This window comes from Populus nigra, chromosome 1, assembly GCF_951802175.1.
Source record: "Populus nigra chromosome 1, ddPopNigr1.1, whole genome shotgun sequence".
Lineage (NCBI taxonomy): Eukaryota > Viridiplantae > Streptophyta > Magnoliopsida > Malpighiales > Salicaceae > Populus > Populus nigra.
In genome coordinates, this window is record NC_084852.1 from 42,827,367 (window position 1) to 42,962,301 (window position 134,935).

At 33.4% G+C, this 134,935-nt stretch overlaps 18 protein-coding genes, 1 long non-coding RNA gene, 1 other non-coding gene and 2 pseudogenes across 31 annotated transcripts; 14 read left to right on the plus strand and 8 right to left on the minus strand.

Annotated features, from left to right (window-relative positions):
• The first annotated feature begins 1,850 nt into the window (after positions 1 to 1,850).
• LOC133691757 (GDSL esterase/lipase At4g10955) lies at positions 1,851 to 4,106 on the plus strand. 3 transcript variants are annotated; one of them, XM_062112362.1, is made up of 3 exons: positions 1,851 to 1,985; positions 2,675 to 2,790; positions 3,041 to 4,106. In XM_062112362.1, the coding sequence occupies exons 2-3, from the start codon at positions 2,729 to 2,731 to the stop codon at positions 4,008 to 4,010; spliced, it is 1,032 nt and encodes a 343-aa protein (XP_061968346.1). In that variant the 5' UTR covers positions 1,851 to 1,985; positions 2,675 to 2,728; the 3' UTR covers positions 4,011 to 4,106. The 3 variants fall into 3 exon arrangements, with proteins under 3 accessions (XP_061968346.1, XP_061968339.1, XP_061968342.1); XM_062112355.1 differs by having other exon boundaries at positions 1,882 to 1,985; positions 2,219 to 2,790; XM_062112358.1 differs by having other exon boundaries at positions 1,882 to 1,985; positions 2,667 to 2,790.
• Positions 4,107 to 6,827: 2,721 nt separating this feature from the next.
• LOC133702539 (uncharacterized) lies at positions 6,828 to 7,840 on the minus strand. Its single transcript, XM_062126843.1, has one exon. The coding sequence runs from the start codon at positions 7,621 to 7,623 to the stop codon at positions 7,000 to 7,002; it is 624 nt and encodes a 207-aa protein (XP_061982827.1). The 5' UTR covers positions 7,624 to 7,840; the 3' UTR covers positions 6,828 to 6,999.
• Positions 7,841 to 12,951: 5,111 nt separating this feature from the next.
• LOC133678955 (phosphatidylinositol 4-kinase gamma 2-like) lies at positions 12,952 to 15,851 on the minus strand. Its single transcript, XM_062101493.1, has 2 exons — positions 13,980 to 15,851; positions 12,952 to 13,582 (listed from the first exon to the last, which is right to left on the minus strand). The coding sequence occupies exons 1-2, from the start codon at positions 15,351 to 15,353 to the stop codon at positions 13,205 to 13,207; spliced, it is 1,752 nt and encodes a 583-aa protein (XP_061957477.1). The 5' UTR covers positions 15,354 to 15,851; the 3' UTR covers positions 12,952 to 13,204.
• Positions 15,852 to 25,162: 9,311 nt separating this feature from the next.
• LOC133702180 (calcineurin B-like protein 7) lies at positions 25,163 to 29,219 on the minus strand. 3 transcript variants are annotated; one of them, XM_062126440.1, is made up of 10 exons: positions 28,917 to 29,210; positions 28,714 to 28,752; positions 27,868 to 28,044; positions 27,317 to 27,399; positions 27,077 to 27,136; positions 26,602 to 26,710; positions 26,410 to 26,462; positions 26,049 to 26,129; positions 25,852 to 25,964; positions 25,163 to 25,524 (listed from the first exon to the last, which is right to left on the minus strand). In XM_062126440.1, the coding sequence occupies exons 3-10, from the start codon at positions 27,956 to 27,958 to the stop codon at positions 25,464 to 25,466; spliced, it is 651 nt and encodes a 216-aa protein (XP_061982424.1). In that variant the 5' UTR covers positions 27,959 to 28,044; positions 28,714 to 28,752; positions 28,917 to 29,210; the 3' UTR covers positions 25,163 to 25,463. The 3 variants fall into 3 exon arrangements, with proteins under 3 accessions (XP_061982424.1, XP_061982432.1, XP_061982440.1); XM_062126448.1 differs by lacking the exon at positions 28,714 to 28,752; XM_062126456.1 differs by lacking the exon at positions 25,163 to 25,524 and having other exon boundaries at positions 25,862 to 25,948; positions 28,917 to 29,219.
• A 2,135-nt stretch (positions 29,220 to 31,354) lies between these two features.
• LOC133678973 (uncharacterized) lies at positions 31,355 to 34,439 on the minus strand. 4 transcript variants are annotated; one of them, XR_009836077.1, is made up of 6 exons: positions 34,025 to 34,438; positions 33,748 to 33,847; positions 33,356 to 33,461; positions 33,175 to 33,244; positions 32,646 to 32,929; positions 31,355 to 31,647 (listed from the first exon to the last, which is right to left on the minus strand). It is a non-coding gene; the product is annotated as an uncharacterized LOC133678973 (long non-coding RNA). The 4 variants fall into 4 exon arrangements; XR_009836078.1 differs by lacking the exon at positions 31,355 to 31,647 and adding an exon at positions 31,977 to 32,079 and having other exon boundaries at positions 34,025 to 34,439; XR_009836076.1 differs by lacking the exon at positions 31,355 to 31,647 and having other exon boundaries at positions 32,477 to 32,929; positions 33,060 to 33,244; positions 34,025 to 34,439.
• A 109-nt stretch (positions 34,440 to 34,548) lies between these two features.
• LOC133678965 (uncharacterized protein At4g10930) lies at positions 34,549 to 43,546 on the plus strand. Its single transcript, XM_062101503.1, has 15 exons — positions 34,549 to 34,703; positions 34,872 to 34,975; positions 35,183 to 35,268; positions 35,439 to 35,529; positions 35,764 to 35,813; positions 36,396 to 36,465; positions 37,127 to 37,236; positions 37,619 to 37,684; positions 38,098 to 38,675; positions 38,805 to 38,891; positions 39,049 to 39,124; positions 39,434 to 40,688; positions 40,804 to 40,878; positions 41,411 to 42,490; positions 42,678 to 43,546. The coding sequence occupies exons 2-15, from the start codon at positions 34,898 to 34,900 to the stop codon at positions 42,900 to 42,902; spliced, it is 3,927 nt and encodes a 1,308-aa protein (XP_061957487.1). The 5' UTR covers positions 34,549 to 34,703; positions 34,872 to 34,897; the 3' UTR covers positions 42,903 to 43,546.
• Positions 43,547 to 44,322: 776 nt separating this feature from the next.
• On the plus strand, positions 44,323 to 51,131 carry LOC133678982 (probable inactive ATP-dependent zinc metalloprotease FTSHI 1, chloroplastic). The gene is made up of 15 exons (XM_062101534.1): positions 44,323 to 45,112; positions 45,204 to 45,288; positions 45,924 to 46,358; positions 46,480 to 46,533; positions 46,617 to 46,682; positions 47,443 to 47,538; positions 47,621 to 47,749; positions 48,113 to 48,165; positions 48,379 to 48,574; positions 48,695 to 48,809; positions 48,879 to 49,153; positions 49,432 to 49,515; positions 49,606 to 49,718; positions 49,805 to 50,054; positions 50,668 to 51,131. The coding sequence occupies exons 1-15, from the start codon at positions 44,454 to 44,456 to the stop codon at positions 50,854 to 50,856; spliced, it is 2,799 nt and encodes a 932-aa protein (XP_061957518.1). The 5' UTR covers positions 44,323 to 44,453; the 3' UTR covers positions 50,857 to 51,131.
• Positions 51,132 to 52,767: 1,636 nt separating this feature from the next.
• LOC133684429 (SUN domain-containing protein 5-like) lies at positions 52,768 to 56,036 on the plus strand. 2 transcript variants are annotated; one of them, XM_062106834.1, is made up of 4 exons: positions 52,768 to 53,246; positions 53,673 to 55,027; positions 55,106 to 55,191; positions 55,516 to 56,036. In XM_062106834.1, the coding sequence occupies exons 1-4, from the start codon at positions 53,105 to 53,107 to the stop codon at positions 55,754 to 55,756; spliced, it is 1,824 nt and encodes a 607-aa protein (XP_061962818.1). In that variant the 5' UTR covers positions 52,768 to 53,104; the 3' UTR covers positions 55,757 to 56,036. The 2 variants fall into 2 exon arrangements, with proteins under 2 accessions (XP_061962818.1, XP_061962819.1); XM_062106835.1 differs by having other exon boundaries at positions 55,519 to 56,036.
• Positions 56,037 to 58,290: 2,254 nt separating this feature from the next.
• Positions 58,291 to 62,035, plus strand: LOC133694089 (F-box protein SKIP8-like). Its single transcript, XM_062115520.1, has 3 exons — positions 58,291 to 59,012; positions 59,714 to 59,910; positions 61,170 to 62,035. The coding sequence occupies exons 1-3, from the start codon at positions 58,563 to 58,565 to the stop codon at positions 61,429 to 61,431; spliced, it is 909 nt and encodes a 302-aa protein (XP_061971504.1). The 5' UTR covers positions 58,291 to 58,562; the 3' UTR covers positions 61,432 to 62,035.
• A 1,083-nt stretch (positions 62,036 to 63,118) lies between these two features.
• Positions 63,119 to 63,190, plus strand: TRNAQ-CUG (transfer RNA glutamine (anticodon CUG)). The gene has a single exon. It is a non-coding gene; the product is annotated as a tRNA-Gln (tRNA).
• On the plus strand, positions 63,165 to 65,601 carry LOC133695462 (uncharacterized). 3 transcript variants are annotated; one of them, XR_009842443.1, is made up of 4 exons: positions 63,196 to 63,580; positions 64,262 to 64,504; positions 65,201 to 65,329; positions 65,438 to 65,601. XR_009842443.1 is itself a non-coding variant. In XM_062117478.1 (3 exons), exons 1-3 carry the CDS (start codon positions 63,336 to 63,338, stop codon positions 65,235 to 65,237), a joined length of 525 nt encoding a protein of 174 aa, XP_061973462.1. In that variant the 5' UTR covers positions 63,197 to 63,335; the 3' UTR covers positions 65,238 to 65,601. The 3 variants fall into 3 exon arrangements, 2 of the variants coding, with proteins under 2 accessions (XP_061973473.1, XP_061973462.1); XM_062117478.1 differs by having other exon boundaries at positions 63,197 to 63,580; positions 65,201 to 65,601; XM_062117489.1 differs by lacking the exons at positions 65,201 to 65,329; positions 65,438 to 65,601 and having other exon boundaries at positions 63,165 to 63,580; positions 64,234 to 64,505.
• A 1,608-nt stretch (positions 65,602 to 67,209) lies between these two features.
• LOC133696989 (RNA polymerase II transcriptional coactivator KELP) lies at positions 67,210 to 69,433 on the plus strand. The gene is made up of 3 exons (XM_062119306.1): positions 67,210 to 67,656; positions 67,780 to 67,885; positions 69,106 to 69,433. Exons 1-3 carry the CDS (start codon positions 67,387 to 67,389, stop codon positions 69,198 to 69,200), a joined length of 471 nt encoding a protein of 156 aa, XP_061975290.1. The 5' UTR covers positions 67,210 to 67,386; the 3' UTR covers positions 69,201 to 69,433.
• A 1,266-nt stretch (positions 69,434 to 70,699) lies between these two features.
• Positions 70,700 to 73,450, plus strand: LOC133693721 (constitutive photomorphogenesis protein 10). Its single transcript, XM_062115006.1, has 4 exons — positions 70,700 to 71,059; positions 71,508 to 71,581; positions 72,316 to 72,463; positions 72,942 to 73,450. Exons 1-4 carry the CDS (start codon positions 70,846 to 70,848, stop codon positions 73,037 to 73,039), a joined length of 534 nt encoding a protein of 177 aa, XP_061970990.1. The 5' UTR covers positions 70,700 to 70,845; the 3' UTR covers positions 73,040 to 73,450.
• A 116-nt stretch (positions 73,451 to 73,566) lies between these two features.
• Positions 73,567 to 75,380, minus strand: LOC133693713 (probable protein phosphatase 2C 80). Its single transcript, XM_062114997.1, has 4 exons — positions 74,860 to 75,380; positions 74,370 to 74,707; positions 74,104 to 74,253; positions 73,567 to 73,887 (listed from the first exon to the last, which is right to left on the minus strand). Exons 2-4 carry the CDS (start codon positions 74,487 to 74,489, stop codon positions 73,594 to 73,596), a joined length of 564 nt encoding a protein of 187 aa, XP_061970981.1. The 5' UTR covers positions 74,490 to 74,707; positions 74,860 to 75,380; the 3' UTR covers positions 73,567 to 73,593.
• A 953-nt stretch (positions 75,381 to 76,333) lies between these two features.
• Positions 76,334 to 80,217, plus strand: LOC133679023 (probable beta-D-xylosidase 6). Its single transcript, XM_062101570.1, has 6 exons — positions 76,334 to 77,179; positions 77,561 to 77,727; positions 77,824 to 77,921; positions 77,996 to 78,346; positions 78,672 to 79,088; positions 79,482 to 80,217. Exons 1-6 carry the CDS (start codon positions 76,409 to 76,411, stop codon positions 80,078 to 80,080), a joined length of 2,403 nt encoding a protein of 800 aa, XP_061957554.1. The 5' UTR covers positions 76,334 to 76,408; the 3' UTR covers positions 80,081 to 80,217.
• Positions 80,218 to 80,886: 669 nt separating this feature from the next.
• Positions 80,887 to 82,510, minus strand: LOC133697143 (uncharacterized). The gene has a single exon (XM_062119530.1). It carries the CDS (start codon positions 81,780 to 81,782, stop codon positions 81,180 to 81,182), a length of 603 nt encoding a protein of 200 aa, XP_061975514.1. The 5' UTR covers positions 81,783 to 82,510; the 3' UTR covers positions 80,887 to 81,179.
• A 781-nt stretch (positions 82,511 to 83,291) lies between these two features.
• LOC133682179 (uncharacterized) lies at positions 83,292 to 84,416 on the plus strand (annotated as a pseudogene).
• Positions 84,417 to 88,519: 4,103 nt separating this feature from the next.
• LOC133679055 (DCD domain-containing protein NRP-B-like) lies at positions 88,520 to 91,046 on the minus strand. The gene is made up of 5 exons (XM_062101573.1): positions 90,049 to 91,046; positions 89,496 to 89,596; positions 89,274 to 89,357; positions 89,045 to 89,155; positions 88,520 to 88,928 (listed from the first exon to the last, which is right to left on the minus strand). The coding sequence occupies exons 1-5, from the start codon at positions 90,881 to 90,883 to the stop codon at positions 88,887 to 88,889; spliced, it is 1,173 nt and encodes a 390-aa protein (XP_061957557.1). The 5' UTR covers positions 90,884 to 91,046; the 3' UTR covers positions 88,520 to 88,886.
• A 6,106-nt stretch (positions 91,047 to 97,152) lies between these two features.
• Positions 97,153 to 100,787, plus strand: LOC133701585 (3-oxoacyl-[acyl-carrier-protein] synthase I, chloroplastic-like). Of its 2 annotated transcripts, XM_062125558.1 has the most exons (8): positions 97,153 to 97,693; positions 98,087 to 98,445; positions 98,715 to 99,146; positions 99,273 to 99,446; positions 99,562 to 99,675; positions 100,016 to 100,117; positions 100,211 to 100,277; positions 100,490 to 100,787. In XM_062125558.1, exons 1-8 carry the CDS (start codon positions 97,528 to 97,530, stop codon positions 100,555 to 100,557), a joined length of 1,482 nt encoding a protein of 493 aa, XP_061981542.1. In that variant the 5' UTR covers positions 97,153 to 97,527; the 3' UTR covers positions 100,558 to 100,787. The 2 variants fall into 2 exon arrangements, with proteins under 2 accessions (XP_061981542.1, XP_061981533.1); XM_062125549.1 differs by having other exon boundaries at positions 100,016 to 100,277.
• Positions 100,788 to 118,273: 17,486 nt separating this feature from the next.
• Positions 118,274 to 122,889, plus strand: LOC133679071 (auxin response factor 9-like). Its single transcript, XM_062101577.1, has 14 exons — positions 118,274 to 118,803; positions 118,875 to 118,990; positions 119,152 to 119,247; positions 119,532 to 119,588; positions 119,711 to 119,863; positions 119,957 to 120,041; positions 120,214 to 120,304; positions 120,394 to 120,558; positions 120,689 to 120,802; positions 120,921 to 120,993; positions 121,082 to 121,235; positions 121,338 to 121,942; positions 122,043 to 122,230; positions 122,349 to 122,889. Exons 1-14 carry the CDS (start codon positions 118,734 to 118,736, stop codon positions 122,485 to 122,487), a joined length of 2,106 nt encoding a protein of 701 aa, XP_061957561.1. The 5' UTR covers positions 118,274 to 118,733; the 3' UTR covers positions 122,488 to 122,889.
• A 6,204-nt stretch (positions 122,890 to 129,093) lies between these two features.
• Positions 129,094 to 130,760, plus strand: LOC133697833 (cellulose synthase-like protein G3; annotated as a pseudogene).
• Positions 130,690 to 133,847, minus strand: LOC133697825 (probable E3 ubiquitin-protein ligase RHA4A). Its single transcript, XM_062120632.1, has 3 exons — positions 133,022 to 133,847; positions 132,750 to 132,835; positions 130,690 to 131,628 (listed from the first exon to the last, which is right to left on the minus strand). The coding sequence occupies exons 1-3, from the start codon at positions 133,241 to 133,243 to the stop codon at positions 131,148 to 131,150; spliced, it is 789 nt and encodes a 262-aa protein (XP_061976616.1). The 5' UTR covers positions 133,244 to 133,847; the 3' UTR covers positions 130,690 to 131,147.
• Positions 133,848 to 134,935: the final 1,088 nt, after the last annotated feature.

Consider the following 134,935-nt stretch of genomic DNA (forward strand, 5'->3'; position numbering starts at 1 on the left):
TGGCATCATTCCTCCATTCTATTGGCAGGAACTTGCGATCCTAGTTTCAAACATGGGAGATTGAGGGGGTCATAGCATCCAAGAGGTTTGGGTGTTAGCGTTCTTATTTAACTTTATATTTTCTTAAAGAAAAAGATAAGAAAAGAAACATAAAAGAAAAACTCATTTTAGAATTCAATTAAATAAATTATTAAATGGATATAAATTACAATGAAAAGAGTAAAAGAAAAAAAACAAGAAGAAAACTTTAGAAGTGCATCAAAATTTTAATTATAACATCACTGGCAACAATGAAAAGCTATCAACGAAATGAATATAACATTAAAAAAAGTCATTAACAGTGACCTGAGTTAACCATACACGTCACCTAAAAGCAAATGAGCTAAACAAAGAGTTCGACTCACTCCAGTAATTATCAATGACTTTTCTTGACGTAATTGAATTCATCTCGTTGAGAATATTTTTATGATATTTATGATGTCATAATCGAACTTTTGATGTGTTTTAAGAGTCCCCTTCTCCTCTCTTCTCATTATAATTACCGTTGGAGATCATTCTTGATGTCGTTGAATTTATCCCACCAAGATTTTTTTCAATGATACCATTAATGTTTTAATAGAAGTTTCGTTGTGTTTTCAAGATCTTTTTCTTTTAATTTTTTTTTTCATTGTAACTGTTCACTTGTTTTTGGATGAAAGTGCATCTCATTCTAGTCATCTTTGTTAACCTTCTTTGTTATTGTTGAATTTATCTTGTTAAGATTTTTCTAATAATATTAATAATATTGTAATCAAAGTTTAGATGTGTCTTCCATACCTTCCTCTCTTTTTTCTTTCTTTTCATTTTTCTCTCTCTTATGTTTTCATTATAATCCGTGTAGCTTATTTAACAATACTTTAACTCTCTTTTTTCATCCTGACATATATTAAGGGGGTGTTTGTTTGATAGAAAGTGATTTCCTGAAAATCATTTTCTAAATTTTTCTATGTTTGTTTGTTGTTAGGAAAGTTAGTTAACGGAAAACACTTTATAGTCAAAGAAAAAATTGTCTTGGTTTTCAAGAAAGTGTTTTCTTTTTATTTTGGATGGAAAACACTTTTTGAAAGTTGTGAAAAATTCAGAAATGTCATATTATTTGCTGATTATATCAAATTTGATCCTCAAACTTTTGATTGCTATAAATATTTTGTTTTGAATATTTTTTTTCAATTTCATCCCTTAGAATTTAATTTTTATTTTAACTTTGGTCCTTATTTTTATAATTGTTATTTGCTTTTCCCTTATCATTTTTTAATTGAAATTTTTTATCTATCAAATTTGGTCCTCATTCTTTTAATTATTATTTATTTTATTTAAAATAATTTATGAAATGATAATTATTATTATTTTAATTTCTTCATCTTTTAAAATTTTTTTATTTGTTAGATTTGATTTCTATTATTTCTATTATTTTTTATTTTATTTTGAGATAATTTATGAAATTATATTTTTTTGTAATATTATTTTCATTCAACTTTTTAGTTTGTAAGATTTGTTTCTTATTATTTTAATAAACTTGAAAAAAAAACATTAATAAGTTATTTTTTAACTTATTTTTCATGACATAATCAAATACTGAAAAATATTTTTTAATTTATTTTTCATTATATTATCAAACATCAGAAAATAATTTATTTTATAAAAAAACTACTTTTCAGCAAAGTTTAAATTGAATTATTTTGCATTAAAATATTTAAAATTGTTATTTTATTATTTCTGTAAACAGTGCTACTATTGTTTTTAATTAAAATCCACCATTTATCTAGAAGTGTCTTTCTTTCTTTAACACATGGTGTGATGTCACCGCCAACCTCTATTAACGCCCATCAACTACCACCTTAAATAGAAACAGAGGGAGGACCCCCCAAATAAAAAATAAAAAAAGCCTTTCTTTCCATATCAATATATCATACCATCAGATCTGTTCTTCCTTTGAATAAATCCAGGTATCTCTCTCCTGTAGCCTTTCTTTGATTTGTTACAAAGATAGAATATTCGGATGCCCATTCTCATTCTTTTGCTACGTTAGAAATCATGTCGTGATGGGCTGTTATTAAAGTTTTATCTGAAACGAAATATATTTTTTTTTTTAATTCAGGTTGGTTTATTTCTTTTTTAAAAAAAAAAAAGAATTGCATTTTTCTGTTAATAAAAAAGTTTTGTTTTGCAATTGGTTCAGAAGGAAAATTCTAATTTTGAATCTGGCTCAAGGTTCATCGTCAAAGAGTTTGTGTGCTGGCGGAGATAAGGATTTTGATCCCAAGTTTAGATTTTGATGGACCATGATTTCTGTTTGGATGGGAGGTGTTTGTGTTTTTATTGGAAAATAAGAGGTATCCTGAAGAGGGAAACTTTCTTATGGGAAGGTTCAAGTACCTTTCAAATGGATATATTACTCTGTATAAGTTAAACTCATTGAGAAATATTCTTTCTGGATGGTTTTTCAAACAGTTTCATCCTTGAAATATTGCAAATTAAGCACTTAGTTTGTTCCACTCAAAACATGCTGATGGGTTTAGCTTATTTGTTATCTTTCTTGTGAGAGAAAGAGAATCTGACCGCGTGTGATCTATGTGCCTGTTAAATCTAGTTTTGGACCGGTAACCACTCACTGGTTTTTATTTAAGCAATGCAGTGGCATCTTGGAGGATATCAAGAAGCAGCAGCAGCTACAGGAACATATGGTATTATGGCCTCTGAGAAGGAAGACTTTAGCCTCTCAGGACCCTTGCACCTTGCTATTGTCGACTGGTGAGCTCCTTGATGCTTTCATATAATTCTCCCCTTGCATTGACCAGCTCGGGTACATAGACAACATCACATGATTTTGGGGACATTACTATCTTATGAATGTGATGCAGCAGCCATATTGATCCTGCTGTTTTAATTAATCTTTACTAATGAAATAGTTGTGATGCTAAGCAACATAGTGATTAGATAAAAAGTATGCTTATACAAACAAGATCATGTGGGAAACAATGTTATTTGTGATACTGTGCAGGACAAATGCACATCATCGAAGATCTGTTGCTGCCAGTTTGGTTCAGGGTGTCTACATTCTAGAGCGGGACCGCCAGCTGAAACGTCAAGGTCCCCAAGCTCTTGCTTCTCCTTGGTGGGAGTTCTTTCACTTTCAGTTGCTTCGTCACCTTGTAGATGATGTGGATTCCTCCATTTTTGCTGCAATTTATGAATTCAAGCCACCAAAATCTCATTATCACAATTCATTAGATGAAAGCCCTCGTTACGTAATTGCCTTCCGCGGCACCATAACCAAGCCAGAGTCTGTGTCACGGGACCTTGAGTTGGACCTCCACATTCTCCGAAATGGACTCCATCAGACATCCCGGTTTGAGATTGCTATCCAAGCAGTCCGAAATGTGGTTGCTACTGTAGGTGAATCAAATGTCTGGTTAGCTGGCCATTCCCTGGGAGCGGCAATGGCATTGCTAGCTGGAAAGACCATGGCCAAGACGGGCATCTTTCTTCAAGCTTTTCTCTTCAATTCACCATTCTTCTCTGCCCCAATTGAGAGGATCAAAGATGAGAGAGTGAAACATGGGCTCCGGATTGCAAGCAGTGTGATAACGGCAGGACTTGCATTTGCGACAAAGAAGAGCTATCATAATAATCGATCTGTCGATCCATTTGCTGCTCTTTCTGCATGGATCCCATTTCTCTTTGTCAATCCAGGTGATCACTTATGCTCAGAATATATTGGGTATCTTGAGCACAGGAAGAAGATGGATGATATTGGAATTGGAGCTATTGAGAGATTAGCAACCCAGAATTCTATCGGCGGTCTTCTCATGAGTGCCATGGGTAGGGAGTCAGAACCACTCCACCTCATCCCTTCAGCAAACCTAATTGTAAATTTAACTCCTTGTCAGGATTTTAGGGAAGCTCATGGAATTCACCAGTGGTGGAGACCTGATTTGAACATAAAATCCAAGCTTTACAACTACAAATAGTTCTGTGCAATTTGTAGGTATATGGTGTCTTTTATCTTGTTCTTGTACATGTGTTATTGGAGGAAGGATTATCAAAATTTGATTCATTACTTTGTTTATTCCAAAGCACATTTTATTGGTGAATTATTTTCAAATTGCATCTCTTTGATCTTGTATCAAATTGCATGCTGTAGTGGTAATCATTAACCTGGTCTCAAGGCATGGATTTCAGAAACTAACCATTTAGCTGTCACTTCCCAATGCTCGATAACTTGGGGTTGGGAACTTGCAGCAGTCATGAATTCTTCTAGAGGTTTGCAAGCTAGCTGCTTGAGAGTTTGTGGTTGAAAGACGATAATGCAAGCAGTTCCAGTTGTTTTGTTCACTGTTTAAATCACCACACCAATTGATCATCAACTATGTGATGATATTCAAGATGCTTAAGCAAATCATTGGTAGGTTTTTGCTGTCTAAATAAATTGCGTCCTTGATGTTCAGCACCATGAACAGATTCCTCGATTTTCATCCTTGTATGGCAATGGCTGGCACCTGCTCTGAACTCTTGAAGAAGAGCAGTTGAGCCCCCACACAAGTGAAAGTAGAGGCTTGATGCTGATATTTTTTTAGCGGGATGGTCATGTTGTAAAAGGTGACATGGGGTGTTATACTTTCACAATAGAATAAACTAGTTGGTTGACTCTAGCTTTACCGTTGATTGTGTAAATAAAATATTTCTGCTACTTTAAAAAAATACGCAGGTGTTGACAATAAAGTTTTCGTATATTAAAAAAAATTTTAACTATAAATTGAGAAATTAATGTATATTTTTAATAAAATTGATAAGAATTATATACTTCAATAAATATATAAAAATAGTTGTTAGCATTAATAAAAAATTAAGTTAAAATATTAAAAATTATATACATATTAAATATCTTATCTGGTGTGTCGAAAAGTTTATTTATTGATTTTTATTTAATTATATGTTAAAAGATTTTTTTTTAGCAAGTAGCGCGATAACTTAATTTCTATCATCACATAATGATATTCTTGGATAATTTATATATATATATATATATATATATATATATATATATATATATATTTTCTTTTAATATAGCTTTTCAAGAGAAGTTGTTTGTTCAATAAAAAATAAAAATAATTGGAATAAATATCAAGAAAATATGAAAGAGAGCGTATTGATTAGAATTTAAATAAAAAATAATGCAAAGTAAGAAAAAAAGAGAGAGAAGAAGGAGGGTATTAATAAAAAAATTTAAAAATAAAAGGATAAGAGTTGTTGGGTTCGGCAAATTAAGGTTGCATGAATGATTAACTATCTAATAGCCTAGGTGTGCCTGAGTTGATTTAATTTTTGTTATGGAGTGAAGGACTGCTTCATATAATATATATCGAACGATATATCATTTATTGTACGACTTGTTATTTTCTACAACATTTTTTTCTCATCAAAGGTTTTAGTTTTGGGATCACAAAAACTTATTTTTTAATTTGTTTTTACTTAGAAGCCTTTGAAAACCTGTTTTCAACTACCAAAACTATATATAAACTCTTTTTTTTAAAAAAAAAAATATCCTTATAAAAAACTTTAATAACCCCAATCTATCTTTTCTAATATTGAATCCAAAATCACTATTTTTTATGGTTGAAAATTCGATATCCGACTACTTTTCCACTCCTTGACATTTTTTTTTTCATAACTCTCCCTTCCCTCAAACTCAAATACTAAAAAATAAAACAAAATTAATTTTTAAACCAAAATATAAAAGTTTCAAACTGAAGGACAAATGAAATTTAAAAAATCATAAACTATTTTTTTTAAAAAAAAATACACTAAATAAATAGTAATAAAAAAATATCCTTTTTTTTTTGTCTCATTATCAATTTTCATCTCTTTATCTTCAATAACAAAATCGTTTTTTTTTCCCGCAAAACTAAGCATCAACAACCTAATACTAATATTTGTTTTTTTATTTCATGATAACTTTATTAAAAATAAATTAAAATAAATTATAAAATTTAATTATTAACATGCACAATATTAAAAAAAATAAAAAATAAAATACAAAGTATAAAAATTAAAAGACAAAAAAAACATTTTGAAATATAGTGGGACACATTGTTTTTCTGGATCCTTTTAATTTTAAAGTTAATGAGTAAAAAAAGCAAGGATCTCCAATCCCAAGAGGGTGGAGTATACAATATGGACAATGTGTGCAGTCTGCAGCCCCACAATCCTGTCGGAGTAAAATCTGCACTGCACTCACTTGGTTACTGTTAGTCACCGGCAAATATTACCATTTACCCTGCCTGCTGCGTGTAATCACCACCTCCACTAACACCGTCCTTTTCAGCCCCTTCTCCGGGACTCCGACAACATGACATTTTCAAGCGCCAACCTTTTCATTTTACCCCTTCCCGTCATTTACTGACCCTAGTTCAGATAAATAAATAAAAATTATTTACTCCTCCTTTAGTAAACAGAAACCATGGAGCATTTTGCGGATCTTTACAGCTCATAATTCACTGAGCTTAAGCTTTCCTTGACGGTCGGACCAAACTCAAGTTTCCTTATAGAAACCTTAACTGCACATGTTATTATACTAATCATGGTATCAACCTTTACTTATTGCACAATTAAGCCCCAAACAAAACTAAAGAAAAAGCAAAGCTTCCCTTTAGAGACCAATCTCATCATAGTTTGCAGCTTTCCTTGGGCAACAATTCAAGATCTTTACCAAAAACTGAGAGCAGTGCTACAAGAAAAAGAAAAGAAAAGAAAGGGGATGTAACTACATGAGCTCAAGATTCTCAAAATGTAGATCAAAGAGAGAACAAAACCCACTAGTGGAAATATCAAGATTTTACACTTCCTTCAACACGCTAGGCCGCATATTTAAAAACCAAAAAATAAAAACAATTAAAAGAAAAAAGCTGCATAAAAACTACACTTAAAAACCTAAAAAAAAGGGGGGGATTGTCACTATTATTAGCAATGAAACCCTAAAACAGATCCATCACTCACGGAAATAGTAACTCGGCATCTAACTTTAGTCTCCAGATGATGGGTGAAAAAATGCAAGACCCGAACCCGACCCGCTATATGGATTCTTGACTCAATCTCCATGGTTGGTCCGACCCGAAAGCCGTTATTAAAACCGGGCTGTCCACCACCGCCAAAACCACCGTCATGGAACGCAGGTCCCACATTAACCGCTGCATCCGGCGAAGCAGATAAAGGGAAAGACTCAACAGAATAGGTAGCGGCCATGTACTGGGTCCGACCCGCATCAATTTTGCCAGCGGGAATGAACATGAACCCGACTTGAGAACTCGAGTAAAGAAGCTGAAGGGTGCTGTCATAGTGAGAGAAAACAGCTCTATTTGGATTCTTGACGGAGACATATTGAGAGAAAGTGAAGTTAACAGTGTTGTTAGAGACGGCAAATGATGGGAGTTGAACAGCGTTAACGGATATTTTCGGGTCTTTAGGCTTGAAAACAGTGAAGAAGACGATGAGGATTATGATGACAACAAAGATTAGGAAGATTGTAGCCACTATGCATGAAGCAATATTTGTACGGCCTGAAGGCGGTCTGTGCGGTTTGCTCATTTTCTTGTTTCGATGAGTTAAAAGAGGGGGCCGGTGGAAGAAGGGAAAGGGAATCTAGAGAGAGAGGGAGTGGAAAATGGGAAGTGTTTGGATGTGGTGAAGACGGGATGAATGCTTAGAATAAAGTGGGAAAAGTGAAGGCGAAAGCGAAAGGCCAGGAGTGGAAGCGAGAAAAAAACGTCTGAAAGGCAGACTTTTGTTTTTTCTTTAGTTTTAGTTTTGTCTCAACTGAAGGAGAAGGTTTTTGTTGCCCGCGAATGCCTAGATTGGATAATTAGGTCTAACAATGGTAAAATTAACATTAATTAATATTATCATTAACAAATAAATTAAAGGATTTCTGGTGAATCTACTGTTTGTAAGCCATCCTCCCATCTCTTCCTTCGTATAATCGTATCCCATTGTCTATTGTAGAAGTTATCACCTTTTGATAGTTTGGTCATTGCACTTAATTTCTTTTCAATTTAATTCAAATTCTATTTCCATTACTCTATGTGTTATCATCCCTTTCTTTTTATGTTTCCTAGTCATGTTTTGAATTATATACATTTGGTCACTATTATTTTAGATTTTTACATTTTAGTCACTAGAAGTTGAGAGAAAAGGTTGTCAAAAATAACAATTGAGTGTGTTTGGTATTGTGGTAGCTATTATGGTTGTGGTTTGAAAAAAATTATGTTTATAAAAAGTGCTTTTGGTTGAGGTTGATTTGATATTTATGTATGTTTGGTTAAAACTGTGGTTGAAATTGAGGTTGAACAAAAAGTAGTTTAATGTGTTTGATTAATAATGCTTTTGAAATTGGGGTTATAAAATAATTTTAAATATATATATATATATATATTAATATTGTTGGTTTTTAATTTAAATATTGTAGATTTAACTATTGTTATTATATCATGAAATAAATAATACTTTATATAAAATATTTTTTTATTGTTCTATTAAATTATCTACAATTTTATCACATATGAAATATATCTGAAAAGAATTATAGTTTTTTTTATTTCTTAAGCGCGCGACAATATAAGGTAAAATATAATTAGGAACAAAATTGGAATTGCAATGAAATTTTACAAATGCTACGTCATCAAGCAATCTCTGTCTAATTTACGTAGTGTCATTGAATAATATCAAACACTAGTTTTTCGAATAAAACACAAATTATTTAATATTAGTTTACTGTTTGGATTGCTTATATATTTTCATAATACTTCAAACAAATTATTTCAATTTAGATTTATTTTTTTATCTTTAATTTTAAATTAGATAATTAATATTGGCATATTTTAATTATAACGATGAAAATCTTATATATTTAGCAAGTAGAATTAATCTAGAAGATAAATAAAAGAAAATGTATAAAATAAAAATGATAGCTAAGATAAAATATTTACATTTATATTTATCTTTAACTACTTCTTAATTATAAAGAAAATTAATTTTCTACTTCAACCTTTAGTCATCATTAACGAGTCTTATTTTATTTATCAATTCTTATAGTTTTCTGAAACAAAATATAGATAATACAGCAAAGAATAATTTTTTCAAGGTTAGTATAGATACAGCTGTAAGACTTCTTCAAATGGAGGCACATCAATATCACAATTTGTGCGAACCCTACTGGAGTTTGGAATAACTTTCCCTGGTGCTCCCATTTTTATATAATATAGTAAGAGAAAAAAGAAGAAGAAAAACTCAAGATCTTGGAGGAGTAAGAGAGGCCGACGGGGATGTGGGAATGAAAAGGGAGGTTTTGAAGAATTTGTGCTGGCTAGAAGATGACAGACAGGAAATGCCGAAAGACACATTAATTGAGCTCGATAGATAAGAGAATGGATAGGAAATGTTCTCTTTTTCGGAATAAAATCATTCTTTAGATATTTAGTAGAAGAGATAGCTTCAGCATCTTCTTGGCTTTGGAGTGGAGGCCGGGGAAATTGGAAGGAGCAGTGAAGGTAAATTGAAATTTTGTTTTCCTGTATAACTCTCTGGGCTCACATCCTCCAGCACGGGGACTTCTTCATCATTACGCACATAAAATATAAAGCGTAATTAAGCACTAAACAAAGCTCAAAAAACAAGATTTGTAAACCCTAGATATTTGCCTAATTATACACCAACCAACAGTGCACCTTTTGTGACCAAACAAAGTAAATCCAGAACCCTAGGCCTTCTTCGAAGATGGTGTTTCTTGAAATGTAATAATTGCAACTACACGTCAAAAGTTACTATGAAAAAAGAAGAAGTTCTGAAATTGCGGCCAGTTAAACTTGGTAAATTAAGCAACAATGATTATAATGATAAATCCAAGATTTCCACACCCTACAAAGCCTAATTCCCGATCACCAGCGAACAAACAATTAAAATCCAACAAACAACCTTCGGATCTCTTTAAGCTCCGACAGGTCCAAGTTCCTTTACCACCTCTTTTAAGCTCTCCCAGTTTCTTCCTGATGCACTCATCAACCTTCGGAGCTTGTCAATCGTGCAAGCAAGTGGCTGGAAGCCTGGAAAGCTTGTCATTGAGCATGAACAGCGTCGTCCATGGTGTCAGATGCAGTTTCGGCCGTCCGAAGTCCAAACTAATACCATTTTCAACCTATATAATCAAATCATAGTTAAACCATTTTTATACAAAATTTATATCATTCTTTAATATATCTTGAAGTTTTGATTAGAAAAAAAAAATGAAATGGTAAAATTTGTACCCGTTGCTTCATCATTAAAACTATGATGTGTCATCCAAAAATCATCTATATAATTTATATTATTCTCGCTTGATTACATTGTCGCGAAAAGAAAACAAGGTCGGTTTATGAAGAATCTTCGGAAAAGGCAACAAATTAAGAAGGCGAAGGGGAGACACTAGTAAATGAATTTGCAAAGACTCTGTCCTCTATTTCTTGCACAGTGGCATTAGCCACAAAAATCCATCCTGTCCCTGCTGATTCAAGGTGAAGATTGCTGGAATGAAGCTGTTTTCCTTTCATTTCTTTCCATCGCTCTCTGCCATTATAATTGTGATTGAAAGTCGATAAAAAAACGTCGTTGAAGGGATGATCATAAGTGGAATGTACATAAGCAGAGAGATCATCCCCCCGCAAATCGAGCCACAGCACGATGCTGTGCAAGCTTTTGAGGCTAGCAAATTCAACATGGGAAGTGGCAAAGAAGCCGGAGAAAATATTGGGAAGTGCCATGGATAAGGTTAATTTCTCCAAATGAAATGGATTTCTGCATTTTCAAAATATCAAATATAAGAAAACAAAATATATAATCTCTCTCCATAGTGTCTTTATTAATTTTTTTCTTTTTTCTTTTTTTGTCATGGGATACTAGATGAAGTATGGGTAATTAAAGCGATTTTCGGAATCACCCACCACCACCACCATTAGAGATATTTATTAGCAACTGGAATGTGAGAGTATTCCGAAAGGGCCAGACATGGGCCACCAAGTAGTCTGCTCATCCCTGGAATTTAAAGACCCTCAGCCATTTCTGCTGCCCATTGGACATATGCTAGCCCGGCCCCTCTTCACCATAAGCTTTCTATACGGTGCCATATTCATTCTCGATCTACAAATTGTGGGAAACACTAGATTCTATTAATTTTCAACAGACAGACGTACCCATTCACATAGTTGCATTGCAAATATATAGAACATGTGATAGTATGATTTGAGCTCCACGTGAAGCATATAAATTCTCTGATTGCTTCATTCTCACTTTTTTTCCAGTAAAGCCTTGCATATGAACCTGCCATGCCATCAATTAAATAAGTTGCCTTACAAAAAAAACTTGTCCAATAAATATATTTTTTAAAACGTGATTTTTTAAAATTATTTTTCTCATTTATTGAATTTCTTATAATTATTTGTTGATAATTCAAAAATAGTAGAAAAATATATAACATAAATTAATACTAGAAATTATTTTATCAATAATAATAAGTCAAATAAAAATAAATTTCAAAATCATATTAAACTTGCATCAACATAGATAAATCACAATTTAATAAATATGTTCTATCATGAAGATGGTAGTAGAAACAAACTAAAATAATATTGATCATCATAAGGTAAAATAGATAAATAGCGATCAAGGTTTAGATTGACATGCTAGTATAAATATAGAATATATAAGTATTGTTATTTGTGGAGTCACATCTGACCGAATAGATGAAGTCACGGGTGTTAAAATATCAATTCTAAACTCTAAACCCTAAAATAAAAAATAAAGACTAGAAGTTCAAGAAAAGTTTCTTTCCAGGATGCATCAGAAAAAGAATGAAGCAACCGAAGAAGAAACATTAGCCATATACTCTTAGTCTTTCTTGTTGCACCAGATCACCAACAGGCCAATATGCAGACAAAATTTTTTGGATTAAAAAATTATTTTATAATAAATTCACACTCAAATTCAAGATAAGCTGACAAAAAAAAAAGTACAGTACTCAAGCCAAGTTAGAAGGAGGTGTGGTTTAAGCTCAAAGCTACTTTGTATAGATTTATATGCGATTCTTTATCTTTTTATTATATAAACTATAAGATTAAACTTAAGATAGAGAGTTTTAGACAAATATCCTAACCAAGTGTTTTTTTTTAAAATTAATTTTTTATTTATCTACAATATATTAATATTTCATGTTAAATATTTTTTTTCTTGTAGAATAATTTTTAATAAGATTTTAACCAAGATTCCAATTTTAATTTTAACTCAAATGTATCCATCACTCACACTTGTTAGCAATCAGGAAGAGTGTTGATTGAGCAAAGTTCCATGCCAGGACAGTTGTCCAACCTCACTCGTATTTTTTAAAAAATTAATTTTATTTATTTAAAATTAATTTTTTAAAAATATTTCTGAATATCAAAAATAATTTTTAAAAATAAAAAAATATTATCTTAATATTTTTCTAAATAAAAAATATTTTAAAATACAACTATAATTCCAAACAGACTTACCAGCTGGTTTGCATTACAAGTAAAACAGAAGTCATGCATAAAAAATAAAAAAACAACCAGGGCTCCCTCGTAGCTCTATCTGTCGAAGATCAGAAATTTTACTTGGCATTATTTTGAGCTTTGTAGTACATAATAAATTCATGACGTGGATGGATCTGTGCAAGAGGAACACGGTTGCTTTACTCGTGTTCTTCCAATCTCACTCTCTTTGTTTATTGAATACAAACATAAACACAGATACAACTTTTGGGTGGCCTTGAAGGCTCACCTCAGTTGACCATGGCTCATCAATTGGGCCCCCTCGAGTCTAGACTAAGGACAGATATTTATGTACACAAAAAACCTCAACCTTCCCGCAATCTTAGTATAATCTAGGCATAACACTTGTTATTCATAGTTTTAAACTTCTGTTCACCATCCCAGTACAATATCCCAAACAAAGTTGACAGAAGTGAAAGAAAATTCGAAGTGTTAGGCTCATTCATGACCAAGATAAGCCATCCACGTTACAGTCCATCCAAAAATGGACTAGTAATTTAAATGATACGTACATATATACTCCTCCATTGGGAATTTGTCAAGCTAGATAGAATGCATGACCTAAACGGAATTTATTATTCTGTGAATTCATCAAGTCGGTAGTCCATGATATTGGAGACAGCTTCGAGAAATGCAGCTTCACTCATACCAGGGAGCAAAGAATCTTCTGCTTCACGAATAATCTCCTCGATCACAGATTCCTTATTCAAGTTCTCTCTACACATGATGCTTCCGATAGCAAAAGGAGTGAGACCTCTCTCTACCCCTTTCTTCAGAAGCATAGTGGAGATACGAAGGACGCGGGCACACTCAAGAGGAATATTCCACCCATAGAATTGCACTAGTGCGATGTCATGTTCAGCATCCAGTGAGTTTATGTAGTCAACAACTTCGGGTGAGTACGGCTGGCGGGCTTGTGGCCAGTAAAGCCAGTCAAATGTGCAATCTTCAAACTAAAAAGAAGCAAAAGCTAAGATGAGCTGCAGACCTTCAAAGACAGAGCTTAAAGAGATATATATATCTGTAAAATATGTAGTTCATGGATAACTACTACACAGTAATCACTTTGCTAGCAACAATTTTTTATCCTTTTATCCTATTCTTAAAACACAAGTCTGAAGAACCTTGTGTTTTAAGAATAGGATATTAGCTGAACCTGCTGATTAGTTGATTAACCCACGCCCACTCTGAACCTTTTTTTCTCCTATGTGCACCCCTATGGACCATATTTTTAAATAAATTCATCATGGGCAGCCAGTAATTACTAGCAAAGCACAAATGTGAAAGAACATGAAAGCAGAGAATAGCGCAGATTATTTAATCATGAGGATGGTAGATGAAATTACTTACTTTTTCAGGCAAGCAGTAACCATGATCAATTGGAATGAGTATTATTTGACCATCCTTCCCTGTGCTAATCAATATATTCCCAGCATGCCTATCTGTATTGGCCATTCTTATATCGAACACACTGATCTTGTGCACCTCCTCCACCGGGAAAGCCCCGGGACCGATGTCCTCACAGTTCCCCTCGTTCTTCATAAACATCTGTAAAGACCCGATCTTGGCATACTCCGTTGCATTTTCAAACCCTTCTGGATGGTTAAATCCTTTGTGCAAGCATTGAACGATGACTGTAGGGGGGACCCCAGCAAAGCCTATAGTTTCTCCATTTACTGCCCGTGGACCACTCCTTGGATGATCCAATATGTAAGCCGCAACTTCCCTCAATGCTCCTTCTCCTACCCTTGTCCCCCTTTTTAAACCCTCACCATTCGATGACACGGGCAGCCCCTGGGGGTTATTCACAGCCAGAGGCTCCTCATCAACAGGCTTAAAAACAGATACAAACTCCTGACCTGATGGATCCTGCAAAAAGTAAGTCCCTCCTGTTCCCTCAGAAGATCGGATGGGTGCATTACCTTTTTCCAATCCATCAAGTGCAGAGTTAATCATGTTCCAAAAAACCGAATTCAGCTTCACCTTAGGATTAACAATAACCGGTTCCAGCATGAAATTTCTGCCAGATCGCTCCTTTGAGAGAACAGGAACCTCTTCGGATCGGTTCTCTCCTCCATCAATTGACCTATCTCTCTTCTCAGTGGAATTTGCTGCCACTACCAAAATCTCAAAATCCTTTTCCAAAGGCTTAGCCCTCACTTTGGCAGATTTTTCAACCAACAAATGGATGGCAGCATCATTATCATTACATATATCATCAACAATTTTCTGATCATCAAGCTTTTTTCCATTATAAAAGATCTCCTGGTCCTCAACATCAACAAATCCCTTACCTTCTTTAAATATTCGTTGCTTTATGTACCCAACATTCCTATACCTATCCACATGAAACTCAAATTCCTCTCCACAATTGGTCCTTACAATGACAAACAAGAGATCAGAGAGCTTGAGAACCAAGTGCAAGACATTGCCCCTAGTGACCCCATAATCCTTAACAAGAGAATCATTTCTTGCCAATTCCCTCCCTCCAAAAACTAACTTCTGCTTATTCACTACAAAACCATTCCTTGTCTGAATCCTTAGCTTCACTGCAGCTATAGAATCAAACTCGAAAACCCTCATAGGAATTGAAGAACCACCCACGCTAATATAAATTAGAATCGATGAATCCTCGATTACTGGTCCCTTTTGACCACAATAACCAGGAAGAAAATGACCTGATTCTTTAAAAATCGGACTCAAACCAACATCAACAACAGACATTTTCTCCCTCTCCCTCTCTAAACAGAAAGCAACAAATTTTAGGTGAAAGAGATTTAGATTTTGAATCTAAAATCCACTAAAACGAAATGGAGTTCATTGGGTAAACCCAGAAGCCAAAAAAGAAATTTTTTTTTACCTTTTCAGCTCCTGGGTTTATCAGATTGTTGCATGCTAAAAACTTGTGTTAATGTATAAGGCCTCAAATTACGAGGGAAAAAAAAAGAAAAGGAAACCAGGTAGAATAGATAATCGGATTCTTACCAAAAAGGAAAGAATCAGAGGTGAATAGGCAGAGGAAGTGAGCTTAAAAATCAAGTCTTTTTTGGATGAATGCTCGGCAAAGCTCCAATTTTTTTCGAGTTTGCCAAGATTGGCAGCGAGAAGCGATTGTTTCGCCGAGGTTTTATCAATCGATAACGATAAATGTCTCCGATAACAACAATAAACAAGTGGAAGAGGGAAGAGAGAAGAGAAAGCAGGATTGTAGCCGTTAGCTTTATAGAAATGTACGACCCAACGTCTTTGACGGACCGTATTTCTTGCTTTGAAGGACGACGTTAACTGTTTTTGACGATCGTTTGTTTGGTTAGAGATAGTGTTTGCGTTTGGAGGTTTGAAAGGAGCTCGTGGACCTGGAGTGAAGTTTACTAAGATGTCCTTCACATTTCCTTTTTATTTTTCTTTCACATCTCTCTCTGTTTATTTATATCTGTACATTATATTAAAAAGTTTTCTTTTTTCTTTTTATTTATTTAAGAAAAATGGAAAAGTTTTCATGCTTCAAAAAAAAAATCACCACATATTGCTATAAAGTTCATAGATAATAAGGTATCGAAAATGTTTTCCATTTATATCTGTATATTATATTTCACTTTGATGTAAATTGTTAATAAAAAATTTAATATTTCTTAGAAATTCTGAAATAATAACTCATGAAAATAGCTAAATAAAGTAAAAAAAATATTAAATTATTATAGATATAAAAATAAATATTGCTATCGACTTCATAGATAATGAGGTATCGGAAATGTTTTCCATTTATATCTATATATTATATTTCACTTGGATGTAAATTGTTAATAAAAAATTTAATATTTCTTAGAAATTCTGAAATATGAATAACTCATGAAAATAGCTAAATGAAGTAAAAAAATATTGAATTATTGTAGATAGAAAAATAAATATTGAATATAATTTTAAAGAAATATCCAAGGTTATCGAATATAAAAAATCTATAAAATATAGGGACAACACCTCGAAATTTAGTTATATTAGAGATGATAAAATAGTGATAAATACTATATACATTACAACGAGGAGAAGGGTATTGTAGACATTCAAAAGCAATTATATCCGTTGCATTAATTGCATATACTCATACAAAAACATGCCACCTGGCACGGAAGCATTATTCTAGTAAACGATCAGATTTAAATGACGAACTTACAGACGTTGACGTTAGCGTTAACAGTCCTCTCCTGCACTAACCGGGTTACCCGACTTGCTGATTCAGCGATCTCAGGTGCCAAAACAGGGGCGAATTTAGAACTCGTTTGTTTTTCGTCAAAATTATTAGTTTTAAAAATTTTATATTTTTTAAATATAATAATGTAAAAAATAAATTTTAAAAATAATATATATATATATATATATTATTTTAAAGTATTTTTGGATTATATATATTTACATGTGAAGATGTCAATACGTAAAAATAATTTATTATATATTTTTTAATATAGGTTGTGCTTTCTAAAACTATTCAGGGAATAATTTTTTTTTTAATTAAAGATGCAAATTAATTCAAAAGTATTTTACCTATGGGAAAAATATATAATTAAATTATTTGCTAATTGGAATCGAATGCGAAGTTTAACCATTTAGTTATTTTGAAAAAGATAGGTGATTGAAACATTTATTTAATTTTTACTGAGGAGGTATCTCATATATCAAGATTATTATTTTTTAAAAAAAAAGATTTTTTAAACATCCATAATCTGTACCTAGAACATTGTATTAATTTGGTCCAACCAATTAATGAAATTAAGATCAAGCAATTTGCAATGGGATTTACAGAAAAAATACAATAAGTTGGTTAATTTTTTTATATTTTTCTTAGATGGACTACAAACAAGCTACTAGACAAAAGTGTGTAAACAGGAGGATTAATTAGATAAACAATTAAACAGGAAAGAACCTAGAAAGGGTGCAGTCCCTTTTCCTTAGTTTTTATTCTCATGGAACCTTAATTAATTAAGGTGCAAATGGCCAATTTTATTGCCGTTCCGACCGAAAAGGGTCCCTGATCCTTATTACAAATTCATGCAAGTTCTGAGCTCTTGTCGATTGTGTGTAATTTTCTGTCTCTGGTCGAGGGTTTACCTTAATTTAAGCAATGCATTTCTTTTTTATTGCTTAATTAGAGAAAACGAGAGGGACGAGGCCATCCAATAACCAATATGAAAGGGGGGAGAAAATAGAGAGCATGAGGTTACATGCTACAGGATGTTGGCTTGTTAATTATATATATAGCTTGATTCGCAAGTTTTTAATGCTTTAAGAGTGTGATTGTGGTTATTTTTTAAAAATTTTTTTTATTTAAAAATATATTAAAATAATTTTTTTATTTTTTTAAAATTATTTTTGAGATTAGCGTATTAAAATAATATAAAAATACTAAAAAAATATTAATTTAAAATAAAAAAACTAAAAATATTTAATTTTTTTAAAAAGTAAAAATAAATAGGTTTTTACCAACTTCCATGTATTATACTTAAATTCGTTTCTTTGAACCGACTAAACTGTTTCTTATAATCTAACTCTAGGTTGAAACTCCGGGGATTAAGGGAGCTAATTAATTCACTTAAGAGAGTTGTTAATCGAATGTGTTTTTCGATGATGATTCAACTAGCTATGAATGCATCTAGATTAACACGCAAACATGGGTTCCCAGGAGAAATGATGAGCAGAGCACATTCATGCACTGAAATATAGTTTCAATGCATCGAGATTGCCTTTATTTTCTTTATAAAAAAAAGAGAGAGAAGAAGAAGACAGAAATCATTAATTTAATTTTAAGATAGTATTGTTTTTGCATTTTAAGAATGTTTTTAAAAAAAATTAAAGTTTTTTTATTTTTTTACTTTAAATTAATATATTTTTAGTATTTTTAAATTATTTTACATGCTGATATTAAAAATAATTTTTTAAAAATATTATTTTAATATATTTTTAAATTAAAAATATTTTAAAAAATAATTATTACATAGTCTTAAACATCCGGGATAGTCGCAACACAGGGAACTGAATCATGACGGTCCATGGCGCAAGAAAAAAAGTGTGGATTCGTGGGCCTTATCTTCAGTGGTTGCATTATGTGGGACATAAATATAACATTTATGTGATCGATTAATTTGAAGATAATATTTACTTGCAGAGGAAAAAGGGCATTGCGGACCCCGTAGAGCAAAGTATCATGCTTCTCCATGTGAGCATAGGACCACCTCTCACATTTCTAGAAGCATATAATTAGTGCTGGCAAATTGTCGGAGTACACGTATTCAGAACTTAAAATTATAGGATAGCTGGTAAAGAAGGGTTTTTCTCTCTCTTTTCGTCAAGTTTAAGCTCTACAGTCAATATATAGAGAAAGATTTTCTAATATATATGTTGTTAATGTGAAAGTAATTGAAGGAAAAAGGAAAATTATTCATTAATAGATAAAATCATTAAAGTAAATGTAGTTATGATAAATAATTGAAATGCAATAACTTTATAAAAATAAAAAAAACAATGATTAGGTATCATTTATATTCCAAAATATTGAATTTTGGAAAAATTCTTATACCTAACATTTCCTTTCGAAACATGGTATTATAAGACAGCTTTTTAAAATATAGTTGAAATTATATTCTTTAATTTTTTTATTTTAAATTATGTTTTATATATTAAATTTGATATTAAAAATAATTTTTTTTAAATAAATATTATTTTAATATATTAAAAAAAACTTTTAAAAACAATTCTACAATTATCTGTTAGTCACCTTCAAATTGGTGAACCCACGTAAAAATAATATTTTTAACTACTACTATGTACGGGTGTCAAAAGCTAACAGGCTATCAGTACCATATCATTCTACCTACCTCACCGTCATTTCCCCCCAAAGGCAGACAGGGAACCAGCTGTCACTCTGCCCCAATAATTTGCTATCTTTACCTCTACTTGACTTAATCTTCACCTTAATGACACATTTAATCCCTCTAAATCATTCATCATAATTATTACTTTTATTAATATAAATATTTGTATCTTTTTATCCATACCTCAATTAATCTTATAAATTTTAAAATTAATGATTATGAAAACCTCTAATGACTTTAAAATTTATAAAACTCGAATTAGTAATTTCTAAAAAGCAAACTACGATATGATTAATTAATCTACATCCTTTAAAATTATGATTCACATGTCATGGTTAAAATTGTTTTGTTTAACTATGGTAATTTGTTTAATTGCCTAAAATTAGCTTAATAATTCATAAAATCACCGCCAGAAGAAAAGAGTTAAAAATGGGATTTCATTTTGGCCTTGTCTCCCCCACGTGCAGACAACAAGCCTTTTTTTCAGGTTATGTTTGCACACGTGTGGGTCATTGTCAGACGACGCTCCTCTCGTCTAGCCGTTAATGAAGATGCCGTTGAGGTCGGCAAAGTCCGCGTCCACGTCCACTGTTTTGTACTTTGCTCGTTGTCATTTATTGCTTCCGATCAATATATATATATATATATATATATATATATATATATATATATATATAAAGTCTTCTTATAGGTTTGTCTATTACTATGGTAATAGATAAATTGTTAATACACAACCTTTGAAAAGGCTTATAAATTGTTCATCTTTGATTAATAGCAGTACTTGAATAGGTTTCACAGATGGGATAGATAAATGTTTTGTCCTTTACTTTTGTTCATAAAGAGTTATTAATCTTGTGATTTTCTGGCTTTGTCGATTAACCTGATTTCTAGTCTAGGTACAATTAAAAAAATAAAATAAAAATTAATCTAGTTTGAGTCGTTCAACTAGATAACTCAAATCATGATTTAACTGATCCAATTAAAACCTTGTTAAAACATAATTTAATTTTTAATTTTTTTAAAATAATATTGTTTTAATATTAAAACTATATCATTTTAGATTAACCCGAGTTAATTCGTCCAACTTATAACATGAAACTTGGACCTACTGGGTTTAATAAATTTGGTTGCATTTCAATTTTTATTTTTTTTTCTCTCTCTTTCTTTAGGGGGGTATATATATTTTTTTTAAAAAAATAAACTTGATAGTATATGTAACTCGTTTAAGGAATAACTAAAAGGAGTGTTTAGTATTGTTGTAGCTTATATTTTTTAATCAACTATAGAGAGAAGATTATTTGGTTAGTTTTAAATGTGTCTTTGAGCCCTCACCTCTCAGATAATACGCCTTCAGGCCCTATCCTTTTCATTTCGAGTGCGTTTTTAAGCTCTCAACCATCAAATAATGTATTTTTTAGCCTAATCTATTTTTCTCTGAATATGCTTTTTAACCCTCGTATACTAGATAATACACTTTCTAGCCATATCTTTTTTTTAGTGCGTCTCTGAACCCTTAACAATCAAATAATGCGCTTTCTAGTCATATCTCTTTTTTTTTAGTGTACTTTTTAGCCCTCGTATACTAGATGGAGTGTTTTCTAACTATCTCTTTTTTTAGTGCGTTTTCGTGCCCTCACATCTCATATAATGCGTTTTCTAACCCTATCTCCTTCTAAGCGTGCTTTTGGGCTTTTATATCTCAAATAGTATGTTTTCTATCCCTATCTTTATTTCCCCCAAGTGCGTTTTTAAGCCCTCATATCTCGGATAATGCGTTTTCTAGCCCTATCTCTTCTTTTTCCAAGTACATCTTCGAGCTCTCGTCTTCTAAATAGTGCGTTTATCAATCCTATCTCTTTTCAAGTGCGTCTTTGAGCCCTTATCATTTGAGATAGTGTGCATTCTAGTCTTATCATTGTCTCTCTTCCCTTGACTGCATCTTTAAGCCCTCATCACTCAGATAATACGCTTTCGAGCAATGTCTCTCTTCTTTCGACTATGTTTTCTAGCCCTCATATACCAGATAATTTACTTTTTAATCTTATCTCTTTCCTTTCGAGTGTGCCTTTTAGCCCTTTTCTTTTAGGTAGTGAATTTTCTAACTTTATCTCTTTCGAGTATGCCTTTGAGCCCTTATCATTAAGATAATGTGCTTTCGAGCCCTATCTCTTCTTCTTTTTTAGTGCACTTTTAAACCCTCAACTATTAGATAGTACATTTTCTAACCCCATCTCTTTTCTTCCGAGTATGCTTTCTAGCCTTTGTACATCAAATAATGCATTTTTAGCCTTATTTTTTTTCTTTCAAGTGCGTCTTTGAGCTCTCATCACTCAAAATAGTGCACATTTTAGCCCTATCTATTTTCTTTTTAAGTGTGCCTTCAAGCCCTATCTATTTTCTTTTTAAGTGTGCCTTCAAGCCCTCATTCTTGATCTAGTAAGTCCATTATCTCTCATTCCTTTTTCTTCTTTATAAGCTTATTATCTAAATTTTCTTATGAGACTTTCTGTCACAAGTATTGTAAAGAGAGGGCAACTATCAAAATCTATTTTTGAGTTATTCCCTAAAATTCATCCTTTTTCCTAGTAAAAATAAAAAATAAAAGTAATACGATTAGCAACATGGCAAAAGCTGATATATATATATATATATATATATATATATCGCTAGAGTTTTGGATGAAATATGGAGCCTAATCACACCCCTATTGTATCCAAGATGGGGGAGACAATACGAATTCAAGGTCAAATTAAATAATTATTGGACAAATCTGCATAAAAAATTAAGTACAGGGACATAATTAGATTTTTAATAAGCCAATTTAATTTAATAATGAGCCAAATTAAAAGTTTAATTATGTTTAAGAATTAGTTTGGGTCAAATTAAAAGATTTGATTAGGTGCAGGGACTTAATTATACTTTTAATGGGTCAAATTAATTTTATTAGGGATTTAATTGGTGAAAAATTAAGCCCAATTTGGGCTTAATTAATTTTTTATAAAGTCAATTGATTAAAATTAGAAGTAAATTGCAAGAAAAACAAAGTTTAGGGTCAAATTGAAAAAAATCACAATCAAAGACCTTTTTAAAAAAAGCGTTAAACTTCAGGGACTTAATTCGGTTGAAGATAATGGTGAAATTGAAGAAATGAAAAGTTTAATGGTCAATTTGTATAAATCCAAAACCAAGAACCACAATGAAAAAGACATTGAAATTCAAGGCTTATATTGAAGTTCAACAGGGACAAAACTACATAAAATTAAAAGTTTGAGGTCAATTAGAAATGTAATTAAAAGAAATCAAAAGTCAAATGACCAAATTGAACTTTTGTCAAGTCTTTAAATTAAAACCCTAAAATATCAAAAATATCATTTCATATAAATGAAACAACATATTTTGACCAAAACAACGTTGTTTTGACCAAACAATAACAAAAAAGACAGTGTCATTTGGTTACTATTTATCATCCCCTACCTTTTGCTCAAAAAAGCTACTCGGGTAGCTACATTTTTAGAGCATTTAATGCTTCATCTCTGAACTAAATTGGACAAACCATACACCCCAACATAAATCTTATTGGTTAATTGCCCCTACAGCAGCCGTGACACCGCCCTAAAGTGGCCAACCTAACCAGTCTTTAGCAACCTAATTTTACAAACCATGATGACACCTTTAAGCCAACGAGTGAGATTTTTCCTGCTTGAATCAAGGGTGAAGATTGGTTCCCAATAAAGATAAAATGTTCCTTTTCCATCCCATATAAATAGAGTGGATTTCAGGCATTAAGGGACAAGAAATTGAGGTGCAAACTAGACAAAAAGTCAACCTCCCTAATCTTCTTCTTCATCTGCTAACCTTTTCTCACTTCCTTCGTCATGCCCTCGTTGCCACCAGCCTCACGTCGATCATGCCATTATGACCACCGGCCAGCAACATTGGGTAACCTTCTCTTTCCCTTTTTGCTGTAAACAATCACAACCATTTGCATGCAGAACGAGAACTTGTTTTGCATGCAAATACAGATAATTAACTTGGTCACTAGGTCAAGCTAATGACCATGTAAGGTTGGGCTGGACCCGTTTTAGCTCAGCCCAGATGGTTGGGCTAGGTCCAACCCAATATATATTAAAAAAATAATTTTTCAAAAAACTATTTTGAAATTATTTATGGGTTCGTCGCATGTTTTTCTAATAATTTTGTCTAATATTAGGTCGTAGACTTACACTATAAAATACAGACTTGATATAAAATTATCCGATTTTTCTCTAGAATTAAAAAAAATCTGAAAATTCAAAAATAAACTTTCATTTCAAAAACAAAAAAATATTTGGTTTTCATGCATACAACCAAATCCTAAAATTTTTTCATGCATATTTTAAAAAAAGAAGATAAAATCATATTTTTATTATGTTTTTTAAAAAATACAAAAATGAATATCGTAACCGGTTTATAATTATCCATTAGGGTTTGACCAAAATATAAAAAATTCAATTATAATTAGTTTGTTATTCTGAACATTAGGATTTAGCTATATCCAAGAAATAAATAAGTATGGGCCTTAGAACATTTATGATTTAACCAATAAGATAAAAATTTCTTCATGAAGAGAGATTTGTCTTGTACCTTATACAAGACCAACAGATAGAAACATGACCTAGAAAAACAATCGACAACCAATGCACCTTACTTTAGGTAGGATTTAGCTATATCCAAGAAATAAATAAGTATAGGCTTTAGAACAGTTATGATTTAATTCAATAAGATAGTGATTTTCTCATGAAGAAAGATTTGCCTTATACCTTAAATAAGACCAACAGATAGAAACATGGCCTAGAAAAACAATCGACAATCAATGCAGCTTACTTTAGATAGGATGCACTGGGGGTAATGCGTCTTTCTTTTGCACAAATAATCCTCTTACCCAGACTCTCGTAGATTATTAGGTTTTTTAGTGACTATAATATCAGGTGGTGACTCATGAATTTTATAATTATGATCTTATGATTAAAACCAAAAAACTTCTTTTATTATTTTCAGAAAATATTTGTCCTTCCATATCATGCATGTGAAGACATGAATTTTCCAATATCTTGCTTTAGATTTCCCTGGAGAAACAAGGCTGGTCCAGAATTTTCCTCATTTGTTTTCCCTGGAGAAAAATATTAGTAGGTCGATATATGGTGTTAACTATCAAATGCCAAAATTTCCCGTATGCCACTCTGATGCTGAATCATTGATAAAATCAGCTTTGCCCCACCACTGGGTCCTTACAGAACTTCCAATACTTCCCAACCAAATTGTCCGGTATAGACAGGCTAGAGAGAAACACTCCCTTCTGGACTCCACAAATCTTTGGTACAAGACCACCAGTGTGGAGTTTGTGCCAGCAGGTGAACGTGTGTAGTGGCTAGAAAATCCTGGTTGAAATTGACTAGGCATTCCTTTACAAATAATGGTCATATTTTATTTCATTCGAGTCAAGAATCTAGTTCTTCTTTCTGTGCTTGAAAGCTGCCAAGAAAGGAATCGTTCAGCTTACTTGTCCCTCGGAGTATACAAGTTCTTTTGAATCAATGCTTTCAACCCACTAAAGCCAGATTATATTACTGGAATCTATGTTATTCTAATTGTATATTTATTTCATGGCATTTTGGAGAAACTCTCTGGAAATTGTTAAAATCCCGTCTTATTGGCTTATCAATCTTTCATAACTCACATGGTTAGTTTCTAACCAATGTGGAACAACCAAGCTCACGCATGTTCCATCAATATACAAACCTCCAAACTTGCTTATTAAAAACTCAAAAACTTCTTGTTAAAAGTAGCAGAAACGGAATACTTTTGACTATAATTAGTAATTACACTGCATTCAGTACACTTAAAGGGCGTCTCTGTAGCAGCCTAGGTTCTTCCAGCATCTCCATGTTAATGTTTATCGCATCTTATGGGAATAGAATTTGATACCATCCTGTTATTTGTAGTCTGGCACTTCGGTATTGAGCACAAAGCTGGGAAATGCTAGTGTTAATTCCCTGAAAAATGGAAACCAAGAGGTGATATAGAGAAGTATGGTCATGTACTTGAAAGGTAAAAACAAAAGGAATTCAAAATATGGAAGCTCCTGCCACTATAAAATAGAAGGAGAAATGTTGTACATATATTCTTCATGAGACAACCAGATGTGTACTTCAGCACTGTCAAGATATTCTTTTATAACATTTTCGGACTCAAAAGTCTCAAAAAGTAGTTGGAGAGAGAGAGAAATGACAAATGGAGCTTAAAATCCAGAATAGATGATGGTATAGTATGAAACAGATGAACAAACTTGAACTGATGATGTAGAGATCTTGAGGACTCACTTTAGATATGGAAGAGTCATGTTCTTCAGGAGAGATGGGTTCTTAGTTACAAAGTCCTTCCACTCTTCTGGATCAATTCTGCCATCTCCATTTAAATCTGCTTCAATCATTGTCTAGAAGAATATGATTTACTGAGATCAATGTCTAGGAGATTGAACGAAATATGAAAAATCATAACTGTTGAAAGATTTTGACACCTTGTCCACAATAGAATCAACAGCGTCATCGGTAAGTGTAGAATCCAATTCACTCAGAATAGCCAGTACCATCTCCTTCAACTTCCAGTATGAGAGAAATTCATGAAGTAGTCGAAAATTAGAAAACAAATAAGAAGGGAAAATAAGATTAGAAATCACAGCCCTGTAAATTTAACAAGGCATACCAAGGATGCTTTCATGTTACTTCCCACACAGTTGAATATACTGTGCTTCACTGACATAACCATTAGAAATCATCATGAATAAGCAACTGATCAATGCAATGATTCTAGTTATAAGCACATTTTATGATACTCTTGAAAAGCTAACGAGGGCAAGGGGAAAGTTGCTGGGTACTTACTTCAACACGCTCAATATAGCCAGTTTGTCGTAGATCATACAATCTGAAAGCAACTGAAAGGAGATTATTCCCAACTTAGTAGTGAAAATCGTAGTTAACAGGCTAAAATGACTTTTTGTAGAAATAAACTACTTATCATATTGAAACAAGAATTATACAGAAAAGATGAAATCAACACGTATTATATCATACATGTAATTTTATCCTCTTCAGAAGCATTTGGATGGAACACACTTAATGACCTAACAAACTCTCCAAATTTGATTACCCCGTTATGCTTGGCATCAAAAAGATCAAATACCTGCAATAGGTTGGCATGGCAAACACATTATGCATTGGCTTGCAAACTAGATGGAGTACTATGATGATGAATAATATGAAGCCAGAATCGACCGGTTCATAACTTTCACTCTATGCTTACGAGGACAAATGGACTCTTCAATGACCAGGTAAAAAATGCAACATTTACAAAATTATCAGAAATTGAATGCTTCAGGATGTCGGAATTACTGACGCAGCTCTCTGATTGCCTAGATAATGTATAATTCCTTAAAGGTAAGGATCTGATATCTTAGATGAAAGCAATTTGAACACAGAAAATCAAGAGATTACAAACCGGAAACTAAAAACGCAATATTGAGAATACAAAAAATGAAATAGTGCGCACCCTGTCAGAGAAAATATTCTGCTTACTGCTATTACTGAAAAGCGCTAGTTGAAATTCTTCCTGCTCAGAAATGACAGATAAATTAGCACTTACTATAAAGATCTTTCACGATCCAATGACAAGCTGAAAAGTCTTCTGTGATCAACCTTCAGCCTTGATTAAACATAAATTTGACGGTATGATCATAATTATCTCATCATCAAGAAAAAGTTACAGCTTAATGAACTAGAATAGAGATACCTTGTGAATAAGATCATCATCAACTATGGTACTGCTTAGCTTCTTGAATAGATCATGCAAAGCTTCTATTTCGTTGACAGTAACTGTGACATGATAAAAAATATCAAACACTTAGACATGTTAATCGACAGGTTGTGATCAATCATATGCCCTACAGCTGGCAATTGAATGTATGAAAAAACTCCAGCAGCATAAATGTATTCAACTAGGTGAAGATTACATGGTTACTTGACGATGGCAGGATAATGTGGCCAACTTGCTGCCATGCCAAAACAACCACACTGTTTGCTGAAAAAAATGCAAGCAATGGGCTAGAAAGGAAGCAGGAAAGAACATTGGCAACATGGGATGCATGCTGCAACCAGTCCACGCAAGTGCAGCAAATGGAGGATGGAATGCATGAAATGGAATGGGTAAGATTTTATCTAGTTGACCATGGTATTCAAAATTGTCCTGCTATTCAGTGCAACGGGATACATGCAATATTCAACCATCAGATTTTAAGATGTTGATCAAATTTGACAAAAAAGGCACTTGAACCTTCTACTTACACGGTGTTTCAGAAGCAAGTATGATAGGATCCTCATCCCTCGGTAGTTTACTGGTTTTTGTCGAGCAAAAACAGCCTTTGAAAGCATCCATAATTCTGATACACAGTTATACGCAATTGATCCCAATGAGTCTTTATGTAATAAATGCAGCAAATCCCGGATTTTATAATAAATTTCCTGCCACATCAAAACCAAACATGAATCAATAAGACATAATTTTAGTTTGAATGGGGTAATTTCTTGTGCTTTTGGCTGGAAAATATGTTCTCTAACATAACAGTGGATTGAAAAAGCAGCAAAAATAAAATATCACTTTCTTTTGTTTACAATAGCATCAAATTGGGTTGATCTGATCTTTAGGAGTATTTGATTTGAGTCAATAACTATGTATGATAATGGACAAATTTTAATTAATTCATGCATGACTTGTTTGATATCAGAGCTAAATTTTCTCAGAAAATTCTTACTCCAACTCACAATTAAGCGTCTATACATTATTTTTATCAATTCAGCATTTTCTTTGGCTAATGTTTGCATGCAGAAATCCAGATTTCCAGTGTCAGAAGCATTTAGGACAACAGATCTAACTTACCAACAAGACAAAGTTGAGTGATAAATCAACTCAATCACAACACAATCAAGAGCAGATTGCATTTTTTGAAGTCAAAACACTAAGTACCCCAGTGCCAATAATGGCCTAATGGGCATCAATTCCTTTTAATTGTTCAAGTTCATCAATTCCTATTAGTGTTGCTGCAACTACACAAGTAGGACACAAATACAAAACGGGAAAGGAAACAAAAAAAAAAAAAATGCTTTATCCTCCAACAACTATTCCATACTTACAAAGCACTGAAGGTAACGTTTTTTCTAAATCAATCTCCACTGCAAAAACATGAACAAAGCCCCGTTACAAAAAGGGTCGAACTTGAGATTGTTTTATGCCCTCAAGATTCATCTCTTTCATTTAACCACACACATATGTAGCAATGACCAGAGAGGCGAAAAAAATATCAAGAACTGCCGTGCAGGGAGCTGGATATCTTTACCTGGGGAGGAAGTTGCTTCTTCTAGAATAAAAAAAGAGTTGACAATTTCACTTTCTCCATTCACAGATGCTTGTTTCTTCTGGCTATTCATTTGTGCTGGGATTGTATTTTTATATTAATTAATGTCATCCTCCACTGTCTCCATCTTTCTAGTTTGCCTCCATTTTTAAAACACTAATAATTTCATTTCTTTAATTGAAAGAAGAAAAAAAGAGCATTGGGCATTCTATATATTCAACGTTTGTTTCTCTTGTGACGCCACCATACACGCCTCCACACCACAGATCCTGCAGCACGGCCACGTTCATTCTCCAAGGTTGTCAATCAAAAAACAGTGACTATATTTAAAAAAAAAAAAAAGGAAAAGGGATCCTTGTATTTTTATAAACTGATTTGTAAATACAGTGCAAATCATGTTATTAAAATATTTTAAAATTTTTTATATTATATCTTGATATTAAAAATAATTTTTTAAAAATAATAAAATATTATTAATATATATTTTAACATAAAAAATTATTTAAAAAACAATTATTATCACACGGTTAAATATACTAGACTCTTATATAAATACCAGATACATCACAATAATAACTTTTTTATTATTTTGAGTCAAGTCTCTATAATAAGAGTACAGTCAACGTAAGCTTCGAGGATCTAATTGCAATTAAAGTACGAGCCTGTACCTAATTTCTTCCTCATGTCAGGTAACAGTGGGCCCAGCTCATGGTGTTTGCTACAGTAATTGTTCTGTTGATTACTTGTTTAGAACTCTAGTGTTTGATACGCGGTATTGGTTTTCCAAAAAAATATTTTTTATTTTATAAAATTTATTTGTAGTATTAATACATTAAAATAATTTAAAAATATAAAAAAATTAAATCAAATAATCAAAATTTTATAAAACATGGTTTTTAAAAACAAACGCATCAACATGAAGTGCAAGAAACATATATTTGATTTTTTTAAATAAAAAAAACAGTCCATGAAAAAAATATTTGTTTGGAACCTTGGCGTATTAAATTATTTTTTACTTATAAATATATTAAAATAATATTTTTTATTTTTCAAAATTTATTTTTTATATCAATATATTAAAACAATTAAAAAAATAAAAAAATCATTTTAAATAAAAATAAATAAATAAAGTTTGAACAAAAAGAATTGTGAAAGGAATGCCAAATATGGCCGAGGAAGAAGAAGAAAATCTAGTTTTAATGGGGTGAGAGAGCGTGGGTGTCAACAAAATGGATGGGTCACTAAAACTGGGCCGAGGGAGTGCATGCACTGAGAGCTTCAGCTATAATCTTAGTGGGTGGAAAGACTTTTGATAGTGTAATTGTTCTTTATGTTAAAATATATTAAAATAATATTTTATATTTTTTAAATTAATATAATAATTTAAAATATATAAATATAAATTTTTAATAAAAAAACACGAGCTGTAGGATGCTTACAGGTACTAAAACTGCTGTCACCTTGTTTTTGCTAATTGAAAGAATCTATTGACCACCGTTAGAGTTTGTTTAAAAGAAGAGTAGTTATTTTTCACACCAAACGTTTAGAAAACCTAATCTTATTTTTTAAAATATTGAAATTAATCTCGGAATTCAAGAAATCAATTGAAAATAAATCGAATTAAAAAAAAAAACGAAAGAAGAGAGAATGAATCTGAACCTTATAAAAGCATGTGTTTTCTTTTTCTTTTTTTTCAAAAAAAAAAAAAACAAAAGCATGTTTTTTTATGAAAAACATTTTTTTAGATAAAAAGATGTTATAATCTTAGAAGCAAGTTTTAATAAAAAATCATGAAATGATAATTTTTATGCTAGTATATTAGAAAAAAACACAAGAATAAAAATCATTAAGAAAATTTATAATAAAAACATAACACAATAAATATTTTATTTGCATTGAATATTAATGAGCAATTGTTTTTATAAAAAATATACATGTTAGATTCACAATAATCAATGATTATAAAGTTAACAATCTCTAACATTATTTGAAATTATAATAATTATGTTATTTACCATCAGATTTCAAATTCAATAACATCTCAAATTAATGTTGATAAATATAAAGAGAATCCTCCACTAACCATAGGTCGCACAACATTTGATTACTCAGGATCTTGAAGAGATGCTTGGATTATAACATTATAATTATAAAGTGGAACTATTCGAAAAAACTGTAATGGTTCCAAGAACATCATGGAAAACATTTCAGAAAGACTTCATGAATGCATCAAAGCTTCTGCATTCACTCAAAGGCCTCGTAGTAATTGATTCATTTTATTAGCTCAGACCTAATTTCCATTCCGTATCATGTTTTCTCAACAAACCAAACATTTAAACTTTAAAGCAGCACTGCACATTGAATAAGGCCTAAGCAATGTTGCCTTGTAATGCTCAACTCTCTCAGTCACTGATCCTTAATTAGTTAAATTTGACCCTTCATCAATGTAACCAATGCGCTTGTTTTACAACTTAAAAATGCTGTGGCAACCAAAGTTTTACATAACATTGGGCAGAGGTACATATGGTAGAAAAACAAGGATCCGTTTCAAGAATAAAGCCGGATATGTTGTTCAGATGCATAAAATATTCGAAGTCCATTAACCAAGTCATTTTCATATCTTCTCGGAACCACAAGGAGAAGGTGATCTACCTCTCTTGTCCAAAAAAAGAGACCACCTAGGAAGATCAACATGTCAGCTTTGCTTTTGCACCTAGCAAACAAAGATCAATTATATTCCGAATATCCCACATGTATAGGGAAATCTAACATAATAAAACATTGACAGGGGTTGTATTGTTATGTTCTAATTGCAGATTGTAGAAATAAAGTTATTAGGCAATAGACTTTCCTACGCAAAGAGAAAATTATTAGCTTTTTTAGGAATAAGAATAGAAGAGAGAGCATTCATCCAGTCATCATGGCATGGCATCATAAGACACCTCTTATTTCTAAATATAAGTGGAAAGAAATGACAAAGAAGAAGAAATAAAAGACAAACACAACAATTTAACCAATTAAAATGCACCCTGCCAACTTAAATCTCTCATTAAATTCTTTTTCATTTTCTTTTTCTTATTTCTGTTCTTTTGTGGTTGTCCTTCGAGCCCCTCATCTGTATCAGCTTCACTTATTCTCATTGGCCCTGTAGCAACACCATAAAACTACTCAAGAATAATAGTACTCCTATAATTTTTTTTCAGTTTAATCCTTGTCAAGTTTTAAAATAATGCACCTGGCCTACAGTCCATTTAGTCAAGAACCAATAAGTTAATCAGTTCGACCACAAAAAGAAAATCTTAAGACAAAGGTGCAAAGTGGACTGCAAGAGTTAAGGGGGGAAAGACCTTGAATGCAAGGATCCTAGGAGCTGAAGAACAATTGAACAAAAATCAAGCATGAGATCCAGGCAAAACATTTCAAGTAAAATAGGCAGGTTTCTTTCACCATATTTGTCAAATAGCTAGAGTGCAGGATTTAAAGCAGACAGGTTAATCTATTGCAAACCCAGAATCATCAAAATCATATGATTCTAATCACTATTTTCTTAATATCATTGACTAATTGCTTTAGTTGGTTTGCCATTTCAACATGTTTCTCTATATCACCTATTCTATTTGAAAGATTTTTATATGACCATTAAATTTGTGCATGCAGTTTTCTTCTCCTTTTCTTCTCCGGAACAAATAAAAGAGAACAGTTGTGCATCACCTGTATACGGAACTTTTCCCCATAGTTCTTTTTAACTGCAGTCCTAAACTCATCTAGAAGCTCTGCATATTCTTAAACCACAACAAATAACAAAACAAAAATCTCGAGATGTAGAATGATTTAAAATCTAGAAAAGAAAAGAAGAAATATCAGTCGATTGGAAATGGAATAAAGTAAAATTACTCTACCTATAAAGTTACCCTCTTTTGTCCAAGCCTAATGTAGAACTCCTCATTCAACAACTTCTCATTGTTTGTGCCAAAATCAATTGCTACAGGCAAGCACTGCATATATTGAATACAATTGGAAGGTTTTAGTAACTAAATAGCAAGGGACAACTCATAGCTCTAGTAAGACAGTAATTGAGGCGTGTCTAAATAATATAAAAAAAATGAGTGAATGAAATTGTTGTACATTTGATAGAAAATTTATCCCTTTTTCTCTGGAACCAGAAGCTTCCAAACTCCATCCATCCAAAAACACAAAGAATATCAAAATCATATATACCAGTGGTTAGAATATGTCAAACCTTAATGCAAAGGGACGTAATCCTCCTAATGTTGTCTATAGAGAGAGTTTTCCTATTGGGATCCCCATTCCTTAACAAATGTAAAACAATCGCATCAATCAAATTGACGATGATCCACTCGTTAAGAGATAAGAAGTGGTATGCACATCCAATTTGTAAATAAATTTATGAGCATCAATACCTGGCAACCAAGATCCCCGAGCCCTAAGATACACTCACCATCAGTAACAACAATGACTTGGATATTTCTCTCCAGCCAATTCTTCGATGCTTTAAGAATATTGCCCCTGAAAAATCCATTTTTTGCTAAATACTCCATAATTGTTTAGAAAAGAAAAGAAAAAAACTATAGAAAATCCATGTAAAAAGGTGCACATGAATGAAAATGAACAAATGTTATTGTGATAGCAATTATTCAAGCATCATTGCAGGTTGTTGGAACTAAGGGTGTTGAAATACAATATTCTGTACAATGGTTCTATTGGGTAATGAACTTCAAATGTATAGTCTAAATCTTTCCTTCTTAAGAGACGAGTTTCAAACTTTTGCAAGTATAATTTTATAATAATATACCATCCCATTATTTCATCAAGAATGCAAGATATTTCCCCAAGGCTTTCGAGTTGAAAAGTAGCTTTCATCTACTGCTCATGGCTGTTTTGTCCTTTAGCTCCTGTCAATCATGTATTCCTTCATCATAATTCATCATGTAAAATCTGGGCTATTAAAACAGAAAGCGAAAGGGCATACACCATAGAAGACAATTCTGTTTTCTTTTTTTAAAAAAGTTCATTTGTGCCCAATGACCCTAAAAAAAACCTAAAAGCAAAGCAAAGAAGAGATCAAAAACCTTTCTTCCTTTGATGACAACCGATCCTCGAAGGAAAAATCCCCACCCTTTTTCTAACACGGAGAGGCGATGTGTTTGGTGATGCATAACAAGGGCTGGCGATGGGTTTGATGATAGTTGGTGGAAAGGGAAGATCGACATGAGAAGGAAAATTGTATGTTGGTGTCTGGCCATCGCCCTATTTTGAGACAAAAACACAAAAATGAAAAAAAAAAATTATGATAACGAACAAGCCACGTTGCCAAGAACTCAACTGCACACACAAACCAAATATCCTGGGAGATCAATAAAATTATCAATGAAAAACACTGTTTAATCCACAGTGTGCATGGATTTCTTGATCTGTTTTAGTGTTTTTTTATTTCATTTACAGTGTAGTGTAAGTGTAAGTGTAAGTGCAAGTGTAATAGTAATTTTAGGGCTCTTACTACATAATCAATCCACTTTCTAATTCTGGACCCCAAAACCTCACTTTTGAACTATTAGGCCCAAACTAGGTCTCGGAATAAAATAGCTCGTTTTGCTATTCAAAAGAAGTCAACAGAACCCAAAAAAATAAAACGTTTTGGCATTTCAATTGTGCGAAACCCGCAAAGGGTAAAATAAAAATAAAAATAATCAAATAAAAATCTCTCTGTCTCCTGCGTCTTTAATGGCGCTTTCTCATTCTCACTCACAGGTGATCTCTCCTCTCTAATTTCCCTTTTTGCCCTTCCGATTACTCATTCTTACTCACTGATCTTCGAAGTAATGTTTTCTAATCATTTAATTCATATTCCCTTAGCTTTTTATTCTTGTTATTATCTAATCGCGTCTGAATTTTTTAAAATTCTGGTGTTTTCTTTAGATTTTTTAATTATTATCGAGATTATTATGATAATGGAGGTGGATTTTGTTACAAGTGGAATATTAGAAGAAGAATTGCCTCTTGAAGTTGACGAGAATATTCATGTAAGTTTCATTTTATTTTAACTCACTGATTTATTTTAATATCGATTTTTTTGGCTATTTTTTTGGATTTTCTAGTTTTGAGAGCTGAAATTTCTGTTTAGAAGCACGAATTAGATATTTTTTTCGTCAAAATTGCTGCTGCTGCTTATTATTATTATTTATGTTAGCCAATAACATAAATATTATTTCCATTTTTATAATTTGCAGGATAATTATAATTTTGAGGGCGAAAGATGTGGGATATGCATGGATATTGTTATTGACCGGGGCGTTCTCGATTGTTGCCATCACTGGTACATGTTATTTTATTATTATTAATTCAACTTCTTTCTTGCTATTTCGTTTTTACTAGAGGGAGATGAAAGTTTTGAGCTTTGGTTGAATTTTTTGTTAGATTATGCAATTGCACTGAATGAATGCGCAGTGAAGATGATCACTTGGGTTTGTTTTGGGAATTTTTCAGGTTTTGTTTTGGTTGCATTGACAATTGGGCCACAATCACGAACCTTTGTCCACTCTGTCAGAATGAATTTCAGTCTATTACATGTGTTCCGGTGAGTGATTTAAGATTTTGTAAGCATTACCCCCCCCCCCCCCCCCTCATTTTACAGTAAATTTTGTTGTTTTTCAAACGACTTGAGAACTTTAGTCGAGGTATATATCCATCTTTTGTTTCTTATGAATTTAGTAGCTTTATTCGGTTACTTGGTTCTAGAAGTTTTCTTGAAACTATCTATATCCAAACTTTGTGCAATCTGATGCGTGACAGTTTCTGTTTGCTAATGAAGGTATATGATACCATTGGAAACAACAAAGTTGATGAGGACTCACTTTCCAGGTAGTACTAGTAGTAGTATATGCTTTGCGTGTTGTTGGTATTTCTTCCTGATTGGGGTAGGCTCCATTTTTTCATGTTTGGTATTTACCGGCATTGCATCCTCACACTTAGGTGTCTACTTTTCTTATCAATCAATCAAATATGATTTTTAAGTTCAGTGGAAGCAGCACTGTTGTTGCAAGTTGCAACCTTACAATATTAAGGTAGCTTCATATTTTGTCTAATTGATCTTTCTAATTGAAATAATCGCAATCCACATGAAGCTCCTCCTATTGGAGATTAATTTGGACCCCTGAAAGAGTTGTCACTCAGATTAACAAAGCCATTTTAATTATAATGTTTAAGATCCTTGATCCATTGCATCATCTATTATTCTGTGTTTATCAACATTCCAAATAATACACAAGTATGCAAGTTACTGACATACTGCAATTTCACTCTTTACCTTCTCATTTGTGATTGATTTTTGTGATTCAGTGCCGACATCTGGGTAATATTTAGCAGCAATTGAGAAATGAGGATTTGCTTCTGTTTAGGTTTTTCAGCAGTGATTGATTCATGTTTCTGTTATATATGCTGCAGAGATGATGATTGGTCTATTGAAGGGAAGAACAACACTCTCTCCTTTCCATCATACTATATCGATGAAAATGTAATTATCATCCATATGTTATCATTTTGAGGTTTTAGAGCTAATTACTGATCTGAAGTCTGAACCTGTTTGAGACTTGTGAACTTGTGAGCTAATTTATACAGAGTGACTTCCTCAGTCAGGGTTAGTAACATGATCGCATTCGTTTGCTCGAACTTTGCCATGCCATCAAATTTGCAAAGTTGATTTCAGCTGTTGATGCTCTAAGCTGGTAGCATTAGATGTATACAAGTTATTTATGTTGTTGGTTCAAGCCATTAGACTTCACAAATTGATATGTTCAATTGGAAATGGTTTATGCTCAAGGACCAAGCTTTTTCTGTTTCCAGATTAAATGCTACATGCAAAATGATTATACATGTTCGAAACCAAATAAGACATTCATATAAAATTGCTCACTTAATATTTCTAGCAGTTGGCTAGGCCCTTTCCTTCGTAGTTCGTAGCATATCAGCTTATGGAGAGGGGGCCAGTGCCTAGCATAAACAGAATCAATCCAAGCACTTCAATGCTTTTGTGTACAAAAATTTCTTGGGAAAGTCGGTGATATTTCAGAAACCAAGACAAAGTTTCATATAATTAGAGTTTTTATTCTATACAACTCGAATTCATGTGTCATTGTAATCATGATATAATTCTTATGCACTTTATCATTTTGTAGGCAGTTATCTGCTTGGATGGAGATGGCTGCAAGATTCGAAGTGGATCAGCAAATATTGAGGAAGAATCTAATCTCGATACCTCTATTGCTTGCGATTCTTGTGACATTTGGTAAATTTTGATCCCTAAGGTTGTGCTTGATTTTGGGTTGAAGTGGGTTAACATTTAACCCCTCCTTAACCTTGTTTAGTAGCTCTAACACCCTTAACACTTAACCCCTTAACATTTAACCTCCAATTCTTAACACCGAACCAAACGCAACCTAAGTGATATTGTTTAGGTATATTTTATATATGTAGGTTGATGTGTTTAGAAATTCTACTTCACTATGTAGCTTATAGTGAGAGAAAAAGTTTTAGATGGTTGATTTTTTCTTTTTACTTTGTTAAAGGAGTCAAAAGGTAGCATTTAACCTGGATACATATTGGGTATGACAGCTTAGAGCCCTCCTAGAAACAAATTAATTCCCCTACGCTTTCTTGTCATACAACAGGTATCATGCTTTTTGTGTGGGCTTTGATGCTGAAGGGACATCAGAGGATACATGGTTATGCCCGAGGTAAAACTATGAGGATGATTATTTAATTAGGCAGTGTTGGGATGTGACTTTGCTATGTCAATACAGTCCTAAGACTTTTTTCTTGGAGCTATAAACTATGGTACTCTGAAGAAATGTGCTTCTTCTATACATAGAAAGCATGTTATGTATATAAAATGAAAGTTGAGTATGCTGCAATTGGCTTTTAGTACTTGTGGAGTGCCTGCAAAGGGTTTTGAATAACCCTTTCTAATGTTTTGTTAGGTGGGCATCTGGTGATGTTCTTCTATTATATCATTTTATTTAAGCTTTCTATGATCAGTCTACAGACATCTAATGCTCTGATGTAGATTTCTAAGCTTGGACTCAGTTTTACTTAAGCCTAGGTTCCTCTGTGTCATTTGCTAATGCATCATGTTTTTGGTTTGATGCAGATGCACAGTTGGTGAAGTGCCACAGAAATCTGATGTAGCTTCGCTACAGAAGCCAAACAACCAGTGTTATTCAGAGAATTCTCACAGTAGTAGTTTTGCTGAGGCTGAGGCTGAGGCTGCTTTTTCTGGAAAGATGTCTGTATCTATCGCTGATGCTGGAGAAACAGCTGTTGTTGTCTCAATGGTTGGAGGCACTAAATGGACTGAAGAACCAAGTAAACCAACCCTTGAAGTTGATGAGGACCTGATGGATGATGCAGTTAAACCTGATGGCAATAGCTACAAGGTAGAAAGACAATCTAGCAAAAAGACTGATGTACAACCAACCGTGGAGGCACCGGAACTTGAACTGTCCTTATCGTGTGATGCATCCTTCAGTCACCTATCTACTTCCTTGGTGCTTGCTGAGTTGAAGACCATTTGTGATGATGGAACAGTGAATGAACCAATTATTGGTGATGGTGTTAAAAATTCTTTGAGAAAGTTGTTTAATGATTCCCTTGCCAGAAACAAGCTGTCTGGAAAGGAATCTAGTGAAGGTCTTCATCTTGGTTTATCTTTGGCCTGTTCTTCATCTGGTAATTATGCATGTGTAATATTTGTTCATCTTTCCTTTTCATCCACACAATAAAACATAAGTGATAGTTTTGTCTCTTTTGCATGCTTGAAAGTGTCTAATTGCAAGAATGTTTTTGTGCTATTAACAGGTTACATTAAGACCAATGAAACTGACGATCAAGGGACCATTGAAGTACAACAGCAAAGTCTTTCTGAAGAATCTTTGCTAAGAAGAGGTATTGAAGAGACTGTTTCAAACATTAAAGGGAATCCATCCAGACCATTATTTGGCTGTGGAAAGTTAAATGAATTTCTTGTAGGAAACTAGTTCACATTTTGTTGACATTTGGATGTGTATTTCATTAACTGTTCTATTTCTAAAATGTTTTTCAGATGAGAAGATTCTACCAGTTGCTAATGAGGAGGCCATGAAAATTATTGGTGTGAAGAGAAAGCATGCCACTTGCAGGTTACTTGAAATTGAGTGTTTTCATCTTTACTCACTATTCATGTTCACTAACTGGGGGTCAAGTGTTGTTTGACTTTGTGCTTCTCACTCAAAGTAACTCTTAATTATCGCCCCCCTCCCTCTCTCTCTGTGTCCCAAAAAAATATAACAGAAGAAAAGAATCACTAAATTAAAAAAAACAGGCAATAAGTAGTTGATATACTGGTTCACTGGCTTTTGTCTTTTAAGATGAATACTCCTTTCAGTAGAAGTTTGTGCTGTTGATCATTTTTGTCTTGTTCCTTTTCTTAAACTCTTGTTGGTTATTAGTGATGATGCTGTTAAGACTGCTGATGATAACGAAGACAATGCTAAGAATGAAGCTGCAGTTCTTGCAAAGAAGACCAGAGTCAGCAGGAAGTTGCAAATAACTCCTAAGGACCAGGACAGTGCATTTCTTCCAGAAGATTCCCAAAAGTGCCCCGCCAAAATAGCAGTTCTAAAAAATGTCAAATTAAAACGATCTCTTGAAAAGCAAGATGTCACTTCTGATATAATGAGTGTGGTTAAAGGGACTGGTCGTAGGACTTTGAAGGGGCTTGCTCACCAGAGTCCTCCAGATAAATCATCAAAAGAAGGGGAAAATGCAGCGGGCTTGAGAGTGAAAAAGATCATGAGGAGAGCTGTGGAGGACAAGGAATCATCTGTTGTAGTTCAAAACCTTAGAAAAGAAATAAGAGAAGCTGTGCGTAACCGATCTTCTGATGAAATTGGGGAAAACCTTTTTGACCCAAAGCTTCTTGCTGCCTTCCGAACTGCTGTAGCAGGATCCACAGCTGAACCAGTGAAGAAGTTGCCCCCTTCTTCTCTGAAGGCAAAGAAGTCCTTGCTGCAGAAGGGTAAAGTTCGTGAGAATCTGACAAAGAAAATATATGGAGATTCTAATGGAAGAAGAAAACATGCATGGGATCGAGACTGTGATGTTGAATTCTGGAAGTATCGCTGTATGAGGGTTACAAAGCCTGAAAAAATTGCAACTTTGAAGTCAGTTCTTACTCTCCTTAGAAAGAATCCAGAAGGCTCAGAGATGGATCAGGGATATGAATTCCAGGAGACCAATCCCATTCTGTCAAGATTATATTTAGCAGACACATCTGTTTTTCCAAGAAAGGATGATATCAAGCCTCTCTTAGCTTCTACAACTACAAGTAACACTGAACAGAATAAAGCTCAGGAAATTTCAATGGATAAAGTTCGGAAGCCATCTCCTGATGATCATACTCTTAAATCTGCAGGAGCAAATAAAGTATCATCAAAGCTTATTGTGCCTTCAATTCATGATAAAGGGCTTAAGGATAAAGTTCTCAGCACAAATTGTCAGCCTGCTTCTATCAAAGCACAACCGGCTGGATGTTCCAAAGTCAATTCACAGAAGGAAAAAGGTGCTCAATCTGATGATAAAAGGATGGATAAAAGAAAATGGGCCTTGGAGGTGCTTGCAAGAAAAAAGGCAGTTTCAGGTAAAACTGCAGCAGATGAAAAACAGGAAGACAATGCAGTGCTTAAAGGAAATTATCCTTTACTCGTATGTACCCTCTCCCCCCTAAACCAGTTTTTTCTTGCTGTTTGATTCTATATGACATTCTGCGAAATGTTACTAATGCTTTCTTATTTTCCCCTTCCCTGGTTGCTGTGAGCAGGCTCAACTGCCAATTGACATGAGACCGGTGTTAGCATCCTGTCGCCACAATAAAATCCCCATATCGGTTAGACAGGTATGCAATGCATTGTGTGCCTGCTTTTTCGTAACTAAGCTGGTTGTTTTGCATGGACGATAAACTTTTCTGGAGTCATGCTTTAGGTTTGCTCTTCTATGGAAAAAAGAAAAGAATTTGCAGAAGTAGGCTATGTTTTCTGTTTAAACTTGAACTGCCCATTTGGAAAGATGGTATGATGTGGATAGACCACATTATTGTTTCCTCAGTTTGCCATCATTCAAACACCTCTGCCATCACCAACTTGCTACTCTTGTTACTCACTGCCCTAGCCTCCAGAACTGTGTGTTGCCTATTCTTCAGCAGTCAAATTCTCACTTCTAGGAAATCCAATTGGGTTGTGGAGTTGGCAAAATTTAACTTTGATTTGGCTGTTTCACGTACCAAACTTGTACTGAACACGAAGTTCTCTATACTCATCCATTTCTCAACCTCTAATTTTTAAGCTCCCACTCAAATGGTTTTCAGATTTTTCACCAAGTAACTGTGTGCTTGGCTGTACTTTGGCTAATTCCAATCTCTTGTTGTACAGACACAACTTTACCGACTGACAGAGCACTTCTTGAGGAAAGTAAATCTGCCAGAGATTCGCAAAACTGCAGAAACAGAGTTGGCTGTTGCAGATGCAATTAATATTGAGAAGGAGGTTGCCGACAAGGCAAACAGCAAAATAGTATATTTGAATCTTTGTTCTCAGGAAATAACGCGTCACTCAGATGACAGAAAGTCCAATAGAGCCACGGTATCAAATTCTTCACCATCTGCAGTCACTGTTGATAGATTAGAACAAGATATCGATGAACTTCCAACGGATCCTGCAGTTTTAGATGCATTGAGAAATGCAGGACTCTTATCTGATTCTCCTCCAAGTAGTCCCCATCATAAAATGGAGGTTTCCAATGAAGTAGATGATTCCTCAATGCAGATCAAAGAAGAAGGGCCTGATAATGTATTTGAAATGGATTCTCATCCAGATGTTGATATATATGGTGATTTTGAGTATGATTTAGAAGATGAAGACTACATTGGTGCTACTAATTTGACAGTCCCCAAGCTTATAGTAGAAGAAGGCGAGTCAAGGATGAAAGTAGTCTTCTCCACTCTTAAATCTGAAATGCCGAACAATTTTCAGGATCTTGAAGGTTGTTTGACTTTGGGGAATAATGAAGAACTCAAGGACTCTGCCTCCTCGCCAAAGATTCATGTTGATGCAGGCATCGTCAGCACAACCGTGGAGGGTGGAACTAATAGGTCTTGTGCTGATTCAGAACCTGTACCTGGCGAAGAAGGTGAAGAACCTTCTCTTGCAGAATGTGATGAACTATATGGTCCAGACAAGGAGCCTCTGATCAACAAATTTCCAGAAGAAGCATCTAGAAATCTACATGAGCTGGCTGACCCTGAGGCTTCAACTAAGCACAAAGGTTCGGGAGAAAATGAAAATAATTCATCAAGACAAGATGGGAATACCAATGCGACCTCTGCTGGTCACACTTGTGATGGAGAAACCACGTGTGACCTTTCTCAAACAGTTGAAAGTGGCCGTAAAAAGGATAGTTCTAAGACTAACACTAACAAGCAGGGTGACATTATCAATTCTGTTTCTAAGAAGGTACAAGTTGATCTCAACTTCTCTTCTTTCCTTGTCTTTTTATTTAGTTACTTCTTTTTTAATGAAGTTGTGTTACAACGCTGTGGATGCAATGAAATTCACCGGAGGACATAAGTTTTCAAATCTGTGTACTATTATTTTCCTTGCAAACCTACTTCTGTTGACTGGTCATTCTAACTCTGTATAGGTTGAAGCGTACATCAAAGAGCACGTCAGGCCACTGTGTAAGAGTGGCATAATCACTGCTGAACAGTATAGATGGGCTGTGGCAAAAACTACTGATAAGGTTATGAAATACCACTTGAATGCGAAAAATGCAAATTTCCTAATCAAGGAAGGTGAGAAGGTGAAGAAACTTGCTGAGCAGTATGTTGAGGCAGCACAGCAAAAGGAAAGGAGTGATTCCGTATGACCAACCCTTGTCTTTAGAGCTTCTGCAGCATGTTTTTGTTCTCCAGTCCAAGTATTCTACCCATGACTATGGGATCCAACTCAAGTCGTTGTTGATACTGCTCTTGTATGCACCGAAATTTGAAAAATGTGTTCAAGCAGGAGGTTTTGTTTCAATGTCTAGCCCATTCGATCAGACTTTACCAATGGTGATCCCTTCTTCATCTGAGCTACTTGTCCCTGGACAACAGGAGATGGAAAATGCAAACACAACTAATTGATTACAGTCAAAACAACAGAACTGGATCTGCTTGGAATTTTGGACCCAAGCATCCACAGATTTATTTTATCACCACGGTCACTTCACAAGAACTCCAAAAAACAAAGAAATCTCTCCTGCAAGGGAGATGTATGCTGTAACAGATGCAGACATGACAATTCCGAAACGAAGAAGAGCTGCGCATTTGGAACTATTTCTATGGATGTGAAATAACAATTGATGTGCGCAGAGGAGTGGTTATGCGATGCAAATCATTCCAAATGCATGGCATAAGCTCAATGTTTCGTTTGTGTTGATTTCATGAATGCGTTGTATGTTTTGTATCATGTATATCTGCCAGTTGAAACAAAGTCAATTCGGATAAAACGAGTTGGGTTTTCTCCTTCTCTTCTTGTCTCCTTGAAGGCCAACGCAATTTTCACACAAATGTCTTGAATGAAAATATGCACTTCTCTTTTAGAGACTATCGTAAAAAATAAAAAATAAAAATTGTTTGGTTAGTGAGGTATGTTTTTTTTTCAATGGACGTGCATTTTAAATTTTGGTTTTATAGAAGTTAAAATAGTTTATTTTTATTTTTAAAGATCTAATTTTTATTTATTTTACATATAAAAATTTATTTCACAACACTTGTTTTTTTTTTAACCTACCGCAGGTACAATGCTAAACACATTCTTACAAGCCTGGATAAATTTTGAAAAAAATAAAGAACTCTGCTTAAAAGAAATTAATTCTTAGAAAAAGTCGTGCTCATGAAAATAAACAAATGAGCGCTACCATTCTTGCAAGCTGAGATAGGCATGTTTGTTTTTGTTAGGGTAAAGTGTTTTTATAAAAATTTTATTTTTTTTATTTCAAATTATTTTTTTAAAATATTTTTAAAAATAAAAAATATATATTATTTTAATAAATTTCTAAATAAATTTTTTTAAAAAAACCACTAGAATACAAACGGGTGTGTTTAGATTTTGTAACTAAAATTTGATTTTGGTCACTGTCCATGGCAGATTTATGTGTCTGTGTGTGTGGCATGCATCTTTTGGATGGAGGAGCAACATTTGCATTGGGAAAAAGGAATAGGTTTAGTACACAGCAACAGCATGGATAAAACTTTTTATTTGGGATGAAAATGAAGGTTCTGATATATATTGCGGATTAAACTGTTGTTATCCATTTTTATCAACCAGTTGCCCTTCTGACCATTTCATTTCGACTCCACAAAAAATCCCCAATCCCATCCATGAGGGTCTAATTTCTTAAACCCTAAAATGCAATTGTTGTAGCTGCAAATAAATGACTAGCATTGACACTCTATTCTCTCTCAGGGTTTGTCTTCCCAAACCCTATAAAAAACCCTTAAAATCCCCTCCAAAACTTAGATCGAAAACCCTATTTCTTAACCGATCACTCACAGTCTTATGCGAGGCGAATTCAGCCTCCACGGCACAGTCAGGTGACACTAACAAAGAAGATTTTGTCACTAGAGTTTTGAAGCAAAACCCTAGCCAAATTGAACCCAGATACTTAATCGGTGACAAGTTTTATACTTTGAAGGAAAAACAGGATTTGAGCAAGAAAAAAAATGTGGGGTTTATTGAAATCGTGGACAGGTTATTGAATTTGAAAGGCAAAGTGGAAAAGGAGGGAAATGAGAGTGAAAATGAGGAAAAAGCTGTGTACTTGAAGGATATTTTGAGGGAGTACAAGGGAAAGCTTTATGTACCTGAGCAGGTTTTCAGTGTAAAGTTATCTGAAGAAGAGGAGTTTGATAGGAATTTGGAAGAATTGCCAAAAATGGGATTTAAAAATTTTAAGAAAGCAATGGAGAGTGATAAGGTCAAGTTATTGACTTCGAAGGAAGCTGCAATGGGTACTTATGCAAATGATTATAGGGATTTTATTGTTGATTTGAAGGAAATTCCTGGCGAGAAGAGTTTGCATAGAACAAAATGGTGGGTTTTAAGACTGCTAGCTCGCATTAAGATTTGGTGCTTGCTGGATGTTTTTATGCATTGTTTTGATGGTATGTGGTATTTGATGTAGGACATTGAGATTAAATGAGAATGAAGCTCAAACACTTTTGGAGGAGTATACGGGTCCATTCTATGAAATAGAGAAGCATATGGCGGTAATTAATCTTTCAGCTTCTCTTCAATTGATTTTGTCATAGATTCCTTAGCTGTAATATTTATCAGATTGAGAAGAGAGCTTTTCTGAGAAAGTTAAGTCTCATCGATGAACCATGTTCAGGTACAGGATGATTTAGGTACATGACAGTGAGCTTGCAAAGCTTAAAATTAAATACGGATGTGAGATCAATTGATACAAATTCTTGTATAGATATAGCCAAGCAAAACATTGGATAGTTATTTGTCTTATGCCAAATAGAAGTAGAGTTGCCAGATTGGAGATTAGATCATAGATATAACATCTATTCTGAAATTTACTTTCTTCAATTTATATATGGAATAATTAGCAGAGCTATATAAGATATGAAGTTTACATCATAAAACATAATAATTAAGGCTTTTCTTTTCAATAGTACTCTGCAGTCACAAAGTTTACATCAAAGACGTGAAGTTTACATCATAAAACATAATAATTAAGGCATTTCTTTTCAATAGTATTCTGCAGTCACAAAATTTTCATCATAAAACCTTGCGCATATGTGATGGACATCAATACATGAAGTTGAGGAGATGGAGGATTATTTTTTCACTGGAGCATATATGTATGTTGCTTACTGCTGCTTCTTTGTTGCAGTCTTCAGTAGGAAAGTTGCCAGAGTACCCTCATCCAGTGGCATCTTCCATATCTAGCAGAATGATGGTAGAGCTTGGAATGGTGACTGCTGTGATGGCTGCTGCAGCAGTTGTTGTTGGAGGGTTCCTAGCTTCTGCAGTATTTGCTGTTACCAGTTTTATCTTTGTGGCAACTGTATATGTTGCATGGCCTATAGCCAAGCCATTTGTTAAACTGTTTCTTGGTATAATCTTTAGTATTTTAGAGGGAGTTTGGGATTATGTGGTTGATATTTTCAGTGATGGAGGGCTCTTCTCTAAGTTTTATGAATTCTACACTTTTGGTGGTGTCTCTGCCAGCATCGAAATGCTAAAACCAATCATGCTCGTGCTTTTAACCATGGTCCTTCTAGTCCGTTTCACTCTTTCGAGAAGACCTAAGAACTTCAGGAAGTGGGTAAATGTTTCTTCAGCCCCTCATTTTGTGATGTTATATGCAATGGGTTGGTAATCTCTGAATTTATGCCTTTTTATTTGTTCAATGAATATTGTATTGATTTAGCATCTATGTTTTGCAGGATTTATGGCAAGGAATTGATTTTTCACGTTCTAAAGCAGAAGCTCGTGTTGATGTTAGTTTATTTTTATTGCACTTATCTCCAATCTTAATAAGTTGTATGTGAATTATTTTAACATCAGTTCAATATTCTTTCAGGGTTCAACTGGAGTTAAATTTAGTGATGTGGCTGGGATTGATGAAGCAGTAGAGGAACTTCAAGAGGTATTCTTACAGCCTATCTTGATTGCTTGTATGATAGGTTGGTAAACATGTTTAATAACTGAATTGTGAAATATTTGATTTTTTTTCCTTCCAATTTTTCCATGTCTGCTTTTGCACTAAGCTCGGTCATCTTTTTCTGGAAGATAATCAAGGAAGCTTGGAAATTACCATCTTTTGTCTTTTACATTGACCACAAGTATTAAACCATTGAGCAGAAGTTCTGCTCATGAACTTGCACTCAACTGCTACACCTTTTTTTTTTTTGCCATTCTCAAATCAACCAAGTCTTGAAGCCAAACTAGTTGGTATCAGCTTCATGAGTCATTTAATGGACCCTTTCATTTCTAGAGCAGTATTTTTTCTGGGAGACAGAAAAGGTTAAGGTTTCAAGTTTTTTCAAAAGCTCGAATTACTGGGAAATTAGCTCGATAAGTTTTACCCAATTGGTGTCTTACGCTTGAAGGCTCAGAAATCATCTGTCAACTATCATGAGTTGTGTTTTTCTTTCTTAGTCTCATTTTTCCAAGCATGAAGGTATTTTGTTTTTATCAGTTTCATAACACATATTCGTCCTTCAACCACCCTCTTAACTGTAAGGTCTTCTATTTGTTCTTAAACTAATGATGTCTTCCTTGTGAATTCTGTTTATTACATCGACTTGATAGTCATTTATTGATATCTTTTCTTTAATCCCCTTTGAATAAATTTGCATTTTTGTTTTATTGAAGCTTATTGGGGTCTTTAACAATTTTCTAATCAGTTGGTGAGATACTTGAAGAATCCAGAACTGTTTGATAAAATGGGAATAAAGCCTCCACATGGAGTACTTTTGGAAGGTGCTCCTGGATGCGGCAAGGTTAGTAATATTGTTCTGCCAGTCTGGGAATTTTATGGTGAAGTTTTCTATACAAAATTAAAGGTGTATAATAATTTTGCAGACCCTGGTTGCAAAGGCTATAGCAGGTGAAGCTGGAGTTCCATTTTACCAAATGGCTGGATCTGAATTTGTTGAAGTTTTAGTTGGTGTTGGTTCTGCTCGTATCAGGGATCTTTTCAAGAGAGCCAAGGTAAATACACTTATGTATTGACTAGCAGTGTATCATTAATCATGCCTTGTTGCTAGTTGTCCATTGTCTGGTAGTCCAGATTTCATGGTTTTACAATAGTAATTCTATCCATGATTGCTTTTCTTAGATATCAAGGAAATTGATTTTTCTGGAATGCATGTTTGGACTTATATATTTGTAAAGAATTCCTGTGTCATGTGCATATGCCATATTTTATTTGTGAAAAAGATTTCAACTGGCAATTTTAGTTGTGCTGATAATGTATAGTCCTTGAAAGCTTGTGGGCATAATTCCATGCATCCAGTAATTCTTGGTGTCTGTCTGCTTTGAAATAATTATTGAGAATGTCTTTTTTCCATGCAGGTAAATAAACCATCAGTTATATTCATTGATGAAATTGATGCATTGGCAACTAGGTATGGATGCTCTTGTTGGTTACTCAAAGTGAATAGTATAGTTTTACCCCAGTTGAATTCATATCTTCATAACATTGCACCACCCAACCTCTATCACTGTATCTGTGGTCAATTGAACTGTTGACCTTATATTCTTAGGCATACCTCTTTAGCCTGTGCCTAAACTTAATATGACAACTTTAAATGATTTCTGTCTATTTATTCTGTGATCAGGCGTCAAGGGATTTTCAAGGAATCTACTGACCACCTGTATAATGCTGCCACTCAAGAGAGGGAAACTACATTGAATCAGCTTTTGATAGAGCTTGATGGGTTTGACACTGGAAAAGGTGTTATATTTCTAGCTGCAACAAATCGTAGGGACTTGTTAGATCCAGCACTTCTTCGGCCAGGTCGTTTTGATCGCAAGGTGTTTTTATGCTCTGCTTTTTAGTACCCATTGCATTTTATGGTTTCTGGTGATATATAGAGTTTGAAATATGTATTTAACTGAATCTATTATTTTTTTTTCTTTTTTTTCTCCTTGCAGATAAGAATTCGACCTCCTAATGCTAAAGGGAGATTGGAAATTTTGAAAATCCATGCAAGCAAAGTGAAAATGTCAGAATCTGTTGATTTGTCTACTTATGGAAAAAATTTACCGGGTATGTATTTTCTTTTGGGTTCAGTTGTTTTTCGAGTTCAATGTCTGATATCCTGTGAGCAATTATCAGGATGGACTGGAGCAAAATTAGCTCAGCTGGTCCAAGAGGCTGCTCTTGTAGCGGTCAGGCAAGGGCATGCGGCAATTCTTCAGTCAGACATGGATGATGCAGTAGACCGACTTACAGTTGGACCAAAGCGTGTAGGAATAGAGTTGGGTCATCAGGGACAGTGCCGTAGAGCCACTACTGAACTGGGAGTTGTAATGACATCTCATTTGCTTAGGCGATATGAAAATGCGAAGGTTGAATGTTGTGATCGGATTTCAATTGTCCCTCGCGGTCAGGTACCTTTTCTGTTCCTGTAATATCTGTCCTCTTCTTTCGGTTTTTATAAGTTTTCCTTGCATGCCCTGTTACATTATGCCCAGTAGAGGTGCACGCGTACTGGATGCTCCCTTCAAAATTTTCTATCATCTCATGACATGTCCATTGTAATGTAATTTGATGGTTACCACATTTGCTGTCTATTTCTTTGAACTGGTCTGAATGATGCCATCTCATTATACTTATCTTAGGTATATGTTTGGGTCTATCTGCTAATTTGTGTGGAGTGGTTGTGCAGACATTATCACAACTTGTGTTTCATCGACTTGATGACGAATCATACATGTTTGAGCGTTTACCTCAGCTGCTGCATCGTCTTCAGGTGTGAACTTAAGGTTGTCTAGTCTAGGGCTAAGACTTCTTTCTCGGATTCTGTCAGATTCTTTTTTCTTGATTTCATATCCGTGTGAAGGTTTTTCTTGGAGGGAGGGCAGCTGAAGAGGTCATTTATGGACGGGATACATCAAGGGCATCAGTTTCCTACCTTGCAGATGCATCTTGGCTTGCTCGTAAAATTATAACTATGTAGCCACTTGATTCACTGCTAGACTATTTGATTTCCCACTTTCTTACTTGGCATTAATGCATGGTCTTCCTTCATCCTACAACAGATGGAACTTGGAGAATCCAATGGTAATACATGGAGAACCGCCTCCTTGGAGAAAGAAAGTTAGATTCATGGGCCCGCGGCTGGATTTTGAAGGATCACTTTATGATGACTATGACCTAATTGAACCCCCTATCAACTTCAATTTGGATGATCAAGTTGCCCAAAGGACTGAGAAGCTGATATGTGATATGTATGGAAGGACAGTTTCTCTGCTAAAACGGCACCATGCAGCTTTGCTCAAAGCCGTGAAGGTAACTGAATGTGGATTGTCAATTTGTGTTTCATATTTTCTTGACTTCAAAATTTTAAGGGATTCAATTCTGAAAATTCATTCTCCATTGTTGAAAAAGTAAAGCTCTAGTATCAATGAAACTCTATTATTGGTTTTGCTTCTTTTTCTAGGAGTTCTTCATTTTTTGTTTATTAAGGGATCAACCTTGTTACTGCCTGCAAATATGATGAATTGGATGAATGCCATCTTGTGCTATAATGTTATTTCATAATCTGCATTTTCTGTTCCCAGCGAGATCAATAAAAATATCCTCGCTGGTGAAATTAATCAGTGGAAATATAAATAGTATCATGTTGAGAAAATATTGAGGTATTTAAGATTCTGAAGGATTTTCCATCTGAAAATGGCTTGGGCTGGCATTCTGGGACTTGGATTGGCATGAAATGGAAGTTTGCTGAGATTTGAACCTGGTTTTGGCTTCATCATGGGAACTGAAAATAAGAAATCTGTGGTATTATATATATTGTCAAACTATAGAAAGCTGTTTCCATGATTAGATACACACGATGGTGTTTGTTGTTATGCATGGAAGAGGGGCTGCACATAAACTTTTTGTTTACTTTGTGCTGCAGGTTCTTCTTAATCAGAAGGAAATCAGTGGAGAAGAAATTGATTATATTTTGAACAATTACCCTCCGCAAACACGGTTAAGTCTTCTTCTGGAGGAGGAAAATCCAGGAATCCTTCCCTTCTTCAAACAGGAACTGGAGAATGAATTAGATTATGCGTTGCTAACAACATCAGAAGGAAAAACCCCATGATTACCCAGCAGTTCACCACTGTATGAGAACACGAGCGAGACACGTGAAATTTTGCTGTCTAGTAATGGATGATGGTTATAATTGTTTTGCACTTGACTAGTTGCATACCAGTGTCATTGCCCGGGTAGAGCGACACCGAGATAAAGAAAAAAAAAACCTTTTTTGATAACATTAGAGATAAAACAATGTTTATATGTTGATGCTTGTACCAAACATGTTTGTTAATCTTCACTTGACTAAAAAGTTGATCAAGGCCACTCGTCTTCTTGAGTGAACGAACCCTTCTCCAAATCTGATCGTAGGTGATTTTCCCATTGCAGGCATCAATGTTGTTCAGACCAGAAGAGCCACGAGTACCTCCATCCAGATAGAACTCTAGCAATACCATTCTCTAAGTATCTTGATGGAGCCAATAAAAAAAAAAAGGTGCAGAATGAGTCCTTTAAAATGAGAAAAAGGAAGTAATCATAAAGAACGGTAGGACAATAAATTGTTGTTTTGGGGCGCAACAAGGATGAAAAAAACCAAGGTGAAGTCTAGACAAGAGCGCACATATTAACCATTTATTGATGAGTTTGTATCAACGCCATCCGAGCAGCCTTAAGGTTGTCTGTTTATTATATCAGTAATTTTGATGCATTACAACACGTTATGATATCCAAGATAAAATTGTCTGGGTGCCGTATTTTTTTAGATATGATATTTATTAAATATTGTTAATATTATTATGGTTGGTAAGTATTAATTACTTTTTAATGTACAGGTGTATATTCATTACTTTTTATGGAAGGTTTTATCACAAGCATCTCATATCTATTTATAAGCTGAAGTGATATTAGTATTGATTTTTTTAAGGATTCTTTAAATCCGTCCTCAAAATAGACAAGTTGGAGTGATGGTGCAGACTCATCCATGAGATAAGATAATTTTTAGATGTAATTACATATATAATATTATAAAAATTAGTTGGGATTGAATTGTGTTAATTACATTATATATGATATGGATGTAATTGTATTTTACGTTTAATTATTTTTTAGATTGAATTGTGGCTGGAAAAACTGTGATGGTTATGTGAATTTTTTTTTTTATTTGCAAGGAGTTAGAGGCTTGGAAAATTGCCCTTATACATGTTTCTTAATTGAGTCGTACATATTATTTATGATTAATAATTCACAGATATTAATTACAACTCCTGAGTCACATATAACTTCTATAACTTAATCAGGCATGCTAAATTTCTAAACATTTTTTAGCCTATATTATTTTACTGTATATATATATATATATTATTGTGGTAAGGTAAAAAAAACCCCTCTGGGTACTCACTCAGGTAATTTTTTCAACTATGATTTTAAAAATTTTGATTTGTTTTAAATTAATATTTTTAGTGTATTTAATTTTTTTTTGATATATTGATGCTAAAAATATATAATTTTTTAAAAATATATTATTATTTTAATATATTTATAAGCAAAAAAAAATTTAAAAACAATATCTACCATAATTTCAAACATTGTTCAAGTGTCGTGTTTATTTAAAAGAATAGTAAAAGTTATTTTTAAAATATTTTTCACATGAAAATACATTAAAATAATATATTTTTTTATTTTTAAAAAATTTATTTTTGATATCAACATATAAAAAAGTTTTAAAAAAATATAAAAATTTAAAAATTTAAAATTTAAAAAATATATTTTTAAAAAAATATATTCCATCTACAATATCAAAGAGCGTTTCACGATCGGGTTAGGCGCAGGGGATGGTTGGATGATTGTAAGTGTTTTGAGTAGATGCGGATGCACTAAAACCCATCCACGTATTGTCATCCTATTTGTAGGTTCTGACACTCCCTCCCATGCTGGTGTACAATAAATATAAACAAACCCTAGAAAGTGAAGGTCAGAATCTTCCAAGATTATCCTTGTGGGTGACCTTTAGAACTAACATAAAGTAAGACAGTTTGGTAAACAAAAAGACCCCGAACTAGGCGCCTTTTATATGGATAGCCAGTAGTTGGTTTCCTGTTCCCGTAAGATTGGGAGTTAGACAACATCGCATCGGACTTCTTGTAATCATCCTTAAAACTCAAAGGATTCACGTGACAATCCGAAGCAAAGTCGGAAACCACCACCGTACTTTTCCCCATCCCTACAGAGAGGAGATAAGATAAGAGGACATCGAGAGACAAGACAACCAAAAAGAAAAAGCCAGAGAGGCACCCCTGTTTCTGTGCTGACGAAGAGGCATGAAAAAACCTTTCTCATTCTTAAACAACAAAAACAGAAGCAGCAATTCAAGGAGGAGAAGTTTGTATGAGCTACGCTTGTCTTTGATTCTCTTACTTTGGGGTCTTCTCTTCTCTTTCTGTGCTGGTCATGAAAATCAAGGTGAGATTTCTCTTCTCTTTTTTTATTCAAGTTTTTCATGCTTGATTTTTTCTTCCTTTTTGTTATAACCCATCATTTTGTTTAGGATTTCTACAAACCCTTTTCTTCTGTCTTTACATGCACGTAAATGTATTAATTTTCTACTATCCTGTGTTTGGTTGCCTAGAAGGTTGATGGAATGGAAAGATTGATGGAATGGAAATATTGATGAAATTGTTGAGGCCTTTGAGTTTCTGCTGTTTAGTTTCTAAGATGATGAACTTAATTAACCAAATAATTATGCAAGACAGTCAAACTAACACCTAACAATTTTATGTCTATGTTCTGTTCCTATGAAGATTTATTTATTTATTTTGTCTAAAAGGGGTGTCAAATTGGCCCTTTTTATGCATGATATTCAATTGATATTGATTATACATTTTCCAGGGAATTTGACTCCTGACAACGGTAGCATACCTTTTTCTAGTGATCTTAAAGATACTACTCTTCGTGGTGATACACCTTCACATGATGCAATTACAAGCAATAATGATACAAATGGAATTCTGCTAGAGGTCAATCCGTCTACCAGCAGTAAGAATGCTACAGTTCATACTGACTTGGGAAATCAGAAGTGCCCACTTCCAGAGACAAATAGATTACAAGAAATAATTTTGAGTGCTTTAGGTTATGGATCTTCAGTGTATAAAATGCGGAATCCTGAAGAACTGAAGACAGGTAAACCGAAAGAAGTACCGAGTGGGAGACCTCAGCATTTGACTTATCTCAACTTTGACGAGTTCTGGAACATAATAAGACAAGAAAAAGGCAAACTTATCCCCAAGCAGCTTGCTAACATCACCCATCGGCTTGAACCTGATGGAAGAGAGTATAACTATGCCTCTTTGGCAAAGGGCGCAAAGGTGCTTGCGTATAATAAGGAGGCTAAAGGAGCATGTAACATACTGGGGAAGGATCATGATAAGTACCTGAGAAACCCTTGTTCTGTGGTAGAGAAGTTTGTTGTTATCGAGCTTTCGGAGGAGACACTGGTTGATGTTGTTAAAATTGCAAATTTTGAACATTATTCCTCCAATTTCAAGGATTTTGAACTATCCGGAAGTTTAAACTATTCAACCAAAAGTTGGATTCATTTGGGAAATTTCGTGGCTGCAAATGTCAAGCACATTCAAGATTTCAAACTGCCAGAACCCAAATGGGTGAGGTATTTGAAGTTGAATTTACGTAGCCATTACGGGTCAGGATTTTACTGCACATTGAGTGTTGTCGAGGTATATGGAGTAGATGCCATTGAGCGTATGCTTGAAGATTTCTTTGTGCCATCCGAAGAACCTCTTCCCATTGAATTTCCAAAGCCTAGTTTAACTGCAGCACCACATTTAAAGCCAGAATTAAATCTAACTGACAAGGGGAGTAGTGGAAAAGTTCGCAATGGGGTCGATAATGCTGGTATGGGGGCCGAGAACCTATCTGATATTCAACAATCCCATTCCGATGGGAAGAAAAGTCCTGAGAGTATAAACATAATTGCTGAACCAGTAACTGAAGTTAGACAGCTACCAATTAGCAGGAAACCAGGCGACACTCTTCTAAAGATCTTGATGCAGAAGGCGAAGTCACTAGAACTAAGTTTAACTATGCTTGAGGGGTATATTAAAGAAACGAATCAGAGAAAAGGAGAAATTATGCCAAAGCTTGAAGAAGAGCTATCCGGAATTTCATTGCTTGTGGAGACGACCAGAACAGAAATTAGAGATCTCATGGAATGGAAGGAGAACACGGTACTGCTTGACTTCCAAAATATTCAAAGAGGTAATTTCTGCGATTTCCTAATCATCGGTTTGGTTTTTTATGTTCAGGATAAAGTGCTCATGGAGTACCAGTCATGGAAAGCCGGTGTCTCATCTAGTATGGATACGTTGGTCAGAGAAAATACAAGGCTAAGGTGGGAAACATCTATATTATAGACAAAATTGGTGTTCAAATACTTTTGGTTATTATATTCCCTGACTGTCTGCTATCTCTCATTTATTCAAGTTGTCCTAGATGAAAAATACATCAAGCATTTTCTTTTACATGCCATGCTGTTCCCTGTTGATGTAATCTTTAGGTCGTTTAACCATCTAGATGATAATCTACAATGATTTGCCGATCCTCTACTTCTAATATCATGTTGCTTTCACTCTTGTTTAATAAATTTTACCATTTATTCACTTGTTCGGATGGCTGACAAGCTTTCCCGTTTGTTCCCCCCCTTCATTCCTTTCAGCAGATTGGACATCGAAAAGGTTGCAAATGATCAGGCAAATCTGGAAAGTAAAGAACTCGCCGTGCTAGCCATGAGTCTTTTCTTCATGTGCTTTTCAACTGTCATGCTAATCTCTGCAAAAGTTTCAAAATATTTAGGAGCAGCTTCAAATTCGGACAAGGCATGCCGAACCAGCAGAGGTTGGATGATGATACTAGTTAGCAGCACCATGATAATATTCATTACAATACTCTCCAGCTAGTCCCTTCGTCGTAGCTTGAATTTTTCCCCAGAGCATTGCAGTCAGCTAATGTAATGCTTCGGGGTTGCGATATTATAAGAACTACAACGACTTTCATTAACTTGTTCTGTAGGTGGTCTTCGTTTTTTGTAGCTCTAGAAAATCAGGTCATTTGTTGATATTTGGCTTTGGCCTCCTTGTAACTGTAGCTTTTACACGAATGTAAAGAATGTTGTTATTGTCTCTGTCTTGTTTTAATCTTGAATGAAGGCGTGGTAGTGAAGAGTATTGCCATTTTTCCTTTTGGTTTCTTCAAATTCCATGCATGATAACATGAGAAGGTAAAGAGAAAGGATGCAGCCCAGAGCAAAAACAATATAATATTTTTTTTCTTCTTAAAAGCAGTGATGATATGCATCGGGAAATTCTTAACATGAAAAAACAAATAAGCTCAGTCACAGCCACAGGAGATGTAACTTCAGGACATCTTGAACATATTTTTTTGGGAAAAAAAACTGTACTATTAATAATGCTTCCACTTTGTTATCATAATATTAAGAACATCAATTACTAGCCGCCACATATAATTTTATCCCTTTTCTTCAATTTAATATTTGAGTTGCATGCTAAGGACACATTTAGTTCTTAAATTGATGATAAAGAATAGGGGTGTTTGGGTAATAATAAAAAGTTTTTTTTTAAGTGTTTTTTTTTAATGTATTTAAATATTTTTTTATTTTTAAAATTTATTTTTTAAATCAATACATCAAAATAATACAAAAACATAAAAAAATATAATTTAAAACAAATTTTTTAAAACAAATTACAAAATAGTAGTTTAACCGCTACGCTATTATGCTTTAAATCAACCCTTAAATAAAAATAAGCTAGTATCAAATTCCTCCAAAAAAAAAAAATGTTTAGATCAATTTTGTCACCAAACATTTTATATATATATATATATATATATATATATATATATGTATATGTATATATATATGTATATGTTTGGTGACAAAATTGATCTAAACATTTGTGATGGTATATTACAACTCTTTAAATAGGTTTATTTACCCTTTAAGTTCCCTACAAGATGAGACGATTCTTTTCTTATAAAAAGAGGTATAATTTAGATGAAATTCATGATCAAATATAGATGAAAAGACTTAATTGAGAAATTCTGAAACTTGAAAGATAAAATTTATACAAAAAAAATTGTTTTGGGAAAAAATTGATAATACAATAATTGGAAAGTATTTTTCAGATTTCTCTTAACAATAAAGAAGCCCAATAATCCTCCTGGCTTAATTCTGTTTTGTACAGTGATACCTTTAATTTTTAACTCTAAGCAAATTACATCACGTATAATCGCATCCAACAAACAACTAATGAATTAGTTATTTTGCCCTTGATGATTATATCAGACAAATTATATATATAATTATATATAGGTATTTTTTTTATTTGAATTGAGACTCGCATAATCGTGATCTTCATGATTTTTTTCATGCAAGTGACTTTTATTTATATAACAACTATTTTTTTATGATTATAAATATTTTAGGATCAATTGATGATGTGTTGCATATCACAGTAGAATTTTATTATGAATTTAACTAGATGTCCAATAAATCTTGCCCTTGCATATAATTATAGATTCAAATTCAAAAAGATGTTAAATTCTTTATTTTTTATAAATGTAAATGTTTAAATGTTTACTTAGTTCCTAAGATGCAATAAGAGAGAAAAAGGGTGCGAGAAAAATGGGATTACGAATTAAATTTTTACTCAGTTATGAAAATAAATCAATTAATCATATAACTAATGCGTGCCTCAAAAGCACATGCTAGAAAAACCCAATTAATAATTCTAGTACATTATATTTTTTTTCCAAATTATAACTGGATTTTAATTTTAATGGTATTTTTCAGACAATGATATAAAGAAAATAAACCTATTTGATATTTGATTTCGCAATTGTGTTTATTTTTGGACTCTATATTATGAATAATAAGCATTTATGGGGTGTTTTTCAATTTCTGGTAAGAAAGAATTTATGGATTTTAATATGATTGAAGTATAGATATCTGATTGAGATTCTCTTGAACTTGAGGGAGTCAATTGAAATATAAAAATGCTGCACCATCAATCTGGTAGTTAGTTTAGAATATGTTTGGGAAGGGGGTGCCGCGTTCCAAAAAAATTTTAAATTTTTTTTTATTAAAATTTAATATATTTTATATGTTTTAGATCGTTTTGATGTGTTGGTATCAAAAATAATTTTTAAAAAATAAAAAAAATTATTGGTATGTATTTCGATACAAAAAATTATTTAAAAAGTAACTGCAACCACACTACCAAATACCACATTAATGAATAGAAGGAGAAACGTGAGAGTTTGATAAAAGTTCAGGGAGTAATTGATACAAACAGGACAAATTGAGAAGCCCCTAAATCCTCACAGGATAAATTAAAAACTACCCTTTAACACGAAGACAAAAAAAATCAATCAGAAAATAGAAATACAAAAATATTATTTGAATTTACAATTATTTACTGATATACCACTAGTAACACACCCACTCCCGCACGTTGGAGTCCTCTCCAGTCAGTTATGACTCACACGAGTCACGAGTCACAACTCACAACAAACTCCCCCCCTCTCGTCTGCAACAAAAACTTTCGACGACTCAATTTTGTTCTAGGGTTTCTTTCCCTGAAAACACAACGACACCACCCTCTCAAATAAAACGGCTCAGATTTTTCCAAATTAGGTTTTCATGTTCTTCTTCATTTGCGAAATCTTACTCGCTTTCATGTCTTGTAAATGGAGATTACTGCCTTCGATTTCACTCTCTCTCAATCTTTCCTCATAGCCTCATCTCTTACTCTCCTCTCTCTCTTACTCGCTTTCCTCACTCTCCGATCAAAATCACCCAAACCGGATCTCACCGTCCATTCCTCCACGTCAGCGGCATCAACAACCAAAACGATAACCTGCAGGTGTTGCTGCTCCTGTAACGGTGAAATTGGAAGTGTTAATAGTGCGGATTCTTTTACGGCGGAGGAGAAGTACTTGAACGGTGGCTGTGCGGCGGAGGAGATGGTGGTGGAAAAGCAGACCGGAGCGTCGATGATGGAGCAGCTAGTGCCGGAGATTACGACACACGCGCTTAGTTATTTGGATTATCCGAGTTTGTGTAGGTTGTCGATGACTAATTCGCTAATGCGGAAAGCTGCTAATGATGATAACGCGTGGAAGGCGCTTTATCATAAGGTATTTGTTTTGTTTTTGTTGTTATTATGATAATTTATTTTAATGTTTCGGTGAATTTTATTCCTGATTGTAGATTCTTTTTTAATCTGGATAATTGTGGGGAAAATGTGAAATCTGGAGGATTAGGGAATGGGTGTTAATCGTGACGCCCATTAACCAGTAATAATGTAAGGTCTAGTAGTTGCAGAATCTTCTTATGTGTAGTAAACTAGGTGGCTTTCTCGATGGAAATACTGTAAGACTATTTTTTTTGGAAGTGAGAACATATTTGTCACAGAACTTCATTTTCTCTTTTTGCAGAATCCAGAGAATTAAACTTTAGTTCTCTTTTGTAAAACATGTAGGTGTTGAAGAGTTATAGTTTAAGATTCCCTGAACCTGGATAATAAGGCAGTATAGGAGTGCTGTAAGGTTTAAATTTTTCAAAGTTAGCATTTCTCTTTTCAGGATTTCTTGAGTCTTTCCTAGAATTCTGAAAGTTATTGTGTCATTTTTATTTCCCTGTGCTTTGGTGTCCTTGAGTTTAAATTTCTCTTTATTATGATGGATTTACTTGGTTGTAAATGTGGATTCAAACTTGTAGATGCATTTTATTTCTCTGCTTCCTATTTTCAGTAGTTGCTTTTGAGTTTTGACTTCTCTGGGTTTTTCCTGGTTTGGTGTGTGTATTGAATTTTTCTCATTTGCGCTTCCTGTGTTAGGATTTTACACTGGAACAAGATAGTGTGACACCTGTTAATGGGTGGAAGGCGTACTATGCGGCTACAAGAGCCATTGTGAATGTCAATACAGAATTCTTTAACATCATTAGAGAAAGATCTCTTCAAGCAATGAGTCAATTATGGCTTCATGCAGATTATGTGAAGTGCACCCATGCATCTGGGGAAAATTTTTCAGGGTATGATTATAAAACTTAACTTTAGCTAATGAGATTAAATTTATGTTTTCCTGCAGCGACAATAAAAATGCATACAACAGTCCTGCTGTTTTCAGCACATACTGTGGTTTACGTGATATTAAGTGTTTTTTTTATTGACATGCCCCTTTGATGTTTGTTCTCAAGTCATGCTGTTAATTGCAAAAACACTAGGCATGAAGACTTCCTAATAGATGTTGTTTTTTCACAGCTAGGACGTTGTAATTTAAAGACATTTATCCTGGTTAATGCATTTGGGGAGCAAAGGAGGATGTATATAGGATGATGATTGTCTTGTAGCCAATATGTGTGGTCGTGATGAAACATTGCTGGATGGAAATACAGTGGTGATTTGAATTCTATCATTATATAATTATTTTTTGAATTGAAAGGCAGGCATGCATCCTTAAGATGCATATCTTATTTATGAAATTAGAAGTGTGTTTAGTATGTTTTCATCATGTGATGGAGTAATAGCTCTGCTAGCTTGGGCAATGAGAATCTTGTTTAGAATTTGTTTGACGGGGGAGAATTTGCTTGGTAGAGTAAATATGAACAACTTTGTATTGTTAGAGAAGTACTTGCATACATTGGAAAAGCAGATGAGGGTTGAGGTTCTGTCTTCCTATTTGTTAAGGAATGTAGGAAATTAAATTTCAAAATAACGAAATGTTAGGAATGAGTGCTTTATTAGATCCCAAAATTAATTTTCCTTTGTGACTTCCGCTGTTGTGGAAATTAGAAAGAAGTGATTGATGCTTAGAGGATGACTTCTTATATAGTATGAGAGAATCACCTCTGTCACAAGTACACTGGTTGCAGTATTATGTTTATCAATTAATGAAACTATGTTTGGTGGTGGTTTACTCTTAGGAGAGGGAATCATAGGGTTTTTTATTCCTTAATCACATGGCGTTGCTTCCAACTTGATGAAATGGCAATCAGATAATTTATGTTGGTAATTATGTCATATTTGGCAATTTAAGTTCCTTGGATTGTTGGATGTCTTTTTTAAAATGGAAAGTAATAGCAGAAGATTCTATTCCTGAAAGGGAGAAAATAGACCAGAGTTGATATCTTCATGTAAGACTTGTTATGTGATGACATTCTGTAGCTGCCTGTACTGCTGCCTTGCTTGGATTTGCAACTTCTGTAAAACCATTGTATGCTGTGTTAAAAACTCGTTTGTTCTTGATGTTTGATTAAAGTGAACTTAGAGCTGAGTCATACTTGACCCACAGGTATAACGCTGTAATACAGAGTTGGCAGTTTGCATTTAATTGGGAGCAAGGATTGGACTTCCAGGTTCGTGATGTAAGGGCTCGTGTGCTGACTGACATGGCTTGGGTTACCATGAAAATGTATGTTGTTGAGATGGACAATGGGCCATTCAACGTAACTAATGTCTTTGAGTTCCACAATGGACGGTGGCACCTGGTGCATCACCACTGTTCGGTGATGGTCCTTGACGGGGAGGTGGACCAGCAGATTATGCATGCATAAATGAAGAGAAAAGAAGAATGAAACCAAGTGGTAACTAAAATACTAGTTGCAAAATAGCGGTATTTATTAGCAAGAGCAAGTTTCTTTATGAATTCACTTTCAGTTTTCCAACCTCAGTTTTGGTTGCTTTGTGGTAAAGAGGTCATTTTTTTCCTCCATCCTGTTATTCTTTCGGTTTCTAGTTCTGTAATTATTTTGCTCAATTCATTCATAGACGCGGATAAACATATACATACATCGATTGGAAAGTGCTTATTGTACAGTATACCCATTGGAGAAAGTAATTGAAGGACATAATGGGAAATGAGCCCCGTGATCATCTTTCTGTGCTGGAACATGAAGCGGGGAGGTTTTTGAACGGTGGGATTGCCAGAAGATGTGGAAGTCAACTTTGTTGACTTGCGAGATGAGCGACCGCTGAGTGATTTATTTACTTGCGTTCAGCCTCTGCCCTTTTTTTTTTTCCTCTCTTTTTTGAGAAGGATCCCCTCTGCCTTCTGCCTTAATGTTTACAAATATTTTATTTTATATTTTCTTGTTTTTCAATTGTAACATATGCCTTGTGGTGCGCATGAGGCCAGCACGAGAAGATTTGATGTTGCGCCATGCCTTTAGTTTTCCAGTGGAGTCAAGATGGTATGCATTTCTGTTCTGGCAGGGTCCGGAGATGATAGATTTGTGGCAACTCAAATCTTCCATATCGCCTTGCCTTAATCGTGCTGGTCGGTTAGTGTTGACGACAACTTTCTCTGCTTTTTCTATATGCTAGCCATTCGAAAACAGGAAAAGGTAGCAGGTTAACAGTCGCCCAAGAAATAGCCTGGAAGTAGAATTGTTCATGAACTTCAGGTTCATGCATATTAAATAATCACATTAAGAAAAATAAACATTGTATGGATTTGCCGCACTTTTGCGTTTGTAAGTTGATAAATATGAGAGGATAACAGTGTGTGTGTGTGTGAAGAGAAAGTGTATGGCAGGGCTAATAATTTGAGAAACAGGTAGTGTAATGTGTTTTTTGTGCGGCTTGAGTGAGACCGTTTTTGTTTGTGCATGGAGTCCAGTTGCGCCCTTCTTGCCTCCCTCTGACCTGTGACCTGAGAAGTATTTATAAACATTAATCATGCCAATTTACCACGTGGATGCAAAGTAATTTCGAGTCCCCATTGAAAATGAGGCATTTTATTGATGGAGGAGTTGATGATCGTCATCTGTGCTATCAATGAAGATATTAGCCTGATAAACAGATAGTTATTAGTTATCAGTGAGAGAGGGTGGTGAGGTCAAGAAAGTTGGGGCAGTTGGATAACTATTATTGGAAAGGATGACAATTGAAGGCGAAGGAAATAAGTGTTGTCCTACCAAAGATGAAGACTTTATATTGTGACGTGTGCCTATTATTTTTTGGAATTTATGTAAAATATATTTTTTCTTGAGGAGAAAACAAGGGAATTCACGAACAAAATTTTGTCCATTTTGAACCTGACCTAAACGACTAGGATTTTTTAAAAATATATTTTTGGATATATTAAAAAATTAATCATCTGGGATGCAAAATGGACACTCAATCAGCCACAAACTTGAGAGCTTGAGAATGGTGAAAAAACAAAAGAAAAGGGAGAGAGAATGAAGGGGGTGAACTTTGGTTAATATTAATAATATAAAAATTGGGCTTCAATTCCCACAAGGTTCCATGGTCTAGTGGTCAGGACATTGGACTCTGAATCCAGTAACCCGAGTTCAAATCTCGGTGGAACCTTTTTATCTCTTCCATTTCGGTTTGCCAGGCACAAAACATACGTGGTTGTTGGATTTGAAGCCACTGCTCTGCAAGCTAGTGGCTACCATTCAGTCCTCTCCCTTCACGCGCTCACACCCACTTACAGAGAGGATAGGGAGAGAGAATGGCAATAGCTCTTGTCTCAGTTCCAACACCTCGCCAAACCATTTGCACTCGACGCTCATATACTTACAGCAACTCGTGGTTTCATAGCTCTGCAACAACTCTCATTAAGTACCCATCTAAGCCCATCACCATCCCTCTTTGTTCTTCCTCTACCTCTTCGGCTTCTGTTGTAGAGGATGGTCCCCCTCCTCCTTCATCAGATGCTCTTCCTGCCACCGAAGATGTTGACAAGCTCCCTCTTAGGTACTTCCCATATCTTCTTTTTTTTACAGTTGAGCTATATATGAATGCTTTAGCTATGCACTTCCATTTGTTTGGTTGCCAAGAATTCTAGAATTAAGGGATAGGTTAGCTTAGTTGAACGACCGATTAGTAATAGGTTATAGTTGTGGATGAGGAACTTAGAAGAGTAGCTCACATGTTAATCATTCATTTATTTAGTGAGCACAAAGTTTATCATAAATTATAGTACTTGAGATGTCCAGCTCAATTTTCCTGTAAATTGTTCAGTTTCTCAATCCATACTGTTGTTGTGAGAGGCAACATAGAAGTGGCACTGGGGAGAATTTGTTAGCTGTACAAAAGGGGGGTCGCAAGGAGCTGTAAAGCATGAATTTCAGTTCTTGCATTACATGCTATCTCATTGTGAGACAGCATATAATATTGCCCACTAATAATTTACTGTGGGTTTATGTTTTTGGAGAAGGGTGGGATTCTATTGCACAAAAAAGGTCCACGGAAGCTCCCATTTTTAGTAGAAGAGATCAATTCTCTTGACACATTTAAGGCTTTGCTCATGGAAGAAACTCTAATGAATGTTATATATGACTATGATTTTGAGTCTTTTGACACATTTTTCAGTCAAGAATGCTCTCTTTTTGCTTGCCTTGGAGAAGGAGGTTAATGGACATTCTTTTTCTACAGTGGTTGCAAGGGCTGTGGGAGAGAGGAAATAGAGAAGGGATGCAATGGAGAGGGAAGAATTCAAGGTGGGATTGCAACCGTTCCGGGGTTTGGTTGGTGGCCAATAAAGGCTTACAGGCCCTGTCCTGGATTTTTAGCTTCTGGAGGCAGGTATAGGCGACAAGGCCAAAGCATGGACGAGGTAGCATTTGGAAGGGAGCAGAAAGAAACTCCTGTAAGGATCGGTGATGAGGGTGAGACCAGGTAAATTTTTGCACAGTTTTAGCTAAGCAATTGTGCATCCTACTATTATTATTTCCTGAAGTTTTTCCTAAGCAAGCTGGCTTAGATTTTATGCTTATTTTTCGATGAGCTGGCCAAGTTTGATTTTCAGTTACGACATGTACAGTCAAGCCTATTTTCATATAGGACTATAATCCAGATACAGGCCAACAGACAATTGTGTCCATGTAAAGTCATGTTGGCATCTAAAAGATGAATTGGCTCTGTTGCTTGTAAGAGAGAACTACTCCAATTTCATATGCTTTCCTCATTTCTTAGTGTGTCTGGCAATTTTAATTTATGAGAGAATGAGAATAATCAATTGTTTTGGTGATAAAAACCTTTTTGCATCTCAGTGAAGCATAATAAGAAATATAATCCATTCAGCATGCGGTCTCTTTTCTCTCCAAACCTCTTCTTCTTCTGGAAAAAATGAGATCTGAGAGATCACAATTTATCTTAGTATCAAATGCAGAAAAATCTTACAAATTCTTCTCTACTTCACTTCTCTAATCCTAGAGGTCATAAAGCACTTTGTAGACGTTCGCAAGGTCTTTTTCGTGTGCACCTTTCCTTTGTAGCCTTAGTTCCAATTCTATTGTATGTATAACAGTAGTGAGTGTTATGCCAAATTTAGTTATACAATATGTAGTCACAGTATCATGCTGAATATTGCAGGAAGAAAAGGCAAGATCCAAGGAGATTTAGGAGGTAATACTTTGGAAAGAGATCGACTTGACCATAGCTCGACTGGCAATGGAGAACAGGTTGAGATTTATATCTGTTGGGACCACGGGATGTGGCTTTGTATGTGATCCTTTGCCCCATCAAAAAGAGAAGAACTTTTTCATGAATTCTCAGATTGATGTTGTTCTGACCATCATTACTTCTGGTCTGTTTTACATCCTTGTGCAGAGCCAGAAACTTTGATGTTCATCGCAGTTGATTCTACTGTGTACAGCTTTTGAGAGATCTCTCTACCTATTCAGCCCTCCATGTCACTGATCAAATTTTATAATGCGACATTCCAGAGAAATTTCTCACTTCTTAAGAGTAATTATGTTCTGATTAAGCTTTAATTGATTGTCTAGAGTTCAACAAATCAATTCATCCATTAGCAACTCAGAAATCAGAATAGTAAAATATATCAGCGGTGATGATGTTGTATTGGGAATGTGATCTATCAGGGAACATCATCTCCCTCATTTTGCAAGGGAAGGTAATTCTCCCCATGAAACCAAAAAAAAAAAAAAGTCTTAAAAATTTTACTTTCCTGTAAAGGCGAGATTTCTAAACAGGCAATATGTTACTATATTATTTCTCACACGTTTTCAGGAACTTGAGCTTCTTTTACAATATTGCTAGTAATCTTAAATTAATTATTGAAAAAGAAAATCATCAAAATATTCGTAAGACATGTTCTCCTTCTTCTTTATGTTTGTGATATCAAGGTACAAAAAATTTGTCCATTTTTTATTCCGAAGCCATTGATAAAAAAAAAAAAAAGGTTTTTTATTGCCTTTTTAACCAAATTTTTTTCTATTATTTTACCAACCAGCCCATAAAAAGGAAATTTTTTTTTAAAAAAAGGTGAGAGATAAAAAGTAGTTTTTTAGCCGATTGAAAATTCATGAGGACTGAGGAACGAGACGCTTGACGGTAAAAAAAAATAAAATCTTACCGACTAATTAACAAAAATCTAAAATGAGTAGGTTTTTACTATAGCAATTTATTTTACCCTTTTAAAAAAAATCAATTAATTAGCTCCTGGGGCAAAACGATATTTTTACAAGGTTTTGGTGACAAAGCGATCTTCTTATATTTCTAAAGCACGTTAATTCCATTATCCTTACAATCAATTTTGTTTTTTAAATTGATATCCTAGGGTATTTTTGTTCATTAAGCAAAATAAAATAATCTGAATATTTTTAAAATTAAAACTTATTTAACCATGTCGGAGTGTATTTTTATATTTTTACATTTTTTTTTATAATCAAGTTGATAAAAAAACAAACTAATAATTTAATAAATATAAACATTATTTTTTAAAAAATAGTTGATTTATACATTGCAGGTGTTAACGTATAGGTTTCAACTGCGCTTTTAAAACGAAGTATGAGGAGATGTTCAGTGACCAAATAATATTTTCCAAAGTAAAGTTCGAATCATTGATGGAGGTCTTCCATCTTTAAGAGGAGCATTAGTAACAGATCTTCAGTTTGATGCTTATAACTTTTTTTTTATATTAGACCCTTTAAAATTTCAAAGCAGTCATTGAATTTAATTTTTTTTTATTCATATTTTTTTACTATTATTTATTTTATTTAAAATAATTTATAAAATAATCTTTTTCTCAATTTTATTTTTTTTCTGTCAAATTTGGTCTTCTTTTGATTGTTATTTGTTGTATTTATGATAATTTTTTAAATTAATTTTTTTATGATTTTATCACCCTTAATTTTTTTATATCATATTTGATTCTTATTATTTAAATTTTTATTTTTTTTATTTTGGTAAATTTTTTAAATTAATATTTATTTTTTAATTTTATTTTTTAATATTAAAATAGTTGGAAACTAAGTATTTATTATTTGATTTTAATAAAATTATTTTGTTATATATGTATATATTTAGAAAAACTTGACCAAACTTTGGCAGAAAAGAACACTATCTTGTACTTTCCAAATAATGCAAGTTAAAAACTGAAAGCACGAAACAGTTAACCCTTAATAATCACGCCTAATCACTAGTGTTAAAGAATCTATATCTACCCTCCCTCCCTGGCTCCCACTGTATTAGATGTTTATTTCCATTTAGTGTCACAATAAGAATCCTTAGAACCCTAAATAGAAAGGAAAGAAAACATGGAACCCAAACTCAGAATGCAAATCAAAGAAACAGTACGAGAAATCTTGGAAGAATCTGACATGGAAACTACAACTGAACATCAGATTCGTAGGTTAGCATCCAACAAGCTTGACCTTGACCTTGATAAATCTGAGTACAAGACTTATGTTAGACACGTCGTTAATTCTTTCCTCGAAGAACAAAAGGCCAAACAAGAAGACGATGAAGAAGAAACAGGCAAGCAGGAGCAAGAGTATGATGATGAGGGCAATCTTGTCATTTGCAGGGTTAGTGCAAAACCCTAACCCCTTCTCCCCCCTTTTTGGTCTTAGCTTTGGAAATGTTAATTTTGAGATGTTAGGTTTGTTAATGAATATTGAATGTTTCTTTTTGCTGCTTTTGATTGACAGTTGTCAGCTAAGAGAAAAGTGACAATACAGAATTTCAGAGGAGCAAATTTGGTGTCAATAAGGGAGTATTACTATGACGGTGGAGCAGAAAGACCTACTACTAAAGGTAGATTATTTATTAAATTGTGGATTTTTTTTTTCAAAATGTTATATGCTGCTTTGGTTTTTTTCTATTATTTTGTTTAGTTTTGTGTTTTTCTATGTGGGTTTCTTGTATTGATGCAAAATAAGATTGGTTTGTAACTCAAGTTTTGGGTTTGGGGGATTTTTTTTCTAGTTAAATTGAAGTTTTTTGACGATCATCATAGTCACGACTGTCTGATTCTCCGAGTTTGGTGGATTAATCAGAGGTGTATAATTGTATAGGCTGAGAGAAGTTACAAATTAAGGTGTTGATTATGGATGTTTGGTTTTTCAATCCTTCTGCTTAAAGGATTATTCGGTTAATTTTGTGAGGGGCAGCCATTTTCTCTGGTTGAGTTGTGCGGTAGTCAATTTCAAATCTTGTTTTATCACCTGAGCAATCTGATTTTGGGCATCTTGACACAATATCTTTTATCTTTGTGTGATTTTCTCTCAACAGATCTTCTGGTGTTAGATTAATGTTTGATGCATGCAGTCATTCCATTTGTGTGGTTTTGTATGATGGCTCATACAGTTCTATGATTTACGTTGGAAACTTAAGGGATATGGATATGCTTAGATTTTGATTTCGGTGTAGTGAAGTGCCCTGCATCCTGCTTTAGGGCAGTTACTCAATGCAGCGTGATTTTCCTGAGAGCTATAATTTCACCAATGCCAATCTTCAGGAGATTACTATTCTTTTCATGTTCATCAAACATAGAGGCAATTCAGAAAATATGGGAATGACATTGAAATAAAACCGTATGGACTTGATAATATGCGTATTTCAGAAAAAAAGGAAGAAGAATCCAAGAGCACAACTATGCATTATGAGTGTTTACTGGAATCCGTGCAAGGGTTTTTGCTTTTTATCTAAGAGTCAGTTTTATCATCTGTGTGTATTGAAAGGATTTCTGTTGGAAACACATAACTCATATTCATTCAAACTCCTGCATCTAAGATAAAATGTGTGACAAAATTGACAAATGTTGTTGAAGACTGTTACATTAAAGCCTTTTGATATTCTGCCTCATTGGATTATGGTCATTAGTCTCTTTTTATCTGTGTACCACATGCGTGGACATGTGTAAGTCAGGCCATCTTGATTAACTTTTTTGTTTCTTTAAGCATTAAGCCCAGTTGTGTTTCATGCTGCTAATATATGAAGGTTTTGCTTAACCTTTTCTTGTTCTCTTCTCTCAGGAATAAGCTTAAACGAGGAACAATGGTCGACCTTGAGGAAGAACATGCCAGCAATTGAGAAAGCCGTGAAGGACATGCAGGATCGGGATATTTGAGAGTGATTCTGCCGTCCGGGTTTTCAAATGCCCGGAGGTGTCTTCGAAGAATTAACTGTCGCCATGTTTTGTACCGTTTCTGAATATTAAGTTCAGACAGCCTGTTGTCGGCATCTTGAAATGCTTCATGTCTTGCAAGATTTAACTGCTGCTATGGCCTGTGCCTGTGCTTCTTGTCATATTACTGTAGACAGCTTGTTGTGAATCAATGTTACCCTACTGGCCTTGATAGATTCTCCAGTTTACCGCCAAAAAGCATAAAGAATTCTCCTTACATTCCAGATTGATTTGATGACCATTTGTTGTCCATAGACGTTGTCAAATCATTTTGAAGGGTTGTTTTGCTGTAATAAAAGTTGACTCTCCAAAAAAAAAAATTAATAATAATAATAAAGAGAAATGGTGATTTGGTTGTCTCAACTCTCAAAGCATAAGATTATAACTAATAAAATATTTAATTCCAGCTAAGAATCGCCAAACAGATATACAAAAACTTGTTCAAAATATCAAATTTGATTCTTACAAACCAACCGCAACTAATTAGGATTAGGCCTTAATTAGGATTAGGCCTTCTCTGTATCAGATTTTAGCCTGTTTATTTTTACATTTGAAAAAAATTAATTTTTTTTTAAAATGTTTTTTCTTTAAATTAATTTTTTTCTAATATTTTAAAAAATAATTATTACTATACTTCTAAATACTGAATATTTTTTGAACAAAAATAAAAATATAACCGTCACCTGTCAGATAAAGCATTGAATTACAATGCTCTCTCCGGGCATCGAAGTCTACATATTTATATCAAATTAATATGGAAATATCAGAAGAGCATTTGTAAGACATTTAATATATATATATATATATATATAGCAGTATTACGTACCCGAACACAGTTAATGTTTCTAGTTAAATATTCTTGTAGACAAAACGCAAAATTTGACAAATGTCTCAAAGTTGTTTCAATAAAAAAATATATTCCATTTTGCTCTTATCAGTTATTTGATTATTGAATGTATTAATTTTCGTAGAATAATATTATTTTCACTTCATTAATTCATCAAGTTAGCATTATCTTTTCTCTAAAGCAAAGTAGCCACATGATCGTTAAATTGGTAAAAATAATAATTTTTAATTTGAAACAATGAATTAAATTTTTAAAACATGTATGAATGTAAAAACATATTTATCTAAATAAAACTAAAATTTTACTCTAATAATTGCTTCCGTTTCTTATATACCTTTCCCTTATCAACCTACTGGTCGGCTGCAAATCCCATTTTGGTCACAATTAACGACTTGTCGGTTATCCATTACCTCCCTATGAAGTTAAAATAATTCAATTAATAATTTTTTAAAATAATTTATTTTAATTTTTTGATTTTTTTTATAAATATATAGGAATGATTTTTTAAAAAAAAACTATTTTATCTTTTTATTTAATTATTATATTAGAGTAACAAAATTAATATAAAAACAATTTGGATCTTATTTTGGTCTTCCATTGTAGATGCTCTTATGGTTAAATGAATAGCAAGGTAACCAATTAACGACCTGTCGGGTTATTCATCACCTCACAAAATCCTCTGCACTGCTTCTCCATCCCTACACACACCCCTCTGTGAAGTGTCAGGTTTCTTGTGGTTAAATGAATAGCCAAGGAGGCATCTCAATGGCAGGAGGTGGAGGATCATCAGCAACAGCAACAAGTTCTTGGGTATCACCAACATCAGTTTCAACATCAGGGAAAAGAATACAACGAGAAATGACAGAACTTAACATGGACCCACCTCCTGATTGCTCTGCTGGACCCAAAGGTGATAATATTTACCATTGGATCTCCACCGTCATCGGGCCTCCAGGTTATTTCCTCTACTTCACACTACTTTTCTTGTCTTTTTGAATAGTGGGTTCTTGTTGCTTTTCTTATTTTTTGTTCTTAATCTTTATAAAGTTCTCAGCTTTAGTTTAACTGAGTATGTTTGAGGATTATGCTTTTTGAAACTTCCATGCGTTATTGCTGCTGAGCTTAATTTAGACAAAGCTAGCTGTCACTGATCAAACTGTCTTTTTTATTTTCCTAGTAATTTGGATGTTGTTTGTTTGGATTATAAATAAGTTTCAACTTTTGGTTCTAGCAATGAAATTGAAGAATATAAGATTGAAGGTCTTATTTGATCATGTTCCTTATTAAACAGCCCTCTAGGAACTGGTAGCTTGTTCTTCATCATACTGGGGTTCTCTTTTCAGTTTTGGCTATTTTTCCATGTTATAGGGTTTCATTCCTGTTATGCTTCATATGTTTTGTAGGAACGCCATACCAAGGCGGAATATTTTTCCTTGACCTAACGTTTCCAAGTGATTATCCATTCAAACCTCCAAAGGTATGTGCATTTACATCCAATTAGTTGATTGCCATGCATATATACATATCTGCTGAGTTTTTCATCTGAGACGTGAGATTATTGATTTATGTGGTTGATCTACTTCTCGGTAAGCTTACTTGAAAGATTAGAATGAAATAGGAGTCAAAATCTTTCAAGAGCATAAGGGTTCCATTTATAACTCTACCGAAGTAATAGGTGATGTTGGACCCTGTTGGCCGTGGCACCATTGTGATGCCTAGTTGGATTACAAAAAATAGCAGCCCTAGATCTTATGTGTGCTCTTCTGTGATAATTATTCTGTTGATGGCCTGCATTTCTAGTTACATCAGAAGACAGCAAGTGAGCGAATCGAGGATAACTCATGAAGATGGAACATTTAAGAATTAAAAGGAACTCCTTCTCTGAAATGTAATTGTAGCAGTTCAATGAACCTTTGTGTATAGTTTACATCCATGGATCTAACATAATGTTTTACGCATCAAATATAGTTGTGACATTGCCAAGTTGTTGTTAATAATATAATGAATTATCGTATTAGATTTTAGGACCTTTGACTGCTAACTTGTACATTTCCAACCATTCCATCATTAGTTGACTCTGAGCCATATCAAGGAAGATTGAATATAAGCACAACTGCATGAAAGCATATTTTTGGTGATGGTGAAAGGAGTAAGGTGTTTTGATGCTCCACTTTCTATGTTCGGTCTTTTACTTATAAGATTATTTTACAGGTAGTGTTCAAGACTCGTATCTACCATTGCAATGTTGATTCTGCCGGCAACCTTAGTTTGGACATCCTGAAGGATAGTTGGAGTCCAGCTCTTACAATTACTAAAGTGCTACTTGCAATCAGATCGATTTTCACTCACCCTGATCCTTGTAATTTTTCTTGCCTTCTTAATATTCTATAAATTCTTTTTTTTTCTTTAGCTCGGGTTTCGTGGCAGATATTTGGGTTCTGGCCTTTACAATGACTGCTATTTTAGTTGCAGGCTGGTTGATTTTTACTTCCATATTATTTCTGACAAATATGTATTTCTTTGTTCAATTTTGATGACCATAGGAGTTTTGTTGGTTGGCAATGGGGAACATTTTATATAATCTTGTGAAACCACGGTCATACCTTTTTGTCAAGGAAAAAAATTTCGTGGGGAATATTCTTGTTGAAAGTCTTCACTCTCCGATTTCAATTACACTGTGATGAACACCCAACGGAAAACCAAGTTTTCAGGTTTTATATGTACAGTAAAAACTATGTGAAAACCCTTTTTGCTATTTATGTTTGGCATCCCAGAGACCACCTTCATATTAAATATTCTGATGTTTTACTAACGTTTGGCTGTTCTCCTCACTGCAGACAATCCTCTTGTCCCTGGCATTGCCCACTTGTACTTGGCAGATAGAGCAAAACATGATGAACTAGCTGCAGAGTGGACACTGCGATTTGCGAAGTGAAACTTATTGAGCGAATGAGAAGCCTTGCAAACAGAGTTTCTTTTCTACAAAACATACTTCGGCATCTTGTTCTGCAGTGCAGATTACTGGACAGGGGAGGTCAGAGCACCTCATTATTGGTTGAACTTAGAGTTGAAAGGTTTGTAAATCTCTTGTAAATGTGCCATACATTTTGCAAACTGCCCAAGGTTGTTTAGATTCAAGGAATGTCATTGTTAAAGGTTTTTCCCTTTCTCTCATGTGGCTCGGAATTCTGTGTATGCTGTGTTTTATGAGATGTTGTCTGTGCGTTTATGCAATTGGTTGGGGAGAAGTTCTATGGATCATGCCCCCAAAGTTGTCAATTAGGTCCAAATTGAGAATATTCAATTTCAAATTGTGGTAGTAGAAAAGTAAACGTTGGATTACCAAGGGGGTGTTCGAATGTTTTCTGCAGCATATTTTTTTTAGGTTTGCAGCATCTATTTATTATCTCCCCCCACTTTCTTAGTTTCGGAAACAAGATTTTTTAGCACAAAATCACTGGATTTTAATTCAATTTTGATATAAAACTTTCATAAACTGTCGTCAACAATGCAAGAAACTATAACGGTAATGTCATCTTCTTTGCCTCCAGCACTTGATTTTCCAGCTTCCAAAGAACCTTCTGTAAATGGAGTAAAAGCTTCTCTATCCATCGATGTGCAGTAAGCTTGCCCAGCCACTGCCCAAGCAACATCCTGTGGATCTGAGCCTCCCTCAATCTTTGTCCTAACAAGCTCTTCTATTTGCCTTGGATACAAGTTATCAAACAGCCCATCTGTGCCAGCAACAATGACGTCCCCTGCTTCAACTGGAAGCGTCGTCACCTGCACTTGTAGTGGTTTTCAATTAATATGTTATAAAACACCATTATAATGAGCCTATAAATTCAATAAAGAAAAAAAATCAATAGAAATTTTGGTTCTTGTACTTCTAAAAGCTGAAAAAAATCCTTGGCAATTCAGGTTAACCTGCTACAAAATAAACCTAAAATGATACTAACAGATACAAATATAAATACAATTAATAGAAATTCACCGTACCTGTGCGCCACTAGGGGTTCTACTCCTGTCATTATCTTGCAGCTGATAAGGGTAGTTGAAAGAATATTGCTGAATTGGTGATTTGTATACGTCTCCATCCTTTCTAATCACCAAAAATCCACTATCTCCCATGTTCACTGTTGTCAAGCCCTATATAAGGAAAAAGAAAAAGAAAAACGAGAGAAAGAAAGCGTATTACACACCAAATATTTACATGAAATTTTAACATTAGGAATTTATGAGGTTCAAGGGGATAAACAACGTACTTCGTCTTGATCTAGTGTTAAAATGCATGCTGTGGACTGTGGAGGATCCTTTAACTTTGGTCTTTGAATAAGCAGCATCCAGAACTTTTCTGGGATCAACTTTGCTGTTTGGCTCGCCATTCACTACTGCATATTCAGCATTGCTCATGAGTTGTCTAGCATATTCTCCTGCATCAATGCCATGTTTGGACCAACCACCCACACCATCTGCCACCCCAACTGTTTTCTTCTCTGCGCAAATAAAATGGGCATCATCGCCCTGTAGCGTCCCAAGTTTTTCCATGGGAATATAGGATGATCCAGAGATCATTGTCAATTTTCTCTTCTTTGAACTAGTCCTATAGACAACGAAAAGGGCAAAAATAAAATCGCAAGTCACCTGCCTAAAATTATCGAGTTATTAATGCGTGTGATGCATTTAGGGTTAGAGTGTCTACATGTCAGATAAAAACAAGAAGAGAAAAAACAAGTAAAAAGGCCTGTCACATACCCATGATCAGTAGTGGTATTTTGTTCTTCGCCTTTCATTGTCAAGGCGGCCATATCGTTGCTAAGGAAGCCACTTGTTGCTAGAACATGGCAATACATAGAAAGAAAAGATGGTAAGAGTTTGCTCTACGAGACGAAAAATAAACAGAAGGATGAAAATCCCGTGCTATGTAGCAATAGCTTGTTCGTTCCGAGTCCACTTAGAACTTAAATAGGAAACAAACAAACAAAATCCTTATCTGATATGGATCAAGGGTTTAGCTGGTTAATAGGTGGATTTGTTACTCAATTCTTCAATTTAATCTTTAATAAACTCTTATTTTCTTTCTTTCCAAACCCACAAAACCAAGTGGGTTTCTCAAGAACTCGAGTTGATCAGTGCCCCATCTCAAAGAAAGAAAGAAAGAAAGGGTAAAAACTTGTTCTTGTTTGGCCTTATATGCTTCTGCCGCATGGCTTCATACAAATCAAAAGAAAGAAAATGTACAGGAAAGGCCGATATTCGTTGCAGTAAGACACTAATTTTAGGACTGGAAAGATGATTGATGCGTGGCCTTTTAGGAAATACGTAGACAAAAAATCAACATGTATGGAACCAAAATAAAAAAAAAATTCTTAAAAGGTTAGTCCGTTGGTTAAATATATTTGCTCTTAATTTTATTTTATTTATTTTAGTATTAGATCTAGTGTCTGTGTGAAATCTAACTTGAAAACTACTCTAATAAAGGACTTTTTCTGTTTTTTTATTTATTGTTATTTCTCTCTTTATAATTTTATAGAATAACTAAACTAACCCATTTTATATATCTTTTTTATTAAATTGAAGTTTATTGATAAACATAAATAAAATACTTCAAAATCTAATATAAAACAAAACAAATTAAATTTTAGATTTTAAATTGTAACATTGTAGGTTAATTTTGTTATTTTTATGTAAATATCTCACATTTTCATTACAAGATGGATTGTTAATTTTCTTCATCTCATTATTAAAAATATTTCCTCATAAAAATACTAATTTTGTATTGACATGGTCATAAAATAATATTTATATTACTAATATATTTTCACTTCATGGATTTTCACTTCATTTCAGCGAGATAAGACGTCTTCTTCTTCTTCTTCTTCTTTTTCCCTTGATTTTTATCATGTCTTTTGGCATAAAAAGTAATTGAGAAAGTTTGACAACTTGTTTAATTTTGTAAATTTAAATCTTCGAGATAATATTTAAATAAGTTTATTATTATATATTAATATATTTTTTATATTGTTTGTGTTATATATATAATCCAGGTATATATAAAAATGCAATCAAACAATTATGAAAATAAACTATAATTTTTAATTACTAAAATCTTCGTGTTTCACCTTTTAATGTAATATTTAATGTTTTTCGTAATTGATAATTATATTAACTGAATCACAATTCAAAATATATTGTTTCCAAACGTATAATTGGAGAACGAAAGATAAGCTTATGGTTGAACAAATAAAAGCAGAAGCGTAGTAGTTAGCTGAGCTTAACAAACATTCAAAGCAAAAGCAATCAAATGGTGGCCAACGGGAGATGCCTTTTCTTTCTCCTGTTATTCCTCTCCCTCTCCCCCTCCAACTCCAAACCAGTAGCAAATCCTCAGTTTCCATGCAAACCACCAACCCATAACACCTACTCCTTCTGTGACAAATCCTTACCCATCACTAGAAGAGCCCAGTCTCTCATCTCTCACTTAACCCTCCAAGAAAAGATCCAGCAACTCTCAGACAATGCCTCAGGGATCCCCAGACTTGGCATCCCACACTATGAATGGTGGTCTGAGTCTCTCCATGGAATTTCCATTAATGGCCCAGGTGTGTCCTTTAAGAATGGAGGACCTGTTACTTCAGCCACTGGTTTTCCTCAAGTTATTGTCAGCGCTGCTTCTTTTAATAGAACTCTTTGGTTCTTGATTGGATCAGCTATTGCCATCGAGGCTAGAGCTATGTACAATGTTGGCCAAGCAGGGTTGACCTTCTGGGCACCTAATATTAATATTTTTAGGGATCCCAGATGGGGGAGAGGCCAAGAAACTCCTGGTGAGGATCCTATGGTGGCCTCTGCTTATGCTATTGAGTTTGTCAAAGGTTTCCAAGGTGGGCATTGGAAAAATGGTACTGAGACTGAGAGCACTGGTAGACATGGGATTGGACAGAAGAGGGTACTGTTAGGAGAGGATGGCGAAATTAATGATGATAAGCTTATGCTCTCTGCTTGTTGCAAACATTCCACTGCTTATGACCTGGAGAAATGGGGCAATTTCAGCAGATATTCATTCAATGCTGTGGTAACTTGTTTTTTAATCCAATTCGTTAATTCATTTTAACTGGTTTTCATAATTGTTAGTTGGAATTACAAGATAAAAGATGACTCCATCGAGAACTCCTTTGATAGTATTGTTAACTAGTTTCAAAAGGGTTTCCGTTGGCTTGGCTTAATTTGTAACTGGTTGGTAGGTAATAGAGAAAAGTTTTAACTGGGTTTAGTTTGTTTCTTTGTAACCTATGACTTTTGGTTTGCTGGAGCAATATTTGATTGTCAAGTTCACTTTTTTATATATAAGTTGTAGGGTATTACAAAGCAAGATTTGTTGGTGTTTTGGCCTTTCTTAAAAATGAATGTTAACTGCAATCTCAAGTGAGTTTAATTGGTTTATCATTCCTAATAGGTTACAGAACAAGATATGGAGGATACGTATCAGCCTCCATTTCGTAGTTGCATACAAAAAGGCAAAGCAAGCTGCTTAATGTGTTCATATAATGAAGTTAACGGGGTGCCTGCTTGTGCAAGAGAGGATCTCTTACAAAAAACTAGAACAGAATGGGGATTCAAGGGGTAAAAGTTTTTAAGAGTTCTTTCTATATTATGCAATGGCAGAATCGAAATTCAGAATTTGATTGTTCATATTTGCGTGTCCCCGTGGAAAAACAGATACATCACCTCAGATTGTGATGCTGTGGCCACAATTTTTGAATATCAAAACTACTCCAAAAGCCCTGAGGATGCGGTTGCTATTGCTCTTAAAGCAGGTATCTATAACTAGCAGCAAACGAATACCACTGTTTGTCCAATTAATAGTCACTATGGGGATGCTTATTTGTAGGAATGGATATTAATTGTGGAACATACGTGCTACGAAATGCTCAATCTGCTGTCGAGAAGGGCAAGTTACAAGAGGAAGATATAGATCGAGCTCTTCATAATCTTTTTTCAGTTCAACTCAGGCTAGGGCTGTTTGATGGAGACCCTAGAAAAGGGCAGTTTGGAAAACTTGGACCTAAAAATGTCTGTACCAAAGAGCACAAGACACTAGCACTTGAAGCAGCAAGGCAGGGAATTGTGCTTCTGAAAAATGATAAAAAATTACTGCCTTTGAATAAAAAAGCTGTTTCTTCCTTGGCTATTATTGGTCCACTGGCAAACATGGCAAACAGTTTGGGTGGTGACTACACAGGTATGACTTGCTGCACATAATATCTTATTCAATTCAAATTCTATCCTTTTGTGTGAATTAGTTTCATCAACTAAAAGTCAGATTAAGTATTGGCAAATTGTTACCAAAAATCATTGAACTGAAGTGTTTTCTTTCTATGATAGACTGGTTATCATGATGTAAACAAACAATTATGCTATTTGTAATTTCCAAATTAGTTGCAGAATCACACTGATAGCAAACCTCGAAATCCGCTTACATCAAGTAATTGCAGAGTTTTGTCAACATTGTAAAATTTCTTCAACTTCAACACTATATATTTATTAATTGATACATTTAATTGTAGGATATCCATGTGATCCACAGAGTCTTTTTGAGGGACTTAAAGCCTATGTAAAGAAGACTTCTTATGCCATTGGTTGCCTCGATGTAGCTTGTGTTTCTGATACTCAGTTCCACAAAGCAATAATTGTTGCCAAAAGAGCTGATTTTGTAATTATTGTTGCTGGGCTTGATTTATCACAAGAAACTGAAGATCATGACCGAGTTAGTCTTCTGTTACCTGGTAAACAAATGAGCCTTGTATCATCTGTTGCAGCAGCAAGTAAAAAACCAGTGATTCTAGTTCTCACTGGTGGAGGACCACTTGATGTATCATTTGCCAAAGGAGACCCAAGAATTGCTAGCATTCTTTGGATCGGGTACCCTGGTGAAGCTGGTGCAAAGGCACTTGCAGAAATCATCTTTGGAGAATATAATCCAGGTTGGTATGTGTACAAACATCAAGTTCCTATTCTCTTCCAAAAAATTGAAATTATCCTACTACATCTTTCATCGACACTACATTGAAAACTCCAATTTGTTATAGGCGAGACAGCATAAAAATAAAATCATCTTTGTAAAAGCATGAAGTTACCTTTATTAAAACTCATCATTTAGAATGGATTCATTTCCAGGTTTTTTAAGGAAAGCAGGTTACCAGCTAAGATATGAGAAGTATAAAAAATAGAATCCATTTGAAATTACATATGTTCTGATATCAGGTGCCATGGAAAAATGTCTGGGATTGTTTGGTTTCTCTGATACATAGAGAAAACAATGCTTTCTTGTTCTCATCCAGAAGTCCCATTAAATGTCTTTACATCAAAATTTGCAGGTGGAAGATTGCCAATGACATGGTATCCTGAGTCATTCACTGAGGTATCGATGACTGATATGAACATGAGACCTAATCCTTCTCGTGGTTACCCAGGAAGAACCTATCGGTTTTACACTGGAAACCGAGTATATGGATTCGGTGGAGGCTTAAGCTACACTAATTTCACTTACAAGATCTTGTCAGCACCAAGCAAGCTAAGTTTGTCACGCTCTTTGTCATCAAAATCTAGGAAGAGAATACTACAGCAGGGAGGAGAAAGATTAAGTTATATAAACATCAACGAGATTACATCTTGCGATTCATTGCGATTCTATATGCAAATTTTGGTCGAGAATGTTGGAAATATGGATGGAGGCCACGTGGTGATGTTGTTCTCTAGAGTGCCAACAGTTTTCAGAGGCGCTCCAGAAAAACAGCTTGTTGGATTTGATCGAGTGCATACTATTTCCCACCGATCCACTGAAATGAGCATCTTGGTCGATCCTTGCGAGCATCTTAGTGTTGCAAACGAGCAAGGAAAAAAGATAATGCTGTTGGGTGGCCATGTCCTAATGTTAGGAGATCTGGAGCACTTTGTTACCATTCAAATTTATTGATTCCAACTGTTTCAAAATACCACAATGTTTCAGCATAATTCTGTTTTTTTAAAACCTTGCACCTTGTTTCCATTACTAAGCTTGTGGAGGTTTCTGAAAAATACAGATATGGTAAGAAGTCGTTCCATTCAAGAGCATATACGATATTATAACAAGACCACGTCCTTTTGGTCCTTTTTGTGGTAAACGTCAGTCAGTAGTAGATTTGGTTAAAAACCCCAGCTGATTAAATGAAAAACAGCCACTAATGGCCAATCCATTCCAATCACCCCTTCGACTCAAAATATTCTTGTCGTGCTCTTAGAGGAATTAAGGGGGGAGTGAGATGCTATATGAGTATTGAGGTGTTCTTCCAATCCCAGAAGGTTTAGGACTCCATCAATATTTATGGATTCGTTTGTTAGTCCAGTGTTCATGAAACAGCGGTACCTAGCCATTGCAACTTGAAACTTAAAACCAGTGCTTTTGAAGCAACTCTTTCTGCTCCTTTAAGACTTGACTAACAAGTGCCAAGAAAATGCTCGTTAATTTATTTCTTAATCAGATCTTAACTCCATCTATATTTTGTTTTTTTCACCAGCCGAGAATTTGATTCTTGAATGACAAAGTGGGAAACAAACTCGACTGCTATCCAAGCTAACTTTCAAGAGTACTGTTTTCTTTTCTTTTTCAGTACAAGTTACTGATACACACACCACACGTTCTTGAATTTGAAACCATAGTAATAGGTGCCTTTTGAACAACAAGTCTTTTTTCCTTTTCTTACAAGACCTCAACCAAAACAAGTTATCAAAAAGAGTAAGAACTAAACCAAAACCACTATAAACTCAAAAGTAACAAAACAACGAACCGTGAAAGCATAGTCATATGCTCTTACATTACAACTCTCTTCGTTGCATATCTACACGACGCTTGAAGACAATTCTTCAAGCATCCTGACATTAGACCCAAAAAAAAACCGACGAAGCGAAAAGCGTTTCTGTAACAGAGTAATAGTGCTTAATTTGCCACTCAAACAATTAAGGCATTTCGTTCACTAATATTCCTACCACTCAAATCCTCTCTTTGCTAGCACAACAAGAAAAGGACGGACTAATTATTAATGTGGAACCCTGAATACATTAGAGAGCGCTGGCTTCCAAGAACTCTTGCTACGCCGAGGCGTCAGACTCGCTGAGCTTGCTGCCATTCTCATTTTCTCAATCAAGGCCTCGGTATTCACTTGTTCAGACAAAATTTCTTCCAACTGCTTGGTGCCGATCACCAACTTCACTCTCCAAACCCCATCCCCTAGCGTAGGCAGGACCTCGAGCACCGGTCCGGTTGCTAAGTCGTCTACATAATCCATTGCTGCTGTACTGGATGACATCTTTGGTGGCTCAATCTCATTAATCCACTCCATGGCTACCTTCTCTGTGGCCAGCCCCATGCCGTGAGCTTGGCTAATAACTTTAGTGTCACATAATTTCTGCTCATTCTGAAGTGGAAGAAGACAGTAAAATTGGCCACCAAGTAGGTACTCATGGGTAGACAATGGAGATGACGCGTGACCCTGCCTAAAAATGCTGTAACCTGGATATTCACGAAGGACATCTTTGGCTAACTTAGGACCCTTGAACTCTACAATACCCCCAGAATCTGTTAAAACCCTAATGTTGTTAGGACAATCTTCCATAACCCCTTTGAGAGAGCAATTTCCCATTACTACAATTCTGTTACATCAATATGAGTCACAGACTCACAAGCTCCAGTTCATATATAGAAATTGAGGAATCCAAGCAAAAACAAGTGGGGAGACAATGGAGAGATGTCAGAAGGGACAAAGCAGTGTTGCTTTATTCAAAAATCTTGATCGGTTCCATGTGATGTTAGACCGTTGATAGGATTATTTAAGCGTTTAAGTTATGAGTTGATCCAAGGCAAAACAATAGAATATGCAAGGTAGAATGGTATGTTAAAATAATAGGAGGAAGAAACGACAATTTAGATGTGGCTAATTTCAAATCTATGCGCTGAGGGGTATGAATTTACCACCTTTGGTGACTGACTCCTTCGTAACAACAGCATTGTAGTCTCTAAAAATCCGTGACAAAATGCTGTCTTTTCAATATGACTTGGGACAAAAAATATGCATGCTCCGCAACAAGAACCTATCTAAAGGTTTTTTCAATGTATTAACATTGGATGTAATGCCCATGTCAGCAGCGCCTCAGGAATTATTCTTGTGCTCCTCCATGCTTGGATTCTTCTTCAGTTGCATTGTTCAAATCTAGTACTCTTTGTTAGAAGGATTGGATTTTGTATCGAGCCCAGCTAACCTGAAGCCCAAATGTTTTGATGGGACAAGAACCTTTATAGCTAGCCACATTTGAGCCACAAGCTAAACCCAATCATATTATTATAGACGAGAGTTGAGACTTGAGAGAGCACCCTTTTAGCCCTCTGTCAAAGGACATAAGCAATCCACAAAATTTGAAAGAATTTTTTTTTGTTTTGTTTTTAAGATTGACGGGGTGTTTAGAACAGGTTGTTCATGAATAATTTTATGGGTTTTAAAATTAATAATTATATAAATTTTTAATAATTTTGAGATTTGTGACACTAGAAGAAAATCAAATTTAAACCCGAATTTGAAAGAAACTCTTATTCTTCGGGAAGTGAAAGTGAAAACAAACAGCCAGAAATCCGAGTAAAACCAAATAAGCTAAAAACATATATCCCCTTTGTCTTGTACTCCCACAACCCACTTGATCATACCAGCATTGCCCAACCAGCTGGCGTTCCAAGATACCATTTTCTTCGTGGCACTCAGCTACACCACACATCATTTCTGAGGCTACGAACCCATTATCCCACAAAAATTCTCTGAAAGCTCACTTCTTCTTCAATTTCAAAGTAGAAAAGACAAAAACATAATTAGACCAAAGCCTCCACTAAAACCACACATATTATTCCACTTTCCGACCACACAAAAAATAATACCCCAAATCTTCCTTTACACTTTGAATAACCGTGTTTTTAAAAATTTTAAAAAAAAATTATTAAAATTTAATATAATTTATATGTTTTGAATTATTTTTTAAAATTTAATATAATTTATATGTTTTGAATTTTTTTAATATACTAATGTTAAAAATAATTTTTAAAAAATAAAAAAAATTATTAACTTATATTTTAAAATATAAACATTCGTGTGTGTGTGTGTGTGTGTGTTGTGTCTCTGGGGTGCAATTCTTCAAAAAGTATTGAAGCAAGCGAAGATGTCTATCTTCCACCACCTTCCAGCTTTGCAGTATATATTCAACATTAACTCAATTCAAGAACCATGGCTTGTAGTGGACAATTCTGTTCAAGAAAATCAAGAAATGCCATCAAATGTGCAAGCTCCAATACTAGAGAAGCTCAACCAGTTTGAAACGGATGCTCCTCATTCTTGAGATGAGGTTAGTAAGGCACTTGATCAAGACCTTAAGCCTACCCTCGGTAAAAAAAGGCCTATTGCCACACCACCACCACCATCACAAAAGGCGCCTTATACTACACCAACTCAAGTTGCTAAAACCAACCAAGAAAAGAAGCAAGAACCGAGAAATAGTGTTTCTATTCATACCCTTGAAGAGCTGGAAGCAAAACTAGCTCCAAAACCTGAAAAGGAGTTGAAAAAAACAGAGCCCATTAGGACCGGCCAGTTGAGGAAAGTTGAGGTTGTCAGCAAGCCCGAGTCACGAGTTGGGACTGAGCCAGTGATCGAGTCACGAAAAGGGAGGGAAGCCTATGAAGAAGGTGGACCCATTGAGTGGATTCGAAGAGAAGAGTCCACCAAGTGGAGCTAACTCAGTTGTGCTTTACACGACGTCGTTACGAGGGGTACGTAAGACATTTGAAGATTGTACTCGTGTGAAGACCATATTTGAGCTGCACCATGTAATTTTTTATGAGAGGGACGTCTCGTTGCATGGGGAGTTTTTGAACGAGTTGAGGGATTTGACGGGAGAAGGGATGAGTGTGCCTAGGGTTTTTATCAAGGGAAGGTACATAGGAGGAGTTGATGAGGTTGTTGAGTTGAATGAGTCAGCTCGACTCGGGAGGACACTAGTTTGGGCACGCGTGGAGCGAGTTGAGGGAAGACAAGCGTGTGAAGGATGTGGGGCTGCTAGGTTTGTGCCATGTTTGGAATGTGGTGGGAGTTGTAAGGTTTTGGTTGATGGGGTCAAGGAGAGGTGTGGGAAGTGCAATGAGAATGGTTTGGTTCGTTGCCCAACTTGTCATTAACGAAGTTCTCGATTTTTTTAATAATAATAAAAAAAACTCCATGGATGTGGTATTTTTCAGTCAATTTGATACGTATAAGAACATAGATCTTTTATTAAAGATAAATTATTCAATATAAAAACTAGTTTGGATCTTCGCGCTATGCTACGAGAAACCAAAATATTTTTGAATATAAAAACTAGTCGTAAGAGTGTCTTTAATATTAATATTGTTATTAAACTTGAAAATATAGTGGTTTTGAAAAAAAAATCATTAAGGTAAATTTGTTTCTGCAAAATAAGGTTAATATATGTATTTAATAAAATAAATAAAAAATTATATGTTTTAATAAATAATAAAAAATTTCTTGATCTAAACCAAAGACTAAATGAGGAAAATATGACAAAGATGTATATTAAGATATATAATCTCAGGTTATATGTAACTTTTCAGTTTTTTTTATTTAATTATAGAATAATATTTTTTTTAAATGTAAGTCATTTAAATAATCACAAAACATATATCTCTCAAATTTAAAATCAATTTTCTTAACGTGTCACTTATTTATCTTACCGTGCAAGATTTTTAACTTGAATCATTGTTTTTCTTTGAGAGAGAGAGATTATATGATAGTTAAAGTAATTAAAAAAATATTATCAAAATATTATGTTCATATATTTTATATGATTGAAAGTTAAATAAGTCATATATACATGTGCTAAAATCATATTCAAAATATATTTAAATTTAAAAAAATGAATTGAATTTTCATGAACAATTTATTATTATTATTATTATTATTATTATTATTATTATTATTATCAAATACATAATAATTAAAAATATATTAAAATTCAAATAAAATTTTGTATTATTATTACTTAAGAACCATGTCAAAACTGAAAAATAAGTTAATCAACAAGATAAATTGTTTTGAGGGGCAAACAATAAAGAAAAAAAGAACAGAAAAAGACATAAAAGGGTTAGGCCTAGCACTTGCCCCCCTAATAGCACAGATGCACAAGCTTGAGTGTTTAGCCTTACTTTATTTTTATCTATTAAGAAAGCAAATGATATGTCGTCCACCCTGTATTTATTTTTTTTGAAAAAATTTAATCAAAAGACATGTTGTTTATTCATGCAGATTATGCACTATTTGTTTAGCCAATTTTAAGCAACCCAAATGGTCAGAAATTAGATAGAATCTCTCCTTTTATTTGTTGGACAAAACAACCCATCTTCAACTAAATTTTGACCTAAAAACATATGCAAAACAACATATACAACTCAATAAACCCACCTATGCCCTTAAACTTGCCAAAAAATCGGTAAAAAAAAATAAAAAAATCAACCCGAAACCCCATGTCTTTCCAAGCCCCAATCTATTTTTTCATGAAATTTAAATATAAGTGACAACCACCGTCCAACTTTTCTCATAAAATGAAATATTGTAGCACCAAACCTAGATCACTTTGTGGTTTGAATCGAGACAACCAACCATTTTTTCTCTTTATCATTATTTTTCAATGTGTCTCTCTTATTTAGGGATTGAAAAATAAATAAAATGAATTCTTGGATCAAAATAAACATTAATAAAAATTTTGAATCAAACTTATTTTTTTTTGTGTTTTATATTTTAATTTTTTTTATTTAGTACTTTTATCATAATTGCAATATTAATTCCATCTAATTAAGTCATTGAAAGATATAATTGAAAAGAAAAATTACTGCTTAATTTTTTATGTGAATAGTGAAGCATCATAATCTTATCCGATTCTTTTAATAGAAAGTATAACGGAAAGCATAACGGGGAATTCATAAGAACATATATTCTTTTGCTAATTTGAATATGGTGTGATAATGGGGGAAAAAAGACGGATGGGGTGGTGGCGGCAGGTTGGTGGGTGGCGGTGGCGCGTTTGAATAATAATTGATGTGTTTTGTGATTGTTGAGTTTTGGAATTTGATTGATAGAAGAAGAGATAAAGGAACTTTAAATTAAATGATTGTGATTGTTTGGATGATGGTTTTGTCTTTCTATTTTTTTTATGATTTTCTCCTCAATGCCGACTACTGGTGATGATTTAATTGATTGCCTACAAGTGTTCAATAACAAAATGGCACGGTCCCTTCTTTTTCCGAGGGTTTATCAACGATTATTCACCGAGTTGATCTTGGCAACAACCAAGGGACAACCCTCTGATCAGAACTCTATTGAGCATATTTTTTTATGTCTAATATTTGTATGTTTTAAAAATATTTTTAAAAAATTAAAGGGTTAATATTAAAAATATTATTTTAATATATTTTTAAATAAAAAATACTATAAAAATAAACTATTCTGGACATCTACATCCGAAGCCTCTTTTCATACACTTGGAAAGGTAGATTGGTGTGCAAGATACGGAGTATAGTTGCGGTTGCTTTTTAAAATATTTTTTACATAAAAATATATTAAAATAATATTTTTTTTTATTTTTTTAAAATTATTTTTAACATCATCACATCAAAATGATTTGAAAAGATTAAAAAATATTAATTTAAAAAAATAAAAAAATTGAATTTTTTAAAATAAAATTTAAAGCACAAAAATAAAAAGCAACATGAGTAAGTTGTTCTTGGAAGAGTGAAACACAAAAGAGGCCTGCTCGGAAATATTCGTCCGCCACGCAACCACCATGCTTTGAGCTTGCAATTATTGGTTAACGGTCATAATCATCATTACTTTGCACCTTTCCGACAATTAACACTCCAATGCTTAATCTCAACGGTGCCACGACGATGAAAGATATTCATGCAGGTAAATAAAATTGAATGAGACCCGCCAACTTCTTAGTGTAAGAAACAAATTAGAACCCGGAGATGCCCCCCCGAGTGTTTTAACGATAAAAAATAAAACTTTTGACTCTCTTCGAGAAAGAATTACTTTTGGGAATGATTAATTGGGGCTGGAAGGTTTATCAAAACCCTAAAAAGAAATTGTAAAACCAACCGGTCAACTTTGCAAACACAGTCAACATGTGGGCCAATTGGGCTTGCGGTGCCGAATACAAAAAACATTAATTTTGAGTAATAAATAGAGAATTACTCTGCTAAAGCATTCGATTTTAGCAAGCTCTAATCATTTCTTTGCCACTCGATTTCAGCTGTTCTAACAATATCTTGACAGATATTCCAATAAGTGAACTATAATCAGCTTTTGAATAGGTCTAATTATTAGGTTTAGGTAAAGTCACACCACCCTTTGAGACAGTCCATGTCCTTTTCTTCTTCTTCTTCTTCTTCTTCTTTTTAAGAATCTATCCACATGATGTCGGCACATTTTGAATTCGCAGCCCCCAGCCCCCCGTGTTTGATATTGATGATGTAGGAGAGGTCGGTCAAAATTAAAAAAAAAAGTTTTAATTAATTTTTTACATTTTTAAATTGTTTTTAATATGTTAATATTAAATTTTAAAAAATAAAAAAATATATTATTTTAATACATTTCTAAAAAAACAATTTACCATTATTTTTTTTTTATTAATACAGGTGTTCGAGCCATAATTTGTATATATTTTGATAAATTTTATAAGTTTTATAAGTTTTAAAATTAACAATTATATAAATTTTAGTAGTTTATAACTTAAAAATCATAAAACTCAAATAGTATTTCCAAAAACTGCAAACCATTAACCATCACACGTTTAAACAACACCCATGTAACAGGTGAAGACCATAATAGATAATCGAGAAGGACGGTGCAGCATCCAATCTGTGAGTTGAGTTGAAGTTCCATGGCTGATAACCTAACTGCCCATTGAAAATACTGCCTTCTTTGAGTGGTGAAACGAAGTTTCAAGTAGGTGATCCAATCACACCCTTATCCTTTGCCGAAGCATTTTTGCATGTTTGACTCTTATTACATCCAGCCAAATTCAAGAAAAGATGGAGCTTTAATTTATTTGTTGAGCAGGTAGATGGCTTGTATTTGTTTGTTATTCAGAGATAGAAGAAATAAAGATAACAAGGTGACTTACAAACGCAAATGGGGCTGTAGCAAACGTAGGATTCAGTGGATTATACAACATTTTACACACTCAACGTTGAGCTGCATAGGTGTTGAAGATAATGGAGTGGGAACATCCACTAAACCTCTTGTTTAGACATGAAAAAATCACGGCTAAGAGCTTAAAATCATCGCTCGCATTCCTTAATTACCATTTATTTCCATTGATTCTCATGCAAATGGTTAGATATCCAAACAGCAATACATCCTTAATTCACTTGATTACAACTCATAAATAAAAGTTTATGTTTTTTAAGCCCTTTATTTATATGTCAAACCAGAGAAAAAAAAAACGAGGGTGTTCGAAACAGCCTCCATTAAAAAAGATTATACATCACACAGGCCTTATGAGCAGCCTCTTTCCTGTTCCCACAATTCCTCGCCTTACTCTCCTTAAAACTTCAATTATATTGAAGCCAAACAACTATTTTTGATCTTCTATTCTTTTGTCAACTCCTCTTTTTCACTTTATGTGTATCTGTCTGCCTGTATAGGATAATATTGTTTTCAAGGGTTTTGTTCTTCAAAGATGTCCAAGAGAGACAGCGCCTGAAAATCCATCAGAAAAATAATTCAGAACTCAGAGCCTGTGTTAAGGAAATGCAATGAGTTTTCACAAATACATCATGCGGGATTCATTTTGGTCACCGTCGGAATGAAATTACCTCTGGTATGTTGAGTTCAAGGCGGAACTTGGGGCCATCGTAGTGATGGAGAATTGGCCGGAAAGAGTCCTCTTCAAGTGGCTCACAAATTTTCCTTGTCATTACTCTCACCTGTACAAAAAAACAGAAGTGTTAAACCTTCAATGATCCAATATATACAGAGTGACATTAAATCACAGGCAGGTATTTAATTTATCCAACTAATAAACAGCAGATTAGCCATATATACCTGAGCAGGGAAGCGTGATTCGCCGGGACATTTCTTGTCTTCCCAGGCTGCGGGATCGATGTTTGTTCCTCCAAAACTTGCAGCCTATACATACACCATCAAAGACACCTTTAGTTTATTTAGAAGTATCGCTTAATCTTTTTGTAAACATAGCCATAAACCTAAGGACAAGTGAAAACTGCTTAAATGTTATGCAAAGAAGTAGAGAACTGAGAAACCAACCTCAAAAACTCCATGGAGTTGATGAGTGGAGTAGTTGTAGAGGAAAAGGGGCAAGCCTGGAGTGATCTGCCTCACGGAATCGCGGTATCGGGGAGGCAAGCCTTCAAAAAAATCCAAGAAATAATTTAGAATTCAAGACCAGCAAAAAGCTCATATCAAAGATGCACAGAGGAATAAAAAAGTTCTAGGAAGAGATCTATCAAAAAAATTCAACTAGGTTCAGACAACGATTAAGCAATGATTTCATATCTTAATATTTTGTAGAGCAGATCAAATTATGCCTCTCATTATTGACAACCCGGATTGCTTAGAAGAACCACAAATTTCGCACCTAAAATTAATTACGGCACAGAATTCCCAACTATAAAAGCTTTGCACCTAAAAACCTAGACTAGTCTGCATGATATTACAATCGATGACCTGTTTACAAAAGCAAAGAAGTAAGATCGAACCTTAAAAAGACCAGAACTCAGTAAAAGAAAACAGAGAAAATTAAAAGATCAAAACATTCCAGGCAAAACAGAAACAAGAAGAAATGAAATCTGAAACATACCAAAAAGCTCTCTCTTGAGATTCTCTGCCATGGTATCATTGTTGCAGACAAAGATATATCCACCAATTGTTTCATACCTAGGCAAAGACTCAGATGGTGGCAGTGTCTTAAACCTCTTATCAGCAGCACTCTTACTATCATTATTGTCATTACTATTACTCTTCTTGCTGCTATTCTTTTTGCTACTCTTGCTTCCAAAATCATCATCTCCCTTGTTCTTGTTACCCTTCACACTAACATTAACGTTACTGTTATGGATATTATTGTTCTTTGAATAGATCCCTTTATTGAAACCTCCATTGATCCCAATATTTTTTTGAGATCCACCAACAAATTGACCAATAGGTCCAATTGGACTAACCCCATAATTGTTAGCACTAGAGCCCATCTTCCATCCATCATTGAACACATTCAAGTCAGAACCTTTTGGCTTCAGATTGTAACCGTCACCGAACACATTCAAGTTAGACCCTTTCGGCTTCAAATCATTGACAGAACTCCACCCTTCATCGAACAGATTCAAGTTAGACCCTTTCGGCTTCAGATCATTAACAGAGTTCCACCCATCATTGAATAGATTCAAACCAGAACCTTTCTGCTTAATATCATTAATAGGATTCCATCCATCACTGAAACTATTCAAATCAGACCCTTTTTGCTTCAAATTGTTAACTTCACCACCAACTCTGATATCAAAATTCCTCCTTTCATCTGGCCTCTTTGACCCGTATGAATTGCTCCATATAGAATCACTGAGTGACAGATTAGCTAAATTTGATGTCTGCACCCTGAGCTGATCACTGAACTGATAAAATGATTGCTGGTTATTCTCCATTTCCAACTTCAATTCCCTTCAGAAACAATCAAAAACAATAAAAAGGCAACTGGAATTACAAGCTAGGATAGTAATAAAGAAGCTCGAGTGTAGAAATTATGATGTAAGAAACACTGGAGATAGCAGAAGAAGTGGAAGGTTTGGTTTTTGATAGAGTGGGTGAGAAAGGGAGTATTAATAGGTGAAGATTAGATTAAAAGGGGGCAATTTCCAGGAAATTACAAGGCTGTCGTGTCTGGAATTACGGTACTATTGGTTTTTTTGAGAAATATATTAAAATTTATTTTTAATATCAATTCATTAATATTAACAAAATTAATTTTTTAAAAAAAATAATTAAATTTTAAATAAACAACATTTTGACTGCAATGTCCGGCATAATTTTCGAAGATTGCGTGTGGATTTGTCAAAGAGGAAAGTTATAAACATCTGCGAATTTAATTAGTCATGGTAGACTGTGGACTATACTGATGTGGTGACATGTTAACTATTACAAAAGGGATATTTAATTGGTCTTGTGAAATTACAATACAGAACAGATATTTATACTTCTGATCAAGACAAAAAATCTCATATATTGTCTGGTAAAAAGAATTTATATTTTTGTGAATACACATGTTATCAATTACCAATACAGTTAAAAAAATTTGGGTGAAAAAATTATTTATATACACAGTAAATTAAATCATATTTTTCTTTTCTTCATTCCCATCTTTTTTTTTAATTGGATCATAGTTCATTACACAAATTTGACTCAGTTTCTTTTTTTCATATTTTTTATTAGATCTTTTTATTTTTCATTTCATAATTGTAATTTAATTTCACAAAATTGATAATAAATAAACCATAAAAATAATGTTTTGAGTAATGAAAACATGAGATATTAAAGAAATATTAAAAACATTATGGAAATGCATCACATTTCAAACTTTTTTTTATCTTCTTCGCATCTTTTTTTTTAATTGGATTTTTTTTCTTTTTATTTAACAATTATAATTTAGTTTTGCAAAATTGATGTTTAATAAACCATGAAATAGTATTTGGAATCATGAATATATAAGATAGCGTGAGATGAAATAAATATTAAAAAAACATACAACATATAAAAAAAACACAATTCATTTGGGGTTGTAATAATTACTTGTAATCTTTTTTACTCAAAGTTTTTTTATTTACAATTTAATCATTTTACGTTAAGTTTACTTAGGATTGAGTTTAATATTTTGTATCTCTAGTAGTAAAGTTAAGAATAAGTTTTAGCATTGAATTAATGTCTAAATTTGACAAAATAAAATTCAATTTTATTGATTCAAATCAATTAAAATTGTAGATATTTAATTTCAAGCTAAAAAATATTAAACCACTTTTTTTCTAAAAAATAATATATTTCAATATTTTATCGGAATCAATAAGTTATTTATTCACATATATAAAATTCTCAATTTATTTTAATTAATACACGTATAAAGTTTTTAGTTTACAATTAAAATTTAAAATAACATTAACAATGCTCACACCATTTTCTGACCGCGAAAAAAAAAGCTTTATTTAAAGTTCGAAATTTTTAGCATTAAGAGTGTTTAGAAATATTTCTTGAATGCATTGACGTGATCGTGAAGTTTTTTATATAAGGTTCATTTATTTTTATTTTTTTAATTTTAACAGGAAAAGCAACGTGGACACCTCTTTAGTTTCTAAACCAAAAGAAAATTGCTAAATATTATGGTGTTTTTTTTTTTACAGATAATTAATTGCAATTAATAATTATTGGTATTGATTGTGAGGGTTAGCGAACGTAATAATGATAGACGGCAAAAACGCGGTTGTGAGGTGGGGTAGGGGGTGAGGTGGAGGAAAGAGAAGGGAGTTGATTTTTGTGGAATTTCTAGAAGGTGATTTTCTACCAAGTGGATTTTAGTTCACACTCTTGGGACTCGGGGAGTTTTCGGAAACTTCTTGTATTTGCTTAGGTGTTAAGGCTTGAAAGAGAGAAGATTGGCTAAGGCATAAGCTCTTCCGTAGGATAGGATTCTGAGTAAGGAAACTGCTGAGCTTGTGAGTTGGATTAGGGGTATAGTTAGGATACACGTGAATTTTAAGTTAGGATGGTGTTTAATATCATGGTAATTGTAATGTTTAATTTAAAAAAATAATTTTTTAAATAAAAAATTATTTTAAAAAATAATTATTATCACAATATCTTTTTAAAATTTAAGACAAGGCGGCACAATGGACCATTTTGAACACCCAGTCCATGCAAGTTCTAACATAACACCTCATCCCATGAATCACTAAAAAATAATTTGCATTATTAGGAAGATAATGGCCACCCATTAAACATGTTTTTTTCTTACATAATATCGTATCATTAATTAAAGTCAAGTAATATTACACATTACAAATAGAAAGCATGGCACCGAATACAAAACATTGAAATACAAGAAAACGTGACAAGATAAATATGCTTGAAATTTAAATTAATCGTATGGAAAGGCTAGCAAGGGCGATCCCAAGAACTCAATCTACAATTTTTATATGGAAATGATTCTTACAAAACAAAAAAAAAGACAAATGTAAATATACAGAAGAAGGAGAACCAACGATTCTTGGAGAATGGAGCCCGAGGTTCCAATCTTGACACTTCTAGTGGCACAGAAGTCGCGTTATCACATGGCAAGAAGCTACATAGCATGTGGTGAAGATAAATAGTGTTGACTTGAAGAAGTGGTATGGCTTTGACATTTACTTCCTTTCTTTTTTCTAGAATGAGAAGTTGCTGCCATCTTCTCCATGAACGGGGAGGCTTGTTCACACCGAAACACGCCTATGCATCCCACCGTTTACTGTGCAAATTTCCATCCTAGGTCCCTTGAGTTATTACTTTTCTTTCAATTTGATTCTGAGAAGTTCTGATGTTTTTGTCCTTTTTTTTTATTTTATTCTCTTCAGATTGCATGCTATCAGGTGTACGAGGAGTCAGGAATTATTTTCATGTTAAATGATAGTCAATTTCATATTTAAGATTTTTTAGTGTATGTAACAAACAAGATAAAGTTTAAAATTGATTTTTAACTGTAGCTCAACTGGTCAGGTTCTAAATTTGCTTTCTAAAAATCACCAGTTTGAGTCTCACAAATCTCAAGACCACTAGAAGGTTATACGGTCGCTAACTTCACAGTCTGTGAGACTAGTCGAGTTACGCGCAAGCTAACCTGAACACCTATATTAATCTAAAAAAAATTAATCTCCACAAAAAATTATCTTTTCCCATGTTTATTGTTCAAGAGGCGCATAAATCTACTCTTTAGTTTCTCGATTTTTAACTTTTTTACACTTGATCCCTTCTGTTTTTAGATTTTTTATTTAGATCCCAAACTTTATTTGTTTTACAATTTAGTTCTTAGATTTTAAAAGAAATGAGAGTCACCGGAAAACATTTTAGTTCAAAATTTATTGTTTTCCTATCTGAGTCCCTTGACACTCCACTACATAGTCTCCAATCCCCACTCCCCAGTCTCCCATTTTCCCGTTGCTTAAATCTCAAATTTTCAATTTTAGCAGACTAACACCAACATTAGAGGATCTTGGGTATGGGAAAGCTTTATATTGTATTTTAGATCGGAAAGGCATGATCGGAGGATCGAAATCATGGAAAGACAGAAATAGATGATGAGGAATCAAATGAGTAAAATAAGATATAGGAATACTTATATATAGAGAGAGAAATACTGTATTTTAGACTAACCATTGTAAACTACAAAGAAAGACGACAAAAACTCAGAGAGAACTTGAAATACATGTCTTGCTTGGTGGGATATCTGGACATTATTTCTAAGACTTGTTACTTACATAAAAAAGGTGGAAGGTGAGGTGAATTGATGTCATTTTATACGTTTTTATTCTCGTTGTCACGGGTTCACTGTATTGGTCTCTGTTAATTTTTTTTTGAAGTTGGTGATATACTTTAGAATGTTGTACCATTTCACTAGTTACAAGAATGTGTTTCAAGATCTGTTATCTAGAAAATATTCTGAAACTCTATCAATAAAACATAGTTGTTCAATCTTATTTTTTTCTTTTCGTATTTTTAAATTATTTAAATCATGTATGAATTTTTATTTGAATTATGTATTTTAAGGTGTTTGGATATTTTGTATTGTTTATTTCACTTTTATTTTAATTATGTTATATTATTATTTACAACTTGACTGAAATTGTCAATATATAATTATTAAAAATTTTTTTTTTATAATTTTACGAATCGAGTTTAGTTTATATTATATATTTGATATCATATTAAAAAAATATTTTTGACAATCTTAATTTGGATATTGGTTTTAGGATTCAAAATCTGGTACCTCAATTTTTTAATCAATAAAGATATTTTTTAGTGACAAACAAAAGATGGCAGATGAATGACATATCATTTTTTTTAATTGTAAAAAAAAATATCAAGGCAGATGGCACACTAATAATAATTAAAAAAAAAAAAAAAAAAAAGTGCGCGGGCCTCAATTCTCACGTGGACTAGGCGCGCAATCCCACTCTCCCAGCCAATGCAGTCCTGACCCTTCAAATCCAACCCATAACCTAGCATAACGTGGATATTCGACGACTGGTGTTCTCTATTATAGATATGGCTTCAACTTTGAGACATGTTCGGTTCTAGATTTCAAATTTCTCTCGAGAACAAAGGTGTGTAAGGATTTTAACTATAATATAATTTAATTGACGTGGAGTACATGTTTTTAAGTTATTTGTTGGAAAATATATTTTTTTTAGAAAATGAACTCTGAAAAAATAAATTTCAAAAAAATAAATTATTTTCTGATGTTTGGTAGTGTAATAAAAAATAAGTAAGAAAACACTTTATAATGTTTAGTTTTGTCATGGAAAATGAGCTGGAAAATAACTTATTAATGTTTTATTTTTTTCAAGTTTATTAAAATAATAAAGAACAAATCTTACAAATTAAAAAGTTGAATGAGAATAAAATTGAAAAAAAAATATAATTTTATAAATTATCTCAAATAAAATAAATAATAATCAAAATAATATAGATCAAATCTAAAAATTTAAAAAATTAAAAATTAAAAAATTAAAATAATAATAATTAACATTTCATAAATTATTTCAAATAAAATAAGTATCAATTAAAAGAATAAAAACCAAATTTGATAGATAAAAAATTTCAATTAAAAAAATAATAAGGGAAAAACGAATAACAATTATAAAAATAAGGACAAAAATTAATATAAAAATTAAATTCTAATGGATGAAATTGAAAAGTAAATATTCAAAACAAAATACATATAGTAATTAAAAGTTTGAGAACCAAATTTGATATAATCAGCAAATAATATGATATTTCTAAATTTTTTGAAACTTTTAGAAGGTGTTTTTCGTTCAAAATAAAAGGAAAATACTTTTCTGAAAACCAAATCAAATTTTTCTTTGACTACAAAGTGTTTTTCGTTGATCGGAAAGTATTTTTCGTTGATTAATTTTTTTAATAACAAATAAACATAAAAAAATTTAAAAAATAAAAATTAGTTTTCAGGAAACAAACACGACCTAAGTTTATCTTAAAAAAAATAGCGATTGATATATAAATTAATTCAAGAATATATATATATATATATATATATATATATATAATCAAAACACCATGGGTTTTCATTTCAGGAAAGTCAAGGCAGCCGGCCCTTGACCCGGAACTATACTGTCCACAGCTGTCAAGATCGTGACATTAAATTGTAGGATGACATAGAGGAGGAGGAATGTCAAGATCCTGCATGCAGAAATCAATCCTTATCCGAAATAAAATCGGAATTTGATCATAGGTGGAATCGACGGGATCGCATAGGCTTAGCGATCCTATTAATCTTACAGTTACAAGGCAGAATACGAATGTTTATTTGTGATTAATTCTTCCTATTTTCGTATAATTAATTTTCAAATTTAATAAAGTTTTTTTTTCAATTTATCTTGTCAATTTCAAGTATGTGTCTAATTTCAACTATTTATGGGTATTGATACTTTTTATAATGGATGTTATCTGAAGGAAATATCTTTCATGCTCCAAAAATATCTAGCACTTTTTATTCTATCCTTTTAAATTAAATTACATGTTTTGATCGACAACTATATTAAGATTATTATATTTTATAGGATCTAGAAAAAAGTGAAAATAATATATTAAAATAAAAAAATCCATATCCATTTTAATATACTATTATTGGGTAGCATGGTTGGCTTGATTTAAATCAATAAAATATAAAATGATGATACTTCGATATTTCCCTCTCTTTTTTTTTACCAAAACCTCAAAAAAGGTGGAGGATGTAATTAACCGGTTCCGACATGATCGACGATAAGCAATAGACAAAGCAGTTGGGAAGTGCCAGCCAAAGTTCCAAACGTTAGTTGTTCAGGGTAGTTAACCGGCTTGAACAAAATGAAAGAGAAACTAAAACTGTTTTGGCTTCTACCGCCCACGAATTGTTGGTGGCGGATTCTCCAATCTTAAATCAAACCAGCAAACAAGACTCGTTCTTTGTTAAGTCCTTCTCTGCCTCTGATAACCCAAAGTTGAACTAGTTTTTAAATCACTCAAGCTTTACACAGAGGAGAAGGAGAGAGACATGGCAGGCATTGCTGGTGCAGCTTGTTCTTCTAATGTACTCTTTGGAAGCAGAGAAGTAGGGAGCGATGGAGCTTCTCTGACACAGTACAGGGGGCTTAGACCAGTTGAAAACATGCAACTGGCTCCAACTGGGAGTAAGCCAAGTGGGTCCATTTCTACTTCACGTATGAGTCTATCTGTGCTTCTTCTTTTTTCCAACCTTGCAATGCACCTGAAATGAAAAATTATGATGCTACTTAGAAATGTTTTGATAGTCTATAGAATGCAGCCACCAATATTGGAGCCGAAAGAAAATGTCAGGACTAAGATTGTTCTCATGCCTCTGCCAAGAGTTGGAAAAGAAAACCCCAATAATAACAATGTTTTGACGCATGATTAGAATTGGAAATTATGTTCGTGATTATTAATTTTCTTGGTCATATGTCCATCTTCCTGGTAATTTTTCTGCCTTAAGATGGTAGATGAACTAGTAAGCCTAGTATTGTTCAAAATGATTTTCAATTTTTTCACTTTGACCTTTTATCAGATTTAACTCTTGCTGAATTTATCATGTTCAGCTTCAAAATCAAGAACAATTAGAGCAATGGTATCTCAAACTGTTTCAGCTCCCAAGCGTGAAAAAGATCCCAAAAAACGAGTTGTCATTACTGGAATGGGACTAGTCTCAGTTTTTGGTTGTGGCATCGATACATTCTATGACAAGCTCCTGGAAGGAGAGAGTGGGATCAGCCTAATTGATAGGTTTGACGCTTCGAGTTTCTCTGTTCGTTTCGCTGGTCAGATTCGTGATTTTTCTTCCAAAGGATACATTGATGGTAAAAATGATCGCCGTCTTGATGATTGCTGGAGGTACTGTCTGGTTGCTGGCAAGAGGGCCCTTGAAGATGCCAACCTTGGCTCTGAAGTGCTTGAAAATGTGAGTCATATTCTTTTGTTTGCTAAATGTGGTTCACGTATTTTAGATTTAGGGTGTCTTTATATTGTGTCATGGTTGTGATAAAGTATTTTATGTTTAGAAATATATTAAAATAATATTTTTTATTTTTAAAAAATTATTTTTAATATCAGTATATAAAAACGATATAAAAATATAAAAAAATTAAAATTTAAGAAACATTATTGCACGCATTCCTAAACAATACCTAAGCTATGAATATGAAGTCTTGGAACATGTACGCCTTTCAGATGGACAGTACAAGAATTGGAGTGCTGGTGGGAACAGGCATGGGAGGCTTAACCGCTTTTAGCAATGGAGTTGAATCTCTTGTCCAGAAGGGATATAAGAAAATGTCTCCATTCTTCATTCCTTATTCCATCACCAACATGGGTTCAGCATTGTTAGCTATAGAAACAGGATTAATGGGCCCTAATTACTCCATCTCAACTGCTTGCGCGACTGCAAATTACTGCTTCTACTCGGCTGCTAATCACATTAGAAGAGGTGAAGCAGATATCATGGTAGCTGGGGGAACAGAGGCTTCAGTCATTCCTGCTGGTGTTGGTGGTTTTATAGCTTGCAGAGCACTGTCTCAAAGAAATGAAGACCCTAAGAAAGCTTCAAGGCCTTGGGACAAGGATCGTGATGGTTTTGTCATGGGTGAAGGCTCTGGAGTGCTGGTAAATCTGTACAACTACATACTCCATTGTATTTGAGTACCTATTAATTCACTTGGCTTTTATACATATCAATAGCATTTCATCATTCAGAATTTTATTGGAACTATTTTTCTTCTATGGTAATAGATAATGGAGAGCTTAGAACATGCAATGAAAAGAGGAGCTAATATAATAGCAGAATATTTAGGAGGTGCTGTGACTTGTGATGCTCATCACATGACAGATCCCCGTTCAGATGGCCTCGGAGTTTCAACTTGCATAGCCAAAAGTTTGGAAGATGCCGGAGTTTCCCCTGAGGAGGTAGGAGTAAATTTCTTGACAGGAAGGAAACCTGAAGTACACTTTTCTTGAGATAAATTATCTTCCCCACTGTTCTGGATCCGATTATGAAGCTGGCCTGATTTCTGATTTACAGGTGAACTATGTTAATGCTCATGCAACATCAACACTAGCAGGGGATTTGGCTGAGGTTAATGCAATCAAGAAAGTCTTTAAGAACACTTCTGAGATCAAGATGAATGGGACTAAGGTAAGATACTGTGCAGCTAGATTTTGCAATATCCCAGCGAATACGAATTGGATTTTACAGAAATCCTTTTTTATATATATAAACGAAAAGGTCTCATTGATCAAATAGGAACAAGTAGGAGAATATCCTACTACAAAAACAAAAACCAGAATTTGGTCACAAAGCAAACTAGGAAAAATTCCACTGTCTACAAATAGAAGCTAAACTAGGATTCAAGATAGCCTCCTCCAGCAGCTTTGTTTTGTACAATCTACAGAAGACAACCTGACCAATCCATTTTACAGTGATCATGCTGGAGAACATCATTAATGCTAGCTAATTTGGTCTTTTCTTGTCTTAGTCAATGATTGGACATGGTCTTGGTGCTGCTGGTGCATTAGAAGCCATAGCAACTATAAAAGCAATCAACACTGGATGGCTTCACCCAACTATCAATCAAGATGTATGTACCATCATCCTAATTTCTCTTACTCGTGTCATGCTCCACATTAGTTTACTCCAATATTTCCTAATGCTTTATTACTCAACTCTGCAGAATATTGAGCTTGATGTTACAATTGACACTGTTCCGAATGTGAAGAAGCAACATGAAGTTAATGTTGGTATGCATTCTGTTCTTCTCTCTACATGTACACATGATAGATGTCGAACCAGCAATGAAAAAGAAAAAGGTCATACAGCATATTTATTCATATGGACGATATATTTTACTAATGCAATGCATGTTGTATTATCAAAAAAAGAAGAAGAAGAAGTAACATGCATAAATTGCAGGGTGATGTAGTTAATTTTTTATTCCCTCGTTTCACTGCAGGTATCTCAAATTCATTTGGCTTTGGAGGACACAATTCTGTTGTCGTTTTCGCTCCCTTCACAGCCTAATTGAATAAAACTCAAGCCAAGCAGTTTTTCTCTCCCACCCTTGGGAAATTTATAAGTTTTCAGTGTTGAAATTGCCTATATGGATATTGGGAACATCTCTGATTTTTTCAACGATGAGTACTGAATATAAAGTAGCTCTTTTGATCATTCCATTTGCTCTAATAACTATGTATCATGAGAAGAGATTCTGTATTTTGTAAGTCAATAATAAAACATTCTTGTTGTCTTCTCTTCGGTGCTCTTGTTTGTAGACAGCACCATTGGAGTTGGGACTACATCAATAGTGGTTGTTTTCCCATTGACCATGGAAATATTGGCGCACAGATGCCATCCTCTCGTAATTTTTCAATAGACACACGGCTACCACAAACAGAGAAAAAGAAAATCCATGAATCCCTTACAGGTCATTTGGCCAGCCGACATATATATCAATGGTCAATATATATGTGAGCTCATTAAGCTCGGATTCTTTTAGGTTCTTGGTCCTGTAGATCACGCCATGTTCATCTGGCCAAGCTACGTGCTGGCCAGGCTACGATCTACTTGTTTTTTTATCGTTCCTTTTGATGGCAACATCATGACTATTTGGCTAAGTTGTGCGCTAGTCTGATCATGATCTCCTTATTATACCGAGTTATTCTTTTTAATGACAATGTCGTGTTCATATGGCCAAGCTGCACACTAGCCAGGTTATGAGTATTTCATGCTCAATTATTCTTTTATATGACAATGTCATATTCATCTGGCCAAGCTACACTATCTAGGCTGAGAGCTTATTATGCTCGATTGCTCTTTTTTATGGCAGCACCATATCCATCTGGCCAAGTCGTGCAGGCCAGGCCAAAAGCATTTTACACTCAGCTTTTATTTTTAAAGCAATGCCATGTCCATCTGGCCAGGCTGCGTGTTGATCAGACCATGAAAATTTCATGCTTAGTTGTTATTTTTTATGGCAATGCCATGTCTATACGGGCAAGCTACATGTTGGTCAAGTTATGAGTTTTCCAAGCAAGTTGTTTTTTATTATTATTATTAACGTGGGTATTCGGGTTAGCTTGCGTGTATCTCGACTAATTTCACGGGTCCTGAAATTAACAATCATATAAACCTCAGTGACCCTAAGATTTGTGGTACTCGAACTGTTGATTTCTAGAAAATAAATTTAGAACTGATAAATTGTTACACCTCTTATGGTTTCAAGCGAGTTCTTTCATGTAGTAATGTCATGTCCATCAAGCTAAAATACACACAAGATAGGCCATGAGCTTTAAATTCCAAGTTGCTCTTTCTGATGGAAATTAACGTCATGTCCACGAGGCCAAGCTACACGTTGGCTAGGCCATGAGCATTTCATACTTTGGTAGTTATTTTTTATGGCAACGCCATATCCATCTGGGCCAAGCTGCGTGTTAGCCAGGCCATGGGTGTATATTTCATGCTATTTTGTTCTTTCTTATGGAAATGCCATGTCCATAGACCAAGCAAGTTACGAGCTAGCCAGGTTGTGAGCTCTTTACGCTCTTTCTGATGGAAACATCATGCCCATCAGACCAAGCTGCGTGCTAGCCAAACTATAACTATTTCATGCTCAGTCATTAATTATTTCTCAAGGGTTTGGCTGCTTTTTGACAAGAATGCGTGAACAGCCTTTTTGGCAAGGTTGTCCATGTAAGACGCGGCTTGTATAAGCTGATTTTGTCTATAAAATCATTGAAGTAATTTAATTAATTATGTACTATTTCATATTATTTTTACCTAGTTTGGCGTGGGTAATTCAAGCTCTACAACAAATGCATTAAACTGACAATAGGCTTCGCCCTACATGAGGTTTGGGTCACACAAAGATGGACACACAGTATTCTAGCAAGGCCAGTGTTCATCATTTCTTTTAGCCTTTGCTTTGCTAGCAATTTGAAGCAATTTAGTCTAAAAAAAGCTCATTTTCCTCTTTTGGCTTGCTCAAATCCTACCGTCCAAATTTGGATAGTATTACACAATTCTAGAGTTCAAGGGTCATTCTCATTTTCCTATAAATTTCTCTCTCTCTCTCCAGCTCTCTCCCTTGCTAGGTCCTATTTATTTTTATATTTTAAAAATATTTTAAAAAAAATTAAATTTTTTTTTCTTTTTTTGTTTGTTTTAAATTAAAATTTTTTGATATTTTTAAATTATTTTGATATCTTAATATTAAAAATAATTTTTTAAAAATATATTTTTAAATAAAAAATAATTTTAAAAATAACTGCTACAATACTCCGATCAGCCCTGACTTAAGCTTCATTTACTTGGACTTTGCCCATCCACTTATCTACCACCTGCATGTCTCATGTCTCTCACTGCTTGCACCCACTATACTTGGTTAGTGTGCCATTGCATTTACAAATCAAAATATTAGCTTATTTTATTGCGATTCATGTATTCACCTGTCATTGATTTATTCTCAACGACCCCCATAAAATATATATATATATATATATATATGCTTTTAGTATTAAGATTAAAAAATAATAATTAATATGATAAAATCAAGTAAAAAATATATCAAAAAAATATAATTTTCATTTTCATTAAATATCTATGAGCAATTATTTTTTTCTTTCATATTAGGTATGTAATAACTGACCAAAAGCAAATTGTTAACATTCTCGTATAAAAAAAGCATAATATTATTGAAGAACTATGAAAAAATTAACTACTAATTTAATTATAATGTTAAGTAATTTATTAATAGTATATTTCAATCAAAATCTACGAAAAAAATTAAAAAAAATACATTAAAAGAGATCAAGCGTTTGGGCCAAAGAAATTAGGCCCACATGATTATCCCAAACTTTTTTTTTATATGCATGGAATTGCATGGCCAGGCCTACACATTTGGCTTTCTTCTTTTTTTATGTTGAGGAGCTAACTATACGTTGTCTACTAGTCAAGATTCTAGCAATTAGATAGAAATAAAAAGTCGGGCCGGATTTTTTGGACTAAAAAAACCTTGATAAATACACTAAAAAGTTCAATAAGCCAGTTTATAAGTCTAAAATACCCTTAAATTGATAAAAATACAAAAAAATTAAATAAAAAAAATTCTTATGTAACCCTGTTTTATCTTTCCCAGCAAGATGAACGATTAAAAAAACACCTCAATTAAATTCTCTCAACAGTCAAATGAAACCAAGATTATTATTATTTTTGTCAAAATATTGTGAACCAATCACTTTTTCTCTCTTTTCTTATTTTTAAGTGATTTTTTCTTTTATCTTTAATTTTAAAGACTGAAATATAATAAAAAAATATATATCAAACTTTATATAAATCATGTGAATATAATATAGAATGCTAAAATAAAATAAAATTTTTAGAGTCCTTAAAAGAGTGTTTGAGAGTATAATTGTGGTTGCATTTCAAAGTGTTTTTTGCTCGGAAATACATCAAAATAATATTTTTTATTTTAAAAAATTATTTTTAATATTAGTAGATCAAAATAATTTAAAAATTAAAAAAATTAAAAAAAAATATTTTTAAAATACAAAAAAAAACCGGCCAAAATATAACTGACCAAGAAAAAAAAATAAAAAAGGGGGACGAACCAAGCTTTGATTGTGCGTAAACTGAAAAAGTAAACAGAAAAAACCCATGTGTGGACGGGCGTTAGTTTGACGACACTCTATGTAGGGCTGTGGTATAGCCAGCATCGTGCACTCTCGAGTCGACTTCCTTGTGTGTCATCAAATTGGAGTTGTCACTCTAACCAAAAGTGCAAGGAAGCAATTGGAGAATTAACTGAAGAGACAGAGAGAGATATGCCTGGCATTATAGCACAGCAAACATTCGCATGACAATCTTTGTTGAATTCTATGCATCTTTCCTTTCACAAAGATTTGTCAAAGAATCAATGTAAAGGAAAACCTCTGGCTGGGGACAAATAGAACCTCTCTACGTCCTAATCTTTATAGCATAGACATTAAATCTAGCCATCTGGTTAAGAGATAGTTTATATGGGTTGATCTGGATCAACCTGGAAAAAAAAATTATATAAAAAAAAATAGGTTTTACTTGAGTTATGTCAAGCCACTCAAGTTTTAAGTTGATTCGACAGGTTATCCGAGTTTGACTAGATCAATTGCAAGCTTGATTTTTTATGATTTAAAAGTCGATCAAAATCTTGAGTTATCTAAACAAGACCAGATACCTGGTGTGATAAATATGCTTTGAAGCATGCATTAAAGTTAGGATTGTTCCCACTTGCGTGGTGCTAAGTTACTGTTTAGCTAGTGTATTAGAGGAAGCACATGGGTAGCTTGATGTTGACAATGAGAACTTAGGTATCTTGATTTCTTCATTTAGTTAATGCGATGCTAATAGATTAGGCCATCATTGACCGAACAACTCTTGAGAATCCCTCTATCACCCTTAAAAAGCCAATGTTGTTGATTAGCCCTAATCAGCATCATCAGCTTTTTAAACTTCCAAAGTATCATTCTTTTGTTAAGTGTGGTAATATTCCTCTCAAAGAATCTTCAAGCTCTCAAGTTTTATTAATCATTGCAGCATGCGTTCACAGCTAGCATTCTCCTGTCTCTCGGCAGTTTTTTTGAAGTGGACAACTTGCTTTCATATATTTTTTTCCTCATTTCTTACTTTCCTCGATCCCCTTCCTTTCCACTTCAAGTGAATAGAAATTCAAGCAGACTGCCTACGTTCAGTTGATCTCCATTCTTCGACAGTGATTTCTTCTTAAAATACCAAGTTAAATGCTTGGGCAGTGAGCAACTTGCTAGACCTTCGAGCCTGCCCTTGGTTGACAAAAAGGATGCCTATAACCCACTAGTTTAGGCGATAACATCATATATAATTAATTACAGGTGCAATGTAGGTGGCTGGGGGTTTTAGCTAGCAAACAATCGCGTGCTGTAGTGCCATCCATCATAATTTGACCAGTATTTATCTTAATTTATACATCTTAACAACTTATCAAATTTACTCTGAGATTGTTGGTAGGTAATCTAACATATTAAGGCGTGCATTAATATATATCGAAGGCTTGTTGAAGTCCCAGCAAAGCTCCGATTTCCCTGCGGCCAGTGATGTCATAAAATGGCCACCTTCACTACAGTCTTCATCTCGACCGAAGGGAAAATCACCTAAATTTATTTATTGTTAATTCTTGGAGTCAACCATTTTAATGGATTTAACTTGGAGTTGCGAATTTGCTTAGCATTGATCGCCGATGCGAGAGAGTAGGTGGTTATAGTCCTTTTCCTTTTCTTCTTCTGATAGATAAAAATCCCTGGATCAGCTTTTATATATTCGCAAGTCTTTCTCTAACTAGGTCTTAAATGGTCGCCATCACTTCAAATTCAGCAAAATCACAAGTGTTGATTAATTAGCAGTCCGGCAAACATGTTTAAGAAAATAATTTCTTGGTTATCTAAATAATTTCTTCCTTTTACACTATACATCACATATAATTGGCGTTTAAATCTTGGTTATTTATTTATAAAAACTTGCTTTTCAGTTATTTCGTACACGAGAATCTATTTCAGATTGGTTTTAACAAAGTATATAATTTTTAAATCTTCTAAAACTATAATTAAAAAAATTATCACAATAAGCTACCGTACATTACTGTGCTTACTTATGAGACTTGAGCGGCAGCAAAAGAAGATTTAAGTCTTCTCTAATTATCAATTGTGGCACGAAGCTTATCTCCAATAACTGGCGATGTAGAGGTGTTATTGTTCGATGCATAAAACCCCATTGACCTCCTTTAAGCACTAAATTCATTGCTAATTGGGCTTCCTCCTTCAACTAGCCGATTCGAGAGTGCTAGCTAGCTTGGATGTTGGCTTGGTTAGTGCTGACTTGATTAGTTTGACCAATCTTTAAATGCATGTACGAATTGCTATGTACTGGATTGCTTGATTTCAAATATTTATAATACATAAATATTATAAATATGCAATGAAATTGATTTTCCATTTTTCTTGTGCAAGAGGCATAGAAATATAATGAAATTGAATAAGGAATCTATGACAGCAAATTTGGACTACCATTTTAAAACAAGTCATAAAAGGATTGATCCATTTTCACCATCACCAAAACAAAAAAAAATTGGAATAGCTCAAAACTTATCTGAGGTCATTTTAAAAGTGTAATTACGTGTTTTTTATTTAAAAATATATTAAAATAATATTTTTTTATTTTTAAAAAATTATTTTTGAAATTAATGCATTAAAATAATATAAGAACATCAAAAAATATTAATTTAAAATAAAAAAAATAAATTATTTAAAAATTACTTTTAAAACATAAAATAAAAATAAAAGATAGTGACATCATGTAGCGACAAAAGATGAAGGAGGTTAGGGCCGCATAAATGCGTGGCGTGGTGGCTAATGGTAATTTCGAACAGAGGATTTTGTGTCCTTTCCTTCTTGTGCAGAGGTAGGGAGGAAAATGTTGAAAAAAATGAGGATCCAGAGGATCTCGAGGATTTTGGACTGAAAGCGGGCAAGTCCACGTCCGGAGGCGGCCATGATTCTTATTTTTTTATAGCGATTTTAATTTAAAGTATTTTTTATTTAAAAATTTATTAAAATAATATTTTTATTTTTTAAAATTTATTTTTAATATCAGTACAACAAAACGATTTAATAACATAAAAATATTAAAATTTAAAAAAACATTATTTGCACTGCATTACTGATCATACTATGAAATCACTCGGTGAAGAATGCTGAGTCAATCTTGTATGCCTGTTCTGGGGGACCAAAATCCCACTCATCCTGCTCTCACATCTCTTTGGACTAATAATATGCTTACACGAGAGCAGTTTTAGGAAGGGGTAAGCCTCCACTACCTGAACATTTCCTAGGAACCCATGATTGTCTTCACATGGATTCCAACCCAGAATGTCACCTTAATTTAATGTTCTTGAGAAGATATCCACCTAAGCAAGCCCCTCCTTAATTGCACATCTCTCGTTAATTAATAATCTGTGGGGACAGGAAGACAGAGGAAGGGGATTGGTCAGGACTCCCAGCTTGTGGGGTCTACGGCAGCCAGAGGATCGCCAACCAAATTGGTCTCCACATGGGGAATACAAATATAAAGAGATCACCAATCATAGCACAAAAACATTGTTGATTCATTGGAGTGATGTCGAATAAATAGTACAATAATGGCTGCCTTCACTACCAGTCTCCCGATGAAGAGAGCAAAAGCATCCCTGTTTCAGGGCTTGGTGGCGGAATTCCACTGCCTGTCCCTTCTCGAAACTGTGGAGTTAACAAATGGCAGCCTGACTTCGGTAGGATCGCTGCTGCCCTGAATCCGTCGTCGTAAATATATTAGTTCAGTAGTGATTACAGATTTTTATTTTATTTTATTATTATAAAAATATAATACAATTCTAGTGTGTGTATCAAATATGTAAGTAAATATGTAAATTGATATTAATTCAAAGTTGATGGTGATATATATATTATGTTTAAATTAAAACAAAAAAAATTTATTTGTTTGAGATTTTTGTTGTTTTCAATTATGAATTATTTGTTTTTAAAATTTTATTGCTTATCACTTGTGCAATTAAGATGTCCGTAATATGTCTCACAAGATTCTAATAACACCGTCTTAGTTTAGATGCATTTTCAAATAAGGTATTTAAACTAAAAAATTTAAAATTCAAATATCTCACAATAAGATGAACATCTGCTTAAAATAAGAAGAAAAATATTAAAATATGAGGTGGTCGGATAGAATAGTATCTTTTGTTACCATCTCTTAAAATTCAATCCATTAAACTTTTCAGATTTATCATCATGCACCATAAAAAGTAATGGTGGAATACTCACTACCAAAGTAGTACCTATCAAAGTAACATTGGTTGGTACAACAAAATCTTGAGTGAAAAGAGTATAAGACATTGTATAATCTATAAAAAAAATAATAGCCACTAATATTTATAAACAAATATCTCAACTCTATAACAAGTAAGCAATAAAATAAAAAAACCTGTAATAAAGCAACTTTTTAACTAAAAATATTTAAATCATAAAAGATGAAATCAAAAATCATTTTTTTTTGACGAGTTACTATATTAAGCTCTATTTTGTTAATTGTGTTTGATTCAATTATTATTATTTCTCTTATGAATTGTATTGTATACAAAGTAATATTGTGTGAACGATACTTTCACTGAGTAGATTTTCAGGAAATACTAAAGGAGTCATAAATAATTTCGCTTAAAACCTGGTCTTTTTAGACAAAATTTCTTAGACCATATTTACTCAATAAACTAACTTTTTATATATATAAATAGTAATGTATATGTGAACAAAATCAACTAGATAACTTTGATATCAATCTTATAAAGTATAAGCAAGATAGCAAAAATCTAAAAAGAAATAGTTGGAACTTTTTCTTCACTTCTTTTTATAATGAATCTTGGAAGCTAAAAGATTGAATAATTAATCCCCAATATTATCAACTTTTGATTAACCACCGTAAATCAATAATTAAATCTAGAAAATCAAGGATTATTTGAGATTAATTTCTCACTTACCTATAGTTTTTTTAAATCATGATAATTAAAAAACATCTTCAACATCATATAGATCTCATGTGACCTAATATGGTTTTTTTTTTTTCATTTGTGATAATTGCCCAGGTTAAATTCTCAACCTCTATTAATTAGTACTAGTTGTGTACCCGCGTTAAACCGCTGAGTGTTATTTCTTCATTAAAAATAATATTCATGTAGCATAAATGTATTTTTTTTAAAAATAAAAATATATATGTAACTCGAATCATTGATTAAGAGCGTGTTTGGCAGTGTGGTTGCGGGTGCTTTTCAAATAACTTTTCGTGCCAAAATGCATGCCAACGATGTTTTTTTATTTTTTAAAAATTATTTTTGACATCAGCACATCAAAACGATCCAAAACGTACAAACCATATTAAATTTTAACAAAAAAAAAACAAAAAATTTTCAAATTTTTTGGAAACACGGCCGCAGCCGCGTTCCCAAACGGTGCCTAAATTAGAAGAGCATGCAGCTACTCTTTTAACAACACTAAGGAAGGATATTTTTTTATGCGGGGAGGCGCTGCACACACCAAAGAGTACATCATAAATGCCCAACCTTTCTATATATATATATTTGGTTAAGTACCAAACTATATTTAAATTGACTTGATAGTAATGAAAAAAATCTTTATGAAAAGACCAAAAAATTCATTAACTCTAGTTTTAAAACTTTTTGCTTTTAATGACATTTTAGTTTTTTCATTAGGTTTTTTTATGTTTTTTTATTTTTTATAATTGACTACATAAAAAGTTTTCCCGCATCTAACATTATAATAAGGAAAAAACTATTATGAAAACACAAAAATACCATTTGACATTAGTTTTATTTATTTATTACTTTTAAAGTTGTTGTGGTCATTTTCTTTATGCAATAAAAATGTAAAAAAAAACTTATCTGTACGTAATTAATTTGGTAACGGAAATAAGCTATGTGAAAAAACTCCATTGTCTTTCGAAGCTGGTGTTGAATGTTTTGGGTGAAGGGATAAATCGTCATTATACTGTTGTAGTAAAACAGTACAGATGGAATTGGGTGAATAATGTTGGGAAATTGGCTTTTGTTGATTATGGCTTCCTTCCTGTTAATTAAAGACATATTAGAATTTTGTTTGAGTCATGGTGTTATTTTCAAAAAAATAACATACGATGAAAATAGTTAAATTAAAGATATGATTGATAAAAAAAATAATTTTTTTTTAAAAAATAAAATACTATAAATTACCATGACTAATTTTGGTCAGAGTGAAGTTTTAATTCAAATTCTTTATTTAAATAAAGAATATTTGCTAATCAAATATATTTTTCACTTTTTTACATCTTGAAGTTATTTTTTGTAATTAATCCTTAAAAAAACCATACCAAACTTGATTTTTGCATCACGAGATTTATCCGCTCACTTGAAAATACACTAGCAAATTGGAAACCTTACAAGGGGAAGTAATGCTCAAGGTGTCAGCCATTGTTGATCGATAAGCACAATGGTCATTTTTCTTATCTTCCAATATATTTTACTTCTAACATTTTTATTATTTTAGTTAAAAGTCAAATATTAATAACTATCTGAGCACAATTTACCACGTTGGTACAATTTATAATCAATTTTTAGCACTATTCTTCAAAATTAAATACTCATGCAATTAACTTATCAAATCTAATAAATCATTAAATCATTTTTTTAATTGTTGATGACAAACATCAATCTCACGATTATGTCTGTTTAAAAGTGTGGTTGTGATTACTTTTAAAGTGCTTTTCACTTAGAAAAGTATCAAAATAATATATTTTTTATTTTTAAAAGATATTTTTATATCAGCGCATCAAAATGATTTAAAAATACCAAAAAATATTAATTTAAAGCAAAAAAAAATAATTTTTTTTTAAATTTTTTTAAAATACTTTAAAAACACAACGTCATTCATCACATTATCAAGTTATATTAGCCATCCAGAAACATTGTTAACTCTTCAGGGGAGAAAGAGTCACCAATTAAAAAAGTATCCCATCACATAAAAGCAAATGCTATATTATCAAAATAAAAAAGAAGACAGGTGGCAAGCAAAAGAGTGATGCTGTGAGAAAAAGTTCCTTTGCTGCATAATCAAGTACAGAGACAGGCAAACTCACACATACTAAAACCGTGATTGGTTTGTCCTTATTCCTGTTCACGTTCTCTAATCGAAGAGGCTAGAAAAAGGGCTTAATACCTAAGCTAAGAATGCTTATCCACATTAATAAAGGTAATTACTAAAATAAATGGTGATGACGTGGACTCCACAAACCTTGCTGCAGCTGTGAAGTTTCCTGGGTTCGAATTCCGTGGCGGGTTAATAAGAGGCATGGCTTTTATTTATATTCTTGCAGGTTATCACTCTCGCTTCAAGACTTTTTTTTTTTTTAATAAAAATACAGATAATTGAAGTAAATAAAACAATTTAGTGGGGGGTAAAGGAACAAGAAATACCCTCAATTATCACTCTCGTTCTCATCCCTTCCTTCTTTTTTTATCTCTTCTGCCGTCTTTAGATGCCCACCTCTACCCCACCAAGAGAGAGAGAGGTTTTTCCCTCAAAACAAATTTGGTAATGGTTATTTTTTTTATTTTTTTAAAAAATTATATTAATATGATTTTTTAAAAAACATTTTTGATATAAACACATAAAAAAAAATTAAAAAAACTTTAAAACAATAAAAAATTTTCAATTTTTTTAAAGGAGTGAGAGAGGTTTGTCTAAAGGTGTGTTTAAAAGTATAGTAATAATTATTTTTCAAAGTGTTTTTGCTCGAAAATGCATCAATATAATTTTTTTATTTTAAAAAAATTATTTTTGATATAAACAAATTAAAATAATTTAAAAATATAAAAAAAATTAATTTAAAGTAAAAATACATTTTCAAAACATAAAAATAAACAAACTAAAAAACATGTAGCTGTAGAGCTCATTATCCAACTATGGTTAAGCAATAAACAAGTCTAGTCCTTCGGTGGCATCTATGTTTCTTTCCTCCGGGAACTTGAAGTTCAAGTTCTCTCTTCAAAGAAGAAGAAGAAACTATAATTAAATACTTTTAAAGTTTATTTGGTACTGTGATGAAGAATATTTTTTAAAGTATTTTTTATTTATAAATAAATTAAAATAATATTTTTAAAAAAAAATTATTGTTGTAATCAATATATCAAAAACAATTAAGAAATACATAGGCGGGCATGGAAGGCATCCTAGATAGATTATGCTTAGGGGGGTAATAGAGTTTTTTTTTTTTTTTTTTTTTTGGGAGAATCTCAGGGGGACAATAATAGTTGCTTCTTGTGTTAAAGGTTCAAAGTTGGAAAACAAAACAATCATTAATTAAACTAAAGCAATGTTTAAACAATCGCCCCCTTTCTCTTTCAGTGTTCTTCCAAGAAAGAGGTGAAAGCGGCTCAAGAAAGGGGAATTTAATTATTCAATTTCATAATTCATAATAGGGTCAATTCTACTGCAAGTTGTGTGAGTGCCCTTTATCACTCGAGACAACCATATCAAACACATTTACGAATATCGGCTAGTTTAGCTGGTAAAATTATTTATTTTTAAATTTTAAATTGTCGAAAACTATAAATAAATGTATTTTATATTTAATCATTTTAAATGTAAAATTAGTTAGATGTTAATCAAAACTACAAAATATCTCGAGAGCATTTCCATAATAATGGATAATCTTTTAATTTGTTTATTAAGTTTATTTTTTATAGCAGTAATGTGTTGTTTGTCCTCGCTTTTTTCTGATGAAAAAAATATTTTTTTTCTTCCACTTTTATTTAATTTGATATATTTTTAAGTTCCTCGGTATAGTTTTTAATTACTTGGACGGACCAAATTATTATTGTTATTATTACAAGCAACAAAATAGGTATTATTTTGGATCATCACAACTAGTTTTCTTGGGATCTGTTGTAAATTGACACAAGGACCCACCTTCTGAACAGACCCCACACAGGCCCGACCACGTGGTCCTCATCATGACACGTCAGCCAATTTCTTCACTAAAATTTGAAGGTAACATGTCGCTTTGCAGTCTCTCATATACTTTTTTAACAGAGACGACAGTCATTCACCTCAGAATGGTGAGGTCGTAAAATATGACTATCTTTGAGGTCAAAATATAATTAAATAAAAAATATACACCCCAATATTCTGCCGGGTTAACTCAAGCCAACCAAGCTGTTGCTTGCTTCGAAGCAGACATCAAACGAGACGGCAATATAACGGTAACGTCAGTTCAAAGATCTCCGTTACCCCTAGCCACGCGCATCCCAATACAGTGTCCGTACAACCAAACAAATCATTTCAAAATAGCTGCCATTTAAAAATAAAAATAAAAAATGGTTGACTGTAAGTGTAGCTTACACATGGGATACGTAATGTGCCGCACAAATTTGTTTAAACGATAGAAAAAACTATTAAGGCATTTAAGCATGTTCTAAAAAACAAGAAAAATCATAATTATTATCTTTAAACCAAGTGTAATTATCGAGTCTAAAAAACATATAAAGATTGGTAAAAAACATGGCCCGAATAAAAAATCCCAAGACAATATTTTTTTGTTGTAAATATAGAGGTGGTGCAAGTCGGACCAAATGTTTTTTTGAACTTAAAAATAAAATCAATGAAAAAAAAATTTCATTTCTTAAACCTGTGGAGTAAAAAAATAAAAAAAACTTTTAGATCAAAATTGAATTTTCAAAAAATATTAGGACCATAAAGGTTAAAAAAAGAAAGTAAAAGGACGGAAATGAATATTTTGCCCAAATTCTATATTAGACATAAGTTTTCTTTGTGTTTTACGCCTTGGTCCCTTATCATTGAATTTTTATTTTCTTAACAAATCTTGACCCATTCATCATCAAATTGGACATGGAATAATGCAATTGAAAAAAAAAATTAAGAATAAAATTGAAAAATATATTTCAATAGAATTGTGGATTGTTACTATAAAAAGTTGATGCATTTTAGTTTTTTTCTGTAATTTGATTTAATTAATCATTTTGGTCTTTCACCATTAAGTCACACAAAAGTAAATTTTTTCTCCCTTTTTTCTATAGATCTCATGGTCCAGGTTATCTTTAAGTTGTTCTTAAATTAAATCTTTTTATATAGTTTTAGCCATTGGGTGTTAAATTGATTTCATTGTTGTTAGATGGATTTTCAAGTTTGTTTTTCATTAATAAATTCTCAATTGCTGACCACTCTCTCAAATTACAACTTTTTAATTACTTGTGTCATAGTTTATGATTCGATTATGAAGGGATTGCCTTCAAAATATCAAACTACCTGTTCCATTTTTAATTATAAAAAAAATCTTAAAATCATCTCATTTTCAATCAATTACAATACTTGTCAAAAAAATAACAAGAGATAAATAAAACTTAATTATTATTATTATTATTTATTCAACAACACATTGATTAACAAAAATAAGGATTTAATGACAATTCTGAAGAAAATATATATTTTTTAAAAGGTACCTTTTGTTTTTCAATCTTCTAAATATATTAAATTGATGAGCAAAGATGTTTAGTTTATCATAACAAAAACATACAAAGTATAAATAATTGTTCAAGAAAGCTAGAGGGCATACAATTTTAAATCTATAAACATGTAACAAAAAAAAAAACTCAAGAGAAACATGTTTTCAATATAAATATAATAAAAGAATACTATCATGTATACTATGCATATATTCAAACTTGCAATTGATATAAAATTAAATTCCTAGCATACGTACTAATAATAAAAAAAAACTATACTTGAATTAAAACAAATAAATATACTTAATTACTTGTTGAAGCACTTTAAAATAATGAATATTTTATTATTGACAATGATGAGTCTTTTATTTTTAAGGTTTTATTGCTCCTTACTTGTGCAATTAAGATGTTTACAATATACATCTCAAGATTCCAACAACACCACCTTGGTGTAGATACACTTCTAAACAAGTTCTTTGAACCAAAGATTATGTAATTCAAGTATCTCTAAATAAAATGAAGCTAAGCTCTAGATTTGGAAGGAAAACCAAAGCATAAAAAGAAAAGAAAACACTAAAATACGAGGTAAGGAAGAGTGTATAAAAATATAAAAAACATTATTTTAAATTATTCTTTCAACCCTCTATTTATAGTGAATTTTGAAAGATATAATGTTAAAAAATTAATTCAAAACCAATTCTCATCGTTCAACATTTCATTAACCACCATAAATCAAGAATTGCTTAAAATGCTTCTTGAAGAGATTGTCAACATTCATTGGTTGAACTTCACAAAACAATGGGCTGAAAAAAACCCCAAATCTAGGGCCGACCTAAAGCCCGAGCACGAGCTAGAACACGCATGTATGTATGGGTTTAAGCCAAAGCCTATTTTGCCTTGGGTGTTTTTTTGGTCTAATTTTAACTTTTCAACTGCCCACTTTATAAGCACTATAAAAGTTTTTTTTCTTTCCAATATAGAATTGAGTTTTTTAAAGGGTTTTGAGTTTCACTAAAATATGGCAACTAAGAGTTCTTTAAGATCAATTTCTCATTTACTCATAATTTGTTTAAATTAAGTTAATGTTTAATATTAAATAACATATAATAAAGATTAAATTCTAACAAAATATTAACCTCAAAAGTGAGTGGATCTCATTTTTAATCTGGTCTTAGATATACCCACTAACCATGTTTTTTAGATAAATTTTCAACAATCTCCAACATGAATGAAAATTGTCTAACCAATTTTAAAATGACTTGAAGATTTTTTAACAGATATTGATTTGGTAGATCATTAAACTAGGATAGGTAGCTTTTGGTTTTGAACCTTCCTTGATGAAATACTATTGGATTTATTCCAGTAAATAATGAACGAGATGTCCCGAATTATTCGGTTTTTTTTAACCAATACAATAATACTCATGTATTTCTCTACCTAGAAATTTCATTTGGTTCTCATTGTTATGTTTATTTTGGTCCTGAATAACTTTTAGATTAATAAGTGTTTTATAGAATTCAACTTTTATCAAAATTCTCAAAGAAACGACTATATTTCTCACTTATATATGTGATATTTTATTAAGAGTATCTTAATATACTTCACTTGGTGTTCTAAGATATAAAGTTTATTAAGAGCACAAGTTATCATTTATCACGCTACAATTAACACTTATTTCATCATATAAATAAGCAGGAAAAAATAATTTTATAGTGCTGTCAAGAATTGTATGTGACCTAGTTTTCTATTTGAATCTATATCTTTGGATATCCAATTAACTAAGTATAGTTACCATCATTATACTGTTTCATCTTCTAAGTCTGTAAGCTCATTCCACTCGATGAATTATATATAAGCTCTCTTAACAAATTCTTAGTAAACGAATCCATAATAATTTTTGACTTTATATAGTCAATGAAAATAATTTATTTTGAGAGCAAGTGTTTAACGTTATTATATTTATGGTTAGTATGTCTAGACTTACTATTATTCATACTACTTTGTGCCATTTAAATTGTTGATTGACTGTTGTAATTGACACAAATAGCTAGAACTGGTTTTTGCCAATATGAAATATCCTTTAAAATTTTTTAAAGTCATTCGACTTCATCTTCAACTTTATTAAAAGTAATAAACTCTGATTCTATTATGTATCTTACAATACACAATTATTTAGAGGATTTCCATGACACAACTGCTTCACCAAGTGTGAAGACATATCAGCTAATGGATTTCAAGTTCTTAGTGTTAAGTATCCAATTGACATCACTATACCCTTCAAGTACCACCAGGTAACCAATATATATAGTGTATCTTATAGTCCAAGGTGCACCTTAAATATTTGAATTCTCTTTGTATTGCTTTCTAATGATCTATAAGTTGATTACTTGTAAATTTACTTCGTTTGCTAACCAAGTAAGTAATAAGGTCTTGTGTAGTTCATAACATATATCAAGCTCTCAATTATATAAAAATATTTTAATGGTTTATTCATTCCCCTTTATTTATGGACAGACAAACACTTATATCCATTAATATTTTCACAATGCTATTGTCACCTTTAGAAAATTTATCGAGAACTTTCTCAACATAATGAGATCAGGACAATACTAATCCATCAAATGTCCTATAAATTTTTATTTTGTAGTGTAAATCTGCAACACCTAAGTTTTTTTTATGTCAAATTTGTTGGTTAATATTTTCTTAGTAGATTTGATCATATAATCATTATTATTCAAAATAAACATTCCGTCAACATAGAGACATATAATGACATAATTTTTATTCATTTTTTTCACATAAACATAACTTTTGTTTTTAAATAAAACAAGTGAGCATGCATATATTATTTATGTTAAAAAATTTATTTTTAAGAAAAATAAAATAGAAAATAATAATAATAATAATAACTATTATTATTATTATTATAAAATCTATTAATACTATATTTTTAAATGATCTAAAAAGGTGTTGCGAAAATCAATCCTTGAAATTTTCAAATTAATTAATCATATATATTTTAAAAGAATAAACAAGATGTTGAGGAAATAAATAATGATATCCTATTAGTTATTCTTTATGGCCACTCTAAATAAATAGAAAAATATAATTAGAATAAAGAAATATTAAATGTAAATATTTTTATTATTTTTTATGGGGTTATAAATTTTACATGATCTCTTCTCTTTGTATTTATCCTTTTTTTTTTCTGAGTTTCAAGAAATAACTAATAAAATATCATTAGTTATTTAATGAACACCATAAAATTTTCACAAATGTTGCAAAACTCAATACTTAAACTTTTTTTTTCATAAATTAAGGTCAATGTAGTTGCTTTATTTTGATGGTAATTAACAGTTTCCATGCTTGGAAAGCTTTTAAAGACAATTGTATAGCTTAAATTTTACAAAGTAATTTCACATGGGATCCTCGAATTGATAACAAAAAATTTCGGAAGAAAAAACTACCCGCCATCAGTTAACTAACGGCAAAATCATTTCTATTCTTTTCCGTCAATCTAACGGCATCCATCTCTCACAAGTTAAAACTCTTAACTAGGGTTAGTTGGGTTAACGTTACAAAACAAAACAAAAGCAGTCAGCAACAAATAGGAAATAGAGAACACAACAGAACAGAACAGTTAAAGCAACACAAAAGTCGCGTAATATAAGACGCGCGCAAAGCAGTTTTCATGTTGGAAACGGCGTTTTTATTGTCTGAAGAGAGAGAGAGAAAAAAGCTGCTTTCAGTGAGAGAAAACAGAGAGATTCCTGTTTTTCTTAAGCTATTAAGGAAGAAGAAGGTGGTTTTGTAACGGTTTAAAAGTGGGTTTTTTGCGTTACAGGTTCTTGGATCTCTCAAGTGTGAAATAAGTGAAAAGTTGGGGACTTTTTAACGGATTTTAAAGGGAAATAATTGTTGCAGTTATTGAGGGATTAAATTGTTGTGATTAAGTGTAGATAATGAGGGTTATTTAAGGTTTATAGAAAGAAGTTATACTTCGTGGGTTTGAATTTATTTTTTGGAGGGTCTTTTTTTGGTTGACTAACTTTGGCTGCTGCTGCTGCTTGGTGGGTTTTAAAAAATGATGGCTATGAATAGAGGAATAGGAGGAGGAGGGGGAGGGGGGTCGTTATCGCAGGGGAATAGTGAAGGTGAAGTGTGAGACTTCTTTTTTTCATTTTCCGTTTGTTTCCCGGGAATTTTTTGAGATTTTTTTTTCCAGGTTGTGGAGGAGATGATCTGTATACGGAGTTATGGAAGGCATGTGCCGGTCCACTGGTGGATGTTCCCAAGCGAGGAGAAAGAGTGTTTTATTTTCCTCAAGGTCATATGGAACAGGTAAAGTTTGGGTTTTAAACTTTTTGTTGGTTGTTGAGCGAGTGATGGAGCAAATTAGTGTGGTTTAATTGGAAATTTTGAGTCTTCAATCGTTTCCATTTGTGGGTTTGTGCTATTTCTGGTTAAAAATTAAATTTTTTTCTACTTTTGGGTTTGTGTAGTTGGAGGCATCAACAAATCAGGAATTGAATCAGAGGGTTCCTTTGTTTAATCTGCCTTCAAAGATTCTCTGTCGTGTTATTCATACTCAGCTGCTGGTATATTTCGCTCCCTTATCTTAGTTTCCTTTACGTATTTTCTATTTCCTTTTATTTTTATGCTTTGTTGTTGAGAAAGTAGAGTATCAATCCATTTAATTGGGCTTTCATGAAAGTGATCATATTATGTAGCTGAACTCATTAGTTTAGATGCAAGGCATGTTTGACTTAGGTCTTAGTCATATTGATTTGTGCATTTTCTTGGTGACTGATTGAAATACTAAATTTAATGGTCAAAACGGTTGATTTGAGAACTTCTTGTTGATTTCTTTCTATTTGTCCAGGCAGAACAAGATACAGATGAGGTTTATGCACAGATTACTTTAATTCCTGAATCAGATGTAAGAAGTGATTAGTTATCTTTTCTAACTTCTAAAGTTTTAGTGTTCAGTTTGCAGAGATGTTGACAATCATTTGTTTTGATTTAACTCTAGTGGTTTTAAATTTCATTGAAACACTGTAGCAAATTGAACCTACGAGTCCTGATTCAAGTTCATCTGAGCCTCCAAGACCTACAGTTCACTCCTTCTGCAAGGTGTTAACTGCCTCTGATACGAGCACCCATGGTGGATTTTCTGTTCTTCGTAAACATGCCACTGAATGCCTTCCTCCACTGGTAATATGCGTACGCTTGTGTGCTGTGCTAGTCTTGTTTTCTTCCTTTGGATCATATGTTGACTTCAGCTTTTTATATATGGATGTTTTGAAGGATATGACCCAACCAACCCCAACTCAGGAATTGGTTGCCAAGGATCTACATGGTTATGAATGGCGATTTAAGCATATTTTCAGAGGTAAAGGATTTCTATGTGCTTTCCATCTGTGCTTGTGGTGGTGATGTGTTATTCTCGAGTTTAGAGAGAAATTGATATCTCTCATTGGCTATGTCTTGGACCACTAGACTTACGGCACAAGTAATTGGTTGGTAAAAAACAAATCATCACTCACATATAATAAAATTAACAGGTCAACCAAGGAGGCACTTGCTCACCACAGGGTGGAGTACATTTGTTACCTCCAAGAGATTAGTTGCTGGGGATTCATTTGTCTTCCTCAGGTATTCATTATGTTTTCAGATGTTGGTGTCTTGCCCTCCATAAAGTTAAACGGATGGAACTCTTATTTGTTTAACAATTGATTGTCCAGAGGGGAGAATGGGGAATTGCGTGTTGGGGTGAGGCGCGTTGCTTGCCAACAGAGCAGCATGCCATCATCTGTGATTTCCAGTCAGAGTATGCACCTTGGAGTTCTTGCAACAGCGTCTCATGCTGTTTCAACCCTAACTCTCTTTGTGGTATATTATAAGCCGAGGTATAATACATCTTCACAAGAAACTGTGCAAGCTTTTTTTATCAAAGCATCCTGCCAAATATGTTAGATTGCTTTATCTTTTCTTTCTTTCAATAAATTATTTGTGTCTTTGTTTAATTTAAATTATCAGGACGAGCCAGTTCATCATAAGCCTGAACAAATATCTAGAGGCTGTTAGCAATAAGTTTGTAGTTGGGATGAGATTCAAGATGAGGTTTGAAGGTGAAGATTCTCCTGACAGAAGGTGGGACAATTACAGCAAATGGTTGCTTTAAGCATTTCCTTTATAATGTTGCAGCTCTATTGTAAATGCGCTATGAAATTTTTAGTGACTTACAATTCTGAAATTATTGATTGATAAGGTTTTCGGGCACGATTGTTGGGGTTGAAGATTTTTCTCCTCACTGGAACGATTCTAAATGGCGGTCATTGAAAGTAACAACTTCTAACCTTGATATTTTACTCTTTATTTGATATTATAAGTGACACATTTAATTAATCTGTTACTTTGTCTTTTTACCAGGTTCAATGGGATGAACCTGCTCCTATTCCAAGACCCGATAGGGTTTCACCATGGGAGATAGAACCCTGTGTGGCTTCGGTACCACCAAATCTGTCTCAACCAGTTGCACAAAAAAATAAAAGGCCCCGGCCTCCATTTGAAATTCCAGCTCTTGGTAAATAAGTGTTCTGTTTCTTCCTATCTTTTCAGCATTGAATAAGTTGGTCATTGCAATTTCTTACTGTTTTTGTTATTGGTTGCCCTCATAACGATCTAGATTTATCTTCAACTGCATCAACTCCTTGGAATTCTGGATTGACACAGTCCCATGATTTAACTCAACTGAGTGTTACCGGTGAAGGCAAAAGTTATGAAAATCACGTTATGTGGCATCAAAAACAGACTGATGTTAATGGCCATAGCAACTCTATGTCAAGGACTCAAACTGAAGGGGGCTGGTTAGCTTCTCCCCATGTTAATGTTTCTCAGCATCCGTTTCACGATGCCATGGAGGATAGCAAAAGTGTTTCCCCATGGCCTGTATTCTCAGGCTATTCAACTCCCATCTCATCCAAGTCAAAGAATGACCCAATCCCTGACCCATCTGATAAGGGGAGGAAATCTGAGGTGCCTACTAGTTATCGATTATTTGGCATTGATCTTGTAAATCATTCCTCAAGTTCAACTCCTATTGAAGTGCCTGCACAGCCGATGAGTATATGCAGTGGTGCCACTGAAGGACATGTTCTAGGTACCCTGTCTGCAGTTGATTCAGACCAAAAATCTGAAGTATCCAAGGAACAGAAACCAGAACAGTTACAGAAATCACCAAAAGAAATTCAGAGCAAGCAAAGTTCTACTTCCACTAGAAGTCGCACGAAGGTACTGAAAATAAGAATTTCTTGTTTAATTTAACATTTTTTGCACTCTTCAGCAGGTTTCTGAAAAGAATTTTCTTGTGTGGTGTTGAATTTTCCTGCAGGTTCAAATGCAGGGGATCGCTGTTGGTCGGGCCGTGGACTTGACCATGCTGAAAGGGTACAGTCAGCTTATAGATGAGCTGGAGCAGTTATTTGACATTAAGGGACAGCTTCACCCTCGGGATAAGTGGGAGATCGTCTATACTGATGATGAAGGTGATATGATGCTTGTCGGTGATGATCCGTGGCCGTAAGTATAATGTAGTTTTGATGTTCACAACCTAGTAAAACTTGCATCAAAACTTCATAGACAATTCTTTTACCTGTTGCATATTATGATACTCATTGGTTGGCTGTATTTGATGCAGTGAGTTCTGTAACATGGTGAGAAGAATCTACATATGCTCAAGTCTGGATGTGAAAAGGATGGGTCCAGGAAGCAAACTTCCCATGCTACCCATTAAAGGTGAAGGGACTGTATTAAGCTCAGATTCAGCAGAGAACTGAATCATTGAACTTCCCATTTCTCACATTTCTTACTCTCTCACTGTCTTTGTTTTTTTACCTTTGTTGTTGTTGGTTATTTGTTTGCGGTTATAGTGGTTTTTGGGCTCCGGGGATGGTTTAAGTTGGAGAGACAGGAGGCACTGGCTGATTAACAGCTCGGTTTTTTAGAGCTAACTACCTAAGGAGACTCAAAAAAAGACATTGACTGGGTTCTAAGTAGTGGTGGAAGTTAAAACCGTAGGGCTAGAGTCTCTGCATTTTTTTTCGTATTTGCAGGTAGGGCTGGGGATGGGGTATATGTTTCTTGTGTCTGTAAATATCTTGCGGTCTGGAAATGTAATATTCGTCTTTAAAGATTGGAAATTTTCACGCTTAAGTTTCTATGTTAGCTTCAGTCTATCAGATTATTTTGTCCGTGGATATAGTGCTGCATTACTGCATGTCGAGTTAGGTCTGAACAAATCCTTTTTCCCGGTTCTGTTGGTTTTTATATTTTTAAAGTCTTTTTTAAAAAAATTGATTTTTTTATTTTTTTTGTTTTTCAAAAATATATATATATTTAAAAAAATTAAATAAAAAATTTTTTGAAAATTAATCTCTGATATAGTACACTTCTATTCTTCTAAGAGGAGGTTAAATTTTAAATTAACAGTGTGTTTTAGGGAGAAATGGTGAAGTGTCAACGTAATGATAGTAATCTAGAGTCTCTATCTTCGCCACAAATTTTACTGAGTGTATTTGCGCCTTTCAAATGGCATTCATGGCGTCTGTCTATCTTGTATTCAATTCGCTTTTTAGCTGTTGGTTGGTACGGTGAATGCCTTTTTTGTTTTTTTTAGTAATTTGTTAAAAATAAATTTTAAAAAATAAAAAATAACGTTTTTATATATTTTCAAGTTCTTTTTTTCAAGATAAAGAATGCATAAAAAAAAACCGACATTTAGACACAGAACTCAGAGCATGATCACCCACCACCATCGACATGGGACCAAATGTTCTTTTTAATAGAATCAGCTAGATAACGAAAGGCACCGATTTTAGCATCAAAACTCAAGAACAGCAGCTGGGTTTTGGGACCTGTGTCTCTGGAGTCTAGCCCACAGCTCTAATCATATATAGCTTTCCCAGATTACCTGCAACTGCAAGCCAGCCAGCCAGCCAGCCAGCAGCCCGGCATTGCTATTAGACATGGCTTACTTGTTAGAAAGATATTTCGTGTGTGTCTTTTGTCATCCTCCATGGCAAAGATAGAATAGCTGTCTGCCTGAACAAGATGACAGACATGAGAAAAGTCTTAAGAAGATTGCTGTAAGATGGGAACAAGAATCCCTTACCATCCCTCTCTCTTTTTGTGTACACAGTCCATGGATGAGACCAAGAAGAGACAAAGTAAGAATATTTCAGAGAGGGATCCTTCTATAGATTTTTTTTTTTAAAAAAGGTTTAAATTGTCTGGTAAACTTTTAAAAAACGAGGAAAGGACAAGAGCTAATGCCCACTATCGAACATTTCATTTGTGTACAGTTAACCTAACATAAGAATCTTTCTCAAGCACACATTTTGATTATTATAATGAAGTGCTCGCAAAAACTACTCCTTTTCTTCTTATGATGGCCTAAGCATACCTTTTAAATATGTACAATTTTAACTCTTTAGAATTATTAATTAAATTAAACGTCAGTTTAACAAAATAAATAATAAATCTCATCAAAAATATTTTTTTTTTGTTAGATTTTGATGGGGACAATAGCCTATATCGTGTATGGGTATAATTTCTATATATATATATATATATATATATATATATATATATATATATATCCAATTTGTAGATTAAAAAATTAATTCTAATTAAAATTTTAAAATTTCACTGTTTATATAGTAGCTTAACTCTATTTTTCATTGTTAATTAGGTGATTGGTTTAACTAACTATTATAAAACAATTGATTAACTAACCATAAGTTTAATTGATATCGTGATTATGAATAGCTATATCAATTATAATTCTATTATATTTATTATTAATGAAAATTAAAATTATCGCCGCCAAAAACACTCTAGTACTAATTTTTTTTTTTTTTTATGGTAATTGGCAAATTTATCCGTATTTTTTTTACCAGAAAGTACACGTTTTGTCACCGCCTTATAATTTCTTCAGGAAGTGAAGTATATCCTGCCCCACCATGCCCACTTAAATCACAAATTTTACTGAAAAGAAGTATGTGCGGTAATAAGTGGTGTCGGCAGGCAGTTGTCATTTGTGGTCTTGTTAGCATTTGATGACTCTGTTTAATAGTTGAGCATATGCTGCAAGAACAGGAGATTGCTTGGATGTCAAGCAGTGATGAGTCTAGAACGCTGTGGAAGGAATTGGATAAGCGACTCAGTGGAGGGCTATATTATCATGTTTTTTATTTTTTTATATGATTATAAAAAAAATATTTATTTTTCAATTTCAGTTTTCTTTGATATTTTAATCTGTAAAATTTAATTATTATTTGTTCTGTTTTGAATTCTTTTTTCAATTGAAATCATTTACATTTGATTTCATTTATTTTTTATATTAAATTTTATTTTTATTTTTTTAATTGTTATTTATTTTATTTTATATTTTTCTTTTATTGAAACATTCTTATTAAATTTCAACACCCCATGTTTTGCTAATCGAGATTTCATTCATGAAAATATGGTTTTATGTTTGTTTTTTATGAAATAATTTCAATCTTAAAATCTGTGAGTTTTAAAGGTTAGCTTAAGTTAACCTAAGTTTTTTTAAGTTTTTTTTTTATAATTTATGCCTTTTTAATATTAAGATTATTTTTATATATAAAGTATTTTAATTTTATATATCAGGTTACGATACGAGAGTTTAGGAAGCTAAGCCGGAAACTAAATCTTGATTTTCTTTTGTTTTATAAAAACACTACCGGTATTTGAACAATTTTTTTTAATAATAGAAAATATTTAGTCTAATCGGCGGAGAGATGCGCACCACCAATCCAGTGTTGCCTTCTGGCTCTCATGTCCTTTTCTTTTACTAGAAAATTGTTGGAAGAGCAGTTTTGTGGGGCAACATTCCTTTATCCAAATCATAGCTTCAAAGACTGGCCGACAATTTAACACCGCAAATCCAGATATCAACATTTGGACTCAAAGATCCTCCAAATTCTTTGATGACTGTGACTAGACCCCATGTAAAGGAGATAAAAAGTTGTATAATGTAGCCGTTGTTAGTGCTCTTTCGAATTTATTTTATCTCCCACATACCTTAGATTTTTATTATTTATTAAAAAAAAAAATATAAGTCACCTAAATTTACTCTTCTTACAAAGAGATGGTAAATATTGCAATTTTTTATTAATTTAATTTTTTCTTACATAGATATGGTAAATATTTATTGCGTGTTGGAGACAATGAAGTGATTTATTGTCAGTGAACTTTCTCTTTTTTTCTCTTCTCTCTTAAAATTACATGTTGATCCTTTTTGTTGTTGATATTTCAACTCTAGTTCTATTCTTTTGATTTTTATTCTTGCTTCTTTGTAAAAGTTTTATTTGTTTTCAATTTCGTTAATCAATTCCAATTTGACATATTTTTTTTTAATTTGGTACTTATTCTTTTGATTTTTTATTTTTTTTTATTTGGTCCTTTTGTAAAAGTTTTATTGGTTTTTAATTTCACCATTCAATCCAATTTATAGTGTATTATTTTTTACCAATTTGATCCTCATTTTTTTTTCCGTTATTAAAGTTATTTTTATTTTCAATTTAATCCTCTAATTGAAAATTTGTAGTTGCCCTCTCGTTTATTTTTTATTTTAATTTTCACCCTCATTTTTTTAATTGTATTTTTTATTTTAGATTCTTTTGTGTAATTGTTTTTTTCTCGATTTCACCCTTAAGCGTTTGATTTGTTAGGGATTGAGTTTTGTAATTTTTTCATATGATGCTTTTGATCTAATGACCCGAGTCATGAGTTTGAAAAGTTCACACGAATTGATATATTTTTTTAAATGGGTTTTGTGTTTGTCTTCATATTTTTCCTATCAAATTATCCCAATCTCATGACCTGAATCGCAGATTTGATGGGATTACCTGATTTTGCTCGATCCTAATTATTGAGGTTAGAGGTTTGTCATGTTAATTGAGGTTCACCTGGGTTGATGTTTTTAGGTTCTTTTTAGGTCTCATTTCATCCTTTTATATTTAACGGGCCGAGAATTGAGCTATATCATTTATCCCTTGCTGGGAAAATATATTTTTTTATCCAAGATTATTGTGATCACTTTTTTTTATTATAAAAAACATAGTCCATCTATTGTTGTTGCCTTTTTTTTAATTGCCTAATTAAAATAAAACCAACTTATTTAATCCAGTTAGATCTATAACCGAGTTGTGGATTTTTATTCCTTTTTTAAAACCTGTTTGCAGCACCTGAATATCATTTAACGCAAAAGAATATCAAGCCCTGCGATGTAGCGTGATCCAGACCTAGTTAAAAACTAAAATGTTTTGTAAGTTTAGATAATAATCTCTATTTTGTAAGTTAGATATTCCAAAATATATTATTTAAGAAACTATTTATTGTAAAATGCAAAATTTGAACTAATTAAAGGTAGAATAAAATTCTTGACATATATTTTTTTATATAGTATTTTTCTCATTGCTATTATTTTTAAGGGAATATAAAAGAATAATTATTTTAGAATTTAAAATTATAAATTAATTAAGATACATATCTATTATTATCATGATGTACTACAAACTAAAAAAGCTAGGGTACCATGACTCATCTCTTTTTGAATGAGTAGTGAAGGAGGTCCTGTTTTTTTCTTCTCTTTTTTTTTTCTATTTCATCATTCAACATTGCATTTGTATTGACTTTTTTTTTTTTTTTTTTAATTTCACCCTTTAGCATGTGGTTGATTTTGAATTAGTCTTTATGATTTGTTTTGGTTTATTTTATATGAGTATATCATAAGTTCAAACAAACATCCTGATATTTGATTTATTATCAATTTTACGAGCTTCTATTTATATTATTGTATAATTAAGTAAAAAAATATTTTATAAAATAAAGTTATTAAATCCAGTGGAGTCTATGACCTAGGTAATGGGTTTGACGAGTTAAGCCGTGAAATTCGAGTCGATCTAATATGTTTTCGTCTTAATATTCAAAATAAAAAGTATGTCTTGATTTTATTTTAGAAGTCAAACCATATTTTTTACTGGTTGTTTCGTGTTGTTTTTAGATTTATCAAGTCAACTAGATAACCTTAGGGCAACTTCCACGCAATTTTATTTTAAACTTGGTCTCGGAAATGAGACGAGTTGGTAGGTTTCAAGGTTTATCCAGCTTAAGAACAATATCAAGTAATTCTCTATGACATGGATTTTTTGTTGATGTTTTAAAAAGGGAAAAAAAACTTAGTTCAACCTATCAAACCCGCGGTTCAGGTTATAAATCTGAGATAATCTCATAAAAAAACTATGAAATTCAATTTCTAATAAACCTAATATTAAAAGATAAAATTAAAATTAAAAAAATCTAGATTAAAAGGAAAAAACACTATTCAACTGAATAGTGTTCTCTAAAGACAGTAGAGTAAGCACCCTTTTTTTTGTTTTTTTTTAATGTTAATATAAAATAATAGAGTGGAAATGTAAAATAATAATATTAACAGCATCTTAAAAAAATAGAACAATAATAAATAATAATAATTGTTGTGAATACCAATACTTCAATTTAATCTTAGTAGCAATAAAAATAGTTTAGAATAAGTACTACATGTGAATGTTGGTACAAGAACTCGTTTGTTTTTGTGTTTTAAAAGTTTTTTTTTAAATTAAATTTATTTATTTTTACTTTAAATTATTTTTTTGATATTTTTAATTTATTTTAACATGTTAATATAAAAAATAAAATTAAAAAAAATATTATTTTAATATATTTTTAAATAAAAAATATTTTAATAGCTCGGTGCACGGATTTGTGAATTTGTTCAATCTACCTCGAAGAATTCCCGGGAAACCTTGGAAAGGTCATTGAAAGAAGTGATTATCCAGCTTTGGATGTATTTATGTGCACTGCAGATCCATGCAAGGAGCAACCAATGAGTGTAGTCAACACAGCCTTGTCAGTTTTGGCTTCTGATTATCCTTTGTGTCGGATGATGGACGCTCAGCAGCATTGATTCCTTTTGCTCTCATGGAGGCTGCTAAGTTCGCTAGTCATTAATTGGCTACCATTTTGCAGAAGGAACAGCATAGTAGAGAGATGCCTCAAGGCATACTTTCAATCAAATCACACTTCCTCCTCTGAGATTGAGACTGTTAAGGTACATTATACTTACATTAAACTCTATTGTTATGTTCCAATTTTTAAGATTTTCTATTTTTTTCCTCATCAGTCGAGTCTTGTTCCTACCAGTCTTCTTTCTTTACATGACTCAAAAGTTTACCTTAATTACAGCTTCAACAATATTTTTCAAGAGAAGAAAGTTTGGTGAACTGGCGAAGGACCCGATCATGGGGCCATGAATTAAGAGAGGCAAGAGCGCTCGGGTTCGTGACTCTTGTTTGTAATTGAAAATGACACATGAAGTAGACTAGCTGTACTCCACACTAATATTGTGGCATTAATCACGAGCAGGTTTTGTAAGAAAATGGCATGGATAAAGATGTCACCGGCCGTTTTATGCCCAGCCTTGCATATGTCTCCAGAGAGAAAAGCAAGGCCTCAAACCACCACTCCGAAGCAGGTGCCCAAAACGTCCTGGTGAGAAAGCTACCCCATTATGTTGTTGAACTTGAACCACGCATTGTTCATTGTGATTGTTTTTTCCTTTGCACGTAATTTTGCTTGTATTTTGAAGCTTCGAGTATCGGCTGCCATGACCAATGCACCGATGATCTTGACCAATGTCCCGGCAACGCCTCTTCGGGCACTATCTTACTATTCGGGTCCTAAAATCCGGCCCAAATATGGGTTCGTTCAATTTCCTCAACGTTTTCAAAGAATCAACAAAAATGACATCTGTTTTTTTGATGGATAAGTAGGTCCCTCTTATCTAGGAACCGGGAGCTTCTTTTTCTCGCCAAGTATTCTGTGGAGGCCCATCGAAATTTGAGTCACCGGAAATTCCTGAATTAAACCCAAACCATGTTGTAGACAAGTCCATACGGTCCTCGGATATTTTAGCACTGGCACACCATCCATCAGGTTGCAATTATGAGAAGCAAACAAGTTGGGGTTATAAGGCAAGTATAATAAACGTCCCAAATTTTAAAGTTTTCCATGCTAGACAGATAGCCATTGACATTAACTGCGTTTCATTCTGAAACTTTCAGATAGGATATAGATATGGATCCTTGGTTGAAGACTATTTTACTGGATCGCGGTTACATTCTGAGGGTTGGAGGTCCATATTTTGCAATCCTGGGGGATGCACCCGCTTCCTAGCTGGTTCAGCAAAAACGGTGGACTGCTGGTGTTCTTGAGGTGGCCTTCTTAAAATGCAGCCCATTAACCTTCGGCTTCAGGGCTATGGGGCCTCTTGCAGGCCTCGGTTACTCAATGTATGCATTTTATCCCATTTACTCAATTAGAAGGTTAAGTTCGAACATCTTACAGACTAGCTATTCTCAACAAATTCATACCTAAGACTAGGAATGAAGTTTACCATTTTCAAGACTTTAAAGAATATCACTAAATTTAAACGAACACCAAAATGTTAAAAATCTTTTAAAAAGCTCAAAGTGTAGTTTTTTCTTTTAAAATCTTATCATTACCATGAGAAAGTGAAAGTTTGTTTATTTATCTAGAGTTTCTGATCAGACAATTATTGCGGTGTTGATTGGAGAAGAAAAAGGTGTACAACATTCAATCTACTATTCTATTAAAACTCTTCAAAATATAGATCAAGGTACTCGAGAGTGGAGAAAATGGTCTTAGCTCTGGTATATGCTAGTAGAAAGCTAAAGCTATACTTCCAAGCTCATCAAATTATAGTGTTAATAGATCAATTTTTATGATAGATTCTTCATAAACAGGACATGTCTGGATGGCTAGTGAGGTGGGCAATTAAGTTTGGAGACTATGGACTAAAATGATTTTGAGGAATGATAAAGGAAAGTTGCCTGCCAAGACTAAAATTATTTCAACAATTGTGGCATTGTCCTTTTGTGTAGCAGCTTCTTCCATTTTCAAGTACGAAAATTCTGAGTTCTGTATTAACATTCCTCAATGAGTCTACACTTTTTCTAATTATGCTCGGGTAAAGTGTGCTTTGGTCTTGTTTTATCTGCAATGCATTGTGCTCTAATAAACACTTGGTTTTAAAAGAAGAAGATCAAGATGATGCCACCACAAGATTTAACCATATTTTCGGGGCACAAATGCTCATCTTCAGCATGCTTTTCTTGTAATTTCTTCATTTACTGACATGAGAGGAGCTAAATTCGGATTTCGCTACAAGGCTGACCTTACCTTATCAGTGATTCGCTGACGCTACTAGCTAGTGACCGGCCTTCTATCCAACCCCTTCCAAGAAATTTTCGAAACAGAATTACGCAGCTAGCTGAAAGAAAGCGCATGCTTATTGGCACGCGGGAGTTCACACGTGTGTTTGCCATTTGGTGTCCGCCTTGAGAGCTTTTGCCTATCTACTTATTTCAACTTCATGTGGAGGCAAAATTTCTCTTCTTGGACTGTGTGTTCGAATATGAAGAATGACAGATTCTCCATTTGTAGAACCCCTTCCACTCTCCATGGAAATAGACAACTCAGGCAAGCTGGAAGAGTCCCTCAATTGTGTTGTCACACTTGCTGGTCCTTCCATAGGTATCACAAACTGTTCTGTTGATCCAGCACCAACATCTTCTTGTTGTTGCGGTTCTGATGTCATGTTCTGAGGATGGTGAGAGTTCGCGCTAGATTGCGGCAGTATCATAGGTCCCCTAGATTGTAGCGGACTAGTACAAAATTTGGTGGTGGGGAAAATGACATAACATCTACAAAGTGGACAAGTTGAGTTCGAGTGTAGCCAATGACGTATGCAGTCGATGTGAAACACATGCTTGCATGATGGGATTTGGAAAACTTTCTCTTCGATCTCGAATTCGCCCAAGCAAACACAGCACCTGCAACCAAAATGTTTCAAAATTCCATCAGGGTCAGCTGAAAGGAAGCCTTCGCCTTTTCTTTTTAAATATTCTAGATCGATGCCATTCCTAATATCATGTTCCCTGTTTTTCTGTTGCCATCAAAACTATACTTTGTACAAACTTCCAGCCATGGTTTGCCACTTTGCTTTCCAGAAAGTAGTGGATGTAACTAAAGATTCTTTGGTGCATTTGAAATAGGACAGAAACTTAACAGTTTTAGTGGTCTCAACTTACAAAGTATAGACAAGAAGCATCAGCTGAAATTCTGATATTTTTGATAAAATTTTGGAACTCGATACCATGGCATTTTTCTTGATTAAGGCTTATTAATTATTACAGAGGGTCTGGTCTAAATATTTGCTAGCCATTCTTTAGCTAAAGAGAATATCTAATCAGAGTCTTCAATTTCAGAGTCGGGTAAAAGTTTGATAGAATTGTGCAATTTACATCAAAATAATAGAAGCCAGGGAACCCAAAAAGGACTGAAAAGATAGCACTAAAACTAGACCTATAAGCGAATAAGAACTCAAAGAAAAGTCGTTAGGCTCCAATAGCTAAAAACTCTTGTACATGGCATAACATTACATATTTTCTTATCTTTTTCAATAGCTTTAGTGATTGGCTTTTTAGAATCTCAAGAGTACTGTTTGCAACATTATTTCATACATGCTTTTCCACCTCCATACATGTCAATTTTCACACAGATTTTACTTGTTCACCGTAATCTTATTAAACAACATTAAGAGACACTGCTGCTGCCTAGCCTATAAAGGATGGTTCATAGGGATTACTGTTTTACAAGATAATTCTGCATGACTTTATGGAGATGTAAATACTAAATAGTGTGGCCTTATCTAAAGCCTTTTTTCTTCATGTTTACAGTTCAGAGAAACTTTATTGCAGGTCAATTTCAATCTTCCATTTTTTCAGTGAATTGGCCTTGTCAGCCATATGATCATTACTGCAATATACCACTAACTTGAGCATATGTTGTAGGGCAGGATAAATACTAGCCCACATCACACGACCATATGTAGCACATTTCCATCAAAGTTGTCTTAATCTTAAATGGAAATTGAGTAGTGTGACAAACTTACTGAGAATCCTTTGTCATTAATTCTTCATCAAATAAGACAGTTGGTAGCTCGTCTTTAAACTCTTCCTTCAGACCAATCTGACAAATCTAAAGATATAATCATTGGAAACAAGAAAAAGAATTAGAAAAATATTAAGATGATGGCTGAAGTGCTGAACAGCAAACCATGATACCATAGTATACAACTCAATCTCGAAAGCACAACATAAAAGAAAGAAATGCTCTTTTGCATGCATTTGGTGGATGCGAGAGAGACATGGAGAGAGGTCTTACAGAGGAGGCGTGGTATGGAGTAGCATGATTGGAACTTCCTGGAATTATATGTAGAGGAGATGAAATTGAGGAAGCCCTTCTCTTGAGGTAGAACAAGTAAAACAACAGAAAAAGAATGATAGAGAAGAGAATAGGAATTGAAAATATGAAAGCCTGGTAAAGTTTAAGTTGAAGTTGTTGAGGGTAAAGATGGGGAGGGGCTGGAGCTTGAGGGATGCCCATCAGTCTCCAAAGATTCAAAAAGGACTGGATGTGGAAACAAATGACCAGTACTCAGAGTTGAAGAGGTTGTATAGAAGAGTACAAATGCCTTGCTGAATGTATTTATGGAGAGAGGCTAAGGTAGTTAAGGATTGGTATGAGATTGGGAAAAGAATACATTAATAAAGCAACCTTTCTTAAAAAAGAGAAAAGAAATAGAAGCCAGCAAATTAGAGCTTTTGAGATCAAATTTAGATGATGGTAGTCTATATTCTCACTTTTTCAATGATGGGACGAGCCCCATGTCCCACTAAAACATGAGTCCTCACACTTAGCACTTAAGACTGGTTTGTCTTCATTCTTCAAGCATGGACCCAAAACACTATTATGAGTTCTAAAATGCCTAGACTATCTGACCTCTTGACAAAGAGAAGGTAAAAGTGATTGGTTTAGTAAGTTTGTTTGGTTTGGTTAGCTAAGGCTATCACTAACCACCCCACAAGAAAGCGTACTTGCAAAAGATGGCTGTGGCAGTTGGTGGTTTATTGCAAATCTTGCTTAAGGAGGACATTCAGAAGGGTGTTTCCTAAGATGTCAAGGCAGAGCCTGATTCATGGTTGGCAGGTTACTGGCCTAACAACCTTCAAATAAATAGAAAACAACATAATCGGGTTTGCAAGGTGGGTTTGTTTAACTGAGCTTCACGTTCCTCCCATACGGCTAAATTTAGGAGACCACCAGCACACTAGTATAATCAGGCCTGTATGCCTCCCACTTGACATGACGATTTGTTATTGTAGATGTTAACCTAACCTTGCAGTTGCTTTTTATTTGTTAAGACATCATCAAACCCTCCGAAAAAGATTTTTCTGTTAAGATTTTTTTGTCCAGATACGTATTTCCTTTGGTAAAAGATGAATACTTCTTTCAGGTGGTTGATCCAGCTGGTTAAATATAAATATCTTACTTTAGATGTTTTTCTCATATGTGAATTATTATTTTAATGTATTTCACGTTTATTTTATGATCCTACTTAGTGGAAGTTGTCCTCCTTTCCCAGTATACAGTTCAACGTGGGCATGCTGCTCCGAACTTTAATTGAGAAAATCGCACTGTTGTTGGTGGATCATGAAGACAGTTCTCTCTCACACAAAGTGGGTATCAGATAAGATCTCGAACTGCACCACTACATCAGATTCTCTACATATAAAAATATTTCTGATCGTACAATTTGACACAATTATTCCTAGCAATCCATTTATACAGGCAAATGGCAGCTACAGAATCTCTTGTAGAAGTGGAAAAGTTCGCCCAAAAAATTATTCAAGTGACGACTGAATCCTATCCTAGCACTATTATTTTCTTTGTTAGTTACTTGTATATGATTGGGAGAGGCCGCCACCAGAGAACTTTTGTGCTTCAACTACTGCCATATGAGAGTAGTTTAACATTAGTGCTCTCCAAGGAAGGATCACCGTTGCTGATATATCTTATAGGACTTCAATTTTGGAACAAAAAAGGAGACTGGAGCCCAGAACAGCCAACCAGTATGTCTATCACATATCGAGGCTGCTTCTTTTTGTAAGCAAATCAAAACTCTGGGTTTTGAGCGGGTAGAGTCCAGCTCTCTTCAATGCATTATAAAGAACTGAACTAACGTGGGGATGGTTAATGTCCTGAAGTTGATGACTTTGAGGTTAAGCCTTTTATTTA

Excerpts from the sequence above, each read along its gene's own strand:
- LOC133678982 (XM_062101534.1), top strand. The coding sequence starts at position 44,454 with ATGACTAGCATTGACACTCTATTCTCTCTCAGGGTTTGTCTTCCCAAA. Across the intron at positions 45,113-45,203 it reads AGTTTGCATAGAACAAAATG|GACATTGAGATTAAATGAGA; the intron begins GTGGGTTTTAAG and ends TATTTGATGTAG. Across the intron at positions 50,055-50,667 it reads CTTTGCTCAAAGCCGTGAAG|GTTCTTCTTAATCAGAAGGA; the intron begins GTAACTGAATGT and ends TTTGTGCTGCAG.
- LOC133678965 (XM_062101503.1), top strand. The coding sequence starts at position 34,898 with ATGATAATGGAGGTGGATTTTGTTACAAGTGGAATATTAGAAGAAGAA. Across the intron at positions 35,530-35,763 it reads AGTCTATTACATGTGTTCCG|GTATATGATACCATTGGAAA; the intron begins GTGAGTGATTTA and ends TTGCTAATGAAG. Across the intron at positions 42,491-42,677 it reads TCAATTCTGTTTCTAAGAAG|GTTGAAGCGTACATCAAAGA; the intron begins GTACAAGTTGAT and ends AACTCTGTATAG.
- LOC133678955 (XM_062101493.1), bottom strand. The coding sequence starts at position 15,353 with ATGTCTGTTGTTGATGTTGGTTTGAGTCCGATTTTTAAAGAATCAGGT. Across the intron at positions 13,583-13,979 it reads GTTACTGCTTGCCTGAAAAA|TTTGAAGATTGCACATTTGA; the intron begins GTAAGTAATTTC and ends GCTTCTTTTTAG.
- LOC133684429 (XM_062106834.1), top strand. The coding sequence starts at position 53,105 with ATGAAAAAACCTTTCTCATTCTTAAACAACAAAAACAGAAGCAGCAAT. Across the intron at positions 53,247-53,672 it reads TGCTGGTCATGAAAATCAAG|GGAATTTGACTCCTGACAAC; the intron begins GTGAGATTTCTC and ends TACATTTTCCAG. Across the intron at positions 55,192-55,515 it reads AGAGAAAATACAAGGCTAAG|CAGATTGGACATCGAAAAGG; the intron begins GTGGGAAACATC and ends CATTCCTTTCAG.
- LOC133679023 (XM_062101570.1), top strand. The coding sequence starts at position 76,409 with ATGGTGGCCAACGGGAGATGCCTTTTCTTTCTCCTGTTATTCCTCTCC. Across the intron at positions 77,180-77,560 it reads GATATTCATTCAATGCTGTG|GTTACAGAACAAGATATGGA; the intron begins GTAACTTGTTTT and ends CATTCCTAATAG. Across the intron at positions 77,728-77,823 it reads ACAGAATGGGGATTCAAGGG|ATACATCACCTCAGATTGTG; the intron begins GTAAAAGTTTTT and ends GTGGAAAAACAG.
- LOC133693721 (XM_062115006.1), top strand. The coding sequence starts at position 70,846 with ATGAATAGCCAAGGAGGCATCTCAATGGCAGGAGGTGGAGGATCATCA. Across the intron at positions 71,582-72,315 it reads ATCCATTCAAACCTCCAAAG|GTAGTGTTCAAGACTCGTAT; the intron begins GTATGTGCATTT and ends ATTATTTTACAG. Across the intron at positions 72,464-72,941 it reads TTTCACTCACCCTGATCCTT|ACAATCCTCTTGTCCCTGGC; the intron begins GTAATTTTTCTT and ends TCCTCACTGCAG.
- LOC133695462 (XM_062117478.1), top strand. The coding sequence starts at position 63,336 with ATGGCAATAGCTCTTGTCTCAGTTCCAACACCTCGCCAAACCATTTGC. Across the intron at positions 63,581-64,261 it reads GTTGACAAGCTCCCTCTTAG|TGGTTGCAAGGGCTGTGGGA; the intron begins GTACTTCCCATA and ends CTTTTTCTACAG. Across the intron at positions 64,505-65,200 it reads GGTGATGAGGGTGAGACCAG|GAAGAAAAGGCAAGATCCAA; the intron begins GTAAATTTTTGC and ends TGAATATTGCAG.
- LOC133702539 (XM_062126843.1), bottom strand. The coding sequence starts at position 7,623 with ATGAGCAAACCGCACAGACCGCCTTCAGGCCGTACAAATATTGCTTCA.
- LOC133679071 (XM_062101577.1), top strand. The coding sequence starts at position 118,734 with ATGATGGCTATGAATAGAGGAATAGGAGGAGGAGGGGGAGGGGGGTCG. Across the intron at positions 121,236-121,337 it reads ATTTGAAATTCCAGCTCTTG|ATTTATCTTCAACTGCATCA; the intron begins GTAAATAAGTGT and ends ATAACGATCTAG. Across the intron at positions 121,943-122,042 it reads CCACTAGAAGTCGCACGAAG|GTTCAAATGCAGGGGATCGC; the intron begins GTACTGAAAATA and ends ATTTTCCTGCAG.
- LOC133701585 (XM_062125549.1), top strand. The coding sequence starts at position 97,528 with ATGGCAGGCATTGCTGGTGCAGCTTGTTCTTCTAATGTACTCTTTGGA. Across the intron at positions 97,694-98,086 it reads TGGGTCCATTTCTACTTCAC|CTTCAAAATCAAGAACAATT; the intron begins GTATGAGTCTAT and ends TATCATGTTCAG. Across the intron at positions 99,447-99,561 it reads CCGGAGTTTCCCCTGAGGAG|GTGAACTATGTTAATGCTCA; the intron begins GTAGGAGTAAAT and ends TCTGATTTACAG.
- LOC133693713 (XM_062114997.1), bottom strand. The coding sequence starts at position 74,489 with ATGGCGAGCCAAACAGCAAAGTTGATCCCAGAAAAGTTCTGGATGCTG. Across the intron at positions 74,254-74,369 it reads TAACACTAGATCAAGACGAA|GGCTTGACAACAGTGAACAT; the intron begins GTACGTTGTTTA and ends TTCCTTATATAG. Across the intron at positions 73,888-74,103 it reads GAACCCCTAGTGGCGCACAG|GTGACGACGCTTCCAGTTGA; the intron begins GTACGGTGAATT and ends CTACAAGTGCAG.
- LOC133679055 (XM_062101573.1), bottom strand. The coding sequence starts at position 90,883 with ATGGAGAATAACCAGCAATCATTTTATCAGTTCAGTGATCAGCTCAGG. Across the intron at positions 89,156-89,273 it reads AATCACGCTTCCCTGCTCAG|GTGAGAGTAATGACAAGGAA; the intron begins GTATATATGGCT and ends TTTTTTGTACAG. Across the intron at positions 88,929-89,044 it reads TTGAACTCAACATACCAGAG|GCGCTGTCTCTCTTGGACAT; the intron begins GTAATTTCATTC and ends ATGGATTTTCAG.
- LOC133702180 (XM_062126448.1), bottom strand. The coding sequence starts at position 27,958 with ATGGATGCTTTCAAAGGCTGTTTTTGCTCGACAAAAACCAGTAAACTA. Across the intron at positions 27,137-27,316 it reads ATGATGATCTTATTCACAAG|GAAGAATTTCAACTAGCGCT; the intron begins GTATCTCTATTC and ends ATTTCTGAGCAG. Across the intron at positions 26,711-27,076 it reads AGAATATTTTCTCTGACAGG|GTATTTGATCTTTTTGATGC; the intron begins GTGCGCACTATT and ends AACCTATTGCAG.
- LOC133697143 (XM_062119530.1), bottom strand. The coding sequence starts at position 81,782 with ATGGGAAATTGCTCTCTCAAAGGGGTTATGGAAGATTGTCCTAACAAC.
- LOC133694089 (XM_062115520.1), top strand. The coding sequence starts at position 58,563 with ATGGAGATTACTGCCTTCGATTTCACTCTCTCTCAATCTTTCCTCATA. Across the intron at positions 59,013-59,713 it reads GGAAGGCGCTTTATCATAAG|GATTTTACACTGGAACAAGA; the intron begins GTATTTGTTTTG and ends TTCCTGTGTTAG. Across the intron at positions 59,911-61,169 it reads TCTGGGGAAAATTTTTCAGG|GTATAACGCTGTAATACAGA; the intron begins GTATGATTATAA and ends CTTGACCCACAG.
- LOC133691757 (XM_062112355.1), top strand. The coding sequence starts at position 2,669 with ATGCAGTGGCATCTTGGAGGATATCAAGAAGCAGCAGCAGCTACAGGA. Across the intron at positions 2,791-3,040 it reads CACCTTGCTATTGTCGACTG|GACAAATGCACATCATCGAA; the intron begins GTGAGCTCCTTG and ends GATACTGTGCAG.
- LOC133696989 (XM_062119306.1), top strand. The coding sequence starts at position 67,387 with ATGGAACCCAAACTCAGAATGCAAATCAAAGAAACAGTACGAGAAATC. Across the intron at positions 67,657-67,779 it reads GCAATCTTGTCATTTGCAGG|TTGTCAGCTAAGAGAAAAGT; the intron begins GTTAGTGCAAAA and ends TTTGATTGACAG. Across the intron at positions 67,886-69,105 it reads AGAAAGACCTACTACTAAAG|GAATAAGCTTAAACGAGGAA; the intron begins GTAGATTATTTA and ends CTCTTCTCTCAG.
- LOC133697825 (XM_062120632.1), bottom strand. The coding sequence starts at position 133,243 with ATGGGCATCCCTCAAGCTCCAGCCCCTCCCCATCTTTACCCTCAACAA. Across the intron at positions 132,836-133,021 it reads CTCCATACCACGCCTCCTCT|ATTTGTCAGATTGGTCTGAA; the intron begins GTAAGACCTCTC and ends TTATATCTTTAG. Across the intron at positions 131,629-132,749 it reads TTAATGACAAAGGATTCTCA|GTGCTGTGTTTGCTTGGGCG; the intron begins GTAAGTTTGTCA and ends TTTTGGTTGCAG.